Below are 144,179 nucleotides of genomic sequence, written 5' to 3'. Positions count from 1 at the left end.
GGGTCAGGACCAAGTACTTGAGTTCAGTCTACGGAACCTTCCCTGTGCCTGGGAGTTTTAGTCTGCTAGTCAATATCTGTATCTCTTTGTAGAAGAGTATTTGACAAATCAAGAAGAGTAGGTAATTAGAAGGACTGAAAAAACCCAGTGTTGGCAAGACTGTGTAGCAACTGAAACTCTCACACACTGCCAGCAGGAGGGAAAACTGTTTGGCAATATCTATTAAAGCTAAATATTTATATATACTTTGACCAAGCAACTCCATTCTTGGGTACACACCCAAGGGAAACAAGTGCTTATGTCCATCTAAAGACATGTACAAGCATGTTTATGCCAGCTTTATTCATATAAACAAAAAACTGGAGAGACAATTCAAATATCTATCAATAGTACATCAGATAGTATTTTATACAATGGAATGTTACACAGCAATGAAATAAATAAACCTCTGCTATATGTAATGAAATGGGTGAATCTCATAGACATAATATTGAATGAAAGAAACCAAACATAAAAGAACATACACTGCATGATTCCACTTATATGACGTTCAAGCACAGGCAAGATAATTTATGTTGTCTATACCCCTTTCGCAGAGTTATCTTTGCAGAAATATGACTGGAAAGTGACACAAGGGAAAGTTTGAGAGTTCTGAAAATATTTAAATATTGATTTGGATGATGATTGCCCAAGTGTACCTGCAAAGAGTTATCAAGCTATATATTGGTACATATTTAAGATTGATACATTTCACTGTCTTCAAGTCATAAATCGATAAACAATTTTCTTTTAAAAAGTAGGTTATGAATAGCTCTTGCTTTTGCTATCCAGCACTTTAAAAAATCCTTTTATTAAAGTAATTTAAACCTGACTTACCACTGACCTTTACCTTCAGGGGATGTAGACAAGGAATATATAAATGCCACATGATCCAGGACTGGCCAATCAGAGTTTTTCACACATTGGCCACAGTATTTGGTTCAGAGATGGACATGTGATTTAAACCAAAGTAATGAGATTCACTTCCACTGTATAATCATAAGGGATTTGATTTAGGTCATACTTGAATGGTCTATTAGTTTCCCCTACTTTCTTCAATTTAAGTCTGAATTTGGCAATAAGGAGTTCATGATCTGAGCCACAGTCAGCTCCCAGTCTTGTTTTTGCTGACTGTATTGAGCTTCTCCATCTTTGGCTGCAAAGAATGTAATCAATCTGATTTTGGTATTGACCATCTGGTTATGTCCATGTGTAGCGTCTTCTCTTGTGTTGTTGGAAGATGGTGTTTGCTATAATCAGTGCATTCTCTTGACAAAACTCTGTTAGCCTTTGCCCTGCTTCACTTTGTACTCCAAGGCCAAATTTGCCTATTGCTCCAGGAATCTAAATTCCTACTTTTGCATTCCAGTCCCCTGTGATGAAAAGGACATCTTTTTTGGGTGTAAGTTATAGAAGGTCTTGTATGTCTTCATAGAACTGTTTAACTTCAGCTTCTTCAGCATTACTGGTTGGGACATAGACTTAGATTACTATGATATCAAATGGTTTGCCTTGGAAATGGACAGAGATCATTTTGTCATTTTTGAGATTGTACTCAAGTACTGCATTTCAGACTCTTGTTGACTATGAGGGTTACTCCATTTCTTCTAAGGGATTCTTGCCCACAGTAGTAGATATAACAGTCATCTGAATTAAATTCACCCATTCCAGTCCATTTTAGTTCACTGATTCCTAAAATGTTGATGCTCACATTAGCCATCTCCTGCTTGACCACTTTCAATTTACCATGATTCATGGACTTAACATTCCAGGTTCCTGTGCAATATTGTTCCAGGTTCCTATGCAAGATTGCCAGGAGAAATATCAATAACCTCAGATATGCAGATGACACCACCCATATGACAGAAAGTGAAGAAGAACTAAAGAGCCTCTTGATGAAAGTGAAAGAAGAGAGTGAAAAAGTTGGCTTAAAACTCAACATTCAAAAAACCAAGATCATGGCATTTGGTCCCATCACTTCATGGCAAATAGATTGGGAAACAGCAGAAATAGTGACAAACTTTATTCTTTTGGGCTCCAAATCACTGCAGATGGTGACTGCAGCCATGAAATTAAAAGATGCTTGCTCCTTGGAAGAAAAGCTATGACCAACCTAGATAGAATATTAAAAAGCAGAGACATTACTTTGCCAGCAAAGTTCCATCTATGGAACCATCTATGGAACCATAGTCAATGCTATGGTTTTTCCAGTAGTCATGTATGAATGTGAGAGCTGGACTATAAAGAAATCTGAGCACTGAAGAACTGATACTTTTGAACTGTGGTGTTGGAGAAGACTCTTGAGAGTCCTTTGGACTGCAAGGAGATCAAACCAGTCAATCCTAAAGGAAATCAGTCCCGAATATTCATTGGAAGGACTGATGTTGAAGCTGAAACTCCAATCCTTTGGCCACCTGATCGGAAGAACTGACCCATTTGAAAAGACCCTGATGCTGGGAAAGATTGAAGGCAGGAGAAGGGGACAACAGAGGATGAGATGGTTGGATGGCATCACCGACTTGATGGACATGTGTTTGAGCAAGCTCTGGGAGTTGGTGATGGACAGGGGAGCCTGGTGTGCTGCAGTCCATGGGGTGGCAAAGAGTTGGATATGACTGAACAACTGAACAGAGTGGGATTCAAACCCATAACTTGAAAGTTAATCCTAAACTTATGTGTACATTTATAAGAAAGTGAGAGGTTCTATGGACATATGTCAACTATCTATTGTTAGATCTAGCTCCTCAGAAGAAAAAGAACAACAACAACAAAGGAAGTCCTAATCCTCCAAGTCCCCTTACTGAAACTGTTGCCTGACTCTGAGAAACAACTCCCTCCTATATCCATCCCTCACTTGCCTGGAAGTTGTTGCCTCCCTAGTGAAGTGGAAGTGAGTAGAAGGAGTGTGGTTCTGCCTTTGTCAGATATCTTCCATACAGACTTAAGGATCACATGACCACACTGTAGCTGCAAGAGAGGCTGAGCACTGTAAGAGTCTGACTTAGTGGCCTTCATCACATCCCATTTCTGGAGAAGAAGATGGCAACCCACTCCAGTTTTTTTTGCCTGGGAAATCCTATGGACAGAGGAGCCTGACTGGCTACAGTCCATGAGATCACAAAGAGTGAGACATGACTTAGCAACTGAACAACAACAACAACAACAATCACACCCCCATGGCCACCTCTAATCTCAGCCACAGCTACAGTGCACAGCCATCCTATGGGAGCCCAGATGCTGCTCTCCCTGACACCATCCCTCTTCCTGTATGAGGTCTTGTCCTTCAGCGTTCTTCCCCCCGGGCCTTCTCCAACACCCTGGGACCCTGCTTAGCCTACAGGTAATAGTACCCCAAAGTACAGAGGTGTTAAGGTCCCTCTTGACAACTTCCAACCACTGAAGGGCAGAAGCTAGTAGATAAATTCTCTCACCATTAGGTGAATGGCTATAGGAGACCTTCTGTACTGTTCTCATCTTGATAACAGACTTTCTTTCTTGACATCACACCCCTCAGGGGTCAGGTTTCAGGGGTCCCTCCTCAGTAAAATACCTAGGCCAAGTCCTGCTGTCAGACTTTGACTTGGGAAGAACTCAAATTAAGACAAGAATTCATGGAACATCTGGGGAGCACTAACTGTTCTCAGACAGCAGTCTGTGGAGCTTTGTCTGTCAGCTTAAGGTGAGGAAAAGTTTGGAGATGCAAGAGCCTATTGGAAAATTCCAAGTTAAGACCTCAGTGGTTTGCAGAGCTCTTGGGAGATTCAGCAGTTTCAGACTATCTTTACCTCACTCCTTCATGATTATATCTTGGATTTTCAGTTCAGTTCAGTTGCTCAGTCGTGTCCAACTCTTTGCGACCCCATGGACTGCAGCACACCAGGCTCCCCTGTCCATCAGCAACTCCTGGAGTTTACTCAAACTCATGTCCATTGAGTTGGTGATACCATCCAACCATCTCATCTTCTGTTGTCCCCTTCTCTTGCCTTCAGTCTTTCCCAGCATCAGGGTCTTTTCAAATGAGTCAGCTCTTCGCATCAGGTGGCCAAGGTATTGGAGTTTCAGCTTCAACATCAGTCCTTCCAATGAACATTCAGGACTGATTTCCTTTAGGATGGACTGGTTGGACCTCCTTGCAGTCCAAGGGACTCTCAAGAGTCTTCTCCACAGTGTTTTTTTTTTTTCTCTCTTTTTTTTTTTTTCTCTACAGTTTTGAACCACACTTCAAAAGCATCAATTCTTCGGCACTCAGCTTTCTTTATAGTCCATCTCTCACATCCATACATGACTACTGGAAAAACCATAGCCTTGACTAGATGGACCTTTGTTGGCAAAGTAATGTCTCTGCTTTTTAATATGCTGTCTAGGTTGGTCATAACTTGGATTTTACTTCAGGTCATTTCCACTGTTATCTTATCTGGCTTGTGTTAAAGCAGGTCGTGCTAAGAGGATGGTTCCAGGCTTAAGTCCTTTGTGTAAATGGCAGTGACCTGTTGTAATTCTGCTGCTCTTCTGATGAGATGATGTGACTGTGTGGCTCTGATTTTTAAATAAGATTATGCCCTCATTTCATCCCTGATCTGTGACAAATCTGGCTGATATATATAAAGTTGAATAATTATTACCGTAGCCAGGTGGGCTACAGTTTATGGTCTCACAAGAGTTGACACAACTTAGTGATTAAACTACCACCACTGGAAGCTAGGAAGAGGCAAGGTAAGTCCTTCCCTAGAGCTGACACCTTGATTTCAGATTCTAGCCTCAGAACTATCAGAGAATGGGTTTCTGTTGGTTTTAAGCCACATTTGTTGTAACTTGTTACGTCCACCATAGAAAACTAACATAGGGGGTTTAGGCTGCTTGGATACACAAGCACCTTCTCTGTGTGAATTCATCAAACTATAAGTGATGTATCCAGTCTTCTATGTATATGGTACACTTCAATTAAAGTTAAAAAAAGAGGGGCTTCCCTGGTGGTCCAGTGGTTAAGAATTGACCTTGCAATGCAGGGGACAAGGGTTCGATCCCTTGTCGGGGAAGATCCCACAGGCTGAGGAGCAACTGAGTCCAAGTGCCACAACTACTGAGCTCAAGAGCTGAAACTACTGAAGCTCGTATGCCCTAGAGCCTGTACTCCAGCACAAGAGGAGTCATTGCAGTGAGTCGCCACAACTAGAGAAAGCCTAGAATCAGCGAGGAAGGCCTAGATCAGCCAAAAATAAAAATCAATTTAGAAAAATGTAAAAAAAAAAAAAGAAGAAGAAGAAAGGAAAGTAATTAAAGCATCTCTCTTCCTTATCTGAGCCCACATCTGTGTTGTTCAGTGCTGCTGGAGAAAACCTGCCAACCTCAGCCAGGGGTGCCTAATCTCTGCAGAGGTCTTGTGCTGCCCACCAATCCCTTCACAAGTCCATGGGGAAGGGCTTTCTCTTGCTTCCCATGAGGCTGCTTCAAAAGTTCTCTTCTTAAAATTCACTCCACAAGAGGATCTCCTCCACTCACATCAAATGACCCCAATGGTAACTTGTCAGTGAAAAGGACACCTCTTAAAGGCAACACCAGAGTACCCTGCTATTCCTCCTCCACACCCACTGTTCCTCTACCTTCCTGTTAAAAGGGAGGAGCGTTCCCTCCTCCTGCTAAGAATCATTCTGGTCTCCACATCCCATCTCTTCTAGCCTCTAAAAAGCTCATACTCTTTTTCAGTGTTCTTATATTTATAAAGAAATCCACACTTCCTTCGGCTAATAGAAAGATCTCTCTCATCCCTTCTCACTGCGTGTCCTGGAGATTCTGAAATGTGTTCCCCAGCAAGGTGTGCTTGGGTACATTTTGAGAATCCCTCCACCTTCTCAGTGTCCTCATCTGTGTCATATATTGATCTTTTGACCTGGTATTTCCTGTTGACCCCTCTCCTGCCCCACATTCAGGCAGCTAGGCATTTTGTTTTGTTGGCTCAGGGAAGGGGTGACACAGCAGAATGTGGATAACAAAAGAGGCTCATTTTAGGCTTTGGGGTTTCAAAATCGCAGGCCTGAGAGCAAACGCAATAAATTAGGAAAAATAAAAACAAGCCAAGCTACCTCTGCAGACTAGACAATGAAGAGTGCAAAGAGAGTGGCACACAGAGAGTGGCACACAGCCAGTGGCACACAGAGAGCTCAGAGCCAGCCTGGGGTGGTGGCGGGGAGGGTGCTATGGAGGCTGCCCACACCCCGCTTCAGGACGGAATGCTCCCCCTCCCCCCAGCTTGCTGGAGTGCTGACCACTCATGGCTCACACTTGAGTCCCTCTCCAGGCGTACAGAAGGCCACTTTGCCCAGAGTGTGCCCCTTCCCTAGAGACAACCATAGATTCTTCTGTGTGGATGAACAAAGGTCCAGCCCTCTTGCTTCAACTTAGAATAACTGTTTGAGGACATCCCATGTCCAAGCTTCCTGAGGAAATGATGGGGGCATATGCAGCACCCCAGTTCAATCTCTCCCTCAGCCTGAACATAGCTGCTGTTCCCCAGAGTTTCCCCATTCCCACACCTTTCTAGCTTCTTGCACTCAAACATCCATCCACCTAAATAAAGGCTCCAATGGGTCTTGCCACCTCCTGGGAAGACACATCTGAAAACTGAGGAATGGAAGGAGTCTGGAGGGGCTCCTAGAGCCCCTGAAGCTCAGCCTACTGCAGGACCCTAGGGGAGAAGTGACACTCAACCTGTGTTGGCTGAGAAAACCTGAGTCTCTCACTTCCCACAGGCCTGAGCTTCTGCCAGAACAGTAAGGGATCACTGATCTGATCAGGACATGATACTGGTGATGATGGACCTGAAGAGGCCTCAGGGGTGGGGCCTGCATGGATCCACACTGATGACCAGATGGGAATAAGGGGGCCTCAGAAGGTGCTACTATGATGGACAGTGACACGGAGAGCCCAGTATTCTGGCCCTTCACTTCCAAGTATTGATACTATACACACACTCCCTCTGAACTTCCTTAAGGAAAGAAAGTCAGCCTGGGAATGGGCAGAAATATAGTTTACATGGGCTATGAAATCATATTTATCAAACCTCCATATGACCTCCAAGCCAAAAATAAAAAATTAAACATAGATTAGAGGAAATATCCAGCAAATAGGAAGAAAACAAAGGATTACTATTTTTTTTTATATTTATTTTCATTTATTTATTTTGCTTCACTCGGTCTTAGTTATGGCAGGTGGGATCTTTAGTTATGGCCTGCCAACACTTAGCTGCAGCAAGTGGGATCTAGATCCTTTCCTAGCAATTGAATCCAGTTCCCCTGCATTGGGAGCTCAGAGTCTTAGCCACCAGGGAAGTCCCAGGACTACTATTTTGAATATGAAGTATCCATACCGAGTCCATACTGATGGACAAGAAGAATACAAAGACCCCAAATGAGGGAGAGTCTCTGTTATTTGCATACATTACCTTATTCAGCTATTACCTCAGTTGTCTTTTTTTTTTTAACATTTATTTATTTATTTTACTTTACAATATTGTATTGGTTTCGCCATATATCACCTCAGTGGTCTTTTAAGCAGGTGCTATGTTTTCTCCGCCTGAGGGATGTGATGGACAGGAGAGGATGACCATCGCCCAGTGGTGGAATTAGGGTTCAAACCAGGAGCCTAACTCTGTAGACATGGTCTTGATGAGCATGTGGTATATATAAATATGTATATATACATACATATATATTTGCAGTTAAAATATTTATGAAGACAATTACAAACATTAAAAATGCTGATGACATAATGTTACCTGAAAGGTGAATGCGTGTGCACAGTGATTTGTGATTTTCCGTGTACATGCATCTCTGAAGAGGCTGTAAGCATGATATGCATGATGGTGATCTTTTCTTTTATTTGTCAAAGTCCAGAAAAGTAAGTATCAATCATGAGCTGAGGAGTGAAGTCATTCGTATACAGTTCAGGTGTCCACACAGGACCAGCTCCCTCTCCTTCCTCCTCTACCACCCTCCCACATCATGCTGGGCTATCATTGTTGGTGTCATTGTTTGTCTCCCCAGACAGCACCATTAGTTCAAAAGGGAACTAGGGATCAGAGAGGTAAAGTGTTTTGGCCAAGGCAGCACGGCTGGGAAGAAGCCAAGCAGGGACTTAAATCCAGGGTCCTCTAGATCTGACCCTAGTTTTTCTGACTTCTATTAAAGTTTCTATTTCCATTCCATTATTCTACTTGAGAAACCTGTATGCAGGTCAGGAAGCAACAGTTAGAACTGGACATGAAACAACAGACTGGTCCCAAATAGGAAAAGGAGTACGTCAAGGCTGTATATTGTCACCCTGCTTATTTAACTTATATGCAGAGTACATCATGAGAAACACTGGGCTAGAGGAAGCACAAGCTTGACACCTGAGCTGTATCAAGATTGTTGGGAGAAATATCAATAACCTCAGGTATGCAGATGACACCACCCTTATGGCAGAAAGTAAAGAGGAATTAAAAAGCCCCTTGATGAAAGTGAAAGAGGAGACTGAAAAAGTTGGCTTAAAGCTCAACATTCAGAAAACGAAGATCATGGCATCTGGTCCCATCACTTTATGGGAAATAGATGGGGAAACAGTGGCTGACTTTATTTTTCTGGGCTCCAAAATCACTGCAGATGATGACTGCAGCAATGAAATTAAAAGATGCTTACTCCTTGGAAGAAAAGTTATGACCAACCTAGACAGCATATTAAAAAGCAGAGACATTACTTTGCCAACAAAGGTCCGTCTAGTCAAGGCTATGGTTTTTCCAGTGGTCATGTATGGATGTGAGAGTTGGACTATAAAGAAAGCTGAGTGCCAAAGAATTGATGCCAAAGAACTGTGAGTGTTGAAGCTGAGTGCCAAAGAACTGTCATGTTGGAGAAGACTCTTGAGAGTCCCTTGGACGGCAAGGAGATCCAACCAGTCCATCCTAATGGAGGTTAGTCCTGGGTGTTCATTGGAAGGACTGATGTTGAAGCTGAAACTCCAATACTTGGCCACCTGATGCGAAAAGCTGACTCATTTGAAAAGACCCTGATGCTGGGAAAGGTTGAGGGCAGGAAGAGAAGGGGATGACAGAGGATGAGATGGTTGGATGGCATTACCAACTTGATGGACATGAGTTTGGGTGGACTCCAGGAGTTGGTAATGGACAGGGAGGCCTGGCACGCTGTGGTTCATGGGGTCGTGAAGAGTCGGACATGACTGAGTGACTGAACTGAACTGATCTATCTAGGAATTGAAGCCTGTTTTTAAAATACGCTTTTTATTCTGGAATAATTTTAGACCCATAGAAGTGTTTCAAAGATAGTATAGAGAATTATGTGTATAGTCTTCAGTTTACCCTAAATGTTAACATCTTTCAAACTTAACTTTTTCAAAGTTAAGGAATTGGTATTATTACTATTAATCAAACTCCAGACTTTATTCAGATTTCACCAGTTTTCTCACCAATAATCTTTTTCTGTTCTAGGAACCAATCTGCATGTGTGCATGCTAAGTCATGTCAGTCATGTCTGATTTTGTGACCTTACAGACTGTAGCCTGCCAGGCTCCTCTGTCCATGGGGATTCTCCAGGCAAGAATACTGCAGTGGGTTGCTGTGCCCTCCTCCAGGGGATCTTCCCAGCCTACAGATCTAAACTGCATGTCATAAGTCTCCTGTTGGCAGGCAGGTTCTTTACTGCTAGAGCCACCTGGGAAGCCAGAAACCAATCTAAGATACTGTATTTAGTTGAAACCCATTTTTCTTTCATACATTAAAGCATCAAAACCCACACTTTAATTCCAGTGGAAAGCACTGTACAATTCTGGCTGTGGTTTTCCAAGTCTGCTCAAACAGCTTTTGGTTTTTTGAACGTCTTTGGTAAACCATGATTCTGACTATCATGAGGGCTTTGAGCAATGGAGTAATGATCATTCTAGCTGTTCTCTTGAAAACAGTTGTGGGAAGGGGTAGGGAGGCCAAGAAAGAAAACAGGGAAACTGGTAAAGAGGCTAAAGCAATAATTCAGCAGAGAAATGCTGGTGGCCAGGATCAGGGGAGGGGTTGTGGAGGAGGGAGTTGATGTTGGTTAAGTGATGGTAGGTTTTATGTGTCAACTTGACTAGGCTACGGTCCCCAGTTATTCAATCAAACATTGATCTGGGGAACTTCCCTCATGGTCCAGGGGTTAATAATCTGCCTGCCAGTGCAGGGGACACAGGTTCAATCCCCAGTCCAGGAAGATTCCACGTGCCATGGGACAACTAGGCCCACGTGCCACAACTACTGAAGCCCACACACTCTAGAGCCCGTGCTCCACAACAATGAGACGCTAGTGCACTGCAACTAGAGAACAGCTCCCACTCCCGCAACTAGAGGAAGACCGAGAGCAGTAAACAAAGACCAGCACAGCCGAAATAAATTAATTTAATTTTTAAAAATTATTTTAAAAATCCACTGATCTGGGTGTAGCTGTGTTGATGTGATTAAGTTTCTAATTATTGTTTTGTTGCTAAGCCATATCTGACTCTTTGTGACCTCATGGACTGTACCAGGCTTCCCTGTCCTTCACTATCTGCCAGAGTTTGCTCAAACTCATGTCCATCGAGTAGGTGATGCCATCCAATCATCTCATCCTCTGTTGTCCCCTTCTCCTTCTGCCTTCTATCTTTCCAAGCATCAGGGTGTTTTCCAATGAGTCAGTTTCAAATCAGGTGGCCAAAATATTGGAGCTTCAGCTTCAGCATCAGTCTTTGCAATGACTATTCAGGGTTGATTTCCTTTAGGATTGACTGGTTTGATCTCCTTGCAGGCCAAGGGACTCTCAAGAGTCTTCTCTAATGCCACAGTTCAAAAGCATCAATTCTTTGACACTCAGCCTTCTTTATAGTCCAACTCTCACATCCATACATGACTATTGGAAAAACCATAGCTTTGACTATTTGGACCTTTGTCAGAAAAATGATGTCTCTGCTTTTCAATACTCTGTCTAGGTTAGTCATAGCTTTTCTTCCAAGGAGCAAGCTTTTAGTTGACTTTAAATTGGGGAAATCATCCTAGATTCAGGGTGGGCCTGATTCAATCAGCTGGAAAGCCTTGTGAGTGGAACTAAGGTTTCCTTGATGAAGAAGTTCTGCCTGTGGACAGCACGTTTGGCTCATGCCTGAGCGTCTTCTCCTGCCCTTCCTCACGGCCCACGCCACAGATTTCAGACTCATCTAACCAGCTCTGCAATCATTTAAGCCAGTTCCTGGCAATACATCTCCTACAGGTTCTGCTTCTGTTGTTGAACCATATATATAGATACAGATATTGAATACCTTTTGTGATTTAGGTTGTTTTAAATATGAAACAAATTTCTAATGTGGAGCTGACAGGATATGCTGGTGGACTGGAAGTGGGATGTGAGGAAGAAAGGCATCAAGGATGATTCCAAAATTTTTACCCTGAGCAGCTAGAAAGTGGCTCACTAGTGTCTTTCTAAGGTAGGAATCAATCAATTATGAAAATCATCCAAAGGAGCCCATTCAAATGATATGAAAGAAGATACCCCATTTCCTCCCAAGGAAGCCTTTTTTGAGAGAGGGTGTCACAGGCAGGAATGGGCAGGAGAGCCTGGCCAGCCTTGAGGTGGGTGGGCTTCAATCCAAGGGGAAAATAGGGACTAGAGTCCCCCTGTGTTTCCTGCCACTCATCCAGAGATAGTGGGGTTTTATCCTGACTCTGGAAGAGCAGATCTTTTCACTGTCCCCTGTTGTGAACCCTACCTCCCCCGCTGGTGTGCACTGTGTGGGAACAAGTCAGCTAAACCCTGAGCCAAAAAACAAGCCAGAAGGGCTCAATAGAGACTTTACGAGTACATGCTGCTCTTTGGGCTTCTTTTTCCTGTAAAGGAACAGGGTGTGCTTAAAAGCAGAAAGTGACCTGGGTTTTTTATTTTGTTTTTTTTTTAAAAAATCTTCCTGGAAGGCAGAAATGAAAAAGGAAAACAAGGAAAGCACAGCATTTGTTTGTCACTCATTCTGCTCTGATGAACACAGCGGTGGGGCCTCTCACCCCAACCTGGCCCTGAACAAAACCGAAGAAATGAAAGGGGCACTTCCATAAGTCTGGCTGCTCAGAGAGACACTGAGGCAGCAGAGCTGTGAGGTACCAGCCCACACACCAAGACCTCCATTTCTTCTACCTTCCAGAACGCAACCAGCAAACTGGCAGTCCTGTTTCACCAAGCCTCACCGGCACATCAGCTGTTCACAGAGAATGGAAACCTCCACCCCTGCGGGTCTGCAGTGGATTCCTCAGTTTCTAGCCCAGTCGTTGCCAATATAAACGTTTAAGGGGTTCTCCAGTAAATAAGTCAATGGACTTCCCATGTGGCACATTAGTAAAGAACCTGCCTGCCAATGCAGGAGACTCAGAAGATGCAGGCTTGATCCCTGGGTTAGGAAGATCCTCTGGAGAAGGAAATGGCAACCCACTCCAGTATTCTTGCCTGGAGAATTCCAGGGACAGAGGAACCTGGAGGGCTATAGTCCATGGGGGTCACAAAGAGTCAGAGACGAATGAGTGACTGAGTATATATACACACACAGGTAAATAAATCAATAGAGCATCTTTCATCTGAAGGGGCCAGATACTGTGCTTCTTCAGTCTCAGATAAACAGCCAATGATTTCATGCCAGGAAGCACTTTGTTAAACCAGCTAGTTTCCAGAACCTTCTTCTTCCCTCTCTCTCCATCTGCACTGGACCTCCAGTGAGGAAATCAGGAGCAGATCCTTTGACCCAGAAAAGTATCAGGTGTTTGTTTTTCCTAAAAAAGCCAAGTCTGGGACTTCTCTGGTGGTCTAATGGTTAAGAATCCACCTTCCAATGCAGGGGACATGGGTTTGATCCCTGGTCAGGGAACTAAGATCCCAAATGTCTTGGAACAACTAAGCCCATGCATTGCAACTAGAGAGTCCATGCCCATCAACAGAAGATCCTGTGTGCTGCAACTGAGACCCAATGCAGCCAAATAAATAAATATTTTTTAAAAACCAAGTACTCAGATTTCAGGTGCACTTTGAGTGATTTCTGCAGGGTCATTGCTTCCTCTCCATCTGAAAGTCTCATTGCTGAGGGAAAATTGGATGAGATCCTAATTGCTCAGGTCTGTGCTGCAAAGAAAGTGAAGTATTTTTGTCCTACCTCCCTCTGCCCTTGATCTCTACAGGAAAGGGGGAAAGCCCCAAGGAGTCTGGTTTGGGGTAAAAATATGCACCGTACAAGATTTTTATGAAGATTAGACAACTTGGGCCAAGGGCTTGACAACTTGGAAGCTTCCAAGGGCTCTACAGATGAGATATACAGAAGTCTTGGCTGAAAACCGACTTAGATTGACAAGCCTAATGCAGACACAAGAAACTGAAATGGCCTCTGTGGTCTCTGGAGGGGTGGGGGGCAGGGGGTGTTAGCCAGGCAAGGATGGGAACGAAATCTCCCAAAAGAAGACTAGAAGAATTCTCGACCCAGCAAAAAGCTGTGGAGAGGGGACTGCAAGTAACATAAGAGGATCTGTGGGGTTTTCCCGTTTCTAGTCTCTAGGGCTTTATATGTATGAAGGACACACTCGGTGCCAAGGGCACAGCCCAGGGGCCTGTGGGAAACAGCTCCAGGAGCCCATCATCTGCCGCAGTGCACAGGGTGAAGGGCATCCAGAGCGTGGGATCTGGGGAGCATAGGGAATTTTGGCTTCTATATGGTGTTTCCAGACAAAATATTTCTTCCTTTCTGTCCATGAAGCTTCTTTTCTGATGATCCTGGCAATGCAAGCTAGCACAAGCACTGAGCTGACCATGTCTGTCCCATATCTTTCCAGCTCTTTCCAGCGGTGCTTGGCAAAGGAAAACGAGGATGGAAAGTGTGACAGCAAAATGCCTCAGAAACATGCAGAAGGGGCCACTGCTGGGGAGGATGAAGACAAAGCTAATGTAAATTGATTGATGACTTGCTATGAGCCAGGCATTCTTCTAAGTATTGTTTATGTATTAAACAAAGAAAGAAAGAAAGTGAAGTCGCTCAGTTGTGTCCGACCCTTTGTGACCCCATGGACTATAGCCCACCAGGCTCCTTGGTCCATGGGATTCTCCAGGCAAGAATACTGGAGTGGGTTGCCATTTCCTTCTCCAGGGGATCTTCCCAACCCAGGTATCGAACCCAGGTCTCCTGCATTGCAGGCAGATGCTTTATCCTCTGAGCCACTAGGCAAGACAATGTTTTTGTATTAGCTCCCTTAATCCTCAGTACAGTCCTATGAGGCAAGATAATTCTTGTTGCCATTTAATGGATGAGGAAGCCAAGACACAAAAAGTAATTCTCCCAATGTCACGAGGGTAAAGTCAGGCTTTGAACACAGATCACCTACCTATATAATCTTCCATTCAGTGGATATAACATATTTCCCTAGCTTGTCATCAGAAAATGAGGAAACAACATGCCAGAAAGGGTAAGACACAGGGTGGACTATAAAGATGTAGCTAAAGATGTACTAAAGATGTAGCATCACAGCTTAGAAGGTAAAATGGTTTTGGCTACTGTATCAGTAAGTTACTCTACAAATAACGGAATATCTATGGGGCTTCCCAGATGGCGGTAGTGGCAAAGAACCTGCCTGCCCCTTCAGGAAACTTAAGAGATTCGGGTTTGATCCCTGGGACTGGAGATCCCCTGGAGTAGGGCATGGCAACCCACTCCTGTATTCTTGCCTGGAGAGTACCACGGACAGAGGACCCTGGCGGGCTACAGTCCACGGGGTCACAAAGAGTCAGATACGACTGAAGCGAGTTAGCACGCACACATAGAATATCTAACCAAAATTAATTAAACATAAGGACATTTATTCTTTCACATAGCAATAAACCTAGATTCAGTCCAACTTTAAAGGATTGGATCGATGATGTCTTCATGGATCTAGATATTTCCCATCTCTTGGCTCTGCCTTCCTGGGTATCTCAACCATGTCTCCCTCCTACTAACAAGACGGCTGCAGCAGTTCCAGGCACCACATGTCAACAAGAATATATCCAGCAAAGCAGGAGGTTCCCATACGGCTCTCAGCAGATGTCACAGGTCAGTTGTACTAAATTGGATCTCATGTCTGTGCCTTATGCTGCAGGAGAATCTGAGGATGTGAGTAGCTACAATTCACAGCTCTAGTGAAGGACAAGCACCTCCAACAAGTCAGAATGAGGTTGGGGTAAGGGGTGTGGTGCCACTAATTCGACCACCTACTTATTGTTTTTATATTTTACTTGTCTTTATCTCTAAGGTGTGGATGCATGAAGAACAAATCAAGGTCATGACAACACAAATTGCTAAACCATGACCCAAAGCCAGCTCCAGTCATGTTCCTGATCTGAGGCTGGGTTTAGATTCACATTGTGCAAAACATCCATTTCTGGTGCTGCTATTGGTTATCTGAAGAAACTGTGCCAACAGTGAGACCCAGTGTCCCCATGGTGTTATGGATGATTGCAACCTAGAGTCCCTAATTTTAGTCCTATTTTTCCCCACCCATTTAGAAAGAATGTATGCTTCTCTCTTATTCCTCAATCAAATATCTTCCTGCTCACTCAAAGAGAGAGCTGAACAGTTAAATTGGATCATTTCCTCTTAATAGAGTCTTTGTAAAATCCTAGAAATTTCTCATGGCCACCAGAGAGACGTTAGCTGCGTGCAGCACTAGAGTGACAGGAATCGTGACTGTTAGAATTAAGTTCAGCTGCAACAGGGATGTTAAACATGGCTTAAATATAACTGGTGTGTATTTTTGTCTCATGTAAAAGTCCTGATTTAGCATTTCAGGGCTAGTCAGAGGGTTCCACAGCGGGGCTAGCTAGGGCATGATCCTCTTACTTCATAGGGCAGACGTTCAGATTAAATAAGGTCATTTATACAGTGTCTAGTATTGATACATCATAAACCTTCTTTTGTTTGATAATGAAAATAAAGGTAACTAATATTAACTGAGCTTTATCTATTAATATGTGTCAGTCCTGGGTAAGAGCTCTTTACATATTCACTCATTTAATCCTCACAACACCACTATAAGGAAAGGACTGTCATTATCCCCATCTTACAGATGAAGACACTGAGAGATCTGTTGTTGTTCAGTTGCTAAGTTGTGTCTGACTCTGCGACCACAGGGACTGCAGCACGCCAGTCTTCCCTGTCCTTCACTATCTCCTGGAGTTTGCTCAAACTCATGTCCATCGAGTTTGTCATAGCTTTTCTTCCAAGGAGCAAGTTCTTTTAATTTCATGGCTGCAGTAACTGTCCACAGTGATTTTGGAGCCCAAGATTAGGTGTCTTAATAAGATTGTGTCCTTAGTTAGTGCAGAGCTGAGAGGTGAACCCAGCTTATGTGATTTCTGAGCCCAAGAGCATAACCACCCATCTGCACCACCATAGCCCACGTCACAGGCCTCCCACCACCCCTCTCCCTCAGTCCTCTGGCTATAAGACAGTCACAACAGGGAAAGTAAAGCATATGCTAAGGGCTAATTGGTAATATGAGGCAGTAGGGGCTGAGTGCTGAATGTGCGGTATGATTTGAACAGGGAGAGGCTCCATTCCCTGGAGTGAGCAAGGGAAGGCATCACAGTGGGGAGAGAGTGAGCTGGGCTGTGGCAGCTGGAGGAGGGTGAGCCAAGTGTGGGGACTGGAGTGGGTAAAGGCTTGGATTCCCAGGTGGCTCAGTGGTAAAGAACCCTTCTGCAATGCAGAGATGCAGTTTCAATCCCTGGGTCGGGAAGATCCCCTGGAGAAAGAAATGGCAACCCACTCCAGTATTCCTGCTTGGAAAATTCCATGGACAGAGGAGTCTGGAGGGTTACAGTCTATGGGGTCACAAAGAGTTGGACATGAAAGAGAACTCACCACCAAAGGCTCGGAGGAAGGAAATAGCATGTTTAAGGAATAACAAGGAAACCGTCCTGACTAAATCATAGGATTCTTACAGAGGAATCCTGAGGAAAGCATTTGGAAATGAAGATTGGAATTAGATTAAAAAGAAACTTGAATGTTGTTCTAGAAAGCTGAGCTGTATTCAGTAGACACTGGGTAGTCATTAGGGGGTTTTGAACAGTGAAATCACATGATGGAAGCAGTTTCTTGAGGAATAATGTGGTGGTGGGAGGGGTGACATGGAGCTTGGGAGACGGGCTAAAAGGCCCTCAAAATGGTCTGGACATGAGGTAATGTGAACTTGAAGTGTTAGCATAAGGTATGGATGGAATGGAAAGGACATGAGAGGCATCGCTAGAGCAGAAATGAGGTGACTGGTGACTGGAGCAGGGATCGAGGGAACAGGAGGGGTTGGGAATGACTGCCAGTTTTTAAGGGTGAGTGATGGGAGAATACTGTCATAAACAGAACCTCTGACTCTTGTAGTCAGAGGGGAACCCTGTGTGCCATCCTCTGAGAGGTCTCTATCAAGGTACCCGGACCAGCCAGTTAGTTGTCTTCTCTTTCTTCTTTGCTGCAAAGTCCCACTTCCTCCAGAGAAGAATCTAGGGTACAAGGGAAAGCATGGATTTAAGGTCAAAGATAGGAATTTAAATCTTCCCTGATTGTTACCAGCATGGGCACATTTCTTATGGCACATTTCTGTCACCTTGGACACATTTCTTCATTTCTCTGAGATTCAGTTCTTTCAATTTAAGGATGATAACATAGTTGAGAGCATTTCAGGGGGTTCCAACAACACAAAGCAACCCAATTGGTGCAGTGGTAAAGAATCTGCCTGACAATGCTGGCAATTTCAGTCCTTGGGTCAGGAAGATCCTCTGGAGTAGGAAGCGGCAACCCACTCCAGTGTTCTTGTCTGGAGAACTCCATGGACAGAGGAGCTTGGTGGGCTATAGTCCATAGGGTTGCAAAGAGTTGAACACGACTGAAGTGACTTAGCATGCACGTAAAACATTGTGAAGATTTTATAACTGAAAACCTAAACTAAGACTATATAATGAAGCTGAGCACTAAATTGGGCTCTGAGTTTCTCAGCAGCCAATTTGAAATGAGCAATAGGATGAATTTCCTAGTAGTGATTATGAAAATAGGCCTAAATGATTATATTCACATGCTTAGGATTTGTGTGCAAGACACAAAGATGGTACCTTGATATGAATATGAGATGCCTCAGTTTATATTCTTGCTCATAAAGAAGTCCACATCATGTACTATTCTACCTTCAGTTCAGTTCAGTTGCTCAGTCGTGTCCGACTCTTTGCAACCCCATGAATCGCAGCACGCCAGGCCTCCCTGTCCATCACCAACTCCCGGAGTTCACTCAGACTCACGTCCATCAAGTCAGTGATGCCATCCAGCCACCTCATCCTCTGTCATCCCCATCTCCTCCTGCCCCTAATCCCTCCCAGCATCAGTCGTTTCCAATGAGTCAACTCTTCACATGAGGTGGCCAAAGTACTGGAGTTTCAGCTCTAGCATCATTCTTTCCAAAGAAATCCCAGGGCTGATCTCCTTCAGAATGGACTGGTTGGATCTCCTTGCAGTCCAAGGGACTCTCAAGAGTCTTCTCCAACACCACAGTTCAAAAGCATCAATTCTTCGGCACTCAGCCTTCTTCACAGTCCAACTCTGACATCCATACATGACCACAGGAAAAACCATAGCCTTGACTAGATGAACCTTTGTTGGCAAAGTAATGTCTCTGCTTTTGAATATGCTATCTAGATTAGTCATAACTTTCCTTCCAAGGAGTAAGCGTCCTTTAATTTCATGGCTGCAGTCACCATCTGCAGTGATTTTGGAGCCCAGAAAAATAAAGTCTGACACTGTTTCCCCATCTATTTCCCATGAAGTGATGGGACCAGATGCCATGATCTTTGTTTTCTGAATGTTGAGCTTTAAGCCAACTTTTTCATTCTCCACTTTCACTTGCATCAAAAGGCTTTTGAGTTCCTCTTCACTTTCTGCCATAAGGGTGGTGTCATCTGCATATCTGAGGTTATTGATACTTCTCCCGGCAATCTTGATTCTAGCTTGTGTTTCTTCCAGTCCAGTGTTTCTCATGATGTACTCTGCATATAAGTTAAATAAGCAGGGTGACAATATACAGCCTTGACGTACTCCTTTTCCTATTTGGAACCAGTTGTTGTTCCATGTCCAGTTCTAACTGTTGCTTCCTGACCTGCATACAGATTTCTCAAGAGGCAGGTCAGGTGGTCTTGTATTCCCATCTCTTTCAGAATTCTCCACAGTTTATTGTGATCCACACAGTCAAAGGCTTTGGCATAGTCAATAAAGCAGAACTAGATGTTTTTCTGGAAACTTTCTTGCTTTTTCCATGATCCAGCGGATGTTGGCAATTTGATCTCTGGTTCCTCTGCCTTTTCTAAAACCAGCTTGAACATCTGGAAGTTCATGGTTCACATATTGCCTGGCTTAGAGAATTTTGAGCATTACTTTACTAGCATGTGAGATGAGTGCAATTGTGTGGTAGTTTGAGCATTCTTTGGCATTGCCTTTCTTTGGGATTGGAATGAAAACTGACCGTTTCCAGTCCTGTGGCCACTGCTGAGTTTTCCAAATTTGCTGGAATATTTGGTGCAACACTTTCACAGCATCATCTTTCAGGATTTGAAATAGCTCAACTGGAATTCCATCACCTCCACTAGCTTTGTTCGTAGTGATCCTTTAAGGCCCACTTGACTTCATATTCCAGGATGTCTGGCTCTAGGCTCTGATCACACCATCGTGATTATCTGGGTCATGAAGATCTTTTTTGTACAGTTCTTCTGTGTATTCTTACCACCTCTTCTTAATATCTTCTGCTTCTGTTAGGTCCATACCATTTCTGCCTTTATCGAGCCCATTTTTGCATGAAATGTTCCCTTGGTATCTCTAATTTTCTTGAAGAGATCTCTAGTCTTTCCCATTCTGTTGTTTTCTTCTATTTCTTTGCATTAATCACTGAGGAAGGCTTTCTTATCTCTCTTTACTATTCTTTGGAACTCTGCATTCAGATGCTTATATCTTTCCTTTTCTCCTTTGCTTTTTGCTTCTCTTTTTTTCACAGCTATTTGTAAGGCTTCCCCAGACAGCCATTTTGCTTTTTTGCATTTCTTTTCCATGGGGATGGTCTTGATCCCTGTCTCCTGTAATCAAAGTATCATATAATCAAAGTGAAGCATACCTTACTAAATATACTTCTGCCTAGTAATAAGCCAGTCATAGTTTTAAAGTAAATGACTAAAGAAAAAAGCAAGGAAACGGTATGTTTGATACCTCAGGAGAGGAGAATGCAGTTTAGTAAATGTAATTTTGCTTCAATGGTCTGCCTAAGAGGAACATGCTGGTCTGAGTGGCATCTTGAATCATTTTAAACAAGATAATGTGCATGCCATTGGTTTCCCTTCACTCAAGTATAAGACCAGCCAATTACATGCAATCTTTCCTCACCAGAGAAATAACAGAGAACTTTGCAAATACTACAGGGCATTATGGTGCCTACCAGTCCTCAGGGAAAGGCTGCCACATAAGATGTCTGGAACTCTTTCCTGCAGAAACTTCCTTGAATTAAGAATAAAGGTTGCTATTATTGTTTTTGGCATAATTATTGTTTTTGGCATAACACAAGACCAAAGTACTGGGGGCGGGGCTTGTTGCTAATAGAGTCCGTGATCAAGAAGATGACAGCATTATAGGACTAGAAGGAACACATTCTGTATCTTCAGTAGTATTATTATCATATAGCCTGAAGTTCCCAGATCTCACTACTCAGTAAGTACCAAAGAAATTGCACTGGGATGCCCACCTGCTGACTCATATTCCAAAGTCTTTCCTTAAGATTTCTGGGACTTACGGGGGAAGTTTTACAAACACTAATAACAAGCCTACTCCCAGTGGGCATCTGCTAGTCATCCTCCTTGTTTGCTGGGCATGGGCTAAACTCTGCCTTTCCTGCTGCCCCTCTAATGACTGCACAGCAAGGGGGAAAGTGGGCATGTGGCTTCTGGGAAGAGAAGATAAGGATGTGGCCATGAGAATCTGTCCCTGGGCTTCCCCTGGACAAAGCTTTAGTTCAGGGAATGGCAGACCTCTGCATCTACTCCTGATTTGTTACATCACCTTGCACAGGTCACCTTGGTGCCTTGGCTTCAATTTCCTTTACTAAAAATGGCAAGAATGTTCACATTTTACAAAGATGTAGTGGGAACTGGCTATTTAATGATTGAATGGTATTTTGAAAACAACAAGTGCAAGGTAAGTGCTAGGTCAGGAAAGCCAAAGACTTGTGGCTTCCCTAATGAGACAGTGGGATGAGCCTTTTTTTTTTTTCTTTGCTTTAGACATACAAAGAAAATAAAATTTAAAATGTGTGTATAATATTGAGAGAGACCAATATCAAATCCCCCAAATCAATAGATTTTTCTTTCAGTCAGTTCAGTTGCTCGGTCATGTCTGACTTTTTGCAACCCCATGGACTGCTGCACGCCAGGCTTCTCTGTCCATCGCCGATTCCTGGTGCTTGTTCAAACTCATGTCCATCGAGTCGGTGATGCCATCCAATTGTTCAAGCCTCCTTAAATGAATTAGGTTGCTGCATATGTGAAACCCAGGTTACAAGGAGACCAGATGGTCAACACCGAAATCAGATTGATTATATTCTTTGCAGCCAAAGATGGAGACACTCTATACAGTCAGCAAAAACAAGACCGGGAGCTGACTGTGGCTCAGATCATGAACTCCTTATTGCCAAATTCAGACTTAAATTGAAGAAAGTAGGGAAAACCACTAGACCATTCAGGTACGACCTAAATCAAATCCCTTATGATTATGCAGTAGAAGTGAGAAATAGATTTAAGGGATTAGATCTGATAGACTTCCTGATGAACTATGGACAGAGGTTTGTGACATTGTACAGGAGACAGGGATCAAGACCATCCCCAAAGAAAAGAAATGCAAAAAAGCAAAATGGCTGTCTGAGGAGGCCTTACAAATAGCTGTGAAAAAAAGAGAAGTGAAAAGCAAAGGAGAAAAGGAAAGATATAAGCATCTGAATGCAGAGTTCCAAAGAATAGTAAAGAGAGATAAGAAAGCCTTCCTCAGCGATCAATGCAAAGAAATAGAAGAAAACAACAGAATGGGAAAGACTAGAGATCTCTTCAAGAAAATTAGAGATACCAAGGGAACATTTCATGCAAAGATGGGCTCGATAAAGGCAGAAATGGTATGGACCTAACAGAAGCAGAAGATATTAAGAAGAGGTGGCAAGAATACACAGAAGAGCTGTACAAAAAAAGATCTTCATGACCCAGATAATCACGATGGTGTGATCACTGACCTAGAGCCAGACATCCTGGAATATGAAGTCAAGTGGGCCTTAAAGGATCACTACGAACAAAGCTAGTGGAGGTGATGGAATTCCAGTTGAGCTATTTCAAATCCTGAAAGATGATGCTGTGAAAGTGTTGCACCAAATATTCCAGCAAATTTGGAAAACTCAGCAGTGGCCACAGGACTGGAAAAGGTCAGTTTTCATTCCAATCCCAAAGAAAGGCAATGCCAAAGAATGCTCAAACTACCACACAATTGCACTCATCTCACATGCTAGTAAAGTAATGCTCAAAATTCTCCAAGCCAGGCTTCAGCAATACGTGAACTGTGAACTTCCAGATGTTCAAGCTGGTTTTCGAAAAGTCAGAGATCAAATTGCCAACATCTGCTGGATCATGAAAAAAGCAAGAGAGTTCCAGAAAAACATCTAGTTCTGCTTTATTGACTATGCCAAAGCCTTTGACTGTGTGGATCACAATAAACTGTGGAGAATTCTGAAAGAGATGGGAATACCAGACCACCTGACCTGCCTCTTGAGAAATCTGTATGCAGGTCAGGAAGCAACAGTTAGAACTGGACATGGAACAACAGACCGGTTTCAAATAGGAAAACGAGTATGTCAAGGCTGTATATTGTCACCTTGATTATTTCATTTATATGCAGAGTACATCATGAGAAACGATGGACTGGAAGAAGCACAAGATGGAATCAAGATTGCCGGGAGAAGTATCAATAACCTCAGATATGCAGATGACACCACCCTTATGGCAGAAAGTGAAGAGGAACTAAAAAGCCTTTTGATGCAAGTGAAAGTGGAGAATGAAAAAGTTGGCTTAAAGCTCAACATTCAGAAAACGAAGATCATGGCATCTGGTCCCATCACTTCATGGGAAATAGATGGGGAAACAGTGGAAACAGTGTCAGACTTTATTTTTGTGGGCTCCAAAATCACTGCATATGGTGATTGCAGCCATGAAATTAAAAGACACTTACTCCTTGGAAGGAAAGTTATGACCAACCTACATAGCATATTCAAAAGCAGAGACATTACTTTGCCAACAAAGGTCTGTCTATGGTTTTTCCAGTGGTTGAACTGTAGTGTTGGAGAAGAGTCTTGAGAGTCCCTTGGACTGCAAGGAGATCCAACCAGTCCATTCTAAAGGAGATCAGTCCTGGGTGTTCATTGGAAGGACTGATGCTGAGACTGAAAGTCCAATACTTTGACCACGTCATGCGAAGAGTTGACTCATTGGAAAAGACCCTGATGCTGGGAAAGGTTGAGGGCAGGAGGAGAAGGGGACGACAGAGGATGAGATGGCTGGATGGCATCACGGACTCGATGGACATGAGTTTGGGTAAACTCCGGGAGTTGGTGATGGACAGGGAGGCCTGGCGTGCTTCGATTCCTGGGGTCACAAAGAGTCGGACATGACTGAGCGACTGAACTTAACTGAACTGAAAGTCATGAAAAATTCTATGCCATGTGAAGTTACATAACTAGGGACATTAGAATGATAGTAAATTTGGGAGGGAATGAAATCCCATAGATAACATTTGATCATTACACTTTAACAAAAAGGACATTTAATCCTAAAATATTCTAATGACATTAACAGCCTTAATGAAAACCTTTCCTTAAAATTTAAAGAAGGTTTTTAGGAGATGCAAGAATACTGGAGTGGATTGCCATTTCCTTCTCCAGGGGATCTTCCTGACCCAGGGATCAACCCTGGGTCTCCTGCATTGTAGTCAGATTCTTTGTCCTTTGAGCACTATGCTGCTAATGGGTATGGCTTAACAGGCTACTCTGATAATCAAATTTCTTGACTTTAAACTAATTATTCTAGATTTTAATTGTCTTTTGAAAAGAGTAGAGCACATAGGAGAAAAGATGATCTGGTAACCTAGAAACATCTACTTCTCAGATTTCCCCAGAATCTGGGGGGCAGTTTTGTACACTCCCTAAAGACAGCACTGTTGCTCTCCTTGACATTCTTCCCCTTTGTTAGAGAATGACCTGTGAAGGAGGCTGAGAACGAAAATGTGAAGGAGGTACTGTAGGCTGGCTTTGACACCTCCGGTTATACTCTTGTTTGTGTACATCAGTAAATTCCTCATTGCAGAGTTCTTTTTTCTTTCTACTCCCAAAGGTGTCCTAACTATGCAAAATTATTCCATCAATTGCCTTGAACTTCCTTCGTGGCTCAGATGGTAAAGAACCTACCTGCAGTTCAGGAGACCCGGGTTTGATCGTCAGGTTGGGAAGACAACCTGGAGAAAGGAAAGGCGACCCACTCCAGTATTTCAGCCTGGAGAATCCCATGGACAGAGGACCCTGGCGGGCTACCATCCATGGGGTCACAGAGTCAGACATGACTAACTGAGTGACTGACACTTGCCTTGGACACAAGCTAGTTAGTTATTATTGTGCCAGAGTCTTGCATGCTGAATTTTCCAACTTTTGAAGACTTCTATTTTCAGTTAGACCCTGGCACTAATTGTAATGATTCTTATTTCATTTGCAGTCAGGGTGAGAGGGCTGGGGTGGTGATGATGTTTGTACTTTAAATAATCCCCTGGCCTTGGGATCTTCCTAAAAAGGGCCTCCTCCTGTCCTTAGCACTGACAGAACTCTTCCCCAGTCATTTCCTTCCTTTCAGAGAAAGCCTGGATCCCTTTGACACCTTCATGTTCCAAATACTCCCTATCAGCCTATGGCTTGTTTTCTATAATAGCGTCTTTGATTAAGGCCTTCTAATATCAGGGCATTTGAATACACAATCCCCACCCCCCACCCCCACCACCCCGCCTCTCTTTTGTCATCCAAGTTCTTGCTTGATGCTTCTGGTCTCCAAGACAGCCCTCAGCCACTGCCAGGGATTAAGATGCCTCTGAAATCCACCCTTGTGCTGCAAATGCCTCGCAAAGGAGTCTTTTGAAAACACTGACTTCTTTTCCTTTTTCAGCCCTGAAACAGTAGTTACAAGGAGATATTCGGAACACGGCTATTAGGTAAGACACTGCAGACAATAGCTAAGGGGCAGCAAAGAAATTGAAAAGGCTTCATAATCTTACTTGTGCCTTCCAAGTGGTAGCTGCTAAAAGTGACTTCTGCAAACAGGCATCTGCTTCTGCCATTTACACTTAATCAGATAATCCTAGAGCTGGGAGAGCCCTTAATCTGCCCTTTCGCATTAGCCAGGGCCTGCAAGACTTTCTGTAGACTGTTCCAGGATCTTCAAGTGCTGTCCTCACGCCTACACCTGGAAAAGGAAAAACGCCTGGGGAGATGAGACATCCACTCCTTCTGGGACCAGAGGAAGAAAGATATAATTTTTCTCACCCAATCCTCTTTTCTTCCTGAACAATCTCTGGGTGGATATCAACCCCAGCCCTCAAATACCATATAAGGCTGTTACCATTATCCTCATTTCACATATGGAGAAACAAATGTTCAAAGAGGTTAAATTACCAGCTTCCCTGGTGGCTCAGGCGGTAAAGAATCAGCATGCAATGGGGCAGACCCAGGTTTGATCCTTGGGTTGGGAAGATCTCCTCAAGAAGGGAATGGCAACCCACTCCAGTATTCTTGCCTCCTGTAGACAGAGGAGCCTGGCGGGCTAGAGTCCATGGGGTCTCAAAGAGTCAGACACAACTGAGCGGACTAACAGTTTGACACTTTCAATGAAGTGAAAGAACTAGGGACAAGTGACCACACCAGACTACATAGGACTAGAGGGTTTTCTGGGACAAGGGACTTTGAGAGCTAAAACCAGGACAATGCTGGGAAAGGAAGGAAGATTGTTTGCCCAAAGGTTGAACCAGGTCTCTAGAGCCTTTCCCCTGAACCCTGAATCATCCTCAGCCTGACTTCTGACCTTGGAACAGTTTGGACACGATGCAAAATGCAGAGTTCATTTCCCTTTGAGTCAGAGAACAAAGGGCCGTTGGATTTAAGAGATCAGCTCGGTATACCCAGTTGCAGGCTCCTCAGAACCACCAGGATGATGAGTCTGGGAGCTCCCTCTGCAGAGAGGTGAACGCCAGACACAAGAGCACGCACCAGCACTTATGCAATTCCCCACATCATGAGACACTTACAGGAGACCTCAAATCACTGCCCACTGCACTGCCAGGGCCTCATTACAGAAACCTCAGAGAAGGCCATGGAGGAGTCAGGCTTTTGCTGAAATGCACAGAGCAGGATTGAGCTGAATTAGTTTACAAAATCAGACCACAGCATACTTTTTTCAGGGATGATCTACAGTCCCTTCCCTCTTTACTCCCCGCACCACCCTCACCCCCAGGCTTTCTCTTTCAAGGTGTCTCCCTGGATGACAGCAGACTAAACGATGATTGACTAAACACGTGGTGGAAGTGTCGCTGGAGCCCAGTCCTGAGTGGGTGGTCCCCCTACACACACACACACACACACACACACACTCACTGTGTCAGGTGTTACCCTCTCATTGCTGGATCCTAGGAGGGTAGGGGGTCCCAGGTTATTGAGGGGGAGGACCAGGGAGTGGATACTTACCAATGATACGGGAGTGGCAGGTTTCAACGTTATAACAAGTGGTAAAGCTGGGCCTGGGTATTGAGTCTTCTCTCAGCCCTAAGTGGGGGAGTCATCCTTCTACTCCAGCTGCTGAGGGTCCCTCATCTCCACCCACCCACACCTGACTCTGTCTTCTTGAAGGACAGAAAATTAAAACAGAAAGGGCTTCGAAGAGATCATTTAGTTGGACTCCCTCCTCACACAGGGCTGAGGCAGGGGAGGAGCTGAGAGCTGGCAACACGGCCAGGCCGGGAGTCCACGGGCGCCTCTGGGGTGGAGAGGAGGAGGCAGGAGGAAGAAGGTCTGTAGCTTCTGATCAAAACTCTCCTCTCCCTTCTGCTGATCCGTAATTTTAGCCTGAATTATTTTCAACCCTTTTCCCTCCACTATATAAAACATGCAAATCTATCTGTTTTGTTTTGTCTTAAAACATCATATTTTTGTTAGCTCTGTCCTTTCTTCTTCCTCTCTGTTCCCAACTCAAATCATTCACGGAAGTCAGGTGTCTTAAATAGATGGAGCTCAGAGCTGGGGGGGACCGGGGGGAGGAGGAGGGGCCACTCTTCCTCTCCTTCTTGGGGCTCTGCAAGTTGCTGTTAGAAGAGGCTGCAGCATGGGCTCTGGGTTGCGTGGACTTCAGTAGTTGTGGCACATTGGCTCAATAGCTGTGGCTCACAGGCTCACCGCAACTAGAGAAAAGGCCCAGCAGCAACCAAGACCCAGCACAACCATCAGTAAATAAATAGACTTATTTATTTAAAAACAGAGAAATGGCTGTAAAGATCATCCCATGCAGTGGTCAGGAACGTGGACTATGCCTGGGTTGGACACCCAGTCAAGCAAGTTTTTACCTAAGGGTTTTGTTTTTCTTTACTCCAGTCTCCATCACCTGTTTTCTAAAAGCACAGGGCCCATCCCTGAAATTTCAGTAGTGGGTGTGGGGACTCTTTCCTCACCCCATGTGTTAGGGGATTACGAGCAGGCTGAGGTGGCCCCAAACCTGCAACGTCTTCCCATTATTCATGAACCAGGAAGCCTCTCCAGTGAGGCTCCACCCTGAGAAAGTCACCATGCTGCTTCTCTTGCAGCTCATGTCAGAGATGGTAGGTCCTCATGTTGAGGGAGGCAGGGGTGAAGCAAGGCATCTGGGCTGAAGAGATGCCCCCCTCCATCCTCATTCCACAGACAGGGTGATGTTCCTCATTACCAAGGGCCTTTCCCTCCTCTGACCATTAGCTGAATGGAACTTCAAAGGAAAACAAGGCTCCTTCCCTCCCCATTTATTAGACTCTGGATGAAACTAAATGGAATGAGAAGAAAAGGCAGCACAGGCCATACCAGATGGAACAGCCTTACCCAGTCCACTTTGTTAATGGGTGCTGCTTACAGGCGGCAGCATTCTCACCCCTAGTCATCCGCTGACTCAGAACTCTGTACGGACAACAGATGGATTAGGTAAGATGATGGATTCCACACTGACGATGGAATACCTATGGTTCACCGAGAAAATGACCTAATCACTACTAGGTATACAACAAACTACAACGAATAGAGTGTGGTTATGTTGTAACTGCCAGCCCCACTTCACCAGGGAAACTGTGACACCCACTGATGGGAGCAGCCAAGCGAGACACCTCCTACCCAGGCCAACTGGCATCCTCTTCTGGATCCAGGTTCTCTGTCGTCTGCAGATCCTTTTCTGCCTCCCACGCTGTTCTGTTCTGCACCCCGGACAGGCTGGACCAGGAAGGGCATGCAGGAGTCAGAACTTCCACATCATCTGTAGAGAATTCTCAGTCTCTCTGTCTACAAGTTCATACCTTGAGGGCAGAACTTCCAGCAAGTATGCTTCTGTATTTTAGTTACCTCCCCTTCCCCATCTGCTTCTGTACAAGTCAGATTTTGGCCTTTGGGAGGTTTGTATCCTTCACAGTGAATTTTCTTAAATGCTTTTGATAGTTTCCTGACTCCCAGGGAATAACTTCTCTCTCTGCACTATTGCTCAGTTGCATGTGCTCCCCATTCATACAGGGATGCCCCCAGTGATGTCTAGCTTTGGGCAGGAAGACAACAGCTATTCTGATATCACTGCCTTCTATGTGACTCTACCAAACACCTTTGTTTGTTGTAGTACTTGGGGGTTTTAGGCTCAAATACTTTATGCCCACCATGTGTGGGTTCCACAATGAAGACCAAGGAAAATCTGGGGTCCTGTTTTAAGTATTAGCAGTAGCTACTAATTGTTGATTATATACCATGTTCTAGGCACTATGCTGTAATTTACCTGTATTATATCTGGTCTTTATGGAAAACCTGTGAGATAAGCATCATTATTCCCATTTTACAGCTGAGGAAACTAAGTCTGAGAGAAGTTACACAACTTTCTGTGGGTCACATGGATGGAAAGTGGCAGAGATGGGGCTTAAATCCAAGTCTGTATGATTCAGGAGCCCATACTCTTTCCTTTCTACCATTTTTCCAGTAGCTTGGCAAAAACACTTTTTTTTTTTTTTTTTTTTTTTTACCAATTCCTGGACATTGTTCCTTCCTTGTAAAGCATAACAACTAGCTCACTTCATCCTTTATCCTAATTCTCTCTCTTTTGTTTTTCTTCTGCTAAGACAGCAAAAGAGATGATTTATTGTACATGTTACATTCAGCCACAACTGGGAGGAGAACTAGCCCAGAATGTCACAGGTCCAGGGCAAAGGACCAAAAGGGACAGCTTTCATGTGAACAAGGTGAGTCTCCCAAAGGTGGTCGAGGGGATAAGAATGGCCATAGACATTCCAGATCCACTGAGACAAGTTCTAGATAGTAGGCAATTCAACAATTCGTACCAGCGCCCCTGGCCTCTGGCTTCTCTTGTTTCTGCTTTGGTGGCTTCTATGGTGTACAAGTTTACTTGGACCTCTGCCTCATCTTTCTTCTTTTGCGCTTTAGCCTGCACTTTCACTTCTTTCCTCCACTTCGTTCTGCTGTTTCTCAGAAGATGGCACTAAGGCTGAGAGCCATCCTAATTCTCTTGATGGTGACAACAGATAATTCCAGAAGCTCACCGCAGGGAAGAGGTCTAGAACAGCAAAGCAAGGGAAAGGAATTACCCATCTGCAGGTGTTAATTTGAAGTGTGTTAACCACCAGGAGTAAAAAAAAACACATGTGCGAATTACTGTATCAACCATATATTTCTAATTCACACATCCCAGGCAAAAGCTGAAGCTCTCAGGCAGAGGCAGATGCCAACATGTGGGATTATGTTGTTCACCAAAAAATAATAAACAAGAGGAGGAACAGGAAACTGAGCCTTAAACCCCCATACCTTGTTTTGCAATCCTTTTTATAATTAGTTGCATTATTGGACTTGATGTTTCTAAGAAGTTAACAGCTCTATCAACCCCATTTGACATAGGAGAAGATGAGAGGCTAACAGATTGCACTCTATTCCTTGGATATGCAGAAAATCAGTGGTCATATAAAGACCTAGGATCTAAATCCATAGGAAAAAAACCACTGTGGTCAGCTACTTCCCTTAATTATGGGTTGATGAAATCGTTTTAATTTTGCTGAGAGCCAAAGCAAGATTTTCTCATTTAAAACAGGTGCGTGCATGCATGCTAAGTTGCTTCAGTTCAGTTCAGTTCAGCCACTCAGTCCTGTCCGACTCTTTGCGACCCCATGAATCGCAGCACGCCAGGCCTCCCTGTCCATCACCAACTCCCAGAGTTCACTGAGACTCACATCCATTGAGTCAGTGATGCCATCCAGCCATCTCATCCTCTGTCGTCCCCTTCTCCTCCTGCCCCTAATCCCTCCCAGCATCAGAGTCTTTTCCAGTGAGTCAACTCTTTGCATGAGGTGGCCAAAGTACTGGAGTTTCAGCTTTAGCATCATTCCTTCCAAAGAAATCCCAGGGCTGATCGCCTTCAGAATGGACTGGTTGGATCTCCTTGCAGTCCAATGGACTCTCAAGAGTCTTCTCCAACACCACAGTTCAAAAGTTCAATTCATTTCAAAACTTCACAGTTCAATTCTTCGGCGCTCAGCCTTCTTCACAGTCCAACTCTCACATCCATACATGACCACAGGAAAAACCATAGCCTTGACTAGACGAACCTTTGTTGGCAAAGTAATGTCTCTGCTTTTGAATATGCTATCTAGGTTGGTCATAACTTTCCTTCCAAGGAGTAAGCGTCTTCTAATTTCATGGCTGCAGTCACCAGTTGTGTCTAACTCTTTGCAACCCTATGGACTGTAGCCCGACAGGCTCCTCTGTCCATGGGGATTCTCCAGGCAAGAATACTGAAGTGGGTTGCCATGCCCTCCTCCAGGGGATCTTTCTGACCAGGGATGGAACCTGCATCTCTTATGTCTCCTGCATTGGCAGGCGGGTTCTTTACCACTAGCACCACCTGGGAAGCCCCCACTTAAAACACACGCACACAAATTGAAAATCCAATTTTTGAGTCCTGGATGGTTCCTAAGCACTAAAGCTGTTGAGGTTGTCATACTTCAAAGAACCTCTTAGATAGACAGAACTGTTGGTAGCACATCTGTACTACCTCTCTATTCACTGGACCCTGATTTTGTTTAGATAACAGGGAAACTTGTCTGAGGAATATGGAACCTTTCCTCTGGGTTCATGAGATAAATTTTGATCAGTGTGATTCATTTCCTCCCTGCAGATGATGGATTTAGCCAATGTGGTATTCATGTGATCGACTTCTCAGCAAGAAGACATAACTGGAAATTTGCTAATGGTTTCTGGATAGATTTTTCTCTCTGACAAAGAGAGATACTAAGGAGAAAGCCCACATCACATCCTACCTGTCTTGTTGTTGTTTAGTTGCTAAGTCATATCAGACTCTTTGCAACCCCATGGATTGCAGCACGCCAGGCTTCCCTGTCCTTCAGATCTTCCAGAGTTTGCTCAAACTCATGTCCATTAAGTCAGTGATGCTATCCAACCATCTCATCCTCTGTTTCCCCCTTATCCTCCTGCCCTCAGTCTTTCTCAGCATCAGGGTCTTTTCCAGTGAGGCAGCTCTTCACATCAGGTGGCTAAAGTAGTAGAGCTTCAGCTTCCTAAGGATGAAATGTGCCAAACTACTGCAGCAACCTGGCCACCATGAGAGGTGGTAACACCGCCACTCTGAAGGCTACAGATGAAAAATAGAAAAAGTCTGGGTCTTGAGGACCTCATTGCACCACTGGACAAACTGAAACCACATACCTGCAGCGTTCTTAATTGATGTAAAACTGCTCTATGGTTTCAGCCACTTTTAGTTTCATCCCCATGATACACTGGATAACGAGAAACAGCTTGTAACCAGTGCATTATACAAGAGCGAAAAAAATGCGTCTGGAGCAAGATAAGACTCTGCTGATGTCAGACTCTATCTCTTGGGATGCACAGCCTTCAAAGGAATTTAGAAACTGAACAAGTAGCATATATTTATTGAGCAAGCACCTGCTTTGTTCCGTACACTGTGCTGGGTGCTGGGTTTACAGGATTGGACAAGTAGGCAAGGTCATTAAGTCAAGGAAATCACATTCTGGGAGACTAATGATAAACAAGTAAACAAATAAGAATAGGCGAAAACATTCTTAGGCAACTTTCAAAATATTGCTTCAAATCAATCCTGAGTATCATCAGACGCTGGAACCAGAGGTAGGGATTCAAATTCTACCTCTACCACTTGCTGTGACCTTGGGAAAGTCATTTAATTTTTTCTGAGTATCAGTTCCCTTATCTGTGAAATGATGATATTAAAAAAACTAACTCATAGAATTGTGAGGATTAAATAAGCAAGCAAACTCTCTATAAACCATTTTGCCCAGGTGCTGGCACGTAGTCAGTTTCTCTAGATCCTAGATGATGACGATGATCATATTCATTGTCACAAGAATTTGTGCCAGGCACTGTGGGTGTCAAAAGATGAACAAGACATAGACCCTGTATTCAAGAAACCTGGGAGGTGAGAATCCAGATTTGGCCACAGAACAGTCAGAAGTTAGGCAATGAATTAGGAGAAACAAAAGAATTCCTCTGGTAACCAGGGATGGGGTGGGCTAGGCTCCCTGTCTCCGCTTTTCTCCCACACATGTTTTATGACCATTATCCCCTTTTCCAAGAGAGAAAGAAATATTCTGAATGATTGCTGCTCTTCTTTCACCTACAGCCGCTGTTCCCAAGAGAATCAAGTGGGCCTTTTCTTTCTCCAGTGAAGTGAAAAATATAGGTTGTGTTTATCTGGATGGTACTTACCAGTATGGGCTACGTACCAGCAAATATACACAGATGCTCTCATAAATGATCTCACCAAACCCTGTCTCCCTTCATCCTCTTAAAATCAAACCCACTTAATGTGTTTAGTGTCATGCAGTTGACTATTAACTCCTGTATCTAGCTGTAAAATCCAGATAAACACTGACTACCTGGGTCCCCACACCCACACACATACCCTCACCCTTAGGAAGCTTTCCTCTGATGGCCACACAAACCACTGAACATGCACCCTGAGAGTGCATCTTCCCACAGCCTTGCTCACACACTGGTTATTTATTTGAGCTCTCATGGGGAATCCTGCAACTCTCAGCTAGGAATTTCATTAACAAAGGGAGAGGAGGGACAACTGGGAGGACAGTCTAGATGCAGAGGGAAAGAAATTAAAACCTCTTTCAAAGGAGACCTCACATTGTATCATCCTTGCCTGATCCTCCCTTATAACTTATTTGTACATTCTGTGCCTGAAGAAAAAAAAAAAAACAACTTTTCATTGATTGGGCTATTGCCCAGGCTTTTAGTTTGTCATCCTGTCCACGGAGCTGCAAAATCAACCTCAAGCCTATGCTTTGAAATGAGGCAACATTTAACTGGAAGTCCATTCAAAATAAGGAGCTCAGCCCAAGGGTCCAGGGTCCTGCATTTCTTCCTTTTTCTCTCAGCTGCACCTCTCTCATCCGATCTTGGTGAAGAGTTCTCCTTTGCCAAGAAAGAGATCAGAGATAAGAAGGCAGTGCCAAGAAAGTTCCACGAGACTCTCAGAAGTCACCGCCTGAATACCAAACCTGAATTACCAGGAGAGATGGAACGCTCGGCTGTTCTGCTCCTGCCCACGCTGCAGGTTTTTCAGGTCCCTGCTTGAGCGTGCACTCACAGGCGTAAATAAACGTGCTATCCACAGCCTGCGTCAGCCAACCCAACTATTTAAGCAGGCTGGCATCAGCTAACTCAGCATCCAAATCCAGGGCTTGCCTTTGCCGCTTCCACGTAAGTAACTTTCAGAGGTTTGCCTTTCGGGCAGAGGAATGAACTTGTGCAGAGACAGGACTGAAATGCTGTCGTGACCCTGTTTGCTATTCTGATGGGAAAAGGTAGAGACAAAAGGGAGAATTAAAGAGCTGGCCCCAAGCAGGGAGCCAGAGAATGCTGAGGGGTGTGAGGCATCAGACGTTGGCAACCCTGCCTGGGGGTGGAGGGGGATTTGGAGCCAGGGGGAGTCTGTGCTGACCTTTTGACTAGCAGGTGAGATATTTTTCTTTTTCTCTCCTATCCCTGAAAGACATAGTGAAAGCAGCGCTTGTAGGACTGTGCTCAGTGCATATGAATTTCTATCCTTTAGAAGTCGATGTTGCTATTCTACACCTTAGTCTAAAATCAGATGTAGTATCATTTAAAAATATTTTTTGACCCAAAAGGAGTCAAAATTTCCAAAAGGGGAGGTGTCTCTGGGTTGATTAGAGGTGGCTCCGCTGAGAGTCTGCAATGCTATTTGTTGTTACTTCTGGTTCTCATAATCCTTATCAGTTATAACAATGAAAACATTGACCTTGTTTAAGATGAAAATAAATAGGCTCTGGGGCTTTGCAGAAATGTAACTTTGTGATATTTGAGCACCAGGTATCTAGGCAGATTGTTAAGTAAAGTGGAATAAGAATTAAAAGGCACAACATACCACAAAGCTTAGGTGAGAAGATCTTAGACGAGGAATGCAAAAAATTCCCATGAGGTAGCATTGACAGTCAACAGGGCCCTGGAGTGTATTTAGTTCAGTAGGATTAAGAATACCCAGAGTCCAGAAAACAAAATACAGGTACTGGGGATTAGGGAAGGAAAAAGTAGGGGGAGCAGATAGTAGGGGGTATATAATTAGACATCATATTCATAAATGCATAGGACTAGAATAAGGAATGAAACATGATGTGAATTCCATGTGTGTGTGTTAGTAGCTCAGTTGTGTCCAACTCTGTGCGACCCCATGGACTGTAGCCCACCAGACTCCTCTGTCTATGGAATTCTCCAGGCAAGAATACTGTAGTGGGTTGCCATTCCCTTCTCCAGGGGATCTTCCCAACCCAGGGATCAAACCTGGAATTCCATAGTTCCTCCTTTTGGATCAAGAGTCTGGTGATGAAGAATCTGGGGAAATCCAAGAGCTCTTTCCATGTAGTTCCCCTGCCCTCTGCCCCCAGTACTCATCTGGATGCTCATTTTCTGGATCCCTAGCAGTCCATGCGGAGAAGGCAATGGCACCCCACTCCAGTACTCTTGCCTGGAAAATCCATGGACAGAGGAGCCTGGTAGGCTGCAGTCCATGGGGTCGCTAAGAGTCGGACACGACTGAGCGACTTCACTTTCACTTTCCACTTTCATGCATTGGAGAAGGAAATGGCAACCCACTCCAGTGTTCTTGCCTGGAGAATCCCAGGGATGGGGAAGCCTGGTGGGCTTCCGTCTCTGGGGTCACACAGAGTTGGACACGACTGAAGTGACTTAGCAGCAGCAGCAGCAGCAGTCCATGACCCTAAATAAAGACTCTGATTTAAGAAAGTGCATAATTTTTTAACTGAGCTGAAGCTGCTGACTAGGAACCTACAGAGAGGTAGTGGGGAGTCAAGATCATTAACACAGCAGGCACTTCTTGCCACCAAACCGAAGCTCAGTTGTAAGGTCATAAAGGTCTGATTTCCATCGAGCAAATAATGATTAAGGGGCTTCTCTGAGCAAAGGTTAGTTGGAGGCCGAGAGGAAGAAAAAAGAAATATAAGGTGGCTTCTGTTCTTAAAGAGTTTGAAATCTCAAATACAAGGATATAAGAAGCCAAGCAAAAAATAGTACAGACTGCATGGCACAAAATGATAAAATATGCAAACTACTCTATAGGAACAGCAAGCTGCTCAGTGGCTACCTGAGACAGGGGAGCTGGAAAGACAGTTACGCAGATTAGGAGGGTTTGGGGATGATGCGTGTGTTCACTATCATGATTAGGCAACCATTTCTCACTTGTGAAAACTGATCAGATTGCACACTTTAAACGTGCAGTGTTAGAAGCCAGTTATACTCAACAAGCAATAATTTAACAATTCACCTTTTTTTAGATAACTAAAAGCATTTCTAATAATCTGCCTATGCAACATAATGAAAATGAAAAACGAGTATTTGGGGGAAAAATTAACTCAGTAAATAAAGTGAAGGCCCAAACCATCAAGATTGTGGACTTTTATAGACCTGGAAGGGTCCCGGAGATCATCTCAGGCAGTGGTTGTGCACCTGGAGAAAAATACCTGGGATTGAGCCCCGCCCCAACCTATTAAATCAGAACCCAGGAATGGGTGGTTCCAGTAATACTGTTTAAAGCTCTGCAGGGGATTCTAATGTGCAGCTGGGGATGGGAACCAGTGAAACCCAAACCACTCACGAGATCCATGGACAGGGCAGGGCCTGCCCTCGGCCACATGAACCCCCAACCCCTCGACCATCGTGTGCCAGGGACCCAATTGGATAGTGATAGGACCTCAGAGGATGAGGGACCCCCAAGACCACTGCTTCTGGGTCTTCAGCACCACACTTCCAACTCTAGCTAAGGAAGGATATCCGGCACATTTCCAGCAAATTCTTGGAACCCAGACATATTCCCGGTGCCAGGCGTGATGAATTAGTCAGAGCCTCAAAGGTGCATTATTTAAGGATTGTGCTAACGTGTGAGAAGGGATGTTTCAAAACTAAAGCTTCCTTTTGTTTCCTACATAATATCTAATCTAAGCCAGGGGATTATAATTATTGAAAAGAATCAGGGCAGATGCATCAGGCGCTCTGCTCTGGGGGACAGCCAAGTCGGTCTTTCAGGAGCTAGCCCGGGTTCTCAGCATTGGGATGAGTCTATTTGGCACCACGGGTCTTTTCATCATGATTCCCAGGGCAGCTCGGGCAGAAACATGAGCGGAGTGGAGTTTGTGATTTCTGTTCTTCCTTTGGGGCCCTCACCTTGGCACCTGTGTCCATGCAGGGGCAGGTGTGAGTCTGCCTTTGGGGCCACAGAGCCTCACCTGCTCTGCCGGGGCCACCTGCCATGTTTCAGGTGGTTTCTTCCATTTCTCCTCCAAGTCCGATAATTTCTAGGGTCTCATCCCCTTAGGGCTTTGCTTACCCAGTTCTGGAAAACTAATTAAAGTAATAATGTTAATAGACAATGATTGTTTAATGAGTTATGTCCCTCCCTGGTATATTACATAGGTTCCAGCAAGATAACACATCTGGGAGTTCTTTCAATATAATTACCATTGGGAGTAATCAGCAGAATCAAAGTTTTAGGCAAAATGTGCTGTGCAGTAGACCTGGGTTCAATCCCTGGGTTAGGAAGATCCCCTGGAGAAGGGAATGGCAACCCACTCCAGTATTCTTGCCTGGGAAATCCCATGGACAGAGGAGCCTGCCGGGCTATAGTCCATGGGGTTGCAAAAGAGTTGGACATAACTTGGTGACTAAACCATCACCGTCACCATATCCCTATTACTCAGAATCCCAGGCAACTTGCTGGGGGAAATTATACCAAAATTGGGAGTTTTCAATAGAAGTCCTGCAGTCACTTCCCATATGGACCTTCCTACACATTGTGGGCCCTAAGAGATTTCTTTTTATGAATGAGTCTATTCTTTGTTAAATGCATTCATCCTCCTCAGAGATGGCTGCCTTTCATTTATCTTTCTGAGAAATGGAAAGTCACCGTCAGGTCACTACAGTAGGGATTGCTGCTGCTGCTGCTAAGTCACTTCAGTCGTGTCCGACTCTGTGCGACCCCATAGACGGCAGCCCACCAGCCTCCTCTGTCCCTGGGATTCTCCAGGCAAAAACACTGGAGTGGGTTGCCATTTCCTTCTCCAATGCATGAAAGTGAAAAGTGAAAGTGAACTCATTCAGTCATGCCCAACTCTTAGCGACCCCGTGGACAGGAGCCTACCAGGCTCCTCCGTCCATGGGATTTTCCAGGCAAGAGCACTGGAGTGGGGTGCCATTGCCTTCCCCCACAGTAGGGATTAAGAAGTCAATAAATTCTGCTTCCAGGGCTCTATAAATATTACCTGCTTCCTTCTCAGGGCAGAAGGCTGGCACTGGCAGAGCAACTTGCCCAGGCTTAGCGACAAGGGGCCTCCTCCCTTGGGGGCCCAGTCCTGCAGCCTGGGGCAAGGTGTCCCCTTAGTTCCTGTGACTCTGACAGACTTTCTTCCATTTGGAAAGCTCAGATTGCTGCAGCTCTTGTTGGCAAGTGGCAGCTATACTAGGTAGGGCCAGCCTCTGAAGAGGGGTATGATCGGGGTGTTCTGAACCTCACTCTGGAGAAGCAGAGTCTGCCAGATACAGGAGCCACACGGCACAGAGTCCTGACTGGTGAGAGCAGCCGTGAGCGAGGAGGGGAAAGGTGAGCATTGTCCTGGGCCCCTGGGGACCAGGAGACAGAAGACCCAAGCTCTGGGGTAAAGGATTAGACTGTTGCCACCAGGGTAGCACCCTCAAATTTGGTTTAATGCTGCAGATGAAGCCAAATGTTTCTTCTTCTTACCATTCAGTTTCACCAAAAAAAAAAAATTTTTTTTTAAAATAAGTGACAGGTTTGCACCACTGATGAAATAGGGTTGTAAAACAGTGACAGAATTTCTACCTTCTTGGTATGACATGTCTGAATATTTCCCCTTCATCTTTGTTTCTAAATTCTCTCTGTGTGGAATGGCTTACTTTTCTTGAATATACATATATATTTTAAGGCTGTGTCATGATCTGTCACCCAGATCAGTTTTTGGATTTTGTTGATGGTTTCCTCCAAATTGAAAAAGCCAGGTGAACAGGGCTATGCAATGATGAAATTGTTAGAGGGGTGGCCTGTGGCCTGAAGTGATTTATGAAGTACTAACCTGTGTTCTTGCCTGGAGAATCCCAGGGATGGGGGAGCCTGGTGGGCTGCTGTCTATGGGGTCACACAGAGTCGGACACAACTGAAGCGAATTAGCAGCAGCAGCAACTTGCCTATTAAAAACCAACACCTGAGGAGGGACTCCGTGCTTCCATGCAGGGGGCACAGATTCAATTACTGGTCAGGAACAAAGATCCTGAATTCCATGTGGTGCCGCACCCCCCAACAACTGAGGATCCCAAGGTGGCCCCTGGACCACACCTGTCCTGTCCACAGGCCTTGGGCCAGTGGAGAACAGGCTTGAGGCTGCAAAGGAAAGGGCCTGTCCCCACACAGTGGTTGCCTGCATCTGCCCTCTTCCTGGTCCGGCTCCCTTAGCCTCCCCGGCCTGCCAGTGACTTTGATGTGGCTTTAGGGTTCCAGTGCTGTTGATTCTGAGCACAGGCAGGGTCTGGGTCATATGAGTGCCTGACCAAGCAGGTGTAGATCAGGCTGTCCTTTTTAATGGCTGGGGAAGTGCCTTGATCTTTAGGTGATACAGTAAACACTCCTCCACAGATCTCCAAGGTAGACAGGTCCTCGCAGGGCAGACAGCCTAGCTTGGGAAGCAGAGCAGGAGTCTGGTGGTGAGGGACCTGTTATATTTTCAGCTCTACTTCAGCTATTATGGAATTTTAAGCGGGAGGGAAAAGCCTAAAACATCAGTCATTCCAGTGGATTACTACTAGTGCCTCCTTTCATTCTAAAAAATACCTGACCTTGAGCAATATACTATCTGGTCATCTGTGACTACAGTGAGAGCAGGGTGAGTTGCCCTGTATCTTGGGTTAGTTGGAGGCTGAGCTGACTGTGAACCCAGGCCTCCCCACTCCTCATTCTGGCCTCTCTGCCAAGTCACTCACTCCCCAGTGACTCAGGTTCCCTGTGGGAAGCATTGTATCCATCCTGCCCGGCCGGAGAGCTGATTTATTTATATTGGCGCACCAAAAAGAAGTTCAAAATGAATGCTAGGGGTTCAAGGAAACTTGTGATCAACAAATCACAAGGTCAAGTTACTCTGATATTTGCTTTAGGCTCTTGTTCGCGCATGGCCATGTTTAGGACATGATAGAAGCTCTTTTGAAAGTAGAGAAGTTAAGCTTTTCAGGTGGCACTAGTGGTAAGAACCCACCTGCCAATACAGGAGACTTTAGAGACTCAGTTTCGGTCCCTGGGTTGGGAAGATCCCCTGGAGAAGGGCATGGCAACCCTCTCCAGTATTCTTGCCTGGAGAATCCCATGGACAGAGGAGCCTGGAAGGCTACAGTCCACAAGGTTGCAAAGAGTCGGACACAACTGAAGAGACTTAGCACACATATTACTTTTACCCATCCTCGTATAATTTCTCGTGATTTACTTCTGGTGGTTTTGATAAAAAGTGATCAAACATAAAAATCAAGTCGGATCATTCATGAATGAACTATTCTATCTTTATATGTTAAAACAAAAACAAAGTCACATACAACGTAAGACAGACACTGATCCACTCTAATCTCTTTGTGTACACTGGGCAGGAAACTAATGGCGCTCATTCCAGCTATTAGATCTAGATGGATCACAAAGGAAGCTTCCTGTAATTCTTAAGGCCATGACAGATCTGTTTAGACAGTCTAGTTTTTGTTGATGTATTTTCGTTTCCTTCCTGTGTGCTTGCTCCCTGAGGAAATGTACATAAACGATTTTCCCTAGTGCTTATATTCCCTCCCTCCTTTCCAGATTTCTAGTTTACTGGTCCAGGAGCGAAATATGTTTTTAAAAAATCTTTAATTCAATAATTTATGCCTGGAAGTGTCTATCACTTTATTATATGTTCTTCACGCTCTTTGTGAATAGTAGAGTAGCATCCTTTGGAGATGACTAGAACTGAGGTTTATGAAGCATGTGTGAAGAAAGAGGGAGGTCTTCTCCTGCCTTCATTAGCCTGGTACCCAGTTCAGGGTTCCACAGTTTAAAAGGAAAGAGAGTCTTTCAAACTAGCTCAAAAGAAACAAGTCTACAAGGAGTGGCAAAAGGACCCTATGCTGTTTAAACTGGGTGAGAGAGGGCTAGAGAGTCATTTGATGATGGCACTGAAAAGCATGGAGTATGTGGACCTGGAGGTCAGTGACCAGCTATTCACCTTGCCCTTTGGGGAAAAAAGCCAGCCCAGGTAGTCTGCACATGAAGAGTATGAGGTAAGCTGTAATATATTCTCTCATTATGCAGCAAATACATTGGAAAGAATTATACAGGCAAGCTCTGAAAGATGGGGCAGTCCAACAATATTTTCGTCTTCAAAGTCTTTTTTGTTTTGTCTTTAGGCTCATGTTGAATTAACATATTCCTTAATTCATAGTACACACAAGACTCTTAGGTTTTATATCTTATTCTATTTCTTTTGCTCTCCCAGTCTCCCTCTTTCTTGCTCTCTCTTTTAACTCAACACCACATTTTTATGGTCTACCTATGTTGCCAATTATATTTCCAATATTTCCAATGCATTATTTCTAACTCCATTTTAATAGTCTGCTACTTGATCCATTGGTTTATCTAATCCTCTAGTTTTAGACAGTTCTTCTGCCTACAATTCTCACAAACGTCGCTATAATGAATACCCTCACAGGTATAGTCAACCCCCGTTTAGATCTGGTTGGTGGAAGACAGGGGATTGGAGTGGAGTGGGCTAGATGGCCTGTGTTTTCTCTAAGCAATATGGAATATTGAGTCACCCACACAAAATGGAGATGCCTGATATTGTAACTTCTAGTCTATATTTCACAGAGAAGGAAATGGCAACCCATTCCAGTATTCTTGCCTGGAGACTCCTGTGGATGGAGGAGCCTGGTGGGCTGCTGTCCATGGGGTCGCACAGAGTCAGACACAACTGAAGTGACTTGGCATGCATGCATGCATTGGAAAAGGAAATGGCAACCGACTCCAGTATTCTTGCCTGGAGAATCCCAGGGACGGAGGAGCCTGGTGGGCTGCCATCTATGGGGTTGCACAGAGTTGGACACGACTAAAGCGACTTAGCAGCAGCAGTAGTCTAGTATTTCAAACATTTAGAAGCTTCACTAAGTTTCTTTTATAAGACTTTAACAACTGATTGAAATAATTTTCTAGAACTTAAAGAGCGTGATCTTCAGCAATCACTCCTTCTCAAAATGTTATTTTCTTAAACTTGAGTTGGCAGTTTTAGAAGCATTTCATTTCTTTGTATTGCTGACTGATTACTGGACAAAGCAAATGAAATATTTTAAGAAATCTTATTAGGAATAAAGCAGAGTGAAGTTTTTATGGTGTTTTGCTATATTAATGATCGCAAAAGCTGGTGTTATCAGTTGCCCAACGTTGTATCCTGAACCACTGAAAGCTGGATTAGAACCTTCACAGTGGTATCTTATATCTATACCATGTTTATAATTTATAGTGATATTCATAAACTTAATCTGTCTCACTGAATCCTACAACAACCCTGTGAGACAGGTGGAGTAGGATTATAGCTTCAATTATAGACGAAGAAATGGAGGTTCAAAACAATTAAGTGAGTTGTCCAAAGTCACTTGGAGACTTAAGTGCTACTGTTGGAAAAAGCATGCAGGTCTTCTGATGCTCCATCCAGGCTCTTTCTGCAAAATTATATCTGATGCTCAGAGAAAAGATCTACTGTAGGTGCAGAGCTAGCTTTCTGGTATATCTGTCCTTTCCAATTATTTTGTGATGTTAATGGTTAGGCTAGAGCTGCACGCCCTCTGTTTATCCCATTAGCTGAACACCTGTTCATAAAAACCACTCAATGGGGGAAAAATAAGGCCCATATAACTGAGTATCATGGCAACAAGCAGCATGCATGGTTGGACTTTGGCATAATTTGGAGCTCTACAAAGAAACCAGGTGTGTGTCATTTTATCCATTACTTAAAGTACAGTCATAAAATAAGAATGGTAGTTGGACCATAAAAAATAATAATTGATTCAAGTGTATTTGTGCAAAGAGATAATTCCATTCTATCAAAGAACCTTTCCAGCAAATGCACAAACAACCGGAGGAAGTTTCGCCTGCTTGCACTGGGCAGGTTTCAACAGCCTATGAGCCAGCAGCCTGAACATCTACTGATCATGCATGTGTAGTCCCATGAAGGTGCCCAACTACTGTTCCTTACTAGGTAATTAGGACTCAGGCAAAAATACTATATAACCCAGCATACATTTTGAAAATTAATAAATCATGATGACATGTCTCCAGAATTACAAATGAACAGCCCTCTTCAGAGTCAGGCACAGGAGTGAGAATATTTTCAGACAGAAACTAATTTTTTAACATTCTAAAGTGACAGAATGACCACAGAGAAATATGACAGTTCTACTTTATTCTGAATTATCTATGCATGGTTTAGAGGGACCAAATTTTTAAAATACCAGACTGATTTCCATCATCAGAACTTCAAGTTTATTTTTATTTGGCTGTGCTAGGTCTTATGAGGGATCATAGTTGCAGCATGGGGAATCTAGTTCTCTGACCAGGGATGGAACCCAGACCCCTTGCATTGGGAGGGCAGAGTCGTAACCACTGGACCACCAGGAAGTCCCAACTTTCAAGTTTTTGAGCATCCTTCCTTTTCTATGCAACAAACACATGCCCCTCAATACTGACTTAATATAATTAATGTTCTAGATAAAACATAATTAGGAAGCTTAATGGGTGACACAAAAACTAATATTAAAAATATACTCTAAAACATAAAAAGAATGTTAATCTGCCCTTTTGACTTATTTGTGCCATTTTTCTTCTCCACAAACTTCAGAAAGTTGATCTTTTGTTTCTTGATTCTAAGTTTAGTAGTGCAAATTTGTCTTTATGTTTAATGGTTTTCTTTAGAAATACCATAACAGAAGTCTAATTTCTTCGTGTGTTAGAGCATCAGACATTTTTCAAACAGAAGGCTTGATGATTCGGTTTTCTTCACAAGTCTCATGCCTCCTGTTTTATCTGGTTTGAAAAGGCTTGGCTCTGTATCATGGAAATCTCTAGTACAAGCCATTTTCATTTTATTTATGTTTGATCATAGGACCAATCTCTGTTTTGTATGTAATTTGATATGTAATAGGTGTTCACACTTACCAAGCTCTAATACAACTCTGCTAACAATACCCAAAGCAGGCCGAAGCCCAAGCATTATTCACCCTGTGAGATAAATTCTATTCTGTGTATTCAAACTGAAATAAAAATGAAAGTTAGGAAATTTGAAGCTGTAGTGTATCCTCTTACCTTTTAACCATAGAGCTGCAACAGTATGCTTTCTTGATAGCAAAAAGCAGCCTCCTATTCAATACTTTGGGTAGGTATATGTGGTCTGTCCTCAAGATCCTAATAAGGCCTGCATCTTGCTAATACATAACAGTAGCTCAGATTCCTAAATTCAAAGGAGAATTTTTACTATCCCACACCAAAGTGAGAAATTTAACATTTTACATGTACTGAGGGGACTAGACATCCAGGTTTGCCTGGACATTTTTCATATATGCCTGCTGTTCTGGTGTAATTATTCAAGTATCCCTTTTACACTTAAATGTCACCACTCAAGTGATGACAAATTATATGGCCATGTTAATTTAACAGATAGACTGAATATTACGAAAGCACTGTGGCTCAAAATGTTTCTTGGGTCCCTCAGTTGTCCTCTGAAGTAGAAACTAGGTACAAAGTGCTGAGTAGATCATGGACATGCTCTAGGGGGACACTGTACTCCCCTTTCTCAGGTCCATGACATCATTAAACTGCGGATGAAGAATAACATGAAAATTCAAAACCCAGACCATTCTCATCATCAGAATTTAAAAAGAGAAACGATCTCAGAGGTCATCTGACCCAATAACTTCACTTTTTCTGGCTGAAGAAATAATCATAACACTCTTGGAAATATGTATGTTATTTTACAGCTTTCTAAGTTGTTTCATGAACATAATATTCAGTAATTTCACTGGATCACAACCAGAGTAAATAGGCAGGAAGGGAAGGTTTTATTCACATTTTACAGAGAAGAGAACTAGATTTCAAATAAGTTAAAAAAAAAAGAGACACTGATGTATAGAACAGTCTTATGGACTCTGTGGGAGAGGGAGAGGGTGGGATGATTTGGGAGAATGGCATTGAAACATGTAAAATATCATGTATGAAATGAAAAAAAAAAAATCCCATTAGGATTTTGATTGCATTTATATTAAACTTTTTGCCTCTTCACAATAAAATAAAATAAAATAAAATAAAAAATAAACTCCCAAAAAAAAAAAAAAATCCCCAAACCAAAAAAACCAAACCTCAGCCAAGATAATGTAACTATTAAATAGAGGCGTTAAAGTTGAAATCAGCTCTGACTTCTTGCTCAGTGATCTTTCCATTATCCCATACCAGTTTAGTATTTTCACTCATTAATGAGGATTTAACATGTATCCCCTACATATAATTCATCTGTTAAAGAAATACTAACATTCCCTCTTTTGAGAGAACTTTATTTCTGCTTCTCTTTCCCTTCCCACCTACAAAGAGCTCTGGCCAGCAACTAAACTGTTCTTGCCTGGCAGCGCCACTTAGGGACTGGCTAAAAGGATGAGGAGAAGAGGACCATGCAAAGTAACCTCTGGCTTTTTCTTTACCATTCACATCGTTAATCGTATCTCAGATGACCTGCTTTTCACATCAGTCCTTCTCAACATTCCCCTTTTCTTCTCCTTCCTCTTTCCCCCTCCTTAGTTCCTCTAGGACACACAGGCAAAATGCGGCTCTAATTACTATGCCTTCATCAAGACAAAGAGAAGCCGTGATTTTTGAAAATAAAGTTCAATCAACATGCATTTGGTCATAAGCCTTAACTACACACCCAACAAAGTGTCAGGAACTATTCTGCATACTTCACAGGCATCAAAGTTGTGCCTCTAATAAGCTTCTAATATTCTCAAAACTTTCCCTGCCAAACCCCTTTCATATCTGCACCAAAACCTCATCTCTTTCAAGTCAAATTTTAATCAACACTCCTTTTTCTTAAGCATTGCTTTCAAAATAAAGAAATGATTTCTTATTAAATTTCACTAGGATAATTTATCAGGATTATTTTCTATTCTTTTCCAGTTATGAATTATATAGCATTTCAGTTACATTCCCTTTTGTGGGTTAGCCTGGGATTCTATTTACTATAACTATAATACTATAGTTTACAGTATTATTTCTAGAGAAAAATTTCTGAATTCATAACAATAATAGTAGAAATAAACCTTTGAAAAGCAACCTGCTTACAAAATGGAGATCTCCTCTAAGAAGATTGTGGAAATGGGATTGCCCTCTTTCATTTGCCCATTTATTTCTAAGGAAGTAGACTGAGTGCTCCACTTGTTTTGCAAAAGGAGTATAAGGTTTTATTATTGATTTTCACTGTTTTCCTATGTTTCCACATACAAATCTTTGGATTAGAACATGAGTTGGGCTATCAATGAAAAGAACTCAGTGTTCAGGCAAAGAATTTTATGTCCAAAGTTAATTAATGATTAATTCACTGCTGGAAGTCATTCACTTCCAACAGTTTTTCATAATATCTTGCTATTTTCTGTAAATGGCTATAGAAGGTCTGGACTGCTGAAGGATTTGTTCCAACAATAGTCTTAGGAAGTTCCTTAATTAAGTCAATGAAACTGTGTACATGTAGGGGTTAAAATAGCAGAAATACTCCCTAAGATCCAGCTAATCTGGTTGGAGCCAACCCATCTGACCCATTCTGTCAGATGCTGTAACTCTTTCTCGTTTGTATACTGTATTATTCATATAATGTCATCTTTCAAGTACATCTGTACCAATTAAAGAAGAGCATGTGTGGGGGGAAAAAATGCTAGCCTGACTGGTGGTGCTGCTGGTATTAACTGAAATCACAACTAATCCATTTAGCTGGGTCAGTGTCATGTCTGGTCACCAGGGTTGAGAAATGTCACAGGGAGGAAGCTCTGCTCTCAGACCAGCCCCACCCCACGGAAGCTGGAGCAGACAGGGGACACAGCCTCACTCCTGTCCCAGGAGCACCACTCAGCTTGACTGCCCCCCTTCCATCAACCACCTATCAGGGTGCTTCTATCTACCTAGCTACTTGGTACACAGAGAAAAGGCAGTGTAATGGTTAAAAACATGGATGCAGAAATTACACTTTCTGGGTTTTAATGCCTGCTCTGCCACTCACTTGATTTGTGACTTGGAGAAGGTTATATACATCTCCTTGGGGAAAGTGTATAATTTCCATCATCTTACACATATATTAAGTGGAGACAATAAGAGTGTCTATCACGTAGTGTTATTGTTCTTCTAACACTTAAACGAGTCAATATGTCTAAGACATTTAGGACTGTGCCTGACACATAATAATTACTCAATACATATGTTGTGAGGTTTCTGTATCTGATTCAAAAATAGGAATCAGCTCTGTGTTGTTTGGGGCAGTGAGAACCAAAGGGCTTTATTAGGAGGCTAGAATGCTATTTTTTCCAGTGTTATGTTTTGGTTTTGAACACAGCAGGTCCTGATTGTTGAAAACACAGAGCACTGTCTTCCTAACTTTTGTCCTAAATCAAGTCAGGCCAGATGCCATCGGCTACATTCAGTTCAAAAGACGCACAATGAGCCCCTATTAAGTGGTAGACACACCCAATGAATGCTGGAGAAATGGAAATCTCTAAGAGATGACATAAACACCAAGGAAAGCCTATAATTTGTTGGGGAAGACAAGCTCATGAACAAATTATTTCAAAACGACTTCAATTTGGTCATTATTCTCATAGGCCAAGAGAGCCTCAAAAACTCTACTCACCAATTCATAGAATAATTGTTCCTGCTTATTAACTTCCTCACTACTCAACTTCTGTCCTAGTAATGCTTTCTCATTAGTAGATGAAAGTATGTTAGGGAGTGGTGGTGAGGAATGAGCAAAGAAACTAATATTTTATGGAAAATATCAACAGCTAAGTTCAAATCAATATACAACGTGTAGAACTGCTCATGAGAAAACCTGCCACCCTCATCTGGTTAGTACTGAGACGTTCCATCTAGGAATATCTCTTAAGATGGAGCAATATATACAGCATTTGATTTTTTTTTTTTTTCAAAAAAAGGTTCTGATTTCAACCATTGTGCATTACCATTCCAGAAAGATAAAAAAGGGATTGAAACTCAGAAAGAGTGAAACTTACAATTCTTACCAGTTTGTTACCCAGAAGATGCCCTACTGAACTATGGTTTTTAAAAAACAATAGTATAAAGACTGGGGCTTCCTAGGTAGGGCTAGTGGTGAAGAACCCTCCTGCCAATGCAGGAGACATAAGAGACATGGGTTCTATCCTTGGGTCAGGGAAGATCCCCTGGAGGAGGGGATGACAACCCACTCCAGTATTCTTGCCTGGGAAATCCCATGGACAGAGGAACCTGGCGGGCTAGAGCCCATAGGGTGGCAAAGAGTCAGACACGACTGGAATGACTTAGCATGAACACATGCATAAGGATTTCTCTGGTGGTTCAGTGGGTAGGACTCTGCACTCCCAAAGCAGAGGGCCTGGGTTCCATCCCTAGTCAGGGAATTAGATCCCATATGCTGCAACTAAAATCCCACATGTCACAGGAAGACCTGGCACTGCCAAATAAATTAGTTACTTAAAAAAAATAGTATTTTCCATAAGCAAACACTTAACAGTTTAGAAAACACTTTCCTTACAACAATATCATATGAACTTTACAACAGAGCTGTGAACTAGACTGAGGTGTGTATTATTATACCCCTTCTTTCCATGAAAGAAATGGAGGCTCAGCAAAGTGATATTTCAAACGATTAGTGCTCAAGATTTCTAATTATTTGACCTTTTAACTACATTGGCTCAAGTTTCAGTTTGCTTTTAATTCTGCTGGGTTTCCTGAAATAGAGGAGCTTCTAAAGGCAAGACGAAAGCAAGTCTAAAGAGGAGGAGCTGGAAAGTACTAAGCCGATTAGCAAATACACAGGACACATATAAAAGTGGACATAGGATATACAGAACTTAAAGCAAGGCAGCATTTCATATTTTTAAGTCTTGGCTTAACTCCTAAGAGATACGCAACCCCAGAGCAGGGCTGAAACGCTGAAAACTAAATCTGATGATACCTTCGCCTAACAAAACTTTGAGAAGTGAGAGGTGCTTGCGGTGGTAGCATTGCTAGTGACCGGTTGGAATGAATGAATTCAAGCCCTAAGCCTTCCTGCCCGTGGAGTCAAGAGCAGCATGTTTTGGGAGAATAAAGCATGCTTGTCGTTGTGAGCAGGCAGGTGGTTCCGAGTGTGTCCATAGCTGTTACACTGGATCAGAAGTTAAGAGTTCAGATCATACCAGACAAACTTGAACATTTCCCCAAAATGTACTTCAAAGTGTGGAGTCAGAACAAAACTTGAAAGGGGGTGATTTCATTCTCTCTGTTGCCTTGGTGTCAAGTAGATACTAGGGCTTTCCCAGGAGAGGTGAGGAATTCTACAAGAGGGTTGGGCTGTGGCAGCCACTAAGGGAATGAGGCTGGAGAGACCAGTCAGTCAGAAATGGCCTGGCTGCCCCAGTTCCAGTTCTTCACCTAAGGGAAAGACCATGACCAAAACTGGAGCTCAAAGATCCAAGCAGGTGATTTAATCATATCTTAGAATTTCTGTGACATCAAAAGAGTGTAAGGAGACTGCATTTTGGAAGTAGGCGTCAATCTTGCTCATGACATCAAGAGCTGATGTTACAGCTGGGGCCAGAATGAAAAGGGGAATTCTGAGTCTTCCTCTGATGCTGTAGATAAGTTAGTTAACCTTTCTTGACCACAAAACAGGACCAATTCCATTCTATTTCTAAGAGAGGATCGTGAGCAAAACTGAAAGAACTAAGAGTAACCCGCTTTTAAACTGGAAGGCAGTACCCCCATGGTCATGGTATTGCAGTTCGAACACTGAGCACATTGGTTGATCTCACATGTTTATATTCTATTTTAAGCCCACAGCCAAATAATCTCTTTTATTCTTCCTGCCTATCCCTACATCCTTTCTTCTTCCTTATTCAGTTGTTTTAAGTCCATCTCTGTCGTTTTTATCTGGAGACTTTGATATTTGCTTTAAGGGTGAGGGAACAATAAATTGATAGAGCTAACGCATTTCTTAAGTGCAGAGTGAAGTCCTGACTCCTAGGAGCTCTGTAGAAGGGAAGATAGAAACATTTTTAGCATTATACAGACAAAAGGTCTGCTGTAATTAGTTTTCCATCCATCTTTCGTATTGTTATTGGTGACCAGTGGAAATAACGAGCTAGCCTGAAGACAGTCTAAACTCTCCAAAAATACCTCAAATCTCCTTCTGGGCTCCAGCAGGAAACACTCTTTTTATACACTAAATAGTAAACGTATGGAAACTTTTAGCGTCAAGTTAAGCAGGATGGAAACACAAACAGCTTTAAGAAGGTTTAGATATTATTCATGGACAAAAAAAAAATCTAACCATTTTGGAAAAAAATTAAAAAGTTTGACAAGTGTTGATGAGAATGTAGAGAAAAGGAAATGCTATCCACTCCTGGTAGCAGTACAGTTTTTCTTTTTTTTTTTTTTTTCATTTGCAGTTTTTTAAAACTAATCTTTATTGGAGTATTGTTGCTTTACAATGTTGTTAGTTTCTACTGTACAGCAAAGTGAGTCAGCTATACATATATATCCCACCCACCTTTTTTTGGATTTTCTTCCCATTTAGGTCACCAGAGAGCATTGAGTTCCCTGTGCTATATTAGTCCCCTGTTCTTACTAGTTATCTATTTTATACACGGTATCAATAGTGTACGTATGAGGAGTATAGTGTAGTTTTGTTCAACGGTTTTGGAAAAGAAGTTGGTATAATGTTGTAAAGCTACCAGTCACATACCTTATGACCAGTTCCACTCCTAGAGAAATCTTCCTAAAAGTGCTTCAGAGGACATATACAAAAATGTTCAGAGACACAGTGTTCATAATAGCAAAACACTGGAGACAACCCAAATATCCACCAACAGGAAAACACATAAATACATTGTAGTACGTTCACTAAATGGAAACAACCCAATATGAATGAACTTCTCTACACGCTGAGATATGAATGAATCTTGAAAACATGTTGATAGACAAAGCAATCTACAGAAGAATTATATACAGTGTGATATCATTTTATAGATCTCAAAAACATAAAAACTTTTTAAAAAGCTATTTTAGGGATGCATACATATGTGATAGAACTAATTTTTCCACAATATTGTAAAGTAATTAGCCTCAAATTTAAAAAATAAATTAATTTTAAAAATTAAAAATAAATATAAAAAGAATAATTTTTAAAGAAAAATACTAAATCTTCTAATTTCAAGGTAATAAATATTTAAAAAGAGAAAAATATAAAAAAGAAAAATTTTAGGTTTGTAGTCCCACAGTCTAGATATAAACACTGTTAACATTTTGTTGTCTTTTCCTCTGTTTTTTTTAACAAGTAAAATTGTAATCAATATAGCATTGAAAAGCCTTTTCCTATTTAGATTTGGAAGTTTGTTTATCTGAAGACAGCAATGATGCTATGTGTGTAGGTATATTCATAATCTAATGTTCAGTTTTAAGTTGTATTATATAAATTGTCTATATAAATGATAACTTAAACTTTAGCATTTCCTGCATTGGAAAATTCAAGAATTTAGAAAATCGTTTGTCAAGGTTGGCAAATCTCTTCCACTGTAATCTTTGGTTTCTAAATCAATTATGGAAATTTGAATGGTAATAAGGTAGAAGGAATTTTCCTTATGATGGTCTGCTTTCTTAAATTCCAATCTTAGAGTTCGTTGGTATTGCAGTGGTTAAGAATCTGCCTGCCAATGCAGGGGACACAGGTTGGATCCCTGGTCTGGGAAGATCCCACATGCCGTGGAGCAACTAAGCCCATGTGCCACAACTGCTGAGTCCGAGCTCTAGAGCCTGTGCTCTGGAACAAGTGAAACCACCGCAACGAGAAGCCCGTGCTCCGCAACAAAGAGTAGCTCATGTTCACCACAGCTAGAGAAAGCCGTGCAAAGCAAAGAAGACCCACACAGCCAAAAATAAATTAAAAAAAAATTCTAATCTCAACACAAGAGTGTGTTTTTCTATGAGGGAGGGGATATATGTATAAACTTAGTCATGCAGCAGAAAGTTAACACAATGTTGTAGAGCAACTGTACTCCAATTTAAAAAAAGAAAAAACTTCAAAGAAAATAGAATTTTTTTTTAAGATTTATTTTATTTTTTGGCTGTGGCAGGTTTTTTGCTGCTGCATGAAGGCTTTCTCTAGCAGAAGTGAGCAGGGGACACTCGTCATTGTGTGCTCTGACTTCTCGTTTCGGTGGCTTGTCTTTTCATCGCAATGGCTTGTCCTGCTGCATAGGCTCAGTAGTTGTGGCACATGGGCTTAGGTGCTCCTTGGCACGTGGGATCTCAGATTCTTAACCACTGGATCACCAGGGAAGCCCAAGAATATGTTCTATTTGAAAAAGATTTTTAAAGGGTTTTATATTATTTCTGAATTTTTCAAAGCATAGTGAAATTTCTCTTAATAATTCATAAAATTAAAGACATTTTCCACATTCCTGACCAAATATACAAAAGGTAAATAGTGTAATGTCTAAATTTCTTCTCCAATGTATATTTTTAGAAGTTTATTCCTTTAAAACTACCTCAACCTATCGTCTGCTCAAGTGTTAAGATGATATACAGCAGCAGAATTAGAAGATACTTTAAAGCATCTTTACAGTATAAGAAATAAGAGGTCCTAAATGTTTATAGTTGATTTTAACAATTAAGTTGCAAGATCTTGTAAAGTTTAAAAATAAAATAAAATTGAAAAAAAAAAAAAAAAACAATTAAGTTGCAAGATCTTGTGAGAGCCGAAATATTTTTTGTGTCTCTGCCATGCTGGCTTCCTACAGTGTGGTTTTGGTTCAGGAGGTCTGTAGTGGTCCTGGACATTCCTACAGGTGATTGTAAGCCCCAGCAGGCATGAGAACTACTGTTCTAAGCGTAAAGACATTAACCACCAGGTTCATATTTGAAGAATAAATGAAAACAAGAAAAGTCCTTTCTTTTAACATAGCCTTGTGTTAGCCTGAGGAAGCAGATCCATATTCTACTTCTATGTGTCAATTTCTGAGAGACACTGACAGCCTGGGTGATCCCCCCTGGCACTCCATCCAGAGTGGCTCAGTAAGTGATAAGGGAGAAAACTCTGCTTCCAAAGACCCACCACTTTCCTTGGAGAAATGGTGGCATGTTATTTTTTTCACTTAAGAAAATACAGAATGGTTCAAGAGCGTGTTGCTTCCAGAAAGTTCACAGTGAACATAACAGAGACACAAGCTAAAGTAAATTGGGAGATGACCCTAAAGAATGATCCATCTACTTTCTTTGTTTTGTCAGTTCACCATGGGATGGTTTATAAGGAGTATCTGCCACTGATCACTTTTTTTTTTTTAGTGTATTTATTTTACTGTGCTGGGTCTTAGTTGTGGCTTATGGGATCTAGTTCCCCGACCAGGAATTGAACCCAGGGCCCCTGCATTGGGAGCGAGGATTCTCAGCCACTGGACCACCAGAAAAGTCCAGGAAGTCCCATGCCACTGATAACCTTTTTCTCTTAGTTTGGTATTTTCGGCATTACAGAGAGATCAGAATGGCTGGGAAGGGGAGAAGAAGATGGTAAATGTGAGCCCAAAGAGATTTCTGCAGGTCCCAGCTAGTAGCACTCTCCATGAGCTGGTTCTTATAGGTAGATGCTTTCAAATAAATAAATAAATAAATGACTATAGGATTAAGGGACAAAGGTAAAGCTGTAAGATTGGCACAAATGTCTATCCAGGCATTGAAATTTACAAAAGAGCCAGCAGCTTTCATTTAACCTCTTGCAAAGGTTTATGCATTGTCTTCTTGAAACCACAAACGAAAACACAACAACAGGACTCTTTGAATGTTTCATAAGATATTAATAACCACAGCAACGATACAACTTGTGCTCAGAGTAAAGATTAAGAAGCTTTAAAATATTTTTAGTCCCTTTCATCTGACATTGTTTAGACTACCTTCAGAGATATTTTTCAACAGTTTCCTTACTGGAAAGAGTTGAGAAGTTTTATAAGGCCAAGGTTACTAGGTGATGTGATTTATAAATTTCCTTTGAAAGAAAGAGAGGGAAAGAAGAAATGGAGGAGCAGCAGCAAATACATGTTAACCAAAGACAACTGAAACAACAGAGACTGAGTTTTGTGGGGAAATAAAAGGTAGATATCTCAATTGTGATTAGATCTTCTATCCTCATTTCTAGAAATCAAGTTTGTTTGGTGTTCATAAGAGAAGTAGGTACTTTCTAATGGTCCTCCCATAGCAACCTACCAAGTCCAATGCCCTAGTCAAATAACTCAAGGAGAACTTTAAAGCCAAGTGGACCTATCCATAAAACTTCCTACAAAGTCCTGTAACAGGGAGCCACAAAAATATAAGAGAAAATGCACCTGATTAAGAATGTGTCACCTTTGAGTCATGTAATAATGGTTAAGAAAAAAAAGAGGGAAAGAAGTACACGAGGAATAGTCCTTGAATCTGAGTTCAGTTTAGAAATTTGTGCATTTGATGAACACTTCTGAAAGACTGGGAATTCTACAAAGAAGCAGCAAAAATTTTCCTGGAAGAGCCACCGTAACTGTGTCACTGGAATAGTTGGACTCTTTTTAGGGCAAGAAACAAAATCAGAGGCAGGAGTTTCCTCTCGCCTGTGTTTTCTTTTTTTTCCAGGCAAAATGAGCAGTGGTGGGTGGTTCCAGTGGGCAGGTTTGGCAGGTTGGTATCCTATGAGGTCAGTCAATGCCCATTCAAAATAGCAACAAGCCCCTTTCTGATTTTTTCTGCCAAACTAAAGACAGGATGGCCTGTTGAGAAGGGTCTAGAAGAGCACAGTACTGAAAGAGAAGCCAAGGCTTTTCCATTCTAGGATGCTGGGCATCAAGGTTCTTTCCAGCTTTGAAGTTCTGTGTCAAAGAAAGAGGGGGACAGGTACGAACAGGAAAAGAGGCATTTACGACCTGGCTTAACCTCATCCTGCCTCACCACTGGGACAGGCATCACTGGGACAGATTTTAAAGTTTGGGAGCACAGAACTGCCTAAAAACACCAAGATTTCACTACAACCCAACAACTGGTTTGACCCCAGGATCTCTCACAGTAGAATGATTTCTTGTCTCACCTCTTCAAGTGACCAAGAGGAGAAGGAAAAACATTTAGGGAGCCCAGGATGCAGGTCACAATAGAAAAGTTTATCACAGCCTCGGGGACATTATGCAGGCAGGTCAGTGGAGTGCAGCTCATCCCCAGGTAGAAACTACATCAAAAATCCACTCGGGATTGTGCTGGCTGATTTTGCAATTGTTTGTTAAAACAACAAACCAAGGTGTTTCCCACACGTGTGCTTGTCTTTTACTGTCAGAGATGGCAAGTCCTGACCTGTCTGTCCCAAGTCCTCAGCCAAGAACTTGAACACTCTAACTTCCTGTATCTCAATACATCTTAAACTGGGGGAAGGGGAGGGGTGCACATCTGTCATTTTTTAGCCCCATTTCAGAGGCTACTTAGGTATGAGATATGCAGCAGGAAGTCATGTTGCCTCAAATCTGCTAGAACAATCCATAGATGCATGCTAAGTTGCTGCAGTCGTGTCCGACTTTGTGACCGCATGGACTGCAGCCTACCAGGCTCCTCTGTCCATGGGATTCTCCAGGCAAGAATACTTGAGTGGGTTGCCATGCCCTCCTCCAGGGCATCTTCCCTGACCCAGGGATTGAACCGGCATCTCTTATGTCTCCTGCATTGGCAGGTGGTTCTTCACCATTAACGTCACCTGAGAAGCCCCTGCTAGAGCACTATTTGGCTCTAAAGTAAGAAAATATAAAAGACCTTGAAGCTGGTCAAACACCTGTTCTCTTGACTTTGCAGTTATTTTTAATACAATCACAGGGGATGTCTGATTAAAAAGATAGTTGCTGTAGATCCTCCTCAGCTGGATTTGGGCTCTGTCTTGGAAATCCTCATCTAGAGAGGCTCATAGTGAAGTGGACTCTACTGCACCCTGCGGGAATCATGTCCAGGCCACGCTGGGCCATGAAGAGCCGATTGACAGGAAGCTTCCTACTCACAGCTTTAGTTCGAAAAACCTGGGGTAGAGGGATGAAGGAGGTTGCAGATTGCAGGGTGACTCACACAAGCCCTCAGGTGGAAATTTCTCCTGCTGCTCAGTCCCTGGCCCTGGGAAGTGCAGGGGTGAAGCGCTGCAGACCTATCTCCACCTCTGTAAAAGGCAGAGATTAAAAGCGCCGCCCCCATTTCCCCAACTGTGAAAAGTAACTTCTGTCCTCTGGGTCATTTCTCTGAAGGAGGTGTGGGGTGTACCGCCCTCCCTGGAGAGGCTGCAAAGTGCTAAACCGCTTTAGAGGCAGCAGGGCTTGCAAGGGTGAGGCGTCCCGCCGTGGAACCCGGCTGCCAGCCCAGCGATCCGTCAGGACTGTCACCAGAGCAGCTCCCTCTGCCCGGAGGAAGCGTTTGAAGGCGGTTTTTCAAAAATCACCGCCGCTCTTCCTCCACTTCTTCCTTAAAGCCTCAAGGCGGGGAGGGCGCGGCCGCCGCCTCCTCGCATTGCCCTAGAGCAGGGGCCCCGGGGAAACCTGTTGTAAAAATTGGGGTCAGGAGGGAGGCCCAAGGACGCGCAAGGATCCCCTAGGCGCGCCCCCGGAAGGGCCCCGCGCAGGCTCCCGGCACAGCCTGCAGCGCGGGACACCCGCGCGCCGTGCCACCGCGGGCAGACCCGCGGGCTGAGGGCACCCCGGATCGCAGTTCCTCCCTGCGCTCTGCCCACGGCCTCGCTCATCACCGCCGCTTCTCCCTCTCTAGCAGCCGTGCCGGGACCATGTCGACCGAGACCGCGAGCGGACCCACTGAGGACCAGGTGGAGATCCTGGAGTACAACTTCAACAAGGTCAACAAGCACCCGGACCCCACCACGCTGTGCCTGATCGCGGCAGAGGCCGGCCTTTCGGAGGAGGAGACCCAGGTAAGCCCCGGCGAGCGCCCCGCGTGCCCAAGCTCCCGCCCCTCCGGACAGCCTTGATCTGGAGAAGATGAGGGCCTCCCTCACCCTCGGCTCCCGCCTGGCCTTCTTCCCCCGGATCTATCCGCGTTTCTGCCTGCACTCCGGAGCCCAGACCTGCATCGCTTCCACCGCAGCATCCCTGCTTCTCGGCTCCACCCGCGCCGGGTCTGCCCTGCACCCCAGCCAAGTGGCTCCCGCAGAAGCTGCTTAGAAACCCCACGCTCGCCCTCCCGTCTGATTTTCCTCTCTCCCCTACAGCCAGAGAAAGCACTCTCTCCTCCCGCCGGGCTGGGAGCCGCGTCAATGGACCCACTTTTGTGGGTCCCTTTCTCCCTTTCCCAGGTTTAGTTCCCCTCTGGGCTCTGAGCGAAACCTGCCGGAGAGGCGCCGTGTTCGCCCACTGAGCCCAGCGTCCACAAATCTATTCCCAGCGGGAGTGTCAGAGCTGGACGGGATCCTAGTGATAAGCTATAAATTCAGTCCTCGGGGTTGGTAAACGAGGAAACAGGTTCAGAGGGAGGGAATTGTCATGATGGCACAGGTCGTTATGCATGCTCTTTCCACCACATGTCGCTGCAGCTTCCGCTCAGCTGCAGAGCTAAAATTGAAGGGAGTCAGGGAGATTTGATTCCGATTTTTAAAAATTCCACGGTTCTAAGGAGATCTAGGATCTTCTTTTTCTGGAGTTTTCTTACAAGGTAGACACCTAACATTACAACTGAAGGGAGCGAAGAAAGATGTCACTGTAAGTGCACTGATTTATTTATCTATTTTAAAAACTTCTGTATTATCCTGAAAATCGTTTAGGACAGAGAATGTAACACTGCCCAGGATTTTAGCCACTAGGAGCTGGCTTGAAGGAGTACTGGCTCCTTCGACCGACTTTTTTTTTTTAACCCCTGCCTAAACTCTGACTTCTATTTTCCCTTTGGTCATGGAAAGACAATTAGTTATGCCTGATAATACCACTTGGAACTCCTCTAGCATCTCTCCCATGGGAACCCAAAGCACTTCACACCACTAATCTCAAGTCTAAAGCAGAGACTTTCTTATTCTTCCCATTTTATAGACCAGGGCATCAGACATTTTGTTCTCTCCTCACCATGAATCATACTTAGATGAAGCTTAAGAGCTTGTAATGGGTGCTTCAGTGGATCCTAGAATCAAGACCCCAAGATACTTCTTGGATCCCAAGTCCAAAACGATTTTTACTAACTAAGCCTTTGAACGTGGTGGGCTACCGTCCATGGGGTTGCAAAGAGTCGGATACGACTGAGCGACTAACACTTTTGAAGAATTTGCCTGTAGGAGATCCTCCCATTTCTAGGTCAAACAGAAAGTCAAACATATCTTTTTAGAGAAGGAAACAGCTGTCTGGCTAACCAGAACCAGAACTTAATAGAAGGTAATTTAGTGATTTAGTGTAACCCAAGTCTAACAGCTCATGTTTCTGTGAACCAGCCCCTCTTTCCCCAGGAGGCAGCCTGCTGAACTGTTGTCATTTAAAATCCCACGCTATATTTAGAAAAGAGGAGTGATCACAGAGACAGTAACTCAACTTCTTAAAAAGAAAGCTGTGGATTCACTGTGGGCTCTGTGAAAGTGTTAGTCACTCAGTCATGTCCAAGCTCCTCTGTCTGTAGGATTTTCCAGGCAAGAATACTGGAGTGGGTCATCATTCCCTTCTCCAGGGGATCTTTCCCACCCAGGGATTGAACCTGAGTCTCCCACATTGCAGGCAGATTCTTTATCGTCTGAGTCAGATTCTCCCTTGGCAAGTTACTGTCATTCCCTTATCCGTAAAGCAGAATGATTATGTTGACCTTTATAAGAGATGATGCTTGCCACCTATTGTTCCAGGTATTCTCCAAGTATTAAATCCTTTATTTTCTACAACAATGCTGTGAAGTAGGTGCTTTTGGCCCCATTGCACAGATAAGGGAATTGATTTACAGAAAGGTTAAATAATTTGCTTAAGGCCACAGCTGGGAGGCGGCAGAGCTGGGATCTGTGGCCTAGCAGTCTGGCCCCCTGGCCTGGATGCTTAAATACCATGCTGTTTTATCTCCACAGAAAAGAAATGGAAACAACTGGATGGGATGGGAGGAAAGGACTGAAAATTCAATTTATGTTCTCTTTCTTCCTAAAAAAAAAAAACTATATCATAAATGACAGTCATCTCAGGCTGCATTCAGTCTTTCCTCAGGTTACACCTTATATGAGAGAACTGCACTAAAATCAGGTTTGAGGCAGGAAGAAAAAGAGGGCAGCCTTCTGTAATCAAGGTCAGCCAGTTCAGACCCCTGCACAGCAGGTTCCTCCACCCTCTCAGGCAGCCCTTTTCCCATCTCACCTCTTCTCCCACCCTCAAATGGGCAAATGGGCGACCCAGCTCTGAAGTGAGCCTTTGCGGGGATGAGTCAGCCTCATAGCAGGGCCCTTTGCTTCCTTTTCCTGCCTCAAGGCCAACACCTTCTTCCTCCCCAACATTGCCACAGCTTGGCTTTACCCTTTTGTCTTCCAGCACCAACCACAAGGAAGCATCTGAGACCCCAGAGCTCAGAGAGAGGCGAAATTGAGCAATTTCAGAGGAAGAGGCTTCCTAGGTGACCCTCTGTCCGCTCTTATCAGATCGGATCTCATCTTCCAACTTCCCATCCTCCCCCCAACCTGCCATCCCCTTGACCCCCTGCCAACCATCCCACCCCCATGGGGACTGGTGGGCGGGAACGGTCTCCCTGGAGGGACCCTGTAAATAACTGATGGAGGCCAGGGTGTGCCAGGCCTGCACATAAGCAGTGTCTGCTATCAATACTTTCTCTGTTTCTTTTATTAATGTTGCCTTTTTCCATAAGAAAAGGTCATCAAAGCCAAGATAATATTTATTTCACATGCTTGCTCTCTTTATGCTTAATACCACCCACTTCCAGAATTGGATTCATATTCTTTTTCCTAGAACAAGAAATACTAGGAAAAGAAAAATAAGCATGCTATGCTACTGTGAGATATTAACAGTTAACACAAGCTGATTCACACTGCTGATACTTTGGCAAAAGTAAGACTAAAAGGTTAAACTGTTCCCTGACTGGGGACTTTAACCCCTTTGTAACTGTCTCACTGTAGGACAGTGTTCTCTACTTGGAGGGGACACCAACAGGAACCCAGCATGAGGTGAAGGATGCTCTAATGTAAATAACTTTTTAAGGTGCATTTGCTGGGGTCCTTGTTTTTCAGTCATGTCTAACTCTTTGCGACCCCATGCACTGCAGCACACCAGGCTTCCCTGTCCTTCACTAGGTCCTAAAGTTTGAGCAAACTCCTGCCCATCAAGTCCATGATGCTGTCCAACCATCGCATCCTCTGCTGTGCCCTTCTCCTTCTGCCTTCAATCTTTCCCAACATCAGGGTCTTTTCTAATGAGTCAGTTCTTTGCATCAGAATGCCAATGTATTGCAGCTTCAGCTTCAGTCCCAGCATGGATTTTTTTCTCATGACAGTAATTAGATTTCCCCTATATTTAAATTAGATAAACTTTACAGAATCCCAACCCCTGTGTCTTTTATTATTTTTGAAGTCAGTGTGAGAAGGGGCTGGGAAAGCTCTCATCAGCCCCTTGGGAGGTTAGGATGATCCGCCATTTTCTGTTATCACCGATTCAACCCCAGTGTAGTTGCATTGGTTCTTAGATTGGTTTCCAGAATTTTTATCGCCTCTTAATATCCTGGGATTCTTCCCAGAACCCTGGTTTTAGTTGTTAGATGTTTCATCAGTGGAAAAAGACCTCTAAAGGTCTCCTCCTAGAAAGAATGAAATGTTAGTTACTGGAGAAAAGGACAGGAACAGTGTTATTTTGCCTCAACCCCTCCACATTACAGGGTCTAATTATCATCTGTTCCCTTGGAGTAAATAAATCTCCATCAATGGGTGAGGCTAATGAGGGCATCCGTTTATAAGCAAGCAAAGGATGAATGTCTTTCCCAGGGGATGACCGACCAAAGCAAAGAAGAGACGGAGAAAAGCCAGGTGGAAAATTAGTCTCGACGTGAGTGAGATGTGATGAGATTCCGCTCTGAAGGTGAAAAAAAGCAAGCAAGGTGTTTAATGGTTTTTGTTGGAGAGCAACTGGTTTGCTAAATTATTATACATGTGTGTGATTTAAAATATATATCTTCAGAAAATAGCTGAGCTTTTCTTGAGCCTCTCCCCATCCCCCAATGCTAGGGTTCAATTTATTAAGCATTCGGATGCCAACTCACCAATTCACAAATGTGGTCATTGCTGACGTTACTTTCAGTAACTGTATATTAATATTCTGCTTCATTACTCATGTAAGAATTGGCTCTTCTGAATGAGTCCAGCTCAATCATTTTGTCCTAAATGAATCCTGATAGAAAATGAGCCTTTCTCCCTCCAAGTTTTAATTAGTTGGTCTGTAAAACTCTGCCATTTATTCAGTTCTAGTAACTGGAAATTCTGTTGAATCAGACCTTGTAGCCTCAAAATCCCTGCAGAGGCACTTCATTAATGAAACTGGAACCAGATTCCAGAGTTAACTAAATACACACATGGATCACCAAAGCGCATATGCCCATCTTTAGCTGTAGAACATTGGCTGAAGTGTGAAGTGTTAGTCGCTCAGTTGTGTCTGACTCTTTTTGAACCTGTGGACTGTAGCCCACCAAGCTTCTCTGCCTATAGAGTTTTCCAGGCAAGAATACTGGAGTGTATAGCCATTGCCTTCTCTAGGGGATCTTCCCCACCCAGAGATTGAACCCAGGTCTCTGGCATTGCAGGCAGATTCTTTACCATCTGTGCCACCAGGGAAGCCCAGAACATTGGTTAAAGCCACCAAAAACACATGAGTTCTCTATTCTCCTTAAGGAGGGAGACCCCTAAGAGTGAAATACTGCATCCAGAAAGCAACCCCTAAGAGAGGGTTTTCCTAAGAGCAATCTGCTGCCACTGGTTTTCAATTCTTTTCCCTGCTGTCACATCCACAGTACACAGGTATATGAGACCACAGATCTCAGTGGCTGAGTAACGGACTTCAGTGTGTAAACTGTTGAACAGTTAGGGCGAAGTACAGGCGTGGTCCCTTGCTGTTCAGCCAGCTGAGCCTTGGTGCAGACCCTAGACCATCCTGTTTCCCCGCTTCCTTCTAGCTCTTAGGCCTTGAGACACAGAAGCACTCCTTCCCCTGTGGTCCTCGCCCTTTCTTCTCATCTTGGGTGTATGCTGACTCCCTAGATCTCTGTAGAGATGAGGGCCCTGGAGCCCACCCTGTGTGTTGGGAGGCTGTGCTAAGTCAGAGACATCTAGGTGTCACCACACAATCTCCACACCATCTCCATCAGCACATCCCAGGTCTGGTGTCCATCCCACAGCTGTGTTCTTTCTCTCTGCTTCCTTTCTGTCCCCTCATCTACTGGCCCCTAGAATAGGTACATTTTAAGTTCATTTTATCTTTTAATATTTGTTCATTTGTTTGGCTGTATTGGGGCTTAGTTGCAATGCACAGACTCTCTAGTTGTGCATGGGCTCAGTTGCTCCCAGGCATATGGGATCTTAGTTCCCTGACCAGGGATTGAATCTGCATCCCATGCATTGCAAGGTGGATTCTTAACCACCAGACCACCAGGGAAGTCCTAGGAATAGGGAAATGTTAGACACCCTAACTAGGACAATAGAAACTCCCTAAGCTTCCCTCTTCACTTATAGTTGAGCTGACTGGCGCTCTAAGTTCTCAGAGCCAGTTGATTAGAATAGAGCTTCCTGTTGGCAGGGCCCAGGACTACAGAGCCCCCAGTGGTCACCTACTCAAGCAGTGAGGTGGAGAAAGTGTGCCCTGTTGTGTGAAAGGTTGGGAAGCACAGGAGAATAAAGCCTAGAGGTTCCGTCCCTCCCATAGAGCCTTCTACTCATCGTCTCCCGTGTAGATCAATGCTTGCTGCTTCTATGCCTTCACTCTTCTCTCTTCAATGTTGTTTTCTTAAAAATCCAGATCCCTGGCCAACCTGCTTCATACCCCAGACTCTTCCCCAGCATGGATCTCCTCATTTCCTTTCAGAATTCCCCATACCTCAGTGGTATACAAGCATGTTCAGTCATGTCTGACTCTTCGTGACCTCATGGATTATAGCCCCTCCAGGCTCCTCTGTCTGTGGAATTTTCCAGGCAAGAATAGTGGAGTGAGTTGCCATTTCCTTCTCCAATGGTATAATCTCAATGGTGTAATTATGTTGTAATTGATGCTTTTGAATTGTGGTGTTGGAGAAGACTTTTGACAGTCTCTTGGACTGCAAGGACATCAAACCAGTCAATCCTAAACAAAATCAGTCCTGAATATTCATTGGAAGGACTGATGCTGAAGCTGAAACTCCAAAACTTTGGCTACCTCACGTGAAAAACTGACTCATCAGAAAAGACCCTGATTCTGGGAAAGATTGAAGGTGGGAGGAGAAGGGGACAACAGAGGATGAGTTGGTCGGATAGCATCACTGACTTGATAGACATGAGTTTGAGTAAGCTCCAGAAGTTGGTGATGGACAGGGAAGCCTGGCATGCTGCAGTCCATGGGGTCAATAAGAGACAGAAGCAATTGAGTGACTGAACTGAACTGACTGATATGTTGTAGGGCAATTTTACAACATATGAAGAATGTTTTAGCCTTCACATGGTACCATGTCTAGAACTATCCCATCTGGGGTTTTTCTAAATCCATGGTTAATTTTATGAGGTGTGAATATTTGGGTTACACCAATCTAGAAGATTTTGAGTAAACTGGGAGTTCTACTCTATCTTTTCTCACTGCTCAGTGGCCCTGGAGCAGGAAGATTGGGCCAGACTACTCCATAGATTCCCCCAAAAGAAGTGCCCCAAGGTTGTCCAGTGTTTGGTTTTTCATTCATTTTATTTAACAAATTCGAATGAAGCACTGTGGATGACCAAGGCCCTTGGGATCATCCCACACTGATGAGGTAAATCAGTTATATAGATTCATCTGGGGCAACAAGGAGATGCTTTGATTTCTTTTATCATTCAACAAACATTGATTAATCTCTGTTAAGCCCTTATGTTAGGGGCTAATAATGATAAGACAGATGCAGACTCTGCTTTCATGGCTCTTATCTTTTAGAAGGAAATGTAGACTAAAAGCAAGGGAATGCACAAGTTAATGAATTCATTGCAGATATTCAAAGTTCTGTGAAGGTAACCAAGTATTAAAATAGAGACTAAGAAGATGCATAGAGAATCTACTTTAGATAAAATGGTCAGGGAAGGCTTCAATGAGAAGGTTTTATTTAAGCATAGGAAATAGTATGTGCAAAGGTCCTGAGGCAGAAAGATAGGTATCACAGTGAGAAGAACCAGCCCTATGGGCTCAGTTCTTACTTTCCTTTTTTACAACTGGGTCACAGAAGCTACTTTGAGAAAGGGAATGGACATTTTTCAATATGTGACGAGTACTTTTGCACATTTTCTTCCTCCAGAAATGGTTCAAGCAGCGCCTGGCCCAGTGGCGGCGGTCTGAAGGCCTACCCTCTGAGTGCAGATCCGTCACAGACTGAGGAGATGGTGGGCATTGGTGCTCCCCTTCATGAAGACCATCTGCTGTTTCTCTTCTCAGCTTCATCAAGCTATTTTTGTTTTTCAGTGTAGCGTTATTATGTCCCACTGTTAGCTGTCCTGCTATTTAACACAATGTTGTATTTTTTTTAATGTACATAACTAGAGAAGATAATGACAATTTTTCTATGTGCAAGCACATAGGAAGCTGTGTGCAGCAGCTTCTGTGTAAGGCAGAGGTGTGGCTGCAGATGGTGTGGCTGGCATTTCCTTTTGAGTCATGATGACAGATGGTGTTAAAAACCACCTAAGTTTCCTTTTGACCATCACCTCCCCATAACAATTTACTGTCAACATCCATTTCAGAATGGTCAAGGCTTCTGTCGAAAAGATAACATGACCAAGAGAAAGACACTTTTCCTTCTAATTCCACTTCCCTAAGTCATTTTCCTTGTGTTTCATTTAATACATTGAGTGAGAATACAGAGGGACTTTGACTCATGTGGATTTCATAAAGCAGTTCCTTGGATTATAGCTGAGTTAACTTGGAAAGCACTCAGGCTGGAAGACAGAAATCCCAACTGGCAAAAATCAAATAACTAAGGGGGAAAATCCACAAAAGTCTTGAATTTCCCTTATTTAAATACATTTGTCAATTTATTTTGCTAAACAAAATGAACTGCTTTTTGTCTCTGAGATGATGTTCCAAATAAAACCTTAACATTTTGTGAAAATGCACTGAGTCCTCTGCAGATTTTTAACTGAATAATAAGCATATCAAAGGAAAGCAGAATAGCTCAGCATAAGAGCAGCCTGACAAAAGAGCTGTCATTTTCTAATCCTTGCTATTCAAAGTGTGGTCCAGGACTGGCATCATCAGCATTAGCTGCAAGCTTGTGAGAAAAGTGCAGAATCTCGACTCCAATCCAGACCTACTGAATCAGAATCTGCATTTTCAACAAGCTCTCCAGGTGATGTACATGCACATGAAAGCTTGAGCAGCACTGATCTAAAAACTCTACAGTCGATTTGCATCCATTTTCTATTATACATAGCACATGAAACGGCTTAGCGGGGTCTATGTATGAGTGCATGAACAGTAACTTAATTACAATGGATCAACCAAGTAGGCTTTCTATATGTTTGTTTAATTGACTGTTTTTACATAAGACATCAGCAGGTAAGGGTGACAAGAAACTGCAGTCATTTTGGTTTCCTACTTTCCTATCTTTAGCATGTGGCTCTTGTGTTCATGGAGACAAGATGGGTGCGTTTTAAATAAAAAAGGAAAAAACAAAGGGCAAATGCTAGGTAAGACTCTTCCCTTTAAAAGTTTCTGGAGGCCCCTACCTAGGGACTTGCACCTACATCTCATCAGCCAGAGTTGGGTCACACGGTCACTCCCAACTGCAAGGGAGTCTGGGAAGGTGAGCATATGTAATTGGGCATCATACTGCCTAAAGAAAAATTAGGGTTCTCTTGGTAAGGAAGAAGAAAGGGGAGGATGGATATTGGAAAGGCCACTAGCAGTATCTGTCAACCCAGCCCAGAACGAGGCTGGTGTGCACTTCTGAACTCTTATCTACAATGCGGGCAGTCTTTTCAGTTCTTTATAAAGAGCCCAGAATAAGAAACAGTAACAGTTATTTGGAATACAAATGTTTACAAGATCCCATTAAACATCCTCGGCAAGCTTCCTCCCCCTTTACCTTAAAACATTTCTTCTCTAAACAACACACAGTGAACCAGCATCCAAGCAGAACTGCCTCGTCTGGCATACTCTTCTGCAGCCCAGTCGGTGGTAGTCGGAGCATCTGTCAGCACATGGCTGGATGCTGACATCATGTTCTGGAAAGAAAGAAGAGAGATGCACAGGAATGTGTGCACTTCATAAACACCTGCATAGAGAGAGCATTCTTTACTGTTCAAAGCGCTTTCATAGTCACGGTCTAACAGGGAAAAAATGCACTGTTAATATTACAGTAGGCAAAGCAAACCCAGACAGAGCATGGGGACGTGCCCATGTCAGGCAATGAGAGAGATACTAAACCAGGTCTAAGCCCCAGCTCAGAAGTCTATCCAACACACCAGAGAAATGATTCAAGAACAAGCCATCCAGAACGAGAAGAGTTAACCAGCTGAGCAGAAAGTGCACCTTTGGCTTGGAGTTGAGAAGCATGTTTATGATAGAGGATCACTTCCTGTGTTTATCTGGCCCCAGAGTCGAATCCTTGAATGGCAGGTGCTGGAAGGGAATGAAGATCAAGTATCCTTTAACAAATTAATTATTCAATTAATATATGTATCTAACTTGGGTCATTGTTCATTTCGTGCATTTGAAGTATTCCTTGATGATATTGTTGTCATAGTCCTTAACCACCACATAACTGCAACCAACCACTATGCCAGGTTTTTGTCTCTGTCAGTGTTTCAGGGCGGTCTACCCACTGCCCTCATTTCTTGTTGTCATCGGCCTTAACGTTGATTTAATGTTCAGCAAGTGGAACAAGCCCGGTCTGTCCTTCTGATGGACTGGCTGTAAATTGGAGGTTTCATGTTCTTCTCCTCTGGGTGGATTGATTTTCCAGAGCAGCTCACAGAACTCAGGAAAAGTTTACTCCCTAGATTACCAGTTTATTATAAAGGCTGTAACTCAGCAACAGTCAGATGGAAGAGATGCAGAGGGCAAAGCTTGGGGGAAGAATGTGGAGCTCCCAGGCTGGCTCTGACGCCACTCTCCCAGCACCTTCTCCTTTTTACCAAGCCAGGAGCTCTCTGAAACTTGCACTTTAGGGGCTTTTTACGGAGACTTCATTATGTAGGTGTGATTGATTAAATCATTGGCTAATCATGATTAAACTCAATCCCCAGCCCCGATCCCCTCCCTGGAGGTCAGCAGTGGGAGGGTGGGAGGGGGCTGAAAGTTCCACCTCTCTAACCACCTGCTTGGTTCCCCTGGTGACCAGTCCCCAATCCTGTGGTTATCTAAGGGCTTTCCAAGAATCACCTCCATAACACAAACTCAGGTGTGGTTGAAAGTGAAGTGAAACTCACTCAGTCGTGTCCGACTCTGCGACTCCATGGAATGCCAGACTACTCTGTCCATTGGCTTACCCAAGCAAGAATATTGGAGTGGGTTGCCATTTCCTTCTCCAGGAGATCTTCCTGACCTAGAGATTGAACGCGGGTTTCCTGCATTGCAGACAGATTCTTTACCATCTGAGCCACCAGGGAAGTCCTAGTTATTCATGACAAGAGGTTTCTTTTGCCTTTCTCACTCTGGAGCTACTTCAGGAACTGGAGCTATTTGAAGGAAAAAGACCAAATATTATTAAAAAAAAATAGTAAGACGTTCCCATTGCTCTTATTACTTAGGAAATTACAAGGGTTTTGGGAGCTGCGTGCCAGGAGCAAGATGAAGAGCAAACATATATATTACTTATTAATAATCATAAGATCACAATATCCTTAGAAAGATTCTTCCTAAGGGAGAATTTGCTCTTTTGTTTATGAAAACACCTTGATGAGTTTTGGGGGCCATAAAACATAAGCCTAGAAGGGAAGAAAATGAATAATTCAGTGGCTGTTCACAAGAAAGAAGCAGAAACTTAGGACTGTGTCCCATGGATGCTCAGGTGGGCAGCTAGCTGGGGCTCTCAGGCACTGAGGGGAGAGACGGAAGAGCATGATCTGGGACAGAGCACAAGCTCCAGCAACATGCCCGCTGACCCAAAAGGCTGGTGGGGTTGGCTCAGGGACTTTTAAATGCCATTTTATATTAACACTGTACGGTGGCTACCATTCCGCCACTGCTCTTTGTTATCCGTGATCTCAAGGATGGCGCTATTACACAAAATGGCCTTGCCTTGGTGATGCTTTGCAGGGTGGAGAGGGCAGAAGCCGCTTGGGCCATGTCTGTGGCCCAGAGTGGGCAGTAGAAGCACTTGTTTCTGTCGGCTGTCTTCCTGTGAAGGGGTAACAACACCTCTTTACATCTGGGGAACACCTCCCACTTCATGCGGTAGAGCGGTTAACCATAGCATCCCCATTTCCCCGCCCTACTCAGAGTTCGACACACGACCCAGGCCAGACAATCACAACGCTATGGCCCTTCGCACTTGGGGACTTAACCAAGATATGGGCTTTGGATCTAAGCTGGGCCAATTAAAGTCCCTCACCAGAGTTTTCCCAACTGGAATGGTAGGGGTAGTTCTCTACTGTCCTTGTGCTTAGAAAGTTGTGAGGGTGGAGGCCTGGGGTTGCAGGCAGCCATAGACCCAGCTAGGGAGAGAACATCATGAGAGAGAATGAAGCCAGGCAGAGATGAAAGTTAGAACGAGAGAGACACAGAGAGTGAGAGAGCACTAGGTTCACGCTTCCATCCCTGCCTTCCTAGATCCGTGAACTAGCGAATCCCCTTCTTGGTGTGTATCTGCCATTTGCAACAAAAAGAACCCTAACTAATGGGAGAGTGAAAAAAGGAAGAAAGGAGTGCATAGAAGGAAGAATACTGGCCACTAGTGTAACTATGAATTCAGAAGAAGCAGGAATTCAAAGTAAAAGAAAGCCAGGAATACATAGGCCAACAAACCCTAAAAATAACCAGACAGAACACCAGACAATTCTCAGTTGATGGGGACTTGAGAAAAAGGTTATTTTTGCATATTAAAGGAAAAGATGACCACTGACAGGTAGATAATTTATGGACATTAAATACATACTTTTTGTAATTAAGTGCAAATGTTTGATAGATAGGATTTTGTTACTTTCTTGCAGACATTTGGCTGCTCTCCCTCAACCCCTGCCGTCTCCATGCAGCAATCTTGTTCCACATATTCCACTTTACACTAAAGGGTCATTTGAAAACCTCAACAAACTGTTTCAAACGTATCCCTGCCCAAACTCAATGCCAGAGTAACTAGCAATAACAACAGTAAGAAGAAAAGTCATTTTAAAATGTCATATTCTCGGACTTCCCTGGTGGTGCAGTGGATAAGAATTTGCCTGATCCAGAAAGATCCCACATTCCATGGAGCAACTAAGCCTATGCTCCACAACCGCTGGCCCACGCGCTGCAACTACTGAAGCCCGTCTGCCTAGAGCCCGCGCTCCACAACGAGAAGCCCCTACAATGAGAAGCGTGTGCACCGCAACTAAAGAGAGCCCGCTTGCAGCTACAAGGACCCAGTGCAACCAAAAGATAAATAAATAAATAATTTAAAAAAAACCTTCATATTCTCTTCCCATGATGGAAGTACTAGGAGGTAGTCGAGTGCACAGAAGTCAGGCAAGGTTATGGAACATGAGCCATGCTCATATTGACAAGGCAGGAGAATAAGATTTCTTGGTTTTATGAAGCCCGGGGCTTTGATGGTGTGGTCTCCATGAACAATTATAGGCATGAAGAAGTGAAGGTTTCTAGACAGAGTCTCCCTTCAGCTTCACCATCAGCTGTCATCTTACAAATATTTGAGCACTGCTCCACTGGGGATGTACTCCTATAAACATTAGGCTCCATGTGACTTCTTACTTAGAAAAATATGAGAAACATTGGACTTGAATCTCAATTTATGTAACGCCTCCAACTACCGAAATACTCATGACTCACTGACTCACAGTTCATGTGACTCATCCTTGGAGCTCCAGATGAGCAGTGCAGAAGGATTTTCTTTCTCCTTCTTCTAGATGCAAGCTCCCTCTCCCCCTGCTTTAAAAAAAACAAAAACAAAAACAAAACAAAACAAAAAAACACAAAACTCTGTACCTGGGAACAAAGAAGGCAAGTTTCTGGTGATAGTGATGCTGAGGATAAGAATCCTCAAGGCAGAGCATAGGAACCATAATACAGAAGCACAGAATCTTTTCAAGATACAGAATGTGTGTTCAGGAACCAGGAGAGGAGTAAGCACGTATATTTATGTCCCATTTCTCCAGGGGGAGAGATGAGGCGGAGAACACTGGTTGTCCCCTTAGGCCTTCTCTCTCTCTCTTTTTGGAGAAGGCAATGGCACCCCACTCCAGCACTCTTGCCTGGAAAATCTCATGGACGGAGGAGCCTGGTGGGCCGCAGTCCATGGGGTCGCTAAGAGTCGGACAAGACTCAGCGACTTCACTTTCACTTTTCACTTTCATGCACTGGAGAAGGAAATGGCAACCCACTCCAGTGTTCTTGCCTGGAGAATCCCAGGGACAGGGGAGCCTTGTGGGCTGCCGTCTATGGGGTCGCACAGAGTCAGACATGACTGAAGCGACTTAGCAGCAGCAGCAGCAGCAGCAGCAGCTGTTAGGTTTTTGTTTAGCTGGTTGTGTGTACACTAGCGCTTCTCTCTTTCTTCCTGTAACTTTATCTGAGGAGAACGGCTGTCCAGCTAAAGACTAAATAGCCTCATTTCCCATGTAGATAGATTTTTTAGCCAGCCTCCAACGAGCTCTGCTTCCTGGTATTCACATATTTGCATAGGCCCTTCCCACACTGAACCAGGGCTGGTCTGTGTGACCAGTAAAAAAAAAACAAACAAAAAACACAAATGATGTGTCACTCCTGAGATTAGTTTCTAAAAGATACTGCAGCTTCTCTCTCTCTCTTTCTCTCTCTCTCCCCTCCTCTGCTTCTTGGATTAGTTGCTCTGGGGAAAGGCAGCTGCCATGTGGAACTGAGACCCCTGAAAACAGCCAGTGAGGATAGAGGTCTGCCAAGAACCCTATGAGTAGGCTTGAAAGTGCATCCTCCAGCCCCTGTCTAGCCTTTAGATAACTGCAACCTCAGAACCACAACCATCCAGCTAAGCTGCTCTTGAAATTGTTTGATAGAATAAAGGTCTGTTGTTTTAGTCTGCTAAGCTTTGGGATAATTTGTTGTGCAGCAATAGATAACTAAAGCACTGGATGTGACCAATGAAGTGATGTGTGCTACTTCCAGGTAATGCTCCTAAAAAGAGTAAAAGTGCTCTCTTGTTACTTTTTCCCACTTCCCATGATCAAGGATGTGAGTATCTTAGTAAGTGGAAAGCCCAGGTGGCCCAGTGGTAAAGAATCTACCTGCCAACACAGGAGATGCAAAAGACACATGTTTCAATCCCTGGGTCAGGAAGATCTTCTCAAGTAGGAAACAGCAACCCTTTCCAGTATCTTTGCCTGGAGAATCCCATGGACAGAGGAGCCTGGGGGCTACAGTCCATGGCGTCACACAGAGTCAGACACGACTGAGTGCCATCCGCACAAGGTAGTGAGCTGTCTCAGATATGCAGATGATTGCAAGCCCTTAGGCTCGGGAGGGCAACAGAACAGAAAGAGCCTGGGTCTCAGGATTAGTCAGGAAATGCCAGGTTTAGCTGTGCTAACAACCTCTGATCTCAGAGGCCTGAGAGCAATGCTGTATTTCTCACATCCACAAATCTGATGCAGTTCTCTTCTGCAAGAGTTTCTGAAGAGAAACTCTTCAGGATGGCTGTCCTTCATGTCAATAATTCTCCCACAAATTTCAGGGAAAGGGAAAACAAGCACGAGAGCCTCGCGTTGGCATCTAAATGCTTCAGTGACACACCTCACATGCACTCACATTATTGTTGTTGTTCAGTAGCTAAGCTGTGTCCGACTCTTTGTGACCCCATGGACTGAAGCACGCCAGGCTTCCCTGTCCTTCACCATCTCCCAGAGTTTGCTCAAACTCATGCCCATTGAGTTGACGATGCCATCCAAACATCTCATCCTCTGTCACATTTCACTGACCAAAGCAAGCTGCTTGACCACAACTAACCCCAAGCAGCAGAGAAGCACATTCCTTCCTTATTCCCAGAGGAAGAAGACTGGAAACACTTTTTCATGGAACTAACAATCACCAAAGTACTCAACACCATCAAGTCATTACACCAACCCTGGACTTCTATGCAGGATGATAATTGGTAGAGAAATAAACTTACATATTGCCTAAGTCACAGTGTTGGGGATCTCTTATTATAGAGCTTAGCTTTTATCCTAAGCAATAAAGGCATATAGATTAATGAATGGATCTATATTTTAGTCAAGGCTACAGCTTCTGGCAGGGGGTCCTTTCACAGCTATAAGTCTCTTCAGCTTCCAGTAACCTCTTCCTCTCCTTGACCCATTCTAATCCAAGAGGTAATAACTGTTACCAGCCCTCATGTTTCACTTCCTTGTTGGTTCCCTTAATACCCCTTACATCCTTGTAGAGTCCTTTCATTCAGTAGCTCAGTCATGTCTGACTCTTTGTGACCCCGTGGACTGCAGCCCGCCAGGTTTCCCTGTCCATCACCAACTCCCAGAGCTTGCTCAAACTCATGTCCTTCTCTTAATTACTTCTGATATCTATTTCCTGTCAGTACCCAAACCAATAGAATACTCCTCCCTGGACTTATAGCTGTTAGTCAGAATAAGCAATGACATAAGAAATGGGCAGATGTGAAAATCTCAGAAGGATGGTGATGATGTTTTAGATCAACAATGTAATAAAAGAGCAAACAGGGATTAGCACCCAGATCTCATAGTGCGCAGGAAATCTATCCCCTCTATTGGCATCATCAAGATGGTGAGAAGCCAAGTGGCATCTTAAAACTTTACACTAAAATTGTTCCAGCAAAAGCTATTTGACCCACTTATTCCAAAATTAAAGCTTATCCCCAAATATCTCCATTATTCATTTCTAATATCACTGGCTTACCAACTTAATTCCTTAGCTGGCGTTCCACTGAGTTCAGCCAGGAAGCTTTGAATTACAACATGGAATTTGCCAGGTTTCTGTTTGAACAAGATTCAAAGAGCCTCCAAAAATTTCACAGGTCACAAAGAGTACAGCTCACAGCCTCACTCACCTCGGGTAAAAGAAGGAAAGAGAAAAAATTGCAAATGAGAGTGTGTGTGAGAGAGAATGGTGGGGTGGGGGGCTAGGTGACGAGAATGAGGAAGGTTAGGGAGAGAGGGAGGGAGGAAGGAACGAAACTGCCTATCAAATTCATAGTAAGAAAGGTGATTCTTCAAACGAGGAGCTGCCTCTTCCACATTAAAAAACCAAAATACCCTCAATTTGGAGTGCTCCCCAAGGCCAAACAGCTAGGGAACCCAGAAGACAATGAAGCTTTGCTGCCAGACACGTCAGCTTCCTGTGGAGGGATCTGCAGTGGCTGAAGGAAAAGACAGATCAAAGAAAATGACTTTCATCCATAAATGAAATATAAATTCCTCTAAGATCAAACAATGCAGTGGAGAAGAAAATGAAAAATATGAGTCATCATCCATTTATTAAAATATTCACTCATTCTAATACAAAGCAAACAACGCCAACAAAATCATGCGTATTTTGTCAGGATGCTTTTGGCTACAAGTGAGTGAATATCCAACTGAAAGTGTCTTATCAGGCTTTCTATTTTCTCATGTAAGAAAGGTAGGCCTTCCTTTTTTCAGGGAACAGGGAAGATGGCAGAACTTCAGACTGAGCATGCATGCCAAAAGCAACCGATCATCTTTCAAAATAAGAAGAGGGTCCTTCTTAGAGAAACTGTCAAGGAGAAGTTCCCACAATACCACAAAAACATCAGTCTGGGGTTCAAGACACCCAAGGAAGCCATCGACGGCAACTACATTGACAAGAAATGCCCTTTTACTGGTAATGGCTCCATCCAAGGGCAGATTCTGTCTAGCGACCAAAATGAAGCCCCCAGCAGTCTTCCCCTTGGCCCTCATTGTCTGGAATTTGCACCACATGCCCACTCCACGCTTATAACTGGCAAAGATAATCAGCACTTAGAGCAGACGTGTGCATAGAAGGAGCTCATTTACCATTTGCCAAATAAATGAAAGGTGAATTGGACTGCCAAGGTTGCCTTAGACTAATTACAGTCTTCCTAGAATTCATTTTCCTAGAACACGTTGTTGGGTGGTGGAAGAAAATCTGTATTTTCTTATCAAAGAAGAAGGAAGGCGCTCGTCTAGTGGCTTAGTGGTAAAGAATTCGCCTGCCGATGAGGGGACATGGGTTCAACTCCTGGTCTAGGAAGATCCCACATGCCTCAGAGCAACTAAGCCCATTCGCCACAACCACTGAGCCCACGTGCCACAACCACTGAGCCTGCACCCCAGAGCCTGTCTCCATGAGAAGAGAAGCCTCTGCAGTGAGAAACCCGTGCACGGCAACTATTAATAAAGTAGGCTCCGCTAGCCGCAACTAGAGAAAAGCCTGTGCAGCAATGAAGACCCAGCACAGCCAAAAATAAATAAATAAAATTATTTTTTAAAAAAAGGAGGAGGGAGGAATGGATTTTGAGCAGTCAGCGAACAGCATATGCCACATTAAGCCATTTCTTTTTTTTTCTTTTTAAATTTTATTATAGATTTACTTAAAGGCAAAAATACATTTTTACAGCAAGAAAATGTCTATGCCAGGCACGTTGCACCAAGTAAATATAAAACAAAAACAATTACTTTATCACCGTTTGTGATGAAGGTAAAAATTTATATATAAAGATATATTTATATATAAATTTCTTTTTTTTAATTAATTAATTTCTTGGCTGGGCTGGATCTTCGTTGCTTTGTACAGGCTTTCTTTAGTTGCAGGGAGCTGGGGCTACGCTTCACTGTTGTGCTCAGGCTTCTCATTGCGGTGGCTTCTCCTGTTGTGAAGCACAGGCTCCAGGTGCTCGATCTTCAGTAGTTGCAGCACACAAGTTCAGTAGTTGAGGCTCACGGGCTCTAGAGTACAGGCTCCATAGTTGTGGCACAGGGGTCTTGTTGCTCTGTGGCATGTGGAATCTTCCCAGACCGGGAATTGAACTCATGCCCCCTGCACTGACATGCAGATTCTTATTCACTGTGCCACCAGAGAAGTCCAAGTCATTTCTTTTCTTTCGTTCTTTCTTTCTTTTTTTGGTCAAATCAAGTGGCTTGTGGGATCTTAGATCCTCTATCAGGGATTGAACTCAGGGCCCTGGCAGTGGAAGTGCCAGGTCCTAACTACTGGACCACCAGGGAATTCCCACACCATTTCTTCTTAAAGCAGAGAAAAAAAGCAACCCAAGAAAGAGCTTATTACTCTCTAATGGTTAATTTGGGAAAAAAAAACGTTCTTTGGATTTAAACAAATTGTTCATGCAAGGGAGTAATATCTTATTAAGGGAGAAAGTAACATGTTCTAGAGATAAATGAACTTTTTTCTTCCCCAGCTGAGACATCAGTTCCTTTAGGATAGTCTCTGCCCGACCCAGTCTGGGTTAGGTGTCTTTCCCGTGTATTATCAAAAGCCCTCTTTACCTCCCCATAGTAGAGCACTTGCCACACCAGATTGTACTTCTCTTTCAACTCCTGCTGTAGAGACTGTGTTCACTAAACTCTTTCCTTTCTCTTCTGTGCACTCAGCTATGTTTCCCAACCTCCATTGCAGTTAGGTGTGACCACGTGGCTCAGTCTGGTCGATGCAGCGTGGGTAAAGTGATGTTTGCCACTTACAGGTTAGGCCTTATTATGAAAACTACCCATGCAGGCTCCTAAACTCTCTTTCTGATCTGCTGGCTGAATGGAGCAGAACACCTGTCTTCATGCTTGAAGAATCTGTTGTTTTTGTTTTTGTTTTTGCATGTGTGCTAAGCCACTGAGAATTAGCTGTTTGTGTGTTTTTGTTAGTGAAGTTACCCTGACTAACACAGTTCCACATTAGAATGAAAACCTCTTGAAAATAGAAATTTCCTCTCTCTTTCCCACCAGGTATTCCTTGCTTTGGGTAGACTCCGGCAGTTGGTGATGGACAAGGAGGGGAGGCCTGCTGCGGTTCATGAGGTTGCAAGGAGTCAGACACGACTGAGCGACTGAACTGAACTGATTCCTTGCTTTAGTATAGTGCCTATCACACAACAGGCACTTAAAGCATTTTTTTTCATTATACTGGGAAATATTTTACTCTTTGGGCTCTTCCTTTATTCTTTGAAATAACCATCTCTCGAACCCTCCCTGGTTTAATCACAGCCACATAAAGGAATTCCTTCAACAGCAGCCTTTTACCCCAAGAAGGCAGCGATGACACGTGGCTAAATTTTTTTTTTCTGCTGTTTCTCTGCCCCCAATACCCCATTCTATTTCTTGCTCCTCCATCAAAATCTTAAACATTTTTTTAGTGAAGTAAATGTAACCGTCTCAATGTGTGTCAAGTACCCGAGTGAGTGTTAGTCAATCAATTGTGTCCAACTCTTTGTGACCCCACGGACTGTAGTCTGCCAGGCTCCTCTGTCCATGCAGTTCTCCAGGCAAGAATACTGAAGCAGGTCACCATGCCCTCTTCCAGGGGATCTTCCCAACCCAGGAATTGAACCCAGGTCTCCTGCATTGTAGGCAGATTCTTTACCATTGAGCCACCAGGGAAGCATCAAATACCTACTATGTGCCAAAATAGCTTTAACTTTGCAAAGATGTATCAGTAATTTTTGATATCTCCTCACAGCTCTACACTGAAACTAACAGTAAATCCTTTTAAAAGAGGACTGGGGTCACCTACGTTGATTGTCCTCCTTGGCAACGAGGAACGGAGGAAAGAAGCTGACTCTCGTATGTAAACTCTGCATTGTTAAGAAGATGACACCCAGGGGGCAAAATGAAAGGCACAAGCTTTCCCCCAATTTTTATGTGTTTAAAAAGAATACTCAACAGAACATTTAAGGATCAAAAAGATCAGTTCAACAAGGTGCTCTGATGTAAAATGAATCAGAAATATTCTTGCTATTATCCCCAGCACACATTACATGCAAGTATTGCTGAACCTCTAACCAATGTTTCATAGTATTTGAAACACCAGTGATATCACCTGGGGTATCTTTAAAAATATATATTTGTTTGTTTATTTGGCCATGACTGGTCTTAGCTGTGGCACACAGGATCTTCAATCTTCGTTGCAGCATGCGAACTCTTAGTTGCAACATGTGGGATCTAGTTCCCTGACCAGGAATTGAACCCATGCCCCCTGCATGGGGAGCACCAAGTCTTAGCCACTGGACCACCAGGGAAATCCCTGGGGTATCTCTTTAAAATTGCAGATTCCGAATTTTTAACTAGCTTTCCTCCCAGTAAAGTTCGAGGGACATTGCTACTTAGCCTGTTTAAAAAAAAAAAAAATCACCCATTTTCAACAGGCAAATTGGAAACAACTTTAGCATCTCCCACTCTGTCAACTCCCTTTCCCTTTTATTAATAACTAGCTAATGTCCCTGCTAGGAAACCACCCCAAAATAGCTGCAGGGTTTTCTTCCTACTGCATTGGTTGGGGTGGGAGAGTTACAGGTGCCCTCCGTGGCCTCTGTGTATTATTTTTCTTTCATCACTCAACTGAAAAGCATGGCCAGTTCATACCCCACAGGTCATGGCAAATTTTATGCAGCCAGGAACTTGGCTCAGGTTAAGGTATTTACTGATTTTCTTTTCATCTCAAAACACCCACTGGAGTTCTCAATGTTAGTGAATGTGTCAAATGATACAGTCACCTCTGAAAAACTGTTTGATAGTATCCACTAAAGTTAAAACATATCTTCTGTTTAACTAAAGATAGTTAAACCTATCTTCTGACCCAGAAACTCCTCTCCTAGATATATCCTCAAGAAAAATGAATGTGTATGTCTATGAAAAGGCATGTACCCCAGTGTTCATAGCAGCTTTATTCCGAATGACGCCAGACTTTAAATAACCCAAATGTCCATAAACAGAGGAATGGATAAGTTTTATGGCATATTTATATCATAAAATACTATACAGTAATAATAAAAGCACAAACAATTGATACACATAACAATATGGATGGATCCCCAAAACATTAGGCCATGCAAAAGAAGCCATACACAAATGAATATATGCTGTATGATTCCATTCATATGAATTACCAAGAAAAGGCAAAACTAATTTACAGTGATATGAATAAAATTACAGGCTACTTCTGGGTGAGGAGAGGGGACTAATGAGCTGGAGGGAGTATGAGAGAATTTTCTGGGGAGTTGGAAATGTTCTAAGTAATGATTTTGCTGGTGGTTTTATAGGTGTATATATGTAAAAATTCATCGAGTTAAATATTTAAGACTTGAGCATTCTACTTCATTTAATAGAAATATGGCTGGTTTCTACTACCTTCTAGGGGCAGATCCACATGCCTCTGTTTGTTACTTCCCTGTCCTTTCTTTTCTGGGTTTCCTCCACTCCAGAGGCCTCTGCAGTTTCATTTGTTCTTACTGGAAGTTTTCGGCAGTTGCCAGTCTCTGTTCAATCTCCCTTCTAGAGTTTTCTCTCGTTGCTGCAAGTGGTGCCAGAGCTGATCCTGTGTACAATTGTCCCATGTACACTTTATCCTGAGTCCAATTGTCCTATGAACACCTGATCCTGTGTACACTTGATCCTTTGTACAATTGTCCCTTGGCGTCCTTGGGTGATTGGTTCCAGGATATTCAACAGATACCAGATGCTTGGCTGCTTAAGTCCCTCATATCAAATAGCATAGTATTTGCAAATAGTCTGTGTACTTCCTCCTAGACACTTTGCATCATCTCTAGATTACTTATGGTGCTGGTATGTGTGTGTGCTCAGTTACTCAGTAGTGTCCAACTCTTTGCAACCCCATGGACTGTAGCCTACCAGGCTTCTCTGTCGATGAAATTTTCCAGGCAAGAATTCTGGAGTAGGTTGCCATGCCCTCCTCCAGGGGATCTTCCTGACCCAGGGATAGAACCCATGTCTCTTACATCTCCTGCATTGGTGGGAAAGTTCTTTACTTCTAGTGCCACCTGGGAAGCCCCATAAACACTGTATAGATTGTTGCAAATACAAAGTAAAGGATACATAAATAGGTGCTTACAAATGGCAAATTCAAGTTTTGCTTTTTGGAACTCTGGAATTTTTTCTCAAGTATCTTTTGATCCATGGTTTGTTGTTTCTGTGGTTTATTGATTCTGTGGATGTGGAACCCTGGGGTTCAGAGGTCTGACTATATTTACCCCCATCACCTACCACCAGGTGGGTTACTAGCTAAAACCTCATTGCCCTTCTGTAACAAAATGTAGCTGTTGCTGATCCTTTCTTTATGGCTCTTTGAAATCTTCTAATTTCCTTTTTTTTTTTTTTTTGCCCATTTCCATCTTTTTCACGAATTGGCTTCAGCTTCTAGTACCTTGATTGGTGGATTTAACCAGGACCACTTGTGGTTTGGGACACAAGTCCACATAGGTTTGCCAAACAGAATGAATGCCGTGCAAAAGCAGCTTGGCGAGCTGCTGGCAACAGAGGGTTTAGGACACTAATGGCTAAGGTGCTGGGAAGCCAAGATGAAGATGGTTAAATAAACTACCACAGTTAGATAAGAAATACAAAACAGAGCACATAGGCCCATGAAAGTCCTCACATTTCTAGCTCCTTTCATCTTAGCTTTTTGCTCAGAACTTCACAAACTATAAAATTCAGGTTTTTCAGGGCAAAAGTGCCAACACATTTGGACAGAATTCAACTTTTGTTCCAAAGGGAACAAATGATTCTCTGCCCACAGTTGAGTCATACCAAGCTAATCCAAACTAAGAAAAAACTTCAAAGCCTCAAATATCCCTCTTTAAATTACTGAACATTCTGAGTCACCCACAGAAAGGAAAATAATGGTGAATTAGGAGAAACCAAGCGACCTTCTTGACTTGGAGGAGGAGTCTGTCCTTGAGGACAAGCAGCCTTCTTTGCTGATTACTGTTAATGGAAAGAAGATAGGACATGACAGTGGTCACTTCTCGAAGGAACCCAACTTGCTAAGAAGTCACAATGCTCTGGGCTTCTTAAGTGGCTCAGTGGTAAAGAGTCTGCCTTCCAATGCAGGAGACATTGGAGACACAGATTTGATCCCTGGGTCGGGAAGATCCCCTGGAGGAGGACATGGCAACCTACTCCAGTATTCTTGCCTAGGAAATCCCATGGACAGAGGAGCCTGACTGGCTACAGTCCATGGGGTCACAAAGAGTCGGCTACGACTCAGCGACAGAACATGCATGCATGTTTGATGCTCTAGGCTGGTGGTTTTCAACCTTGGCTGCACGTTGGGATTTCACATGGTGCCCTAAAAACCACTGAGGCCTGGATTCTACCCTAGAGATTCTGATTTACTTGGTCTGGGCTGTGGTCTGGGCATCAAGATTTTTAAAATCTCGCACGTGATTTCAATGTGCCGCCAAGGTTGAAAACCACTGACCTAAGCTCCAGAACCCAGCAGGAACTTAGCAGGCTACCAAACATTCAGTAAATACTTGTTACCATTGGTCATAGTAATTTTAAAAAAGAATTTTTATTGAGATAAAATTCACATAACATAAAATTCAGCGTTTTTTTAAAAATTTATTTATTTGTAATTGGAGGGTAATGCTTTACAATATTGTGTTGGTTTCTGCCATATATCAACAGTCACCATTTTAAAGTATATAATTCATTGGATTTTACTATACTCACGGAGTTGTGTGACCAGCACTATTATATAATTTTAGAACATTTTCATCACTGTAGACACTGTATCTATTAACAGACAGCCCCTATTGCCCCTTCCTCCAAGCCCCTGGCAACCATTTAATCTGTTTTTTCTCTTTGTAGATTTACCTGTTCTGGACATTTCATATAAATGGAATCACACAGTATGTGGCCTTGGTGTCAGTCTTTTCAGTTAGTATAATGTTGTCAAGGTTCATTCATGTTGCGTGTATCAGTGCTTCATTCCTTTTTATGACTGAATAACATTCCATGGGTATACATTCATCAGTTGATGGACGTGTGCATTATTTCCAATGATTATGAATATTGCTTCTACGATCATTCATGTACAAGTTTTTTTTTTGTGTGTGTGTATATGTATATTTTCATTTCTCATGAGTGAAGACACACCTAGACGTGGCATGACTGAGTCATACAGTAATTCTGTATTTACCTTTGGAGGAACTGCCAAACTGTGTCCACAGTGGCTGCACCGTTTTATACTTCAGCGTGTGAGGATTCCAGTTTTTCCGTATTGCTGTCAACATTTATTGTTCTCCATTTAAAATAATATATAGTGCCTATGAAGTGGTACTCATTGTGATTTGATTTGCATTTTCCTGGTGAATAACTTGCTGAGCATTTTTCATACACATATTGGTCATTTGAATACCATATTTAGAGAAACGTCTATCTAAATCCTTTGCCTATTTTTAAAATGGTTATTTGGTTTTGTTTTTTAATTGTTGAGCTATAAGAGCTTTTTATATATTTTGGCTATTGGATCTTTATTCCATACATGGTTTTAGAAATATGTTCTCCCACTCTATGGATTGTCTTTTCACTTTCTCAATAGTGTCCTCTGATGCATAAACATTTTTAGATGAAGTCCAATTTACCTATTTTTCTTTGATTACTTGTGTATTTGGTATCATATTTAAGTGACACTAATTTTTATAAACGTAGTCATTTTTTTCTCTTTAGCTGGGGCAGGCAGCATCTGTTCAGGTCAGTTCAGTCACTCAGTCGTGTCTGACTCTTTGCGACCCCATGAACTGCAGCACGCAAGGCCTCCCCATCCATCACCAACTCCCGGAGTTCACTCAGACTCACGTCCATTGAGTCAGTGATGCCATCCAGCCATCTCATCCAGGCAGCATCTGAGATGGCTCCAAATCCCTACACCTGAGATTCATACTTTTGTGGAACCCCGTACCCAGTCAGGGGTACGGGGTTCCACAAGAGTGGTACCCATGACAAAAGTGATTGGGTGTCACTTCCAAGATTGGGTGACAGAAAGACTGCTGCTTACTCTCTTTTGCTCACTCTTACTCACTCTGAGGGATCCTGCTGCCTGTGGAGAGGCCCACATGCCAAGAACTGAGGGAAGTTTCCAGTCAACAGCCAGCCTGGAGCTACAGCACCCACCTAAGCTGCACCCAGATTCCAGACCCACAGAAACTGAGATAATAAACACTTATTATTTGAAGGCACTGAGTTGTAGGGTAGTTTATTACACAGCAATAGATAACTCATAATTTGACTTTCTGCAAAGGCAAAACAAGGAAAAATGATCAACCAAACTAAAGCCCTGGCAGCAAAGTACTCCTGCCTCTGAAGTGCTCAGTCACTTCAGTCACATACTTTGTGACCCTATGGACTGTAGCTCGCCAGGCTCCTCTGTCCATGGGATTCTCCAGGCAAAAATACCAGAGTGGGTTGCCATTTCCTACTCTGGGGCATATTCCCAACCCTGGGGTTGAACCCACTTCTGTTGTATCTCCCGCATTGGCAGGAGGGTTCTTAACCACCAGCACAATCTGGCAACTGGAATTCAGGTGCTTAAGCAAATGGTATTCATTGAGCCATCACGGCACAAGTTGTTTTATTTACTAAAGGGATTTCCAGCCATATATATATATATAATTTATATTTAATGTAACATGCTCAGTCGCTCAGTCATGTCTAGCTGTTTGTGACCCTCATGGACTGTAGCCCGCCAGGCAAGAATACTTGAGTGGGTTGCCGTTTCCTCCTCCAGGGGATCTTCCCAACCCAGGGATCAAACCTGTGCTTTCTGTATTGGCACATGGATTCCTTACCACTGAGCCACCTGGGAAGCCCTGAATATGACATACATTATATGTTATATTATATATTAATATAGTAAATGTAAAGTAATGTATCTATTAATAAATTAAGCATATGTTCACAATATATTAATGTACTGTATATTAATATAATACATTAAATTTAATACATGTAAATAGATTTACATATTAATATATGCTATGTAATAAAAATAAAATATAAATAACTAATTTTAGATCAATAGTACCCATATTTCTGAAACACTCATTCAAAGCCCTCAACCAGTTTATCTCTTCCCTTCTTCCTCTTACCCATGACTGTTTGCAGTACCTTCAAATTGGCATGAGGTTACAGAATACAAGTAGTTATAATATCTGTCTAAACAAAATAAGGTTAGGCAAATAACTTCATTATCCAAGTAATATGCAATATAAATAAAATGACCATACAACACATTCCCAAGACAGTCTTGATTTCAAATCTCCTTTATCACATTTATCACGTTAAGAAAACAGTTTGCCACATATATACCACAAGGTCAAACAGCAACCATTTAAAATCTATTGCAAGTTTAAATAATTCAATTGCATCTCAACTAGGTTACTCCATTTGGACCAATAATTGGGAGCTATGAGGGTTGAGTTAATGAAACAAGAACAGAGGTTTGGTAATTAATAAATCAGTCATAGACCATCTGCATTTTTTTTTTTCAATTTGGCTTTCCTCCGTCTAAGTTGCGGCATGCAGAGTCTTTAGTTGCCGCGTGCGGGATCTAGTTCCCTGACCAGGGATTGAACCCCAGCACCCTACAGTGGGAGCACAAAGTTTTAGCCACTGGACCACCAGGGAAGTCCCAGTCATAGATCATCTTCAAAAGCCCAGAAAGTTTCAAAATAGCAGCAACCTAAGAGTTCCTGTTTATGAATTTAACTGAGTCTAAACAAGGATATTAAGCAGGGAACTTGCCTTACACAGTCAGGGAGAAAAGCCACGGCAGGGTCAGGTCTAACACAAATTCCAGACAGAAGGGTTGTTTTGCTTCCAGGAGCTGAGCAGCTGGCCAGAGGAAAGAGAGCCTTTGGTATTCCTGCCCTGGCCAACTAGGTCATTCCTTTCATCTCTTCTTATCAGGAGTCCACTTTGTTGTCCAGTCTTGGTATAAAATACTTATTCCATAAAAGCGCATGACTGTCTGGTCTGAAGATAATAAGGGGTCTTTTCCTTCACTTTCTGCTCCTTTGTCCACTGCACTCCTTGATGCTTGAGGAGCATGGAGAACAATTAGAAAAGCAAAGACAAGGAATTAGAACCATCTGAGTCACTCAGTAAAATTAATTTATCTTTTTTAGAATCTGTGACTTATTAGAGGATATTAAAAAGCTTGGTGAGGTACACCCAAATTCCACAAACACGGACTAAATGCAGCTCATTTCAATACAGTAAACATTGAGGGGATGGCCCCCAGTTGGCAGACACAGGGCTGGGCATGGGGATGTAGGGATGAATAAGGCCAGGACCACTCTCACTAGACAGGCTGCTCAACACCCCGCCTCCACGTTTCATACAAATAACAAATCATTATGTTGTACAACTGAAACTGAAACTAATATAACTTTAGATGTCAGTTACATCTGAATAAAAAATTCTTAAATTGATATAGTTGAAAAAACAGTTAATGGCCTTGACAAGTTTCAGGGTTTCGAGGGGCGGGGGAGGGCATGGAGAATTCCATCAGCCCTAGGTGGTGAAAGCAGGAGAGGAGAAGTGAGTGATTGGAGCAGTTGCTAAGTTGTTGCTAAGTCACTTCAGTCGTGTCCGACTCTGTGCGACCCCATAGACAGCAGCCCACCAGGCTCCCCCGTCCCTGGGATTCTCCAGGCAAGAACACTGGAGTAGGTTGCCATTTCCTTCTCCAATGCATGAAAGTGAAAAGTGAAAGGGAAGTCGCTCAGTCGTCTCCGACTCCTAGCGACCCCATGGACTGCAGCCCTCCAGGCTCCTCCATCCATGGGATTTTCCAGGCAAGAGTACTGGAGTGGGATGCCATAGCCTTCTAATTGGAGCAGAGAAGAGCTTATTCCCCTTTCTCTATCATCATGGTACCTGCCAGGGGGAGCCACCCAGAGCCCTGGGACTCCAGCCCACACAGCCAAAACCCTGGGGAGCTAAATACCACTCAATATGCACAGCAGCAGGGGCTTCCCTGGTGACTCAGATGGTAAAGAATCTGCCTGCAATGCAAGAGACTGGGGTTCGATTCCTGGGTTGGGAAGATCCCCTGGAGAAGAGAATGGCAACCCACTCCAATATTCTTGCCTGGAGAATTACATGGACAGAGGAGCCTGGTGGGCTGCAGTCCATGGGATCGCAAAGAGTCAGACACGACTGAGTGACTTTCACTTTCACACATAGCGGCAGGCTCCCTAAGGAGTTGATCAGAAAATGAATAAAGCTGTCATTGGACAACTCACAGAAAAGAAAGCTGATGGATTCACACAATGCCCTTTCCACAGATGCAGGGCCTACTAATCCTGGACAAAGTTACAAACCTCTGGGCTGGTTTCTGAGACCCTTTCCCATTCCATTTCTTGCCCTAGTCTCCCATGGTGGGTGCGGGGATAGGGTGGGGCGCTGTGGCCTTTTCCTTCCTCCCTCTCACTTTCTCCCATTAAAACTTCCTTGTCCAGTGTCTCATTCCTTCAGGGTTTCCTCTCTGCCGAGTATCAGACAGACGTCATCTAAGAGCATCACCAAAGAGCACATTTACATTTTAAGACAGGCCTCTGGTGCCTCAGCTTAGAAGAGTATTCGATGTGAGGTTGCTGGGGAAGCACTGTGGCATTTAGGGGTAGGAAACGCAATGTAGTAAGGTTTCCACCCCTTCCCTTCCCTTGCCATAGTAATGTGGTTGTTACATTCACCATTCTCTTAATGATTTGGACTCAAGCCTTTCCATTGACTGAAAAACAGTTTTAAAAATCCACCTGATCTGGTGAACTGTGTTCAGAGGTATCCAGTGTCTCCAAAGGTGGCCAAAAATGTAATTGTTGGCAATGACTAGGAAGGGAAATCTTAGGATTTAGTGGCCAGGATGTGACCATCACTGCCCCACAGAGGCACTTCTGAGCTAGCTTCAAAGCTGGGCAAGGTCAAAGGAAGAACAACCAGAGGTCGTCAGGAGCATACCTTCTCACTCCATAGGTGCTGGGGAGGACATAAGAAAACCAGTCACGCTATCAGACAGCCTAAAATACATTAACAGAGATGAGCCTCCGTGCAAATAAAATATGTGGCCAAATAATATTTTCAAATATGGATTTCTTCCTTTTTCTCTCTTAGGGCTCCTTTCCCTTCCATCCATCACAGTGGGCTCTGGCCTCATTGCCTTGAGGAAGGGTTGCTCATGGGAGGAAACATACAGTTTGAAAGTATTTTTGCTTCTTATTCCAAAAATGTAATCGTTTAGGGAATCCTGGGGGTGGGGGGCGCTGCAGAAAAAATTAAAGAAAGAGAATCCATGTCATCCCCATGAGAGAGTCAGTTCCTAGGCAGGTTGATAGGGAGTCTAGGGGTCCCCAAGGAGATAGGGGTCTGGAATTCTCAAGGAGGAAGAAAGGACAAACTTTTTTTCTTTCTCCACATTCCTTAGGATTATATAACAATAATGGACCCTGCCTAAGGACAGTCTTTGGATTCAACCTTCTGTTATCTTAAAATGTAAATTATGGGAGTAGACCTGGTCTTTACAAGGATGTATCTTGCCTGAGGACAGTGTTACCTTAAAATGTAAATTATGGGAGTAGGTCTGATGAGGTCTTTACAACCTCCAGACATTCTTTGGATTCATTGGAGAGTATATAATTTCACTGCTAACACTAGCAAGCGGGTACTCTTTCTGCCCCCTTCTGATGCCTATGTCAGAAGCTTTCTCTATCTCCTTTATACTTTAATAAAACTTTATTACACAAAAGCTCTGAGCGATCAAGCCTCGTCTCTGGCCCTGGATTGAATTCTTCTCCTCCGGGGGCCAAGAATCCCGGTGTATTCACGTGATTCAACAACAACCTTTCACCCAGACTGGAGGTGTTTTTAACAGGTGGGAGTCAAGAGGGAAAAATGAGAGGTGGTGGATTCCAGGAGCTGAAAAGATCTGTGCCTGACTTTGCAGCAGGGTTCCCAGGTGGTGCTAGTGGTAAAGAATCTGCCTGCCACTGCGGGAGACACGGCTTCCATCCCTGAGTCAGGAAGATCCCCTGGAAGAGATGCCTGGAGAATCCCATGGATAGAGGAGCTTGGTGGGCTACAACTTATAGGGTCTCAAAGAGTCGGACACGACTGAAGCGACTTCGCACACAGCACCACTGTGTGTTACAGTCATGACTTTGCAGCACAGTCACTGCTCAGGCAAACAATCCCAGAGGGAAGATGGCTGTCGAGACAGATAGGATCAGAGGTAGCCCTGCCAAAGACTCCCACACACCAGTCACAAGGGAAACCAGCAGAAAGCGGGAAGACCTGTAAGGAACTTGTGGAGAGAGATGACATGTCTAAGCAGTAACTTGCATGGGCCAAGGCCCAGAGGATCCTCCCCACCTCACCCCATTCCCACCACTCAGCGTCTTGGCATTCAGAGGTTCCTTGGCATTCCAGCGTTCCTCGGCATTCAGGAGGCTGTTTTTCCACCAGCTCAGCATAGTAAGGCTTGAGGTCAGAAAGCAAGCTGAGTTAGAATAAAGACCTGGGGTTTTGTTTGTTTCGTAGACCTGAGTTTATGCCCAGGATTCAAGGCAGAGAAGGTGGTGAGTGGCCAGAGCGGGGAGTGGGTAAGTGGCTCCAGGGCTGGAGGAGACTGAGGTCTGATTGTGAGAATGAGTTTGAATTCTCCAGCATTATGGAGTTTCCACTACAGAGAAAGGATTACAGAACTGGTTCTCCCCTGAGCAAAAGCTGTGTTCTGATGAAGTGAGATTGCTGATCAACAAGATACTAACAGAAAAGCACTTTGTTCAACACCTTCAAATATGTTTGCTGATATGGTGAATCCTGTAGTGAGAATTGCTAAGATACAGTGTTTTCTTACCAAATCAACTGAAGAAGATTTGGAACTTATCCTATAAAGGGTAAAATTTGTTCCTCTGAATAGATTGATTCAATGTTCATAATAGTCACCCAAATGAGAAAGTTTCTTTTGGCAATGGGAGCAAGACATTCTATTGCTCTCATTTTGTTCTTAATCCTTGCTATGCTATGCTAAGTCACTTCAGTCGTGTCCGACTCTGTGCGACCCCATAGACGGCAGCCAACTATGCCCTTGCAAAATAAACAATGCGCCTTTAGGCTAAATAAACAAAGAACTGAAAGCATGTTTTAGTTTTGATGATTCAAGATTTCCCCAAGACTCAGCAATCTCTTTATCCACCAATTTACCTCTTTTCTTTAATTAACATACTTTATTAACAGGGGGTCAGTTTTGCATTTTCAGATAAATTGAGCAGAAAGTGCAGAGTTCCCATATACTTCCTCACCGCTACTCCCCACCCCACAATTTCTCCTGCTAAGCTCAGTCATGTCCAACTCTTTGCAACCCCAAGCACTGTAGCCTGCCAAGCTCCTCTGTCTATGGAATTCTCTAGGCAAGAATACTGGCGTGGGTAGCCATTTCCTTCTCCAGGGGATCTTCCTGACCCAGGGATCAAACCCAGGTCTCCTGCATTGTGGGCAGATTGTTTACTGTCTGAGTCACCAGGGAAGCCCAATATCTTGTATTAATGTGGTACAGTTGTTGCAATTGATGAGCCAATACTGATACATTATTATTAAGTAAAGTCCATTGTTTAAATTAGGGTTCTCTCTTTGTGTTGTGTAGCCTACGGATTCTGACAAATATATAATAACACACATCCACTGTTACAGTATCATGCAGAATAGTTTCATTCCCCTAAAAATCCCCTGTGCTCTATCAGATCATCCTTCCTCCCTTCCCCTCCCCTAATTGTCTACCTCTCCAATTGACTTTTATCATTAACACAACTCAGGAGAAAATAAGGCCCTTGTAAATATAAGCACCATTTACATAGGTTTAAATTAAGTCCCCATCTTTGCCAGTAGGCAAGCTTGTATTTTGTCCATAGTTGAAATAACTGTACTATTTTTAATTCTAATTGTTTTCAGTCAACATTATTTCAGAGATCTATTTCCATGTACAACCAGAGTTCACATACTTATCATCTCTAATCTTGTCATAATTTTAAAGATGAATTATTTCATAGTTGCCATGATTTCACAGGATTAACTGCCCTACAGTTTTTAGACGTTTGTAAAATTTCTAGCTCTTCTACATAAACACTTGCCATTGAATTGATTCTTTACTCACAAACTAAATGATGTCTTAGTTTTTGTCCATATTTTACTCAAGGAACAAGCTTTTGTAGTTCTCTCATAGGTCAAGTTTATTTCCCAAAGGAATAGTGTATGAGGAGTTCATTCCTAGAGTACAAAAATCTGTACCTATTGCAGCACATTTTTACCTTAATGTTCCTTTTAATTTTTAAGCAATATTTAAAAAATTTCCCACAAGGCTATCTCTTAATGTGTGCTAAGTCACTTCAGTCATGTCCGACTCTTTGCAACCCTATCGACTGTAGCCCGCCAAGCTCCCCTGTCCATGGGATTCTCCAGTCAAGGATACTGGAGTGGGTTCCAATGCTCTCCTCTAGGGGATCTGTCTGACCCAGGTATCAAACTTACGTCTCTTATGTCTCCTGCATTGGCAGGAGGGTTCTTTGCCACTAGCGCTGCCTGGGAAGCCTTAATAGCATAGTATTAATTTGGTCGATGACCTTATAAATACCATTTTATCATATATAACTTTTATTCTGTAGTTTTTGACTTATAGCTGTGTTTTTCAAGGCTTAGTTTTAGCAATATCGTGACTTGAATAGTATTTTATAGGATTTATAAAACCTTTCAAATTATAGAAATAGCGTATGTCAGAATAGTTTCAAAGAGTCAGACACAACCGAACAACTGAGCATGCAGGCATGTCAGAATAACAATATAATTCATGCTAAAATTACAAATAGAATTCCAGATGTCTTCAAATAACCATAGTTCTGCTGACGCTGAGCATGAAGAAGACCACAGCTTGCCAGCTAAAAGGACTCTGCCAGGAGAGAGAACAGTTTACAAGTCACTTCCTTAGGCAGCAAGACAGTACTTCTGTATCATACTACCATTGTTGGGACCTAGAGTTGATACAAAGATTTTTTTAAACTGAAGATCTTTGAGATTCAGCAGATGCGGAAAGAAACCTTCTCAGAGCTTCCCTTATCTGACTAAAAGCAGTAGCTTCTGGGAAATGAGGCTGCCATGAATCTCCTGTGCGGCTCTGAAGGCAGAAAGACTACTGCACCTCCATAAACAAACATTATTACAAATGTCGTATCCCATTTGTTCTCCTGAAAACCCACTTGTCTTTCCCAAAGAAACCTATTTGTCTTCTCATAAAGCCTTTTCCCCCCTCCCTTGTCCCTGCTAAGTCTATAAACCTCTAACTTAAACCAGTTGAAGAACCAACTGCTTCTTTTGTTGGTTTTCATTTGCATACAAATAAGCCTTTTTCTCTTGTGTCGTTTAATTCACAGGCTCACAGACACTAAACCTCAGAGTAGAGAAGTTTTTCCTTTCTAACATTTTAGATGCACAAGAATCAAATTTGCTTACCATGCATTTCCACAGCTGAATGCAGCCCTCAGCCTGCCCCACTGAATTTCATATGTGTCTTAAAAACATTAGAAGTTCGTTTTGTTCCCTTCAAGCTGCAATTCATTTTATCTGATTATCAAAAAAACACTTTTGTGTGTGTGTGGAATGTAATCTTTTAAAATTTTTTTTAAGAAAATTGAGGGAGAAAGAAATGGCAACCCACTCCAGTATTCTTGCCTGGAGAATCCCATGGACAGAGGAGCCTGGCAGGCTACAGTCCATGGGGTTTTACAAGAGTCAGACACAACTTAGAGACTAAACCACCAGAGAAACACTACCCTCGATTTGGCAGCAAGTGACAACTGTCCTTAAGATTTTTTTTTCCCCTGATAGAAAAAGAAAACACTTGGAAAATGAAAATAATAAATTTTCTATTCAAATGTAAAAAAAAGAAAAGAAAATTGAGGTGTTACTTTTTTTTTTTAAGAAAATTTACATTATACTAGTTGTTGTTGTTGTTCATTAAGTTCTGTCCCATTCTTTCTGACTTCATGGACTGCAACGCACCAGGCACCTCTGTCCTCCACTATCTCCCGGAGTTTGCTCAAATTCATGTTCATTGAGTCGGTGATGCTATCTAACCATCTCATCCTCTGCTTCCCTCTTCTCCTTTTGCCTTCAGTCTTTCCCAGCGTCAAGGTCTTTTCCAATGAGTCAGCTCTTCGCACCAGGCAGCCAAAGTATTGGAGCTTCAGCTTCAGCAACAATCCATCCGATGAATATTCAGGATTGATTTGCCTTAGGATTGACTGGTTTGATCTCCTTGCAGTCCAAGGGACTCTCAAGAGTCTTCTCCAACACCACAGCTCAACAGCATTAATTCTTTGGCGTTCAGCCTTCTTTATGGTCCAACTCTCACATCCGTACATGACTACTGGAAAAACCATAGCTTTGACTAAGCCTATTAGTTTCAAGAGCACATATAATTATTTGATATTTGTATATATTGCAAAATGATCACCACAATATGTCTACTTAACATCCAAGGATTTTCTTTTTTTCAACATGAAAAACTTCCAAGGAGCTAAACAACAGCAACTGATTTAAAAAGGCTTTGTCCTGGCTATGTAAGAATCAGTCTGATTCCTGGGCTGTGATTTTCTTTTCCTTGAGAGTTACTTTGCAGAAATAGGAGGCAGGCTGTAGCTATGGTCTGCCATTTCCCATGCAGTTCTTACAACTTGCTGCAGCAGGAAGAGGCTTTGAAACAGCCATTTTTCAGCTAACTTCTTACATTTGTTTCAGTAATGTAGATGCTGAAGAACCCCAGCCTGCCAGCCTTATCTGTGACTCTCAGGTGCTGCCTAAAACCATCACAATATTGTTAATCAGCTATACCCCAATACAGAGTAAAAAGTTGGGGAAAAAAAAGAGAACCACTCCATGTGTATCAAACCTATGGAGACGAGTTAAAACAATGAAGTTGTAGGAGTTTTTAAACATATTTTAGAGATTAATCCCTTACCAGATTAACCCCTTTTCAGATATACAGTTTACAAATATTTTCTTCCATTCTCTAGATTGCCTTTTTACACAGCTGATTGTTTCTTTTGCTGTGCAGAAGCATTTGAGGCTGAGCTGGTCCCACTTGTTTATTTTTGTTTTATCTTTTTGGAATGTAAATTCATGCCTGGAAGGCTACAGTCCATGGGGTCACAAAGAGTCGGACATGACTGAGCTATTAACACTTATACCTTATATTACCTGGTGAACACATACTATTTCTGTGATCTGTGTAATTTAGAGCCTTGCTACTGAAAGTGTGGGGTTCACACACTCAGTAGACAGAATGTGAGGGGCTAAATTGTGTCTATCCCCTGCCAAGACCTTAGAATGTGACCATATTTGGAGGTAGGGTATTTAAAGAGATAAATTAAAATGAGGTCATTAGTATATGCCCTAATCCTATATGACTGGTGTCCTTTTAAGGAGTTTGGACACAGACATGCACAGAGGGGAGACTTGTGAAGGTACAGGGAGAAAGAAGGCTGCTGTCTATAAGGCAAGAAGTGAGGCCTCAGAAAAAACCAACCCTGTTTGATACCTTGATCTTGGACTTCTAGACTCCAGAACTGTGAGAAAATAAATTTCTGTTGTTTAAGTCTCCAGGTCTGTGATCCTTTGTTATGGCAGCCCTCAGAAACTAATACGTAGCATTAACATCACCTGGGAGCATTTTAGAAGTACTCATTTTCAAGCCCCAACTCAGACACACCGAATCAGAATCTCTGGGGAGTGAAATCCCAAATCTGTGTTTTAGTAAGTCCTCTGGATGATATCTATGCAGCTAAAGTTTAAGTAGCACTGATCTGGAGTACTGTTTCTCAAGTTGTACATCAGCCATCACTTGGGCAACTTTGGTGAAAGAGCGGTGCTTGGGCCTCACCATAGCATTCTGGTTCAGCTGGTTGAGGGTCGAATGGGCAGTGTCCACAAGGGCAGACCTGGTTTAGATTTTTTCTAAAGCTGCCCTGTTGACTCTAAGGGACAGCCTGGGCTGGGCTCTCCAGGTCTAGAGCCTGTTGACATGGTCTGGAAACCTGCAGAAGAGACGACTGAGTGTAGGTACTTTGGGTAAACTGAGGCAGATTACTAACCTCCTAACATAAGAGGCCTGATCAGTAGTGTGTGATTTCAAGAGCAAGACGGGTTCTTCCTCTAGAAATGATGACCCATCTCTCTTCTACCTGCAAATCCTCAGTTCCTCTCTATGACTTGGAGTGATGGTTAGTTTAATGTACCAACTTGACTGAGGTGTCCAGACCAAACATTATTTCTAGATGTGTCTGTGAGGATGTTTCCAGATGAGATTAACCATTTGAATTGGTGGACTCAGTAGATGGCCCTCCTCCACGTGGTTGAGCTTCATCCCATCCACTGGGGGTCTGAGTAGAACAAAAAGCAGAAACAGATGGAATTTGTCCCTTTTTCCCTTGCCTTGTTGCTAGAGCTCAGACATCTCAACTCATCATCTCAAGTCCCCAGACTGAGATTTATATCATCAGCTCACCTGGGTCTCAGGCCTTCAGAGTCCAACTGAATTACTCCACCAACTTGGCTGGGTCTCCAGCTTGCAGATGGAAGATCATGGGTCTTCTCAGCCTCCGTAATCTTGTGAGCCAATTCCTCATGATAAACTCCATTTAGATAGATAGATATGAAGAAAGAAGAAGGAAGGAAGGAACAAAGAAAGGAAGAAAGAAAGATTTCTTTCTGCTTCTGTTTCTCTGGAAAAACTTAGACAAACACAAACACCAAGGAGGTAACAGCATCTTACTAGATGGGACCAGCCTGACACCAGATTGAAAGGGGGAAATTCAGGGGTTCTGGACCTAGCGTTATGGTCCTTAGTCTTACATGGACTGGAGATGTGCAAGGGTCCTTCAGACAGCTTAATGATGCATGGAGCCATTTCTCTGAGGGCTTAGTAAAGCTTATATTCTAAGCTTCCAGGATTCCTGTTTAGGATTTTATAAACTGAGGTGTAAATACCTGATTAGATTTGGTGAGCCCTTTCTTCCTGTGTTTGCATTTTAAAGAGGGATAAAGCCTTAGGTCATGAGAAAACAATTCTGAAGGTGAAATCATTTTACGTACTAGCAAACTGGCAGGAGAAATGGGGGCTGGACTGGAAAATAATGCTACTAATGGTAACTATTACTGAGTATTTCTGCCTGCCAATGCAGGAGATGGAAGAGATGTGAGTTCAGTCTCTGGGTTGGGAAGATTCCCTGGAGACAGGCATTGCAACTCACTCCAGTGTTCTTGCCTGGAGAATCTCATGGACAGAGAAGCCTGGTGGGCTATAGTCCATGGGGTTGCAAAAAGTTGGACACGACTGAAACGACTTAGCACTCTCAAGACTACATTGAACACCTCATCCATTGTCTCATTTAATCCTCACAACAGTGCTGGAAGTAAATCGGAAGAACTTGAACCTAAACCTTTTTGTACCCACACAGTTCACTGTCTGTATTAGCATGAGTTTCACCACTGCCTCCAGTAATATGCTTTAGGAAACTCTTGCCCAGGGAGATGAAGTTACACACAATTTTTGCTACTGTCCTGAAAGTATTCCATGGGTATCATCAATTCTCAAAGGTTCCTTTAGAAACTCTCACCCTGCTGTGTCTGTTAAACCCTTGCTCAATCCTAAACAAGCCCCAAACCTATAAATATCCCACCACTGCCCTCTCTTCATGAGATGCTGCTAAGACTCTGTCGAGGAAGGGATCGCCCTGATCTCAGTGAGCTATAAACTCAGCTTTGCTTTGTCCACTAGTTCCTTGGTGGTGCCCTGTGGAGCAGCATCTGACAGCACCATGCTTATATCCATGTTGCAAATTAGGAAATTGAGGCTTAGTTAATGTATCCAAAGACACAGAGCTAGTAAGTGGTGGGTCCAGGGTTCAAATCCTGCCATTCTGATTCTAGAAAGCACACTCTCAGCCACATCTACACCACCTCCCCTTACATTTGAAATCATATAATACAGTCACTTATTCTTCCTCTACCAAGGATCAACCAAGAACAATAAACACAAACTATGAAAGAACATGTGCCCTCAGGCTCCCTCTCCTTACTGCCTGGGCTGTGTCTCTGCTGACAAAGGTGGTCACAGGCCAGGACCTCCTCAGATAGGTTGTAGAACCCTTTGGAAGAAAGAGGGGTGAGTTAGGTAATGTGGGAAGCTCCACTTTGTCGGTGACCAGCGCACTCCTCTGCCTCAATTCATGCAGCTTCACACTAGACAATAGTGTGTATGCGTGTCCAACTCTGAGACCCCATGGACCAGGGCCCGCAGGCTCCTCTGTCCATGGGATTTCCCAGGCAAGAATACTGGAGCAGGTTGCCATTTCCTTCTCCAGTGGATCTTCCTGATCAGACACCAAACCCATATCTCCTGCATCTCCTGCATTGGCAGGAGGATTCTTTACCACTGTGCCATCTGGGAAGCCCCAACCTGACAATCATGGGTCACTTAAAAATCACAGAGGAGCCAGAACTTAAAATGGATGGCTGTCTGACCTACACCATGCTTTAAGCTTTGCTGAAGCCAGGACTGTGATTCTTTTAAACTATACAAGCCCCAGGACACTCCTGCCTGCTGAGATCATTACAGAAAAGGCAGTGTGTTACCTGAGGTCTGTTACTGCTTTCCTTTGATGCCCATCTGCCTGAGCCTCAGCCACCCTTGCCCATTCACAGAGCACTGCCCGCCCACCGCCATCGTGTCCCTGGTGTCCCAGGGTGAACTCACTCTCCACTTCACACTGAAGAGCAGCAGTTTCTTTCTGCTCCCCCACCCCACAGTCCACTTTCTCTGTCTCCAGCCTGCTGCCAGCCCTGTCTTGCAATGCAAACTAGGAAGTCCAACGTCCTGGAAATTCCTGCAGACCACGCCTTGGCAACAGAGAGCAGGCAGGCAGACGCCTGCAGCAATGGGTGGGGAAGCTTTCCAATCTGGCGGCACCTCCCAGATGGAGATGAAAACCCAACACAAACTGGAAGAACGTGTGCCTTCGGGCTCCCTCTCCCTACTGCCTGGGCCGCATCTCTGCTGTTAAGAGTGGTCTCAGGCCAGGACCTCCTCAGATAGGTCCTTAGGAAGCAAAATCCTCTGGGGGAAATTCGGTAAGGTGGAGGGCTCAGCTTTGTCAGTGACCAGTACACTCCTCTGCCTCAATTCATGTAGCTTCTTACCGACCCACCAGGAGCCACTTAAGTTCAGGTCTGCTACAGGTTAGATCACACATGTCAACGAAGGGACTTACAACAGTTAGTTGAGGTAGAAGTGTGTGCTGACTCATTTAGCAGACCTGAACCAAGGACTTGCTCACAAACTACGGAAATCAGCCCACTGCAATCAGCAACCCCTGTGGCCCTCCCTACCCACCACAGCTTCAGTCTCTTGCTCCACCGGCTTATTACCTGTTTGCTCACTATTGCTGAATAACAAATCAACCCCAAACAGGAACTTTAAACAATAACCATTTTCTTTTCTGACAATTCTGTGGATTGGCTGGGCAGTCTTTCTGTTGGTCTTGCGGGATCGATCATGTGAATGCATTCAGCAGAGGGCGAGCTGGCCGCCGGGACGGGACCTCTCTTTCCAGGAGGTGTCTCAAGGTCTCTCAAGGGTTTCTCTTTATGCTGTTCTGGAGCAGTGATCTAAGAAGGCAACAGCAGAAGCCATAAGGTTCCCTGGGGCCTTGGAAGTCATACAGTGTCACTTCTGCCACCTTCTGTCAGTCTAAGCAAGTCACAGGGACCCTAGACTCAACGCGTGGGGGACTGGACTACACTTCTTGATAGGGGTATTGTGTTTTCACTGGGGGTACAATGAGGAAGTGACTCCTTTATCCACAAAGATGTGGGAAGCTTCTTAATATTCACTATTAATAATGACTAACAAACTGGTGGCTCAGATGGTAAAGCGTCTGCCTGCAATGTGGGAGACCTGGGTTTGATTCCTGGGTTGGGAAGATTCCCTGGAGAAGGAAATGGCAATCCACTCCAGCACTCTTGCCTGGAAAATCCCATGGACGGAGGAGCCTGATAGGCTACAGTCCATGGGGTCACAAAGAGTCGGACACAACTGAGCCACTTCACTTCAAGCAAACAAAGCCTACTTACCATGTACTGGATACTGTGCTAAGCACTTCACAAGAACCCAGTGATAAACATCTCCCAATGCTCCTGTTTCCATGTGGAGAAGGAGAATTCCCCAGAGAAGAATTCCCTCACTTTTGCCCTCACCCACCCCTATTTCCTCCTTCCCTCGGGAGCAGTGACTCCTCTGCTGGTGAATCTAGAAGAAGGAGTGCATTTCTTCTTCCTTGAGATCTCAGAGCCATAAGCAGAGTGTGCTCTGTCTGCTCTGGGGGCAGGTGTGCCTGGAGGAAGGGTATTTAGAAATCCAATTGGTTCACTAAAATCACATTTTCCAAACCACTTTATTGGTTGTAAAGGAGTTATGTTGAACTCTATTTGTCTGGGTTTCTCAATTGTTTCTGAACTAAGGCAAGGAAAGGACAGGTATAATTTATTGGAGACTTTCAAATCTCAACAGCACACACTATTAGCTCCTTTTCATTGAGAAGTAATTTGTACAAGGTTGCACAGCTAATACTCTGTGAAGCCTCATTCTGGAGCCAACAACCTTGAACAGAAAAAGCACTGCCTTCACCCCCTCTCTCCTAGATTGCAGAAAGCCATGTGACATTTATGCTCCAATTTTCCTTCCTTCAACCAAATCCAGGTTAACAAACAGAAGTCAGCTTCTTCTCTGTTCCCATTTGTTCATCACCTCTTGAGAGTCAAGCAGTTGCAACCCAGATGTCAACAGAGGCATCCCGACCTTGGAAAATTCAATTAGAGTTGGCTCAAAACCCTTTCCCACCAGAAGTGTGGTGAAAGTTCTAAGTCTCGCCCATTCCCCTGGATTTGGGGTAGGAACACTAGTTTATCTCGTTTTACCTTATTTCTAGTGGGTTGTTACTCCACCATCCTATTTCCACCAAATTATAAAATATCTCACCATCTTGTATGTGCTGTTTCTCCCCTACACCAGCCATGGAATACAGACAAATTACCTTGACTTCCCCACTTAAATAGCCCTAACACCAACTGTGTGGGAGGCAAGCAGATCAGGCTGGTGGTGCGCAGTGTTGGGGGAGTTTTGTGCTGCTCAGGCCTCTCAAGCCTCTGTCGAGACCTATAACTGTCCATCCCTGCTCCCCTTGGACTTTCCACTTTATTATGTAAAACTTCAAGCATGTCTAATAGAAGAGAGACTATTACAATGAACCCTATGCTTCCATCACTTACTTTCAACAATCACCAACTCATAACCAAGAGTCGTTTCATCTATACTCTCATCCACTTCCGTTGGGATTATTGTAAAGCAAATTCTAGATAGGGCTTCCAAAGTTGGCACTAGTGGTAAAGAACTCGCCTGCCAATGCAGGAGACATAAGAGATGTGGGTTTGATCCCTGGTTTGGGAAGATCCTCTGGAGGAGGGCATGGAAACCCACTCCAGTATTCTTGCCTGGAGAATCCCATGGACAGAGGAGCCTAGCGGGCTACAGTCCATAGGGTTGCAAGGAATTGAACATGACTGAATCAACCTAGCACACACACACACAAACTCTAGATATCACTTTATTCACAAATGTCTCAGCTTCCATCTCAAAAAGAACTGCTTTTAAAAGCATAACCAGGACTTCCCTGGTGGCCTAGTGATTAAGAATCTGCCTGCCAATGCAGGGCACACGGGTTCAAGCCCTGGTTTGGGAAAATTCCATCTGCCTCAGAACAACTAAAGTTTATGCACAACTACTGAAGCCCATGGACCCTAGAGCCCATGCTCCGCAACAAGAGAAGCCACCACGGTGAGAAGCCTGCACACCACAACTAGAGAGCAGCCCCTACTCACCACAACTAGAGAAAAGCCCATGCAGCAACAAAGACCCAGCACAGCTAAAAAATAATATTTTTTAAAAGACTTTTAAAAGCATAATCACCATATCAATACCCTCCTAAACATAATCATCAGCACTTCTCCAATACCAGCAAGTACCAAAGCAGGATTCCTCGTCTCCTGGTCCTACCTCTCACCAACACCCAGTCCCAACCACAGCTATCCGAGATGACCTGCATGTGTGTATCTCTGGCCGCTCTCAGGTCTCTACGCTGCCACACAGACCCAAGGACTACCTACCTGAACGCGGTGGACTGCCCCACAGGGCACAGCAGGCTCAGTACCTACAGCCCACAATACTTTTAGGAACTTACAAAGATGGTTTAGTTCTTTTTATATGAAAAGGAAAAAATGAACTTTTAGTTTAAAAAAAGTCTTAATATAAAATACTGATATGTTCATCTTTATTTTAATACGGTCATAAAATATAATTTTAATATGGTTTAACTAAGCTTCCCTAATGAGAACTTTCAATTAAGCTTTCATCTTAAAACCAGAGGAGTGAAAGACGGAATATCATCAGAGGCAGAATAAAACAGTTTTAATCTTTATCCTGTGTCCTGAGAAATTTCAGGCCTTTCTGAACTAGGGGCTTAAAAAAAAAAAATCCTTTGATAGTTTTGGTAGACTATGAATAGTCTCACTGATGCCATTTTCCAAAATGGACAGTATTAACTTACTCAAATTTCACAAATCTAATAATAATATTCTCCACCTTTCTGCTAATAAGGAGCTGAAAATCACTCCAAGGCATAACAGAAACGATTAATACAACCATCTGGGAATAAAAGCTACAGAAAAGTGAACATTTGCACCTATTACACTTGACAGCTAAAAGGGGTGAGAAGACATTTGAGCTTCTTAGTGAAATTATTATAACTTTTGGTAGTTAATCATAAGCCTCTGTATAATTCCTCAATGATCTTATTTAGTAACTGCTTCTTTAAAGGATTTAGGAAACTTTCAATTTATACACAAACACATAATAAAGACAGGCACACATCATATGAACATAGACACACATATCTACTCCAGGGAGCAAGTAAAAACAAATTCAGATTAAAGTGTTGATACCAGAAACCAAGCAGAAGAGCGGCACAGACAAGCTGGCAGTCTCCTGGGGTAGTGGTGGAGGTGATGATGGTAGCAGCTGTTATTTTTTGGTTTCCTGCTACGATTAGGCATGATGCCAGGAATTTTATTTGCTGAGGGGGCTCACCACATTTGAACATTACATTCATTAAGCTCTAAGATTCTTGTGTGCAAGTCAAAGGAGGAAACAGGTAAAAAGTGAATACAATTTAGGGATTTAAAGACAGAACTGGAATTTGTGGCAAGACACAATCTGCCTAAAAGTCATTTGAATATCACAGACTCTCACTTTTCTTATTGAATTTTCATAGATATCCTTGAATAGATGTTTCTTTATCTGCTGCTTGTCTTAAGGGTCGTTTTCAGAAACTTTAATTTTTGTTTTATTTGGCTGTGCCAGGTCTTAGTTGTGGCATGCAAGATCTTCCATCTTCGCTGCGGCATCCAAACTCTTTAGTTGCCGCATGGAGGATCTAGTTCCCTGACCAGGGATGGAAGCCAGGCCCCCTGCATTGGGAGCATGAAGTCTTAGCCACTGAACCACCAGGGAATTCCCCATATTTCATTCTAACCAATAAACCTAGCTTTTTTCCTTTTCCTTCTATCTAAAAAAACAAAAACAAACAAACAAAACCCCCCAAAATCAAACCAAAACAAAAAACAACCAAAACTACTACATGGTATTACTTCTCCATGACACTAGTCATTAGCTTACCATAAAGGCTTTAGTGATAGAGCTCAATCACCTGTAAAACTGGTTTCCAAACAAGCTCATTTTCATTCAAATCTAGATAGGCCATAAAAGTTAGTTTACTCCATAAAATACTAATCCAGGGAGATAATAAAACAAATTAAATTAAAAAAATTCTGGGTGGATGCAATTTAACAAAGCATTATAGTGCTTACCAAATGCCTAGTTTCTATCACTCATGATAAATGACACTGAGCATGAGAAAAGGAAGAGGCTGGTGGAGACGGAATCATTTAAAGTACTCTGTTTCCTATGGAAACATGAGGCAGCACTCTTTTGGCGTGGGGGAGGGGGGGGGGCAGCACTGCCTTCCCCATTGGCTGCATGACATTTATGCTTCTGCAAAATGGAGACCAAAACACTCCACTGCAGCAACCCCAAGAAGAACCAAAAGACTCCATCACCTTATTCCCCAGAAGACTCAGTCCTCTTTTGAGCTACAAAAGCTACCCAAGGCTCCCTTCTGCTTCCAGTTGTGGTGATAAATATATAGTAGTAAAACATAAAGTCTACTGGTTTAACCAAATATTTTGAGAAATGAAAAGCTATCATCTAGAACACTGCTTCATAACCTTTTTCAGGTCATGAATTACTTTCAGACTATGATAAGAACCACGGATGTGGACTTCTCTGGTGGTCTGGTGATAAAAGAATCCAACGACCAATGCAGATGACATGGTTCATTCCCTAGTCTGAGAAGATTTCACATGCTGCCAGAGAAACTAAAGCCACATACCACAATTACAGAGCCTGAGTGCTGCAGCTAGAGAAAGACCACAAGCAGCAAGAAGACCCAGCACAGCCAAATAAAGAAACATGGGTGCTATTCCCAGCAAATTGACATACATGCAATTGTACATGAACTCATAGAAGATTTATGGACCCTGCAAAGGCTGTCTTCAGACTCTAGGTTAAAAAATTCTGATCCAGAGTAAGCAGAAATTACCAACTTTATCAATAATTTGATTTTAATATATAACTATATTTTAAATAAAATTATACTTCAATTTGGAGCTGAAAGTTGCAATTTGATTTATAACTCTATGGCAATATAATATAGGTATATAAACTCTGGATCTCAATGTTCTTGCTTGTAAACTGAAGATGATAATCATTATCTCAAGGTTACTGTATTTCCTGATATGTATCTAGTGTAACACTTGTCACAAAAATATTTAATAAATGTTCATTTACTCATTCAAAAAAATATAGTAACCTGTTTCCTAAATTTCACCTACAGATTATAGAAAGCATTTTGACTTATCCACAAAGGCTTCACCATTTTTCAGTGCTACTTCTCAGTAATGAGGGGGCAATGGAAAAGTAACACAAAGAATGATTTCAGTCTTCAGGATTTATTTGAGAAGACAGTGAGATGAGATCAGCTACTGGAGAACAGAGATCTCACTGGGAAAAGAAAAGCAAAACCAGCAAATATATGAGGTTTTGTTTTTTCAGGTCAGTCAGAACAATGAGACCGCTAAGACATGCATGAGGAGAGAAGTAAGGATAGTAAGGCAGGCATTCATTTTCTCTTTAAAGCATGCTGGAGTCCCCAGACCTGGTAAAGACACGATTGCAAGTAACAGCAGCAGTGTTGTTCCCTAGAGGTCCAGTGTGTACTGAGCGGGTGGGGACTACAAACTCTCAGCACCAGACTAGGGAACTGTGGCTTTCTGTTTTTAACGTGTAATAGGTTCTGCCAACTCCTGGATCCTCGGAGAACATTGTGTTTTCAAAGCAGCTGGCTTGACTTTAAAGACTTCTGGATCATAATATACAATATGCACAGGAGTCCTGAAATGGAAAAAAAGATTCAACTTGAAATAGGATGAAAGGGAAAGAGAATGAACACTCCTCAGGCATCCACTATATGTCAGGCACTGTGTTATTATCCCGTTTTGATTTTCATAAGCATCTCATAAAACAGGTATCATTGACCTCCACTATACAGATAAGGAGATGAAGGCTCAGGCAAGTCGTAAGAATGACCTGTGGTCAAATCTAGATTTGTGTCAGATTCCAAAGCCTTTCCTCTTTCCATAGAAAGCAAATTCTGGAAATTCCTCAATAATTTGGCAGTGTTAAAACAAAGCCAGACAGTTCACCAGTGAACTTGAAGAAATTATGTTTTTTTGAAGTTTCCATCCTTAACCACCAAATAAGAATTTTGCTACCAGGATAGAATCTTGAGTACCTGATCTTACTCTTCCCTTGCCTTTGTCAGTGTACAGAGAATGCGTGTCATTTCATTTGATGTTTAATTTCTTTTTTTTTTTTAAGAAAAACTTATTGCAAAAATTTTAAATATTTTATTATATAAGATTGAATATATTTCCTATTCCATGAGCTCAAGACTACTACAACGTTTTCAATTATGCTTTCTTGATGGTGCTAGAAAAAGGGGATTGAGTATTATCCCTTGAAGGTAACGAAATGAATTGAGGTTCAGGCAAGTTGAGAGGTCTTCTGAAAATGAATAGGAATTAGAGGCAAGTTTTTCTTTAATATATTTTCTGATTGATTTTTAATAGTTCATACATGTACATGATGCAAAAATGTTGAAAAATTACAAAAGTTTATTTAGGGAAAAATAAGTCTTCCTCCCATCCTAGTTCCCTAGGCCCCCAAAGTAACCGTTGTTACCAGCTTATTATGTACTCCTCTGAGATAATATAAGGGGGACCTCCCCCTTGGCTCAGCCCATAAAGAATCTGCCTGCAATGTAGGAAATTGTAACAATTATGTTTCTGTTCTATAATTTGTTTTCCTTAACAATATAAGTATAGATGTGTGTTAGTTGCTCAGCCCTGACCCATTCATTGTCACCCCATGGACTGTAGCCCAACAGGCTCCTCTATCCATGGAATTCTCCAGGCAAGAATACTGGAGTGGGTAGCTATTTCCTTCTCCAGGAGATCCTCCCAACCCAGGGATCAACTCCAGGTCTCCTGCACTGCAGACACATTGTTTATCACCTGAGCCACCAGGGAAGTCCCAACAATAGAGACAGATTATTCCCTTAATAATATAGATAAATAATCCTATATCCTTAATAACAGAGTTGTATCCTAGGTCTAAAGCTCAATACTAGTCCACTAACTAATTGTAGTCTTACCAACAATTCATGGTAAGAAGACCATAGATTTGCCACAATAAATGTAATAAGTGAGATGATTTTTAAAATGTAGTGTTTTCCTACAATTCATTTCACTGACCTTACTAGATCAACTTTTCCCTCTCCTTAGTATCCCCAGGCTTTCCTGTCCAATCTTAGCCTTTAATTGACATACCTTGTATTTGGGTTAGCTAGTTCTTGAATTCTGGGAGATATCTTGGAATGGATAGCAGCATAAGATACCGGCCAGAGGGCATCGCGGGGAGGTAAATAATCTTTGTGAAGAGGCTTGGCCTTAGCTAGAGCTAGTATTCGAGGGCTGGGGTGGGCCAGCAAGGCAGCGTGGGAGATCTATAGTGGAAACAAAATGACACAAAAATTTCACATCTCTCTTTCCAGGTATAGCATTTATCGAGTCACCATTATTTCTCTCCTGATTACTCTCTAACTGGCCTCTCTGTTTCCCTTCTTGCCCCATACAATCCAGCCTTCACACAGCAGTTACTGAGGGCAAGAAGGTGCATTTTAACAGGAGTATTCCATGAGCCAGAGAGTGTTCTCAGTGATTTGCCTGTATCATTCCCATGCAATCACCATAATAACTTGATGAGGGATGTACTTTCCAAGGCCCAAGTCAAATTATGTCGCTCTCAGGGTTTAAACCTTCCAGCAGCTTTCCATTTTTCTAAGAATTAGGCTCCTTACTGTGGTCAAGAAGGCCCTACATGATCTGCCTGCTATCCTCCATGACCTCACCTTCCTTCCATCTCTCCCTTGATCACTAAGACCCCAGCCACACAGGCCTCTCTGGCCCAGCTCTTTCCATCTCAAGACCTTTGCACTTGCTAGTTCTGCTTGAAACTCTCTTTCCCCATTCTTGTCATGCCTCCTCTTCATCATTCAAGTCTCTAGACTCAAACATCATATCCTCAAGAAGCTCTTCCCTGACCATCCAAGGTATATCGGCCATTCTAATAACCCTATTTAATCTTCTTCACAGAACTTACCAACACCTGCCTTAGCTCATTTATTTTATTGTTGGGGGTGTTTATTGTCTGCTTCTCCCCACCAGAATATAAGCTTCTTGAGAGAAATACCTGTTTGACCAAAGCTAGACTAGATTCTGGTGCATAATTATTGTCAAATAAAGATATGTTGACTGACTGAATCATTGACTCATTTTGGTCTTACTTTGGAAACCACATCTGCCAGGAGGCCTTTCTATTACGTTGCTTTATTGGTAAAATAGGAAAGATGACATATAGCTACTATTCTCTCTCTCTCAAGAGTATGATTATCTGCAGTGGTGCATGCTCAGTTGCTCAGTCATGTCTGACTGTTTGTGACCCCATGGACTACAGCCCACCAGGCTACTCTGTCCGTGGGACTTTCCAGGCAAGAATACTGGAGTAGGTTGCCATTTCCTTCTCCAGGGGATCTTCCTGACCCAGGGATCAAACCCTCATCTCCTGCGTCTCCTGCATTGGCAAGTGGATTCTTTACCACTGAGCTACCTGGGAAGCCTCATCTACATTGGAATCATTTTTTTTAAAGATTTTTTTAACCCCCCCAAACAATTCTAGCAATTAAAGATGGCTATAATCACATACCAAGAAAACTGAGAATCAAGTTTTGATTTGCCCAAAGGTCACAAGTCATTTTAGCAAACTCAAGTCACTCTCCCAAGGTTTTATTGATTCTCTAGGGAATTTCCTAATAGAATTCCACAACTAATGCTCAGATTCCTATAATAATGAAATTGGTCTGACTTCCTTTGGCAACATGATCATTAGGTATTTATTGAAAACTCAGTTGGGATTAGAAGTCAAGTAGCCACTATAGTGAATGGAGGGGAGTGTCAGGGAGGAAGAGTGAGGGAAACCACTGAAGGTGTTGGGCTCTGTGCTAAACACCTGCCTTATTGATTATCACAAGTCACAACAGTCCTGAAACTGGGAACTATTATCTTGACAATCCCCTTGCTCACAATGCCATCACAACTTCAGGACTTAGGCATGTGCTCTTCCCTTTACTAGAACATTCTCTTCTCTTCTCATTCACTTAGCTGACCCCTTCTCATTCAGCTCAAATAGTCCTTCCTTTGAGAGGCTTTCCCTGATTACCATACACAAGAACATGTTCTCTAACCTCAGCCATAGTCACTCCTTTCCCATTTTCTTCATAGCACTTACCACTACTTGACATCATCTTATCTGTTTACTTGTTTGTTTGTTTGTTTGTTTTTGGTCTCCCTCCATTGTGTTCATGGGCATGGTGTCTGGCATGCAATAGAGATTCAAATCCTTATTGAATGAATAAGACTCAAGAAGGTTATCACAACATCATAGAACTAGCAGTAGTGAGGCAGGAACCTGAACCCAGCTCTTATTGACTCCCAAACCCATGATGCTCTTCACCCTCAACCTCTCTCCATATCTTGCAGCTAGAACTTCCTTCCTGCCACAGACCACTCTTTCAAGGTTTTCGTATCCAGTGACTTTGGTCTATGCCTTACAGAGGCAAAGTAACACCTGGAAAAGAGCAGAAAGTGAGCCAAAGAATGCCAAGGTAGTGACAGCTTACAGGGCGAATGGGCTTTTCACTTCTTTCTCTTTCAAAGCACAGACCCTCTATCTTGATCCGTGGATGGGCAAGGTCTACAATTCTAGGAGCTGCAATAGCAGTCAGGGTAGATGACAAAATCTTGGTTTCAATCTAGAGGGGAAAAAGAAAATAGTACTTATAAGCATCAAACTCTAAATGCTGTCTAGATCATAGTTACAAAGTAGCGTCTGATTGCTGGACCAGACTTCTCAGTAAATTCAACAGAAGAGATGAGAATATTGTAGTAACCCATGATTACAGCCAAAAGGATCAATTTCCATCCTTTTGAAACTAGGTTGTATAGATTCAAACTCAGCTGTTTTGGAACTTACTTTTAAACAAAAATGGGGGAGAACTGAACAACAACAGTCCTAACAGTTACTATTAAAAGAGACTTAGTAAGACATTTATAGGGTAAAAGGACTTCCTACAGTGTATCCATCAGAAGTCTCTGGTGACAAGTAACCTCAGGTACTTGTAGTAGTAACTTGACTTCTTTTGTGGGCGTGTGTTATTTTTAAACTCTTAGAAGATTTAGAATTAACTGTCAAATAGCTAAGAAAATAAAACTCATAGAAATAACACTTTGTCTTCAGAATAAGGATGTACAAAAATTGATGAAATTTGAACAGAGACCGTAGAATAGATGTGGTACTATATCAGTGTTAAATTTCCTGATCTTGGTAACACTACTGTAGTTCTAAAAGATAATATCCTATTGTTAGGAAACACAATAAAGCACTGAGGAAAAGGGGTATACGACGTCTGTAACTAACTTTCAAAAATGATTCAGGGAGGGAGTTCTCTGATGATCTGGTTAGGATTTGGCACCTTCAGTGCCGTGGCCCAGGTATGATCCCTGGTCAGGGAACTGAGATCCCAAAAGCTGTGCAGGGTGGCCGAAAAAGAAAAACATATGAACTGAAAAGTGATGCAGGGAAAAAATTAAATACACACACACACACACACACACACCCTATACAGAGGAGAGAGAATGACAAAGCCAATGGACTTTAATTTTTGCAGATTGTCAGTAAATTTGAAATTTGAAATAAAAACAAAAACTAAGTGTATATTAAAATAAAAGTAGGCACACGTTTTAAGAGAATTTGGCCTGTAAGAATGATAACAATTACAACTGCAATTTGCAGTGTATCATGGAGTAAACTGATTTAGAAGGATGACATTCAGTTGAAATCTTAACTTTATGTCATTCTGAAACAGGCTGGGACCTGGGACCCTTTATTGTAGTGCCTGCACCTCGACAAATGCCTCCTGGAGCAATAGAATACAAAGAAACTACAAGGGGACTAAAAAGAACTGCTTATGTGCACAGCCGGGGCAAATTATGAATAAGTAGAGGATACAAAAAGGCCAAAATTCAACTGCCAATTTGAGATACCAGGAGCAAAAGCAGGATACTATGCATGATCCCTGCACACAGCACCACCAAGGGAGTTGGCAGACCACCTAAGCCACCCTTCCTGTCATTTACCTCTGTGCTCAGTCGCTCAGTTGAGTCTAACTCTTTGCAGTCCCATGGTCTGTAGGCCACCAGGCTCCGCTGTCCATGGGATTCTTCAGGCAAGGATACTGGGGTGAGTTGCCGTTTCCTCCTCCAGGGGATCTTTCCAACCCAGGGATCAAACCTGCGTCTCCCGCACTGGCAGGCAGATTCTTTACCACCGAGCCACCTGGGAAACGTCATCTGCCCCTACCCTCACCCTGTTTAAGGGAGCAGCTCACCCCCTCTCAGGAAGCAAGCAAGGGCACCTGTTACTTGTTTTCCCTCCCCCTTGCTGCAGCACAAGTCCCGATGAAGCCTTGCCTCAATTTTTCATCTGGCCTCTTATCAATTTGTTGATTAAATAGTCCAAGAACCTGGGCCAGTATCAATTCTTACATTAAAAAAATTCAGAAAAAAAAAAAAAGAAAAAACTTCAGGTTCACTGTGTTTATAAGTTTAATGTATTACATTTTTAAATAAATATTTAATATTTGAGGTTTTATTAATGTAGATGGTTGACATAAAGTAACCTAAAAAGAAATCAGATTTAATATATTTAGGCTTCCCAGGTGGTGCAGTGGTAAAGAATCTGCCTGCCAATGCAGGAGACACAAGAGATGCAAGTTCGATCCCTGGGTTGGGAAGATCCCCTGGAGAAGGAAATGGCAACCCATTCCAGTATTCTTACCTGGAAAATTCCATGGACAGAGGAGCTTGGTGGGCTGCAGTCCATGGGGTTGCAAAGGGTCAGATACGACTGAGCAAGTAAGCATGTATAAATATAAACTATTTGAATGAATTAAGTTTGTATATCAAATATTACTTAGGACTCTTAAAAGTTACTGTCAAAAACTGCTAAAATTATAAATAGAATAATAAAACTACCAAACTAAACTTAAAAGTCTAAGAAATAGATTTTCTAATTTGAAATTTTAAAAATTGGCTATTAATTACTTAAGAGCATACCTTTGCACAGTTTTTTCTTCATACAAAAATCATGCTCAAGGATACCAAAAGACTCACATCACTGGGTGTGGAAGTGTTTTTCTTAAGTGCCTATAAATTCTTTGCCACTTCTCTCATGGAGAGGTGGGGTTTGCGGCCCTGCCTCCTTGAATTTGGCCAGACTTGTACCTTTATCAATCAACAGAGTATGCCTGCAGAAACATAATGTGACTTCCAAGGCCAAATCATAAGAAAAACATGGAGCTTCTACCTGATTCTCCTGGAAGGCTCACCCTTGGAACATTACAATTTAGGATATTCCTTCTCAGAATACAGCTGTCATGCTGAGAGAGGTCTAAGCCACATAGGAAGGCCATACAAAAGTGACCCTGTAAATAGTCCCAGCTAAGTTTAACCTTCAAGTCATTCCAGTTGGGGGCAATACAAATAGTTGTTGTAATGGACTGAATCAGAGATCAAATTGCAAGCTATCATTTCATGGAGAAAGCAAGGGAGTTCCAGAAAAACATCTGCTTTATTGACTACACTAAAGCCTTTGACTGTGTGGATCACATTAAACTGTGGAAAATTCTCCAAGTGATAGGAATACCAGACCACCTTACCTGTCTCCTGAGAAACCTGTATGTGGATCAAGAACTGGACATGGAACAACTGACTATTTCAAAATTGGGAAAGGAGTATGACAAGGCTGTATATTGTTACCCTGCTTATTTAACTTCTATACAGGGTATATCATGCGAAATGCCTGGCTGGATGAATCCCAAGCTGGAATCAAGATTGCTAGGAGAAATATCAACACCCTTAGATATGCAGATGAGACCACTCTAATGGGATAAAGTGAAAGGGAACTAAAGACCTTCTTGATGAAGGTGAAAGAGGAGAGTGAAAAAACTAGCTTAAAGGCAAACATTTCAAAAATGAAGATGATGGCATCTGGTCCTATCACTTCATGGCAAATAGATGGAGAAAAAGTGGAAACAATGTCACATTTCATTTTCTTGGGCTCCACAATCACTGCAGATGGTGACTGTAGCCATGAAATTAAAAGGCACTTGCTCCCTGGAAGAAAAATTATGACAAACCTAGACAGCATATCAAAAAGCAGAGACATTACTTTGCCAACAAAGGTCCATCTAGTCAAAGCTATGGTTTTTGCAGTAGTCATATATGGCTGTGAGAGCTGGACCATAAACAAGGTTGAGTGCTGAAGCACTGATGCTTTCAAATTGTGGTGCTGGAGAAGACTCGAGAGTCCCTTGGACTTCAAGGAGATCAAACCAGTCAAAGGAAATCAACTCTGAATATTCATTGAAAGGACTGATGGTGAAGTTCTAAATACTTTGGCCACGTCATGCAAAGAGCCGACTCATTGGAAAAGATCCTGATGCTGGGAAAGACTGACGGCAAACGGAGAAGGGGGCAGAAGAGGATGTGATGGTCAGATAGCATCACTGACTCAATGGACATGAATCTGAGCAAACTCCAGGAGATAGTGGAGGACAGAGGTGCCTGTTTTACTGCAGTCCATGGGGTTGCAAAGAGCTGAACATGACTTAGCGACTAAATAACAACAATGGACTGAATGTTTATATCCATCCCCTCAACACCCCTCCAACCTCCAGCCAAATTCATATGTTAAAATCTTAACCCCCAGTGGAATGGGGAATGGGGGTTAAGTGCCATTCCACTAGAGGTGGGGGCTTTGATAATCAGGTTTAGATGAGGTCATGAGGGTGGAACCTCCATAAAGAGATTAGTGTGCTTATGAGAAAAGGGAGGGAGATCAGAACTCTCTCTGTTTACATACAAAGCATAGGTCATGTGACCCATATCGGGAGGATGGCTGTTACAACCCAGAGGAGGGTCCTCATTAAGAAAAGAATCTAAGGGAACCTTGATCTTGGATTACTCAGCTTCCAGAATTGTGAGAAAGAAATGTCTGCTTAAGCCACCCAGTCTACGGTGTTTTGTTAAAAGCAGGCCAAGCAAGGCAGGTATGGAGCTTTCAGTTGATTTCAGCTGCCTACCATTTGAGACACCCAAGCCATTAGAAATCTCCCAGCTGAGGCTCCAGACATCATGCAGCAGAGACAAGTCATACCTGCTTCCCTGTCAGAGCTGCTGACTCATAAAATCCTTGAGCAGAGTGGGTTTCCCTGGTGACTCAGGGGTAAAGAATCCGCCTGCCAACATAGGACACAACTCTGCAACTAGAAGAAGCCTGAGCAGCAACAAAGACCCAGCACAGCCACAAATAAATACATTTTAACAAATTTATTTTGAATCTTTGAGCGTAACAAAATAACTGTTGTTTTACATCATTATGTTTGGGTGTGTGTTAGTGTGTTAGTTGCTCAGTCGTGTTCGACTCTTGCGACCCTGTAGACTGTAGCCCGCCAGACTCCTCTGTCCATGGGATTTTCCAGGCAAGAATACTGGAGTGGGTTGCCATTTCCTTCTCCAGGTGATCTTCCCAACCCAGGAACTGAACCCTGCATTGCAGGCAGATTCTGAGGTGTGGTTTGGTATAAAGCAACAGACAACCAGATCAGAACTTAAGGATGCGTCCTCTGTTCAGGCATACTGTGTTTTGTTGCACTTTGCAAATACTGTCCTTTTTTTGTTTTTTAATTAAAGGTTTGTGGCAACTCTGCACCAAGCAAGTTTATAGGCACCATTCCCCCCAAAGCATCTGTGTGTGATTTGAATCTGTGTGTCAGACTTGGGTAATTCTCATAACATTTCAAATTTTTTCATTACTGTTATATTATGCTGATCTGTGATCAGTGATCTTTGACTTGAATATTGCAAAAAGATTATGACTCACTGAAGGCTCAGATTATGGTTAAGAATTTTTAGCAGTAAAATATTTTTTAATGAAGGTATATACACTGGGTTTTTAGACATAATGCTATTGCATATTTAATAGACTACAGTAGTATAAACATAACTTTTATATGCTCTGGGAAACAAAAATATTCATGTGACTTGTCTTATTGCAATATGTGCATTATTGGGGTGGTCTAGAACTGAACCCAAAATATCTCCGAAGTATACCTATATTAGTTCTAGACTATCTGGAATTTGTTCTCTGAGCAGATTAGATTTAAAGCTATTAATGATCCTATTGCCAGGGGTCAAAAAAAAAAAGACACGGGTAGTCCATGGCATGCACTGACAAAACAGAAAGCAACACTTGGGTAACCAAGCAGCTGCTGACAGAAATCTTTTTAATGAAATAAAGAAGTATATGGGGTTGGTTTATTGCCTCTAAGTGCACTGGAGAAATTGAGAAAATAATTATCAGCTCAGGGCTTTAAATTCCCACTCAAAGGTGTAGTTAAGAGACCGGAAAAGTTTTTGTGACTAACCCAAAATAAATCCTTATCTCCTATGGTCACAGGACTGAAAATACTGAAAACCAAACTCAAAATCTACTTCTGTGAATAGGTGTAGTTCAGTGCAATTTAATTCCCAAACTTATATCGTCTTCTATATTAAAGTTAGGGCAATGATTGAGAAGGAATTGGACCTTGAAAATTGGAGTTGAAACATAAGGGTACATTCCAGTGAAGCTGGGTACCCTTGAGTATCCTGAGCCTTCCTCCCTTGTCTGAAGAGGTGAGACTCTCCTAGACTGAAGAATCTGAAATGGCCACTGAAGCATTTTCCAGGGAACTGCTGATTTGCCTCTTCTCTCTATTTCTCCTAGATTTATGACCAGACCCAAGTCCCAGCTGCTATGACAGTCTTCCATAGACTTCTCATCAGCTCCCATAATTTCTTAAGGTTAATTAAACATAATATTCATTGTGAATCTGCTTCTCACATCAAATCCTGACTTACATAGTAGCACAGGGAAGACAGAAAAGTTCATTTGATGAGAGGGGAAAAAAAAACAGGAAGAAAAGAAAAATACCCACCTAGAAATAAGAGGGAAGCACATTATAGTTACAATCAGGTTACAAAGTCTATAGGAACTGTTTCTTTCACATAGACCCACTTACACTTTTTGGAGGAACATAGTTTGGATTTGTGGCTTTGGCTATTGAGAGTCGTAATATCCGAGGAGAAGGATCAGAGAATTGAAGAGAATCTCTTATTAAGTAATCACTGAACGGTCTATAGGCAAATGGAACATGAAATATTATAATCACTGGAAGAACCATAACTCCATTCTTCATTGCTATAATTAACCTCCAATCAATTATATATATATATTGTTTCTATCTCAGGAGCATCTTTTCCCAAAATCATTCATGCTCTTTCTATTAGATTGGTGTTTCTCAAAGTTGTTTTACTATGATCCACAGTACCAAGTACATTTTATATTATAATATAGTATATTAAATTTGCATATCTGAAACTAAATGATCATGAAACGATGCTTTCCCTAGGCAATATATTCTGATTTTTTAAAATTTCATTTGATTTCATTAAAAAAATAATTGGAATTGGTTTCATGATCCACTGATGGGTTGAGACTTGCAGTTTAAAAAACACTTCACTGTCTACCAAAACCTCATATTAAAACCCTGAGATAAAAATTCCAGTCACTATCGAGAACCTTCTGTGGTAGGCTCCTCTGCAGTGCAGTCTGAGAGTACTGGCCATAACTCCCAGCAACCTGGTCGATTATCATAGTGGTTTCCCTATGTATGCCTTTTCCAGAACACAGATCTGTCAAGCAACAAACCTGCAAACATAGTATGTAAAAAGTTTTTCTCAAATAAATACAATTGCCCTCTAGGATTAGTCTGATAGATTTAAAAGCTGAAATATTGTTAGCATATCATAGAATTTACCCTTTTGAAATGTACAATTCAGTGCTTTCTGGAACATTCACAAAATTGTGCAATCATCACCACTACCTAAATTCAGGATGTTTTCAGTGCTCTAAAGAGAAATCCCATAGCTATTAACAGTCCTTCCCCATTACTCCATTTATCATCCCTAGAACTAGTAATCTACTTTCTGTCTCTATGGATTTGCGTATTCTAGAAATTTCAAATAAATGAAATCATATAAATATGTTGCTTATTGTGTGTGGTTTACTCTACTCTGCATATTTTCAAAAATCATGTATCAATTGTCATTTCTTTTAGGGCTGAATAATATCACATTATATGGACTTGTCATATTTTGTTTATTCATGCACCCACTGATGAACATTTGAGTTGCTTCCACTTTTTGGCTACTTTGGAATGCTGCTGTGAATAACCATGTACAAGTGTTTGTGTGACCATGTTTTCAGTTCTCTTCCGTGCATGCCTAGGAGTAGTGTTGCTGATCATACGATAATTCTATGTTTAACATTTTGAGGACCTGGAAAACTATTTTCCACCCAAGCTTCACCATTTTACATTCCCATCAGCAATGTATGAGGGTTTCAATTTCTCCAATTCAAGTTATTTTATGTATATTAATTATTATTGACACTCTAGAGGTGTGAAGTAGAATCTCATGGTTTTCATGTGCATTTCCAAGATGATTAATGATATTTAGCATTTCTCATGTGCATTTTGGTTTATTGTATATTTTCTCTGGAGAAATGTCTATTAAAGTCCCTTGCCTATTTTTTAAATTGGGTTGTCTTTTTTGTACAATTTTACTCCTTGGAAGGAAAGTTATGACCAACCTAGATAGCATATTAAAAAGCAGAGACATTACTTTGCCAACAAAGGTCCATCTAGTCAAGGCTATGGTTTTTCCAGTGGTCATGTATGGATGCGAGAGTTAGACTGTGAAGAAAGCTGAGCGCCCAAGAACTGATGCTTTTGAACTGTGGTGTTGGAGAAGACTCTTGAGAGTCCCTTGGACTGCAAGGAGATCCAAGCGGTCCATCCTAAAGGAGATCAGTCCTGGGTGTTCTTTGGAAGGACTGATGCTAAAGCTGAAACTCCAATACTTTGGTCACCTCATGCGAAGAGGTGACTCATTGGAAAAGACTCTGATGCTGGGAGGGATTGGGGGCAGGAGGAGAAGGGGATGACAGACGATGAGATGGCTGGATGGCATCACTGACTCGATGGGCATGAGTTTGAGTAGACTCTGGGAGTTGGTGATGGACAGGGAAGTCTGGCGTGCTGCAATTCATGGGGTTGCAAAGAGTCGGACACGACTGAGCGACTAAACTGAACTGAACTGAAGAATTATTTATATATATATTCTGAATACTAGTCCCTTATACAATCTGCAAATATTTTCTCCCAATGTATGAGTTTTCTTATTCCCTTGAGAGTGCCCTTTGATGCAAAGAAAGTTTCTACTTTTGATGAAGTCCAATTTATTATATTTTTTCGGTCACATGTGTTTCTGGGGTCATATCTAAGAAGCCACTTCTTAGTTATAGAGATATATGCCTATGTTTTCTTCTAAGAGTTTTACAATTTTTGCTTTTATATTTAGGTCTGTGATTCATTTTGAATTAATTTTTATGCTTGGTGTGAAGTAGGGGTCATTTGCAAAAGAATGAAGTTGGACCCCTACTTCACACCAAACATACAAGGAATGAAAAGCCCAGTTATCATGGGCTTCCTTGATAGCTCAGTTGGTAAAGAATCCTCCTGCAATGAAGGAGACCCTAGTTCAATTCCTGGGTTGGGAAGATCCCTTGGAGAAGGGATAGGCTACCCACTCCGATATTCTTGGACTTCTCCTGTGGCTTAACTAGTAAAGAATCCACCTGCAATGCGGGAGACCTGAGTTCGATCCCTGGGTTGGGAAGATCCCCTGGAGAAAGGAAAGGCTACCCACTCCAGTATTCTGGCCTAGAGAATTACAGACTGTATAGTCTGGAATAGGTGACTGGAATAGTCTGGAATAGGTGACCATGGGATCACAAAGAGTCAGACACGACTGAGTGACTTTAAAAAAAAAATCAGTTATCATAGCACCATTTGTTTAAATGACTATTGTTCTTCAATTAAATTTTCCTGGCATCCTTGTCAAAAATCAATTGACATAAACATAAAGGTTTATTTCTGGACTCTCAATTCTTTTCCATTGATCCCTATGTCTTTTGATCTTTCCATTGATCTATATCTTTATGCCAGTAACACACTGTTTTGATTATAGCAGATTTTTAGCAAGTTTTCAAATCAGAAGCTGTAAGTCTTACAACTTTGCTCTTCTTTTTCAAGACTGTTTATTTGCTACTCTAGGTTTCTTGCATTTATATATGAATTTTAGAATCACCTTGTCAATTTCTAGGACTTCCCTGGTGGCTCAGATGGTAAAGCGTCTGCCTACAATGCAGGAGACCCGGCTTCAATCCCTGGGTCGGGAAGATCCTCCGGAGAAGGAAATGGCAACCCACTCCAGTACTCTTGCCTGGAAAATCCCATGGACAGAGGAGCATGATAGACTCCTACAGTCCATCGGGTCGAAAAAGATAGCTAACATTTTAATAGGTATTGAATTGAATCTGTAGATCAATTTGGTGAAAATTGTCATAACAAAATCAAGACTTCCAATCAATGAACAAAGAATGTTTTTCCATGTTTTTAAATTTTCTTTCAACAATGTTTGTCATTTTCTGTGTACATATATTATACTTCTTTTGTTAAGTTTATTCCTAAGTATTTTGTTTTTATTTTTAATTATAGTAAAATACATACAATGTAAAATTTACCATTTTAATAATTTTAAAGTGTGTAATACAGTAGTGTTAAATGTATTCACATTGTTGTGAAACCAACCTCCAGAACAATTTTCCTCTTGCAGATCTCTGCTACTGCTGCTAAGTCACTTCAGTCGTGTCCGACTCTGTGCGACCCCATAGACGGCAGCCCACCAGGTTCCCCCATCCCTGGGATTCTCCAGGCAAGAGTACTGGAGTGGCGTGCCATTGCCTTCTCCATGCAGATCTCTAAATCCACTAAATGACTCCTCATTCTTCCCATCACCTAGTCCCTCACAATCACCATCCTACCTTCTGTATATGAATTTGACTGCAGTTGGTCCTGTGTATAAGTGGAGTCATACAGTATTTGTGTGTGTGATTGGCATATTTCATTTAGCAAAATATCCTCAAGGTTCATCCCTGTTGTACCATGTGTCAGAATTTCCTTCCTTTTCAAGGCTGAGTAATTCCATTGCATGTATTCTTATTCCATCGCATGTATGATTTTTGTATATTGATCTTGGATTCTGTGCCTCCTTGAATTCATTTATTCAACCCACTTCAGTATTCTGGCCTGGGAAATCCCATGGACAGAGGAGGTGGCTACAGTCCATGGGATCGTGCGTCAAACACAACTTAGTGACTACATTAATATGTTTATGTGGATTTCCTGAGATTTTCTATATATAAGATCACGTTATGTATGAGCAGAGAGAGTTTTACTTCTTCCTTTCCAACCTGAATACCTTTTATTTCTTTTTCTTGCCTCATTGCTCTGACTTCAATCTGTAGTATGATGTTGAATGGCAGCTTCCCTGGTGGCTCAGTGGTAAAGAACCCACTTGCCAATGCAGGAGACACAGGTTTGATCCCTAGATTGGGAAGATACCCTGGAGTGGGAAATGGCAACCCACTCTAGTATTCTTGCCTGGTAAATCCCAGGGCCAGATGAGTCCTAGCAGGCTACAGTCCGTGGCATTGCAAAAGAGTCAGACACAACTTAGTGACTGAGCATGCACACGTGATGTTGAATAAAAATGGTAAGAGCTGATGTTCTTGTCTTACTCATGATCTCAGGGTAAAAGCATTCAGTCTTTCACCATTAATTATGATGTTAGCTATGGGTTTTTGTAGATGCCCTTTATCAAGTTGAAGAAATTCACTTTGATACCTAGTTTGTTGAGTATGATGTGTGTTAAATTTTAAGTTCTTTTTTTGAGTCTATTCAGGTAATCATGCTCAGTTCAGTTCAGTTCAGTAGCTCAGTCGTGTCCGACTTTGCAACTCCATGGACTGCAGCATGCCAGGCTCCCTGTACGTTACCAGAGCTTGCTCAAACTCATGTCCATCAAGTCGGTGATGCCATCCAACCATCTCATCTTCTGTCATCCCCTTCTCCTCCCGCCTTTAATCTTTCCTAGCATCAGGATCTTTTCCAATGAGTCAGTTCCTCCCATCAGGTGGCCAAATACTGGAGTTTCAGCTTCAGCAGCGGTCCTTCCAATGAATATTCAGGACTGATTTCCTTTAGGATTGACTGGTTTGATCTCCATGTAGTCCAAGGGACTCTCAAGGGTCTTCTCCAACATCACAGTTCAAAAACATCAATTCTTCGGCATTCAGCTTTCTTTATGGTTCAGTTCTCACATCCACACATGACTACTGGAAAAACCATAGCTTTGACTAGATGGAATTTTGTTGGCAAAGTAATGTCTCTGCTTTTTGATATGCTGTCTAGGTTGGTCATAGCTTTTCTTCCAAGGAGCAAGCGTCTTTTAATTTCAAGGCTGCAGTCACCATCTGCAGTGATTGTGGAGCCCAAGAAAAGAAAGTGTCAGTTTCCATTGTTTCCCCATCTATTTGTCATGAAGTGATGGGACTAGATGCCATGATCTTTTTTATTTATTTTATTTTTTTTTTTTTTAGGCCAGCTTTTTCACTCTCCTCTTTCACTTTCATCAAGAGGCTCTTTAGATCCTCTTCACTTTATGCCATTAGGGTGGTATCATCTGTATATTTGAAGTTATTGATATTTCTCCCAGCAATCTTGATTCCAGCTTGTGCTTCATCCAGCCCAGCATTCTGCATGATGTACTCTGCATATAAGTTAAATAAACAGGGTGACAATATGCAACCTTGACATACTCTTTTCCCAATTTGGAACCAGTCTGTTGTTCCATGTCTGGTTCTAACTGTTGCTTCTTGACCTGCATACAGATTTCTCAGGAGGCAGATAAGGTGGTCTGGTATTCCCATCTCTTGAAGAAGGTTTTTTGTTCTATTTGATGTACTACATTGATTTCAGAATGCTGAACTCAATATATTCTTATATTCCTGGAACAAATTCAACTTTGTCATGGTGTATAATTGTTTTTATACGTTGTTAGATTTGTTTTCCCAGTATTCTGGTATGGACTGCTGCATGTGTATTTTGACTTGGTTTGGTAGTATTTTGGTATGAACTGTTACATATATAAGAGATATTGTCTGTCATTTTGTTCTCTTGTAATGACCTTTCCTGGTTTTGGTGTCAGGAATAATATGGATCTCATGACCTCGTTTTTGGAGGAAACTGAAGGATTGGTGTTAGTTCTTCTCTACAAACATCACTAGGTTTATCAATAGAAGGCATCTGTTCCTGAGCTGATCGTAGGAAGTTTTTAAAAATTATTAATTAAATCTCTTTACTTATTATGAGTCTTTTGAGATTTTCTATTATTCAGTAAGTTTCAATAGTTTGTCTTCCTAGGAATTTGTCCATTTCATTTATGTTATCTAATCTGTTGACCTTATAATTGCTCAGAGTAATCCCTTATAATCCTTTTTTATCTCTATAAGGTCAATAGTAGTAACTCTTCTTTTGCATATGATTCTTTAGAAAGGTCCCTTCTTCCTCTCATGGTGGTTTAGTTGCTAAGTTGTGTCTGACTCTTTGCAACCCTGTGGACCATAGCCCACCAGGCTCCTCTGTCCTTGGGATTTTTCAGGCAAGAGTACTGGAGTGGGTTGCCATTTCCCTCTCCAGGGGATCTTCCCCACCCAGGGGTTGAACTTGGGTCTCCTGCATTGCAGGTGGATTCTCTGCCAACTGAGCCACCAGGGAAGCTCCTTTCTTTCATGATTTTAGTAATTTGAATCTTTTTGTCTTGATGAAGTGAAATGAAGTGAAGTGAAGTCGCTCAGTCATGTCAGACTCTTTGAGACCCCGTGGACTGTAGCCTACCAGGCTCCTCCGTCCATGGGATTCTCCAAGCAAGAATGCTGGAATGGGTTGCCATTTCCTTCTCCAGAGGATCTGATAAGTCTAGCCAAAGTGTTTTTGTCATTGTTGTTGATCTTTTCAAAGAGCCAATGTTCGATTTTGTTGATTTTTCTCCATCTCCCTAGTTCCTATTTGTTTCTACTCTGATCTTTATTAAGGAAATGGCAACCCACTCCAGTGTTCTTGCCTGGAGAATCCCAGGGACGGTGGAGCCTGGTGGGCTGCCGTCTATGGGGTCGCACAGAGTTGGACACGACTGAAGCAACTTAGCAGCAGCAGCAGCAGCAGCAGCTACTTTTGAATTAGCTTGATTTTCATTTGTAATTTCTTAAGATGAAAGATTAAATTATGGTTTTCAATCTTTTATTTTTTAATGTAGGCATTTATAGCTAAAATTTCCTGCTAATCACTATTTTAGCTATAAGTTGTGGTATATTGTGTTTTCATTTTTATTAATATCAAAGTGATTCATTCTTTGACCCATTGTTTTTGTTTAGGAGGGTATTTAATTTCACATATTTAAAATTTCCCTTCTGCTATTGGTTCCTAATTTCATTTCACTGTGGTCAGAGAACTAATTTTGTATGAATTCAATTCTTCTCAAATTATTGACATTTGTTTTATGACCTAATATATGATCTATCCTAAAGAACATTTCATGTACATTTGAGAAGAATGTGTGTTCTGCTGTTATTGGGTATACTGTCCTATAAATGTCAGTTAGGTATTGTAGGTTAATATGAAACATCAAAAATGTCTCAAAAATTGGTAACAGAAAAGTATTCTTTTAGTTTATAGATTGAAATCTATAATTACCAAATTTACATGTATATATTAACTAAATTAACAGATTTTATTGAATAAATTGATAAATAAGCAAATTTTGTGGAGGAACTGGGCCACTTTTGCTGGATTTTATGATGGAAAAAGCCTCAAGTTGTCCAGTTCAACCACTCCCTGAATGCAGAAATCTTTTTTAAAATCCACATAAAGTCATCATCCCTGTTTGTGCTTGAACATTTTCAGGGGTTTGGGTGGAGATAGCAGTTGATTTCTCCAGATAAACACTTTTCACAGTGAATGGCTATCAGAAAGATTTCTGTACACTTAGGTGACGCTGGCTGCTCTATAAATTCCTTTTTCTACTTCAAGTTCTAGAATCAACATTATGTAATTTTAATTTGATTTTCCCTTCCTCTTTCAGATGCTGACCTTTTAAACCCAGCTATCACCTTTTAAGGAGAAGGCAATGGCACCCCACTCCAGTACTCTTGCCTGGAAAATCCCATGGACAGAGGAGCCTGGTAGGCTGCAGTCCATGCTGAGGGTCGGACATGACTGAGCAACTTCACTTTCACTTTTCACTTTCATGCATTTGAGAAGGAAATGGCAACCCACTCCAGTGTTCTTGTCTGGAGAATCCCAGGGACAGGGGAGCCTGGTGGGCTGCCGTCTATGGGGTCACACAGAGTCAGACACGACTGAAGTGACTTAGCAGCATCACCTTTTAAACATAGTTATCACTGTTCCTTTGGTGTCTTCTCTAAGCTAAACATATTATTTCTCCTAACTATTATTCATATAACACTTTCCAGAAGACTCAACATCTTATTCATTCCCATCTGAATAGTCTCAAATTTATTATCAGTTTCCTAAGGTATAACATCCATGAGTGGACATACACACCTAACGTGCTCTAAAGTAGTGCACAGTAGTAGTATCACACTCTTGTATGTGAACCTTGTACATATTCCACTAATACAACCTAACATTTTTTCCAATAACCTCAGTACAATCATAGTTCTCATGTGGCAGGTATCACCTAAGCTGTCTTTTAAAGTGAAAGTCGCTCAGTCATGACTGACTTTTTGTGACCTCATGGACCGTAGCCTTCTAGGGTCCTCTGTCTATGGGATTCTCCAGGCCAGAATACCAGAGTGGGTAGCTTGTTCCCTTCCCCAGGAGATCTTCCCAACCCAGAGTTCTTTTAAAGACAAGTAGAAATAAAGCATTTAAAGCAAAAGGAAGAGCATTTATAGTCAAAGGGGCATACGAGAACATGAATTGCAAAAACCTGTAATGTTTCATTTGAATATTTTTGATTGGCTGACAATGGTGAGTATGGTGTGAATTTTAGCTTCACTACAATTTGAGTCAAATGTAATTATTGATGATGATCTTCTGATTACCTACAATTGCTGCAAACTTTTGATTTTTCACTCTGATCCTTTGAAAACCAAGTGGACTTCTATTTTGTGAAACTGCATATACTCAAATAAGAACAACAATATGGTGACAGTCACCAAATCAGATGACACTTTACAGAGATTCTCAAAGTACTCTACCTGTCTATCAGGTACCCATTCTTGGATCTGTTGGGCTGTGCCAGCTTCTGGATCCTTTTGGAAGGTTGGCAAAACAGTGCAGGAGAGGGGATCTCCCAGATTACAGACTCTCTGCCGCAGCTATAATAATATTGAACCCTGCAAGTTGTAGAAGAGAAAGTAAGTGAAACAGGCATGAATTTGAATGATCAAATCCAAGCAGCCTAATAGTGTAATAGGAGCCCACAAAGAAGTAATATATTTGATACATTTTCCAACTGATTCTTCCATAAACAAAGACACTACAAAAAGAAAGACATTAGAAGAAAACTACAGATCAATATCTTATGAATATAGATGCAAAGATTCTAAAGTTTTGTTGGAACACAGGCACAATTGTTTACATATGTCTATAGGTGTTTTCTCGGAGTTGCAGCAGACAATTTATGGCCAACTTTACATCTGGCCCCTTCCAGAAAAAGTTTGCTGACTTTTAACTAAACTGTATATTGAAGGAGGTAGAGAAATGGCTACCTCAATTATCATATAAACCAAACTTCAAATAATGGTTATCTTCACTTTTTTCTTTACTTTAACTTCCCTCATGCCTGTACCCATCCTCCCCACACCTTATCATCCTTCCTCAAAGCGCCAACTAGGAAAGTCCAGTCATTCAACAAATATCCAATGAAAACAAATTTGCAAAGGGCATCAAAAGTCTTAACAACATTATTACTTTTAGATGCCCTAATTAACTCATTATAACCAAGCCCATAGGTGCTATACAAAATTCATAGTTTCATGAATAAAATAAGTGTTACATATTGTACTATATATAGTATATAACACAATAGTGTTATATATTGTACATGGCATGTGTGCTGTCGCTTCAGTCATGCCCAACTCTTTGTGACATTATGAACTGTAGCCCGTCAGGCTCCTCTGTCCAAGAGATTCTCCAGGCAAGAATACTGGAGTGGGTTGCCACGCCCTTCAGGAGAACTTCTCAACCCAGGGATTGAACCCTCATCTCTTATGCATTGGCAGCTGGGTTCTTTACCACTAACACCACCTGGGAAGCCCATCTATGGTACATATCCTTGCATAACACCCTCATTTTATTAAAAAATCAAAATCATGATAAGCCAAGAAACTATAAGGTATAATACAAGTCTGCAGTAGCTAAATATTAGATATTGCTCTGGAAAAGTTTTGCTGTAGCACCAGATTGGAAATGGATATAGAATCCCTAATCTTTAGTAAATTTTGTGTTTCTGAAAACACATAACCTGGTAATACACAAATACTAACCTGTTAGGTACATATCGGTGGGAGACTTCCTTAGGCTGGGCAAGATTCTCTAATCTTTGGGTCATTTGAGCCTTCAAAGCACTCCGGGAAACAGGGCGAATAGGATCTTGATTTCCCCAAAACAGTTTTCTGTTAAAAAACAGGAAAAGAAATGGTAAGAAAATTCACTGATAATTGACATCTTAGAAATGGCTCTTGGTGGCTTCTCTATTGATTTTACTTCACTTCAAGAACTATCTCTATTATAAAATTTTACAATTTCCAGGCATCAGGAGCTGATAAACTACTTATGGAAGTTAAAACAAGAACAAGACTGTTTTATCTACTGTCTTAAAAGGTGATGACCAAAAATGAATCTATTAGAGACAGTTGTTTCTGCCATCATGTAATGGATGCTGTAATTACAGTAAGATCATCATAAAATGAGCACATCGCTTATCCACACTGTGACCTCACCTTGGGTGAAGCACTGTGCCAGGTGGTCAGATCTAATTAACTCCTGTAGACCCCTCCTCCAGATACCATCCCACTGGGGCTTGGGATTTCAAGAACTCTTAAAATTCAAAAATAAAAAACAAACAACCCAATTAAAAAATGGACAAAAGATGTGAATAGACATTTTAGAGAAGATGATACACAGATGGCAAATAAGCATATGTAATACGCTCAACATCATGTCCTTAGGGAACTGCAAATTAAAATAATGAGGCACCTCTGCACATTTATTAAAAGGGCTAAAATAGAAAACACTGATAACACCAATGCTGGGGAAGATGTGACGCAACAGGAACTTTCATTCGTTGGTGGCAGGAACGGTACCGATGCTTTGGAAGACAGTTTTGCAGCTTCTCACAAAGCCAAGCTCATAGTCTTACCATGTGATCCAGTCATCGTATTCCAAGGTCTTTCCCCAAATGAGCTGAAAACCTTTATCTACACAAAAACCTGCATATGACTATTTACAGCAGGTTTATTCATAATTGCACCAAGTCAGAGGTAACCAACATGTCCTTCGGTAAGTGAATACACTACGGTACATCCAGAGTATGGAATATTACTCAATGCTAAAAAGAAATGTACTATTAATGAAAAGCCATGGAGGAACACTGAAGGCATTTTGCTAAGTGAAAGAAGCCTGTCTGAAAATTTATATGTTGTACAATTCCGACACTACATAACATTCCAGAAAAGGTAAACTTACAGATACAGTTAAAAGATCAGTGGTTGCAAGGGGTTTGGAGAGAAGGGAAAGAGGGAGAGGGATCAATAGGTGGAGCATAGGTAATTTTTAGGGCAGTGAAACTATTCTGTAAAATAATATAGTGTGAATACACAACGTTACGCATTTGTCAAGACTCAGAGAACGGTACAACACAAAAAGTAAACCCTAATGTAAACTATAGGCTTTCGTTAATAATAATGTTCAATATTTGTTCATTACCTGTAACAAATGTACCACACTAATGCAAGTTATTAGACTTCCCTGGTGGCAGACAGTAAAGTGTCTGCCTACAATGTGGGAGACCTGGGTTCGATCCATGGGTCGGGAAGATCCCCTGGAGAAGGAAATGGCAACCCACTCCAGTATTCTTGCCTGGGAAATCCCCTGGACAGAGGAACCTGGTAGCCTACGATCCACGGGTCGCAAAGAGTCAGACACGACTAAGCGACTGAACTGTCACTTTTCAATGCAAGTTAATAATGTTAATAATAGGGGAAACTAGAGGAGGGGTGGTAATACAGAAACTTTCTCTGTACTTCAGTTTTTCTGTAAGTCTAAAACTGTTTTAAAAAATAAAATCCATTAATTTAGAAGATAAAAGAGCAATGGATTAGGGAAAAAATCAGGCTTTGTTCAGGAACCAAGAAAGAAAAGGGGACATCCTGTGACCAAGAGTGGAAAGCCAGTGGGTCCAGCCTGCTGGAGACCCCAGAGAACAGGCATGCTCTCGGCAGAGGCTTAGAGACACAGGACCAGATGTGAGAAGTGGCAAACCCGAACTTGGAGGATGGACACAAGTGTGTCACGTGCGTGTAGAATAATGCCCTGGGACAGTGATTCTCAAACCTGTCTGCCTGTTAGGATCATCTGGGGAGTCTTTAACACTCCTGAAGTCTAGACTGTGCCCCAGGCCAAGTGAGTCAAGCATCAGTAGCTTTTAAATTTTCCAGATGACTCCAGTGTGCAGACAAATTTGAGAATTACTGACCTAAGGTTCGCTTTCCATGTGCTGACTCAGCTGAGGTGACAGTACTGATTCAGTGGCTCCAGATGAGCACAGAGGGGCTAGGATGCAGAGTAAGTGGCAGGTAAAAATAACACTTATTGACTGTAAGGAATAATCATCACAAACAAGACTACATAATATTACCTTACCTATCTGGGGCTCGCCATTGTTTCTTAGGCCTAGAAAGATCTTGAATTCTCTTCCTAGAAAAAGAACTAACAAATACCAGCAGATTAATTCAATGAGGATGCTTAACAAGTATGTTTACATTAGATGTAATCAAACAAATCTCATCTGATGGAGAAATAAAAACCAAGGTCCTATTATACAGGATTTGAAGAGTGCTAAAAAAAGCTAAAAGTATTAAAAAATATTGTGAACCCCAAATTCTCACTTTTAAAATCATTAAAAATATACTATACAATAAAACAAAGATAATAAATACACAATATAACCAAGACTGTACTGTCTCCAGAAGAATCCAAGTAAGATGTACACTTAATGGCAAAAACCCTCAATTTTCATAGAAAGTAAATTTGTAAATGTTTGATAGCACTAGATGTTGAAGAGACTGTACAGGAAAATTTCAGACAGAATTTGTGGCTTCAGGTAAACTATGAAACAGGCAAAATATACTTTGGGTACCACTCAACCTCCATCCTGCTCTATTCTGCTCCCTTGGACTTCCCTGACTATCCTGAATCCACCTAGAGCAGAGACAGTTTGTGGTCCCCAAGTATCCATGTGTTCCTTTACATTTTCCAGACTCCTTTGCAGCTATCTGAAACTATGTGATTAATTATGTCTATCCTCAGCAGAAGTTAATGAACAATAATAACAAATCTTTCCAGACATGAGATTGTGATGGTGGTTTGAGATAACCAAAAGATTCTTCAGCAGTTAAATGTTTGAGGTCTGATATGTAATTGATGGACTTCCTAGGTGGCTCAGTGGTAAAGAGTCCATCTGCCAAGGCAGGAGATGCTGGAGACACAGGTTCAATCCCTCTGTGGGGAAGATCTCCCTCTGGAGAAGGAAAAGGCAATCCACTCCAGTATTCCTGCCTGAAAAGTCCCATGGACAGAGGAGTCTGGTGGGCTACAGTCCATGGTGTCACAAAGAGTTGGACACGACTGAGTGATTGAACACACACATATGTACTTGATACAATGCACCCTGACCCAAGCTATGTCTGCTATTGTCTAGAAATAATGAAGATACTGTCCACTGCCAGGGAAAAAAAAACTACACCCTTACTCAATTAAAAAAAATGATTTTGCTGTGCAAGCACTGTTCGAACCCTACTATGATGGCCTGAACCAACTTTTCAGAGAGGATGGCTAGGTGGAAGAAAAAGCAAACTATAGTGCAGACATTCTTATATATGAATCTTTGCAGGCAATTTAGCTCCTGGCTCCATCATCACCTCTAAGCCAGGTTTTTCCCTTTCTACCTTTTCTTCACCACCTAAATAATATTATTTTAATGCATCATTTTATGTATAAGACTACTGACAGTTTCTCCATTTATTTATATAGATAGTTAAACTGTACTGTTACTTTAATTGGAAATGATCTCATTAACTCTTGCTAATCTTGAAGGTCTGACTAATCTCTCCTTTTCATTCACTTATTGTGCATTGTCAACCTACATCTCTTCATCTTAATGCAGGCTTGCCTTCTCTCTCAAGTATTACATGACCGTACAACATCTACTCGTGATCCTGTGCAGAAACAAAAGAATGTGGTGGAGGGATCTGAACTCTTGAAGGCAGATTTCTTTTTTAATGAGGATTACTTTGCTGTTCCATGTCTTCACTGATAATTAATCTCCTGTAGTTTGCCAATAGCTAACAAAATTTTGGAAATTCTTACCTTAGGAGCAGAGCAATAAGTATATGTTTATATAACAACAATTAGGAAACAATTTCATGTCTGAATTGATGGGGTAATCCAAATAATTCTGTCTTTCGGTCAGAATACTCTTTTACACTTGATTATTTTGCTTATCCTAGAGTAGGAAATGGCAACCCACTCCAGTATTCTTGCCTGGAAAATCTCATGGATAGAGGTGCCTGGCGGGGGCTACAATCCATGGGGTTGCAAAGAGTTGGACATGACTGAGTGACTGAACACCCGTGTATATTTTGCTTATACTAAATATTTCCTTTAAAACCATCAGGTACAGCACGTTTGTTTAACAAGATTATTTAGAGAATTGGGACAGGCATGGATAATACAGAACAAAATTTTGTCAGAGTCAAACCAAATTAACCAATCAAATGAAAGCAAGAAACAATATAACAACAAAAACAGAAACACTTAAAGAAACACTCTTCACAGTCTTTTTTTAAGTAAAAAAACTTTCCAGATGTAAATGATTTCACTGTCTATTTAGTAATAGGAGAGTCTGCTCACTTGGCATGCATTTATTTGCAGTAACTTGGTATTTTAAGTGGATATTCAGTAATACTCAGTAAAGGTTAGTTCTACCAGATTTGCTGCCTAGTCATCTTACAAAAGTGACATGATTACTCTGAATTTCACTTTCTCTCAGAAAATCTAGTTGATTATATCCACCCTATCAACTTCTCAGGATTCTTGTGAGAAAATAAAATTTAAACAGCAAAGTAGTACATAAAAATAAGGCAGCAGTATTTAATGCCTAAAAGAGGTGAGGAAAAAACAACTAGAAAATATAGTACTTAGAAAATGCAAACTAAGTCCAACCAATAACAATAAATGTAGATGGTAAACAATAACAATATGAATAATTTCAAAGTACTTATTAAAAGAGTGAAAAAATAAAATCTGGTATTATTTACTTCTCATCGATATGAACCTTTGGTATTTTCCCTTGAATGATTTTATTCTACTACCTCTTCTAAATATATCTTAACCAAATCAAGAATAAGCATCTATCTTCAGGAGACATCTAGTGTACACACTGCATGTACACACACACACATTTCTTTTTCTTCACAGACGGCACTTTCTTGGAATTTCATTTGCTACTGAATTTTGAATTAGAGGCAAGAGGAGATTGAGATACACTAACATGGAACTTCACAAAATCTGTGACATGAGATGGTCAGGGCAGAACCCCACGTGCCTTTAGGGACTTGAACCTCTAGGTTCAGCCCTATTAAGTGACACACACAGCACTGAGCGACAAGTAAGCCCTGAGCGAGAATTCTCCTACATCTCTATCTTAACCACTTTCTCTCTCTTCTTTCCTTTTCCCAAGGGAATTGCCCCTAGAAAAGGGCCTTACGACATAGGGAAAGAACAGGAATCTTCTCAAAACCCCCAAGATAGGCTTTCACTTCAAATGCCCCAGATTGAGTGCCCCTTTCAGCTAGTAAAGTCTGGGAAAATAGTGCTATATCTATACTCTTACCGTTTCCTTACAAAGTCGCAAGGACCAGGATCTGCAAAAGGAAAAGGAAAAGCAAAAATAAGATTCAATAAGAATCAAAGATATTCCCACACACCACAACTAAAAGATTCCACATGCCACTAAAAAAGACCAGCATGCTGCAAAGAAGACTAAAAGATTCCCAAGCTGCAACTAAGACCCATGGCAGCCAAATAAATAAGTTTTTTAAAAATAAAAGATATGGTTAAAAATAGCCATTACAAATCAATAAACAAAGGGACTAGGAAAAATAGCTATTTGGGGGAAAGGCCAAAGTGGCTCAGACAGTAAAGAATCCATCTGCAATGCAGGAGACCTGGGTTCGATTCCTGGGTTGGGAAGATCCCTGGAGAAGGGCATGGCAACCACTCCAGTCTTCTTGCCTGGAGAATCACCATGGACAGAGCAGCCTGGCAGGCTGCAGTCCATGGGGTAGCAAGAGTCAGGCATGACTGAGAGACTAAGCACAGCACTGTGGTTTACTTTGGTAAACCACAGTAAATCAAACCACAGTTTACCAAAGCAAACCACAAGTAAATCAAATAGTTAAATTTTTTCTTTTTAAAAAATTGAATTAGAGTAAAAATAAGAGAATATCTACTATTTTAATCTGCATTAAAGGTGATGAAAGATAGAGAGGAAACATACAGATTAAAATATTTAAAACTTAAAATGTGTCAAAAAATAAACCTTAGAAAACAAAAATTGGGAGAAATATGTAGTAACAAAATGATAAAGTCTTAATATCTGAAGAGTATAAAAGTACAGATGAATAAGAAAAACACTAAAAAGGTTTCAAAAGTTAAACAGACAAAGAAGAGGAGTTCAAAGAAGAGGAAGACATATGAAGGGCTAATAAACATAAAAAGTTCAAACTTGCTTGTAATCAAAACAATGCAAATAAAGAATGAGATTTTAAAAAAACTATCACATTAGCAAAAAGTTTTTACAAAGGATAACAATGCTGGAAGCATCAGATGAAGTAAGTACTTCCATGCTGCTGGTGGATATTTAAATTAGTTCATTTTGTGAAAAATAATTTGGTATATGAGTCAGCAATACTTACCTTCCTTAACCTAATTCTACTTCTAAAATAGAAGTACTTTAGAGTACTTTAGAAGTACTTCAGAGCACTTTCTTTAGTCCTCTAAAGAAGTAACTACAAGTGTGGGCAAAGACTTATGCACAAAAATGTTAATGGTGGTATCTTCAGCAGTAAAAATCTGGATACACCTGTATTATCCAAAACAGACGAAATGGAAGCAAATTAAAATTCATGTTTAGAAGTTCTTTTTTAATGTGGGCAAATATAGGCCTTATCCTAAGGCCTATTATAGTAGGCCTCTTTAGGACAAATTGTTCCAGTTTCTCCTGGGGAGTTTCTAACCATATCTGGGAGCTCTGAAATAACATTTTCTACCGTCTGGAGTGTTCAGGGTAAAGGAAAGTGGGTGTGGTCTGACATCAGACAGACACGGCTCAAACCCCAGTTTTGTTACTTACTCAACTGTTCAATCTTGGGAAAATTAAATAATTAATGCTAAAAAAATTTTTCTTTTCTTTTTTTAAATATAAATTTATTTATTTTAATTAGAGGCTAATTACTTTACAACATTATATTGGTTTTGCCATACATCAACATGAATCCGCCACGGGTGCACATGTGTTCCCCATCCTGAAGCCCCCTCCCACCTCCCTCCCCATACCATCCCTCTGTTGAAACATGTATAATATCATATGTGAAACGAATCACCAGTCCGGGTCTGATGCATGACACAGGATGCTTGGGGCTGGTGCACTGGGATGACCCAGAGGAATACTAAAAATTTTTAAATTAGGATTCTGCTTTAAATTTCTATAAGTAAAGAAAAAGTTTAAGTAACTATTAAGTTTGAGTAATTGTAAAGTTTAAATAATTTACTGTTAAGGGTTCCAACTATGAAAAGTAATATTAATGCAATGAGAACCTAATTGTGAACCTGTATTAACATGTATTTTCACTGATTTCTTTATGCCTTTATACCCTCCCCCTCATTTCTAAAAGGATTTGCGATTGCTTACATAAACACATAACAGGATATTATCTAAGATGAAAAATTCAGGAAAACAGGTAGAAAAAAGGTGGACGAAGAAGGGAAATAAAAATACAAAATGAAGAATGTAAAATAAAGTCATGTACCATTATATCTGAACATTTTACCACTGAAAGCAAAAGCCGTAAACTTTTCCTAATATGGAATCTGAAAGAAACTTCTCTTGTGAGGTCTCTCAATGGTTTTATATACACACACATTAAATAAATTATAAGACTTGATAATGATAAGATAAAGAAAATCTTATTTTCTTAGATTTTTCCTTCTTCAAATTTTATTTTTGATATATATATTACATGAAACTAAGATAAATTTTTAAAAAAATAAGAAGTTTTCAGTAAAGTATCATAATAACTGAATATAAGGCTAGATTTTGTTCCCAAAAATTATTTCTCAGAAAAGAGGTTACCTTACATGCAAGTCCTTGTAAGAACTCATCTTAGGAAGCACTTCCTCAATTACTTTATTTTCCCAACAAAGAAATGGCAAACAAAAACACAGCAGCCTGAAATAATTTCAGTTAATGATAGAATGGAATAATTATAGAGCTCTCCATACAATTTAAGTTTGAATCTGTATTTTACGAAAGCGGGAAGAGGTAAAGAAATTTAAAACAGATTTAATACTATTTTGGTGATATAATTTTATAATCTTAAGCGTTGGATGTTGGATATCATTTTAAAAAGCAAAAAGAAAGACAAAACACAAAGAATGAGGTGATTGTATTGTGAAGATAAAAGTACAGCTACAGAATGAATTTTTTAAGAGTTCTGTTACATTACATGAATGGGTTCCTAACAATAGCCAGGAACAGCATCAAACACAGATCCAAAAGGGACCTGTCTTATCCCTAATGCTATGATGGAATCTAGGCAAAAACTGAAACTGGTTGCTGAAATGTGGATAGGAGCTTTACCAAGGAGGGATGGAGCCAGCCTCATCTGAACTCACTTGTCAACCTGAGAATCACCACAAATGGGAGAGCCTGGCACTCTGTGTCAGCACCACCTATGAAAAATTCTTGCTCAAAACAATTTAGTTTCAATCTAAGTAAGTCTCTCAGTCTATATGCTTTGCAAGAAACAGAGGAGCTAAAAGAACAAGTTAAAGACATCACAAAAAAAAACAAATTAAATTCAGAATATGGGATATTTCATCCAATTTTTCTAACAAGTGTGTTTTAAAAGGGGAGAGAGGATTAGAGTTAGTGTTAAAGAGTGACAGAGAAGAGCCATGTGACCCTTGTTTGAGGCCTAATTAGAATGAACCAGCTGTAAAAATACAGTTTTGAGACAACTAAAAGTGAAAATTAGTCTCTCAGTTGTTCCAACTCTCTGTGACCCCCTGGACTGTAGCCCACCAGGATCCTCTGTCCATGGGACTCTCCAGGCAACTATACTGGAGTGGGTTGCCATTTCCTTCTCCAGGGGATCTTCCCCACCTAGAGACCAAACCTAGGTCTCCTGCATTGCAGGCAGAGACAATTAAGGAAGTTTAAATATTTAACGGGTATTCAGTTCAGTTCAGTTCAGTCACTCAGTCGTGTCCGACTCTTTGCGACCCCATGAATCGCAGCACGCCAGGCCTCCCTGTCCATCACCAACTCCCGGAGTTCACTCAGACTCATGTCCATCGAGTCAATGATGCCATCCAGCCATCTCATCTTCTGTCATCCCCTTCTCCTCTTGCACCCAATCCCTCCCAGCATCAGAGTCTTTTCCAATGAGTCAACTCTTCACATGAGGTGGCCAAAGTACTGGAGTTTCAGCTTTAGCATCAGTCCTTCCAAAGAAATCCCAGGGCTGATCTCCTTCAGAGTGGACTGGTTGGATCTCCTTGCAGTCCAAGGGACTCTCAAGAGTCTTCTCCAACACCACAGTTCAAAAGCATCAATTCTTCAGCACTCAGCCTTCTTCACAGTCCAACTCTCACATCCATACATGACCACTGGAAAAACCATAGCCTTGACTAGACAGACCTTTGTTGGCAAAGTAACACCTCTGCTTTTTAATATGCTAAGTTTGTCATGCAAGTGTCTTTTAATTTCATGGCTGCAGTCACCATCTGCAGTGATTTTGGAGCCCCCAAAAATAAAGTCTCACACTGTTTCCACTGTTTCCCCATCTATTTCCCATGAAGTGATGGGACCAGATGCCATGATCTTCGTTTTCTGAATATTGAGTTTTAAGCCAACTTTTTCACTCTCCTCTTTCACCTTCATCAAGAGGCTTTTTAGTTCCTCTTCACTTTCTGCCATAAGGGTGGTGTCATCTGCATATCTGAGGTTATTGATATTTCTCCCAGCAATCTTGATTCCAACTTGTGCTTCTTCCAGCCCAGAGTTTCTCATGATGTACTCTGCATAGAAGTTAAATAAGCAGGGTGACAATATACAGGCTTGATATATATATCAATATATACTCCTTTTCCTATTTGGAACCAGTTGTTGTTCCATGTCTAGTTCTAACTGTTGCTTCCTGACCTGTATACAGATTTCTCAAGAGGCAGGTCAGGTGGTCTGGTATGCCCATCTCTTTCAGAATTCTCCACAGTTTATTGTGATCCACACAGTCAAAGGCTTTGGCGTAGTCAATAAAGCAGAAATAGATGTTTTTCTGGAACTCTCTTGCTTTTTCCATGATCCAGTGGATGTTGGCAGTTTGGTCTCTGGTTCCTCTGCCTTTGCTAAAACCAGCTTGAACATCAGGAAGTTCACGGTTCACGTATTGCTGAAGCCTGGCTTGGAGAATTTTGAGCATTACTTTACTAGGGTGTGAGATGAGTGCAATTGTGCAGTAGTTTGAGCATTCTTGGCATTGCCTTTCTTTGGGATTGGAATGAAAACTGACCTTTTCCAGCCTTGTGGCCACTGCTGAGTTTTCCAAATTTGCTGGCATATTGAGTGCAGCACTTTCACAGCATCATCTTTCAGGATTTGGAATAGCTCCACTGGAATTCCATCACCTCCACTAGCTTTGTTTGTAGTGATGCTTTCTAAGGCCCACTTGACTTCCCATTCCAGGATGTCTGGCTCTAGGTGAGTGATCACACCATCGTGGTTATCTTGGTCGTGAAGATCTTTTTTGTACAGTTCTTCTATGTATTCTTGCCACCTCTTCTTAATATCTTCTGCTTCTGTTAGTCCATACCATTTCTGTCCTTTATCGAGCTCATCTTTGCCTGAAATGTTCCCTTGGTATCTCTAACGGGTATTAGATGGTATTAAATAATAATTGTAGATTTGAAGTGCAAATAATGACATGATACTTACATTTTTTTAAAAAAGTCCTTAGTAATTAGAAAGGCATACAAGATATAATGGGCAAAATGACATGCTGTCTAGTATTTTCTTTAAAATAATTTGTCCTACAGGAAGCCCCAAAATGTGTGTGTGTGTGTGTACACTTGTGCATGTGCCCACGTGTGTGTGTACAGTAGGAAGGGTTGGCAGGAGAATGCCTAGATGAAACGATTAGCAAAATGATAAATATTAAACCTAGATGGGGGTGTATTATAACATTCTCTATTTTGGGTGCATTTGAATATTTCTATAATAAAGCTGTAGAGATAAAAATGATTCTTCTGGAAAAACGTTAAATTAGTCAAGAGGTAACCATAGTGGTATTAAGCATGTAAGTGAAAAAGTTGAATAAAACTGTTTTTCTATGAAATATGACATTAGAAATAACTTTCTAAATTATATCATTGATTTCAATGTTATTTTAATTTTATAGGTATAGCGAAGTTAACACAATTCTAAACAAACGTTTGTCTATTCTGTCTTTCTCCCTAAAAGATTATCTATTCAAATTGGCCAGAATTTTTTCTTTCCTTATATTCAAGAATCTATAGTAATCTCACTGTGGCAACACCTTGCTGTATCAAATTAAGCAGTTGTATTAACATCCAGACTCTCAGCATTTACAAGTGTCTGTAGAGAATGAGTTCACGCATCTCATTTCACTAGAAAGGAAACATGCATCTATGACAAGACCAAAAGTAACTTCCAAATCTCTTACCTCCTAGTTTAGTGCTCTTTCCAATAGCATCAAGCTCCCTCTTCTACTAAGTATGGGCTTGCATTGAAATCCCCAGAATGTGGCTGGAGCCATGACTCGGGCATAGCAGGGTTCAAGCAGCCATATTTCTTTGGGGGCGAGGGCAGGATTGTACACATCCAATCCATCCTTTGGGTAGACCTTCCTGAGCATGACTCTAGTAACACTCCCTAAAATATTTCCCAGCTCCTTTTTCCTAGAGATTAACAACAGTACTTTTTTCCACCATTCTTCTCTCCCATTGATCCCCACTCTCACTCCAGTCTAGTCCCTGAGATATTCCAGGCTTTGGATCAAACTGACAGGGCTTTGAACACTGGTCCCACCACTACACACCTGCAGACAAACTACCTAGTCTCAGATTCCTCTTCTGTAAGCTGAGGACAAAAATACTTTGCAGAGCCTTTTTTCAAGTGTCCAGGAAGATGGCAGACATTCAGACTGGGCATGCCTATGAAACACAACCAATCATTTTCCAAAATAAGAAGAGGGTCCTGCTTAGAGAAACTGGCAAGAAGACGGTCCCACGATACAACAAGAACATTGGTCTGGTCTTCAATACACCAAAGGAAGCCTGGGGGGTACTTATATGCAGAAGAAATGCTCTTTCTTTTCCAATGGTATCATCTCCATCCAAGCATGGATCATGTTTAGTGGCTAAGATGAAGATGCAGAGGACCACTGGCATCACTGAGACTATCTCCACTACCCAAAAGCACCAACAGCTTCGTACCATAAGAATATGTCCATGCACCTTTCCTCCTGCTTTAGGGATGTCAGGATCCTCAACATTACCACAGTGGGTGAGTGCTGGCCTCTGAGCTAGACAATGTGCTTCAATATGGAGTTCGCCAAGGCTGCTGGCACCAAGATGCAATTTCAGAAGTTCTAAGACTGGACCCCTGCCTACTACTCCAACAAAATAAAGTTTCCCATTCAGGAAGAAAATAAAAAAGTACTTTGCAGAGTGATACAAGAAGGACCTTCCTGGTGGCCCAGTAGCTAAGACTCCTTTCTCTCAATGCAGGGGGCCAGGGTTCGATCCCTGGTCAGGGAACTGGATTCCATATGCAGCAACTAAAGAGTTTGCATGCAGCAATGTTAGCTCAGCAGGTTAAGAATCTGCCTACAATGCAGGAGACACAGGAGATGTGGGTTTGATCTCTGGATTGGGAAGATCCCCTGAAGAAGGAAATGGCAACCCACTCCAGTACACTTGCCTGGAAAACCCCATGGACAGAGGACCCTGGTGAGTTACAGTCCAAAGACTTGCAAAGAGTTGGACATGACTGAGCGACTAACTTTCACCGTCAGATCACGATGGGCCCTGGAGGAACCTCTTATTCTAAGGCTGACAGGAAGAAGCCCCGAAAGGATTCTGAGCAGGATGATGAAAAGCATCTCGCTTTAAGAGATAATCAGAAAGTTATTGCTGTACTATGCCCTTTAGATATCTGTATTTTATTCCATAGCACACAAACTACACTGCTCACGTTGCCAACAAGCCAGCAAATGGAACGAGCTGGCTTGTGCTCCAGACCATCTTCTGGGGAAGGCTGCCATCTGCTGGGAGGAAGCATGATCAAGGCTGTTCCCTGATGGGGACTGGGGCACTCCTTACACCGGATTCTTTCCGCGTGTAGCAGTAAGTGTTTGTAACATGAAAAGGATGAGGTACCCAAGTATAACTATTCTCCACCTTGCCCTCTACCCCGTCTTCTTAAGGAGCCCATGTTTGAGCTGCTCAGCCTTCAGGTGTGACCAGGACACCACTGATCTATCAAGGATCTGAGAGGCAGGGAGCACCTCTCAGAACAGATCTATGGGGCAAGAGAGAGGCAAGCTGGCACTTGAGAGGAAGAGGAAAGGTGTCTGTGGGGAACAGCTGTCATGGTGGCAGAGACTTGGGAAGAGATGTGTCTCAAGAACATTTTAGCCTGCTTTGCTCTGTATGAGACGATGTAATTCCCTAGAAGATACTCCAGTAAAACCTACATTACTTCTCAGAGCTTTCTGAAGTAAAATTTGTGCTTGTTTTAGGTACATGATGATTTTGAAGATTGGTCTTAAAGTAGTCGAGTTCTATGCTGGGTATGACCATGTAAACAGACATTGGGATGTTCTTTGACATGACAGATTAAGCTATATAATCGTTACTACTATTCATCCTTCTTTGATCTTCTCTTAGGCACAGCTCCCTCACACTGTGCTCCCCACTGTCTTAGCTCTGAGTCATGTGGGCAAGAGATGGGAGAGTATGGGAAAGGCTTTTGCTTGCCGGTGAGAAGGCAGAAGAGGCCAAGCTCTTCTGTCTGATGTAACAACAGCAAAAACTGGGACCTCCATGCAAACTAGAGCTCAAAAATATCACCTCCCCAAACTACCTATGAAGCTATGTCTCCTCTCATACCCCTCAGTCTGTACTTTCGTGGCTTTTTTCTCTATTTTCAAATATATGCTTCATTTCACCTGATTTTATCTATATTAAGATAGCATTAGCAGCTGAGTAAGCACTAAGAAAGTTGGGTTTATATAATTTAAAGACACATGTATCCCAATATTCACTGTAGCACTATTTATAATAGACAGGACATGGAAGCAACCTAAATGTCCACTGACAAATGAATGGCTGAGGAAGATGTGGTACATATATACAGTGGATTATTACTCAGCCATAAAAAGGAATGAAATTGGGTCATTTGTAGTGATTCAAAGAGAGCATTTTTGACAGAGTGATCTGGTACATATTTATAAGGAGGTGACAAATACTTAAGAGAAGAGCAAGCTGACAGAGGAAAAAGCAAGTGAAACAATTGAGTTAGGAGCAAGGAGGCCCATGTGGCTGGAGAGCAGAGACAGTGGGGAGAGTGTTGGGACAGGAGGCTGGAGAGACAGTCAGATCAGGCCTTGTAGGCCTGCTTAGGACTTTCAACTACAAACTGTATGACATGAGAACCTCTCTGGAGAGCTGAGAGCAGAAAATTTGCGTATAATTTATGTTCTCAGGGATCCCTGAGACTGCTACATGAAGCATGAACTGGTGGGAATAGAGTGGGGGATGCATGAATGTGGCAAGAGTAGAAGCTACTGCAGCAGATCAAGCAAGAGATGACAGTGGTTTACAAAGGTGGTGAAGGCTTGGATGTTAAGAATGGATATTGTCATGACATATTTCAAAACCAGGGTTTGCTAATGGCTTGGAGGCAAAGTGTAAAGGAAAATCAGGTGTTGAGAATGACTCCAGGTTTTTGACCTGAGCACCTGGATAAATGAATGGTGGTGTCATTTGCTGAAATGGGGAACAATGGAGGAAGATCAAGTTTGGGGGTAAAAGTAAGAGTTTAGTTATGGATATGTTAAATTTTATATTCCTACTAGATAGTCAAGTAGGAATGTTAAAAGACAACTGGTTATAAAATTCTGGAAAGAAAGAAATTGAGGCTGGAGATAATTTGGGAAGTCATCAGCACACAATTAAAGCTAGAACGGATGACACTACCTAGGGAACAAGGAAAGTCTAAAGAATCTGAGAGCACCGAGTCATCACCCACTTCAACTGAGAGGCTGGGAAGAGACAGATGATCTAACAAACGAAATTGAGTCAGGAACAATCGATGAGGTAGGATAATGATGAAGGCAGTGGCATCCAGCAGTCAAATAAAGAAAGACCTCCAAGAAAAAAGGAGTGAAGGTATCAAACAAGTAAGATGAGGATGAAGAATCAGTCATTGAATTTGGCAAGCAGAGGTCACTGTGACCTCAACTAGAGCAACTTCAGCTAAGTAGAGGGGATAAAAGCTTAAGTAGGTTCTCAAGAGAATGGGAAGAGAGAACATGGAAATAATGACTCATAAACAACTATTTTGAGGATTTTTTTTTTCTCTAAAAAGGAGTATGGAATAGGAGTGGTACCAGGAAGGATACACAAGGCTAAGGGGAGGTTTGGTTTCTTCAAGCTAGGAGTTATTGCTGCAAGTTCATGTGCTGATAGGAATGATCCAGTTGAGAGTGAAATAAAATGATACAGGAAAGAGAGGAGCAAAGAGCTTAAAGTTAGGTGGGACAGGATCTAACATAAAGGTTGAGAGAATGGCCTCTGGTAAGAACAAAGACAGTTTGTCTATTATTAACAAAAGAAAAGCTAGAGTATAACAGAACCTGGTAGTTTAGTAGGTTCCGTGTTAGATAATGAATTGATTAGGGAAATGTAGTATCATTGCTAAGCACCACTGAAAGCACACTTGAAGTTTACAGACATGGATTTAAAGACCAGTCAACACAGTTGTTCGTTTTTTTTCCTCTCTCTCTCTCTTTTTTTTTTTTTTTTTTTCATCTTTTCAAGTGCAGCCAAGAACTGGATTTAAATAATCAAGAAAGATAGAGGGAGAGACAATGAAGCCAATAGTTGCAAGGAAGTGATTCCATTGGTAGACCATGGACTGTAAAGTGAGAAAGGAGAGACAAAAAGACATAAGGTAGTGAGTGATATATAATGAACAGTTGATAGCATCAATGGATTAGAGGTCCCTTTGAAGCTGAAGAATTGAGAGGGTACAAGTCAGAGTAAATGAACTTGAAAAATGGGAAGTGATTAGAGTGCTTGAAATAGATATTTTGGAAATGGTACAGCAATTGGCATTACCAAAATCCAGTGCGGTGGATGTCTAAGATGGGGTGAAAGATCCCGTCATTCAAGGTGAAGAGGTCAAAGAACTAAGAAGCCAAATGGATCACCTATATGGATACTGAAATCTCCATGCATGACAACAGGGTTGGCAGTGGACAGAAAGGCAGTCAACTAGAGCAGTTTCAGTGGAGTGGATAAGAAAGATGCCTGACTACATGGGTTGAGGGAAGAATTACAGGCAAGAAAAAGGAGTCAGTGAGTACAGACAACTCTTTTGACAAGCTCTGCAATGACTTGCAGAAAAATGGAGCTGATTGAAGGAGGAAGGTCTGAAGAAGACCTGAGGTTAAGGGTTACTTCAAGACAGAAGATTCTAGAGTGTATGTGTATGCTCATGGGTCTGATTCATTAGAAAGGGAGAAATTGATCCTGTAGGAGAGAGGGGAATAATTGCTGGAACAAAGTTCTTCAGGAGACAAGAGTGGGCTCCAAAGCACATGTGGAAGATTTGCTTCTCATAGAAAGAGGTGTGACTCTTCCCTGCAGTATGAGAAGAGACAGAATCCATGGATGCAGATTCAAGAAAGGCAATAGATTAGTGGTAAGAAAATAAGGGAGTTAATGACATTGCTTCTATTTTCTCAAGTGTGAGGCAAAGTCTTCAGCTGTTTGGAGTCAAAGATGTGAAGGCTGGAGGAGATGTAAAGAAGACATTTAGACATCTTCTCACAGATTCAGTTCAGTTCAGTTCAGTCACTCAGTCCTGTCCAACTCTTTGCGACCCCATGAATCGCAGCACGCCAGGCCTCCCTGTCCATCACCAACTCCCAGAGTTCACTCAGACTCACGTCCATTGAGTCAGTGATGTCATCCAGCCATCTCATCCTCTGTCATCCCCTTCTCCTCCTGCACCCAATCCCTCCCAACATCAGAGTCTTTTCCAATGAGTCAACTCTTCGCATGAGGTGGCCAAAGTACTGGAGTTTCAGCTTTAGCATCATTCCTTCCAAAGAAATCTCAGGGCTGATCTCCTTCAGAATGGACTGGTTGGATCTCCTTGCAGTCCAAGGGACTCTCAAGAGTCTTCTCCAACACCACAGTTCAAAAGCATCAATTCTTCGGTGCTCAGCCTTCTTCACAGTCCAACTCTCACATCCATATATGACCACTGGAAAAACCATAGCCTTGACTAGACGGACCTTTGTTGGCAAAGTAATGTCTCTGATTTTCAATATGCTATCTAGGTTGGTCATAACTTTTCTTCCAAGGAGGGGAACTAATTTGCTAGGTGAATAAAATGGGCTTGCTAGGCAGTGCCAAGTGACCAGCTGAGATCTGTTGTCATGAAACTGAAATAAAAGCAGTCAGTAGGGCTGTGTGATTTTGTACAGAAAGAGTCAGCTGCTCAGGTGTAGGCAAAGGGTGGTTGGTTGGGCTTAACCAAAATTGAGGTTTTCCTAGAGAGCCAGTGGGGTGGTGGAAGATGTTGTGAGTAAGCAACTGAAATGACAGACCATAGAATCCAGACTGATAAAGAAAAGTCAAGAAGAACATGAGATAAAACATGGTCAGCCAAGAGACTGGAAGCCCAGCGTGGATAAGAATTGTTCTGGGTAAAGTCATCAATGAGAGGCGGTAAGTGAGCTGGATGTTTATACCCCAAAATCCCATCAGCCCTGTTATCTTGTGAACCTGGTGAAGACTGAGCATATAGTAAACACTTAGTGAATGTACTCTTTGCTAGTAAGTCACCAGGTGGATAGAGGGCAGAAAGGAGATTTTTCATTAACAAGAGTCTCGATTTCCTGTCAGGGCTTCTTTAGGTCCAAAGACAGGGCACTGAAAAGCAGTAGGTAAATGACCTAAGTATCGCCTTCCTTTAAATCAAAATGCGCCCTTGCAGACAAACCTTCCCATTAGAGCCCCCAGGTCTAGATGCGGTTGGGTTGCTCAGTGCCCCGGAGAGACCCCAACACCTACCGCTCAGGGAAGACGGCGGAATCTGTGGCGGGAGTCTCATCAGCAGAGATGGGGAGACCATTACGCCGGCTCTAGAAAGCAACTCGATTTCTTGAGACTTATGGGGCTCGCGGGAAACAGGGGGCCCCTGGGGCTTTCGGGGCTCGCGGAGCTTGCGGACCTCACGGGGCGCATGGGGCTCGTAAGGTGCATGGGGTTTGAGAGGCTTGTGGGACTCATAGGATTGGTAGAGCTCATAGGCCTTGGGGTGATTGGGGATCTCTTCGGACTCTGCATACTCCTCGGACTCGCCTCGCTGGTCTTGCTCGTCGGCCTCCTCGGAAAACCCCGCCTCCTCAGACTCCTCTAGCTGCTTGTACTTGTCGAATATCCTGACAAGGGGCTTCTGGAGGGCTTCGGAGAGAGCGGATGTTTCTGCCGTGTGGTGCCCATCGGACAGCCCAGAAGGACCGGAAAACTCTTGGCTCTCCATTGGGGGCCCAGAAGCTCCCGCTGCTTGACTGCCGGACGCCAGTCACCTTCCAGAAGATGGAAGAGGATGCGGGCGGCCCGCGCCCAGCCCCAGCGAGCCAAACCCGCTTGCGGCCACCGCCCGACAAGCCCCGCCCCCTGGGCCCCTCTCTGCGCGTTCTCAGGTTGCCAAGGGGACACTCCAAGCTGCTGGGCCCACCCGGGTTCCTCCCGGGAGAAATGAGAAGCGGTTGAAAAGGAGAAGAGGGGCGGGCTCCTGACCTACTGTTTTTGCCTCCTTGAAGTGTTTCTGTGGTGTTAAGTCAGAACTGTAGTGTTGAAAGACTCTTGAGAGTCTCTTGGACTACAAGAAGATCAAACCAGTCAATCCTAAAGGAAATCAGTTTTGACTATTCATTGGAAGGACTGATGCTGAAGCTGAAGCTCCAATACTTTGGCCACCTGACGCGAAGAACTGACTCATTGGAAAAGACCTTGATGCTGGGAAAGATTGAAGGCAAGAGGAGAAGGGGACGAGAGAGGATAAGATGGTTGGATAGCATCACCGACTGGATGGACATGAGTTTGAGCAAGCTCTGGGAGTTTGCGATGGACAGGAAGCCTGGCGGGCTGCAGTCCATGGGGTCATAGATACCACTGAGCGACTGAACTGAAGTCTGTTTCAAAGAACATACACTTACGTTTAGGATCATTATATCTGCTTAGAGAGTTAACTTCTTTACCATGTAATCCCCCTCTTAAAAAAAAAATATTATTTTTCAAGTTTTATTGAGAAATAATTGACAAACATCCCTGTATAAATTGTACAGCATAATGATTTGCACATATCATGAAATGATTACAATAGATTTCGTTAACATCCATCATCTCATATTTATACAATAAATAGAAAAAAATTCTCCTTGTAATGAAAATTTTGTACCAATTTACAATCCCACCAACAGTACCAAAGATTCCCTTTGCTCTATATCCAAGGCAGCATTTGTTATCTCATCTTTTTGATGATGGCCATTCTACTAGACTTAAGGGGATCTACTCACTTAACAACTTTTCTGTATA

General features: G+C 42.3%; 3 protein-coding genes, 2 long non-coding RNA genes and 1 pseudogene across 6 annotated transcripts; 2 read left to right on the top strand and 4 right to left on the bottom strand.

The window, feature by feature from the left end:
* Positions 1-52,500: 52,500 nt before the first annotated feature.
* On the bottom strand, positions 52,501-67,657 carry LOC129657899 (uncharacterized). 2 transcript variants are annotated; one of them, XR_008717154.1, is made up of 3 exons: positions 67,037-67,657; positions 66,591-66,779; positions 52,501-52,671 (listed from the first exon to the last, which is right to left on the bottom strand). It is a non-coding gene; the product is annotated as an uncharacterized LOC129657899 (long non-coding RNA). The 2 variants fall into 2 exon arrangements; XR_008717153.1 differs by having other exon boundaries at positions 66,591-66,729.
* Positions 56,553-65,603, top strand: HOPX (HOP homeobox). The gene is made up of 3 exons (XM_055588669.1): positions 56,553-56,679; positions 57,117-57,276; positions 64,806-65,603. Exons 2-3 carry the CDS (start codon positions 57,133-57,135, stop codon positions 64,881-64,883), a joined length of 222 nt encoding a protein of 73 aa, XP_055444644.1. The 5' UTR covers positions 56,553-56,679; positions 57,117-57,132; the 3' UTR covers positions 64,884-65,603.
* Positions 67,658-74,216: 6,559 nt separating the features above from the next.
* Positions 74,217-136,934, top strand: LOC129657896 (40S ribosomal protein S11-like; annotated as a pseudogene).
* On the bottom strand, positions 83,929-94,860 carry LOC129657897 (uncharacterized). The gene is made up of 3 exons (XR_008717152.1): positions 94,561-94,860; positions 94,214-94,439; positions 83,929-84,699 (listed from the first exon to the last, which is right to left on the bottom strand). It is a non-coding gene; the product is annotated as an uncharacterized LOC129657897 (long non-coding RNA).
* On the bottom strand, positions 102,870-108,991 carry LOC129657895 (testicular haploid expressed gene protein-like). Its single transcript, XM_055588668.1, has 4 exons — positions 108,748-108,991; positions 107,232-107,363; positions 104,824-104,999; positions 102,870-103,327 (listed from the first exon to the last, which is right to left on the bottom strand). Exons 1-4 carry the CDS (start codon positions 108,958-108,960, stop codon positions 103,213-103,215), a joined length of 636 nt encoding a protein of 211 aa, XP_055444643.1. The 5' UTR covers positions 108,961-108,991; the 3' UTR covers positions 102,870-103,212.
* On the bottom strand, positions 119,289-143,231 carry SPMAP2L (sperm microtubule associated protein 2 like). The gene is made up of 6 exons (XM_055588667.1): positions 142,650-143,231; positions 129,874-129,904; positions 126,624-126,689; positions 124,247-124,375; positions 122,957-123,094; positions 119,289-119,445 (listed from the first exon to the last, which is right to left on the bottom strand). The coding sequence occupies exons 1-6, from the start codon at positions 143,119-143,121 to the stop codon at positions 119,415-119,417; spliced, it is 867 nt and encodes a 288-aa protein (XP_055444642.1). The 5' UTR covers positions 143,122-143,231; the 3' UTR covers positions 119,289-119,414.
* Between the last annotated feature and the right edge of the window lie 948 nt (positions 143,232-144,179).

This window comes from Bubalus kerabau, chromosome 7, assembly GCF_029407905.1.
Source record: "Bubalus kerabau isolate K-KA32 ecotype Philippines breed swamp buffalo chromosome 7, PCC_UOA_SB_1v2, whole genome shotgun sequence".
In the NCBI taxonomy this organism is placed as follows: Eukaryota; Metazoa; Chordata; class Mammalia; order Artiodactyla; family Bovidae; genus Bubalus; species Bubalus kerabau.
Note: the sequence above shows the minus strand (reverse complement) of the source record. Positions and strands in the feature narration are given on the sequence as shown.

Coding starts and splice junctions, on each gene's coding strand:
- HOPX (XM_055588669.1), top strand. CDS start 57,133: ATGTCGACCGAGACCGCGAGCGGACCCACTGAGGACCAGGTGGAGATC. Junction 57,277..64,805: donor TTTCGGAGGAGGAGACCCAG/GTAAGCCCCGGC, acceptor TTCTTCCTCCAG/AAATGGTTCAAGCAGCGCCT.
- LOC129657895 (XM_055588668.1), bottom strand. CDS start 108,960: ATGACGTTTCCCAGGTGGCTCGGTGGTAAAGAATCTGCCTGCCAGTGC. Junction 107,364..108,747: donor CTGAGCGACTGAGCACAGAG/GTAAATGACAGG, acceptor TTTCCCCTCTAG/ATTGAAACCAAGATTTTGTC. Junction 105,000..107,231: donor GTGAAAAGCCCATTCGCCCT/GTAAGCTGTCAC, acceptor TTTCCACTATAG/ATCTCCCACGCTGCCTTGCT.
- SPMAP2L (XM_055588667.1), bottom strand. CDS start 143,121: ATGGAGAGCCAAGAGTTTTCCGGTCCTTCTGGGCTGTCCGATGGGCAC. Junction 124,376..126,623: donor CAATGGCGAGCCCCAGATAG/GTAAGGTAATAT, acceptor GTTTTTTAACAG/AAAACTGTTTTGGGGAAATC. Junction 119,446..122,956: donor AATGGGTACCTGATAGACAG/GTAGAGTACTTT, acceptor ACTTATATGCAG/AGTACATCATGCAGAATGCT.